General features: G+C 49.3%; 2 protein-coding genes and 1 pseudogene across 2 annotated transcripts; 2 read left to right on the forward strand and 1 right to left on the reverse strand.

Moving 5' to 3' along the window:
* Positions 1-11,962: 11,962 nt before the first annotated feature.
* On the forward strand, positions 11,963-18,382 carry Ppif (peptidylprolyl isomerase F). The gene is made up of 6 exons (XM_032919081.1): positions 11,963-12,255; positions 13,361-13,391; positions 13,869-13,957; positions 15,823-15,919; positions 16,539-16,614; positions 17,780-18,382. Exons 1-6 carry the CDS (start codon positions 12,064-12,066, stop codon positions 17,913-17,915), a joined length of 621 nt encoding a protein of 206 aa, XP_032774972.1. The 5' UTR covers positions 11,963-12,063; the 3' UTR covers positions 17,916-18,382.
* Positions 18,383-28,935: 10,553 nt separating this feature from the next.
* Zcchc24 (zinc finger CCHC-type containing 24) lies at positions 28,936-82,189 on the reverse strand. The gene is made up of 4 exons (XM_032918960.1): positions 81,785-82,189; positions 69,639-69,839; positions 36,866-37,030; positions 28,936-32,716 (listed from the first exon to the last, which is right to left on the reverse strand). The coding sequence occupies exons 1-4, from the start codon at positions 82,028-82,030 to the stop codon at positions 32,603-32,605; spliced, it is 726 nt and encodes a 241-aa protein (XP_032774851.1). The 5' UTR covers positions 82,031-82,189; the 3' UTR covers positions 28,936-32,602.
* Positions 82,190-94,175: 11,986 nt separating this feature from the next.
* On the forward strand, positions 94,176-94,567 carry LOC116914922 (annotated as a pseudogene).
* The last annotated feature ends 48,719 nt before the right edge of the window (positions 94,568-143,286 follow it).

Here is a 143,286-nt window from a genome sequence, read left to right on the forward strand (position 1 = left end):
ACCCAGAGGGTACCTCTAAAGCAATTTATGCTGGGATTGCTGTGGGTAACAGGGGCGGCCCCACTTCCTGTCTTAGCTGTCCCCTTCCACCTTACTGTCAGCTGCCTCTGATTCTCTTGGGTTCCCAGCTCAGTCCCAGCCCTGCTCCCAGGCACAGAACTCAAGTACAGCAGTGGAGTGGGGGGAAGGACTAAAACATAACAGCTAACCTCGATGATTCAGTTTTCTCATCTATACAATGGAGCTGGTGATCTTTAGAACTAACGATCTTCCCATCTCCCACTAAACAGAGACTCCAGTATTCAGTGAATGGGAAACGCCTGGCCTGGTGTTTAACACATTCTGTTATTAGGATTTAGTGTCCCTTTAATAGTAGACACGTTCCTCTGCTTTCACCGTAAGCTTCCTGGGACAGGAAGTCTGTCTTGCTCAGCTGCACGTGTGGAACCTAGAACAAAGCCCTGACACCAAAGAAACCACGTCGAAGGGGGTCAATGGATTGGAGTGGATTGGATGCAGCAGGTCAGAGAGAGGGAGGAGCCAGAGGCCACACCCAGTTGGAGGCGGGATCTGGGCTACCGCAGTGCCTTATCTGACTTTGTCTTGGTTAACCCTTTGATAGAAGGGGGTGCATTTGTCTCATTTACATCTCACACACTTAAAGAGCATCCTCCCAGGGAGCTAATGAGCTTCTGGGATGAAGACTGGAGGCTGGATGGCCGTGGGGATGATCAGAGGAAGGGTAAGTCTAAAAGGAGACAAATCCCAGGGACCTGCCTGCCTCATGGAAAAGTCCTGTAAGAGCTGCAAGCACAGACAGAAGGAGCTGCTTCCCTAACAACTCTGTCAGGCATTGTGGCCCCGCTGGGGGCCCTGCCATGCCCCCCCCCCATTCACATGTTAGAGGTCTGACCCTATGTTCAAGCTCAGAGTTGGTGAAAATAGGGTCACTGTCGTACTTATCTAAGATGCTGTCATATGGGGGGGGGATCTTTAATCCTATTGAATCAGTGTCCTAAAAAGAGAGAGATTTAGTCATCTGCGCACACTTGTGATTTGAGATCTTGAGTTTGAGGCCAGCCCCCGACCTCAGTAAGGCTCTGTTTCAAAAAAAAAATATTAAAATTAGAAAATAAATTAAGATGAGGGAATTTTGACCTTGGGACAGGTTGACATGGGGACAGGGATGTGAAGATATACTAGAGGAGATGAGAAGAGGGGACAGGGTCCTCACTCCCAGCCTCCAGCACTGGGACAATATTGTTCTGTGGTCTAAGCTTTCCACCTGTCATTCAGTTATGGCATTACAGAATTTCCAGCAAGAAACCCATGACCCCCAAAGATTGACAAGGAGCTCTTCCCAAGCCTGTGGGGCATTCAGTAAGCAGAACCAGCCTGGGGGAGGGGGAGGAGGAAGAAGAAGGCAGTTTGGAGTGAGCTTGAGGCAGAAAGGCTGATGCTTCTCAGGTCAGCAAACAAGGCAGAAGTTGCAATGTCTTTCTTTTTCTTTTCTTTTTCTTTTTTTTTTTTTTTTTTTCGGAGCTGGGGACAGAATCCAGGGCCTTGCGCTTCCTAGGCAAGCGCTCTACCGCTGAGCTAAATCCCCAACCCTGCAATGTCTTTCTTATCAACGCTACTACTACCATGAGCCCCCTCAGCAAAGTCCAGGGAGGTATGGCACTTCAGCGGGCAGAGCCTGTTAGGCAGGAAGCAGTGTGAGGAGTAGCCAGGGTTGAGTGGTAGCCAGCCTTCTCCAGGATTAGCCTGAGAGAAATTTACATAAGGGGAAGAGATGGGTGAGAGAAGGCGACTGGGAGAGAGGCCAGGCTGTGAGTCAAGGATGATACTGAGTGACAGGGAGGGATGGGAAGGGGAGAGGGTAGGAGGAGGGAGGAAGGGAGAAGGCTTGGCTGGGTGTGGAGCTGATGATCCTAATCTTCAAAGACAATCCGGAATGTCATAATCTCAGAAATTAAAGGCTTTCAAAATAAAAATTCCTAAATCCCGAAAATCACAAATTCCGAAAGGTTAAACTCTAGAATGTTGAAATCCCAAAAGCTCAAATCCTGAAAAGCACAATTCTTGCAAAGAAGAAAAAAAAAAAAGAACAACAAGCTGAATTCTGGGAACAGGATTGGTTATGCCTCAAGGCAACCATGAAAACGTCAGTCTACAAATGTACCCTTTGGGGGCTGGAGAGATGGTTCCAAAATTAATGGAGCCCCATGCTCTTGCAGAGGACCCCAGTTCTGCTCCCAGTACCCATGTCATGCTGCTCACACCCACCAGTAATTCTAGCTCTAGGGAATCTATGCCTCCTTCGGGCCTCCATGGGCACCCAACACTCACATATACAAACCTACACACACACACACACACACACACACACACACACACACACACACACACACACACATACATGTAGTTTTCCAATGTCCTTTGAAAGCACTTTTTAGAGCCAGCATGGTGACTCACACTTGTAATCACCGGTGTTCAGGAGAATTGAGGTCCGGGCCACACAAGGCTACTTCCGTAGACTCTGTCTCAAACACCCCACCCCACCCCTGCCCCAAAGTCTCTTTTGTTCAAACTGGTGTTCCTTGCAGCAGGTATAATTCTAGAAGCTGCTGACCGGTTGGAACATAACCATGTATGTCCACAGGAGATGATGACACACGTTGGTATCAGGAACTGGCTTTACGGTTACAGGTCGCCTCTGAATCCAGCGATGTCAGTGACGTCACCCATAGGTGACAGGGGCCTGAGCATCTGTTGCCATGGCAATCACCATACATCCCCAGCATCCCCTTGGTTTACCTCCCGCCTTTAGCTCCTGACCTTCACACTCCCTTCTCTCTCTTTTCCCCCTTCATCTCTGTCTCCCCCTTTGCCCCTTTCTCTCTCGTGGAACTGTAGTGGTCTGGTGTGGCCTGTCCGGACACGAGCCGTGTTTCTAACACAACGCATGTGCTGTGTCCCGTCTCTATGATCGGCAGCAGCATCTCTGACACTTGTGTGCTTTTGCACGCATACACACCGGGAACTCCTCTTCCCATTCCTCCCTGTCACTCAGTATCATCCCTGACTCACAGCCTGGCCGCTCTCCCAGTCGCCTTCTCTCATCCATCTCTTCTTATGTAAATTTCTCTCAGGCTAATCCTGGAGAAGGCTGTGTGTGTAAGGGCCAGGGGATAGATTTCCACATGACCTAAACAGCCCGGCATAGGAGATAGGAAAGTGTCACAGAGAGCACTCATGTCGAGTATGTCAAGCCACAGAGGAGTTTCAAAAGCAGAGAGCCACACAGACAGAGTGTGAGCATGACCCCTGTGGGGAGCTGAACCCTAAATCAAATAAAACTACTACCAAGCAGGGCTGCAGGATCTAAGCCCAGGGTCAGCCAGCTGTCAGTAACTGACCACATCTGCCTAAAACCTGTCCCTGTAAGTAGTACCCCATGTTGGGTGGCTAATTTTCTTTTTTTTTTTTTTTTTTACTACTTTACTACTTTGTTTCCCTACTGTTTTTTCACCCATCTGCATTCATTTTACAATCCACTCTGCTGCATATTACATCTCGAAAGCATTTCCAGTACTCCAGTTACAAATGACAGTCTGATTTTAGAGAAGTTGATTCACTTTGTGTATTTTCTGTGTGCAAATTTAGCTGGGCGGACATGCATTAGCATGTTGACTTTGTGTGCAAACACTGAGCATGTGTGTAAAAATGTTGAGACATCATCCAAGAGCAGTTTCTGATGTATGTTGTGTTTATCAAAGATCTTGGCTCCTTAGGGATCTGTTTACACAGCGGAGTTTGATTGAACTCATCAATACAGGCTGTCCATCACAGAGATTCAGATAACCCAGTTATGAATCTAATGTGCACAACCACCAACCCTGGAGATGTGCATCCGCAGACATCTGACCTTTTGAACTATTTCTCTATTTTATCTGCTCATCATGATTAAAACTGTGTGCCTGCCACTGGTTTTTAACCTGAGTGTTTATGCATGCAAAAATAGGCTTGCTGGGGTTGGGGATTTAGCACAGTGGTAGAGCGCTTGCCTAGGAAGCGCAAGGCCCTGGGTTCCATCCCCAGCTCCGAAAAAAAGAACCAAAAAAAAAAAAAAAAATAGGCTTTCTGGAGCTGGTCATGGAAGCATAAAAACTGGAATTTAATCCCCAGGAAACATATTTTAAAAGTCCAGATGTGGTGGCTGTGTGCTTGCAGTCAGCGAGATGGAAGACAGAGACAACAGGATACTTGGGGCTCACTGGAGTGAGTATAGTCTCAAGGAGCTTTAGCCAATGTGAGACTCTACCTCAGAGACAGAAGGCGCCTTAGGAACAACAGGAGAGGGTGCTCTATGTTCTTGGCCTACGTAGTAGGATCTACTCAGAAACAAGGCGGTGGGTGTTCCTGTTTGTCTGGTGCTCTCCTGACACTCCTTTCCACCAACCTAACTCACTCTCTTCCTGTCTGTTCCTCTTCCTTCTGCCCGAGAGTCTTGGACAAGTCTAGGGAAGGTGAAGATGCTGGCTCAGAGCTGAACAATCACGAATAACTTGCAAACCAATTATCTGCATCCTGAAAGTGTATTCAAATCTCAAAACTAAATATCGACACCTTGATCTACTTACTCTCATTTATATGCACTGGTGTTTTTGCCTGCATGTATGGATCTGTGAGGGTGTCAGAGCTCAGAATTACAGAATGTGGGTGATGGGAACTGAACCTGGGTCCTCTCGGAAGAAGCAGTCAGTGCTCTTAATGGCTGAGCCATCTCTCCAGCCCCACAATACAGAAGTTTTTAAAAGGCATGCCACCGTTAGGGTTAGGTCTGAAATGTCTCCTACTGCCTGGTGTGCTTGAACACTTGGTTACCAGATAGTGGCCCCATTTTGGGGAGGCTGTCGATCCTGCCTTGTGGAGGTAGGTCGCCGAAGGTGACCCTGTTCCCAGTCTTATTCTTGATCAACCAAGACGTAAGACTTGCCACCACACATGCTCTCTGCCCCCGCTGCTGTGGTTTCTCTGCCATGCTGGACTTTACCCAAAGCAAGCCCCTTTCCCTGAAGCTGTTTCTGTTAGGTGTTTCGCCGCCACTAGCAGCGTCTCCAACCGCTCCCTTGCTTTCCTTACACTTCATGTTGGAAAGCGAGGGCTCTTTTGAAACCAGTAACAATATCAGCATTTCCTCCTTGCTTTTATGGCTTCATATTGCACTTCTCTTGCCCCTCTGCCAATAGACGGCTCTGAGCTTGCACTTAGAGGCTGTACTCTGGACTCCATCCCCCTCCAGCAGCCTTCATTGACGGGGCGTCAGTCAGAGTTTCAGAAGTGGTTACCTCCTGGGTCACCTTGGACCACACACACCCAGGATGAGCATCCTCTCTGTAGTGTTTCTTGCACACATCCAGTCACAGGGCAAGCATTATTTCAAAGCGCTGTTGCCAATTGGTAAAAAGCTCCCTCAGCTCAATTAATGCAAACTTGGCTCCGGTCAGGCCTAGGGTAGACATCAGTGATTCTGTCACCATGTAGCTCTTATCTCTCTGGGGGGGAGGGGTGCAGCATGCCCCACCCACACTCTTCAGCAAACCAATAAGTACAACCTGCTCTCCACACCCTGATTCACAGGCTCCTGTTTCCTTCCCCTGGGGCCTTCCGCTGAATTATGGGACAGTCCCCAGAAGCTGAGACCTCTGTGTGGTGCCCTGTGGTACCCTGGGTGAGCCCAGTACTTGTGATGTACACACTGCCTTAGGAAAATAGCCTGCCATGATTAAATATCAGACATGTCTGTCATGGAGATTGAGATTCAACTAAAATTCAACAGTGGCAGCATTAGCAGGAGGCATCAAGTCCAGGCCCTAGACAGAGCTGGCCCAGACTGAGACAGTTAGGAAAAGCCAGTCAACCTTGACTGACTCAGGTCGCTCCCCTAAGTTTTAGAGGCTACATTTAGAAAGAGCGATATCACACTAACACGTGTTCCCCTGGGGCCAGGCAGGCGTTGAGGAATAGCGCAAGTGCTTGTGATGTGCCTTTTGTTAAGGTGTAGAGAAGCCACCTGTTACTAATTTCACCCAGACCTCAGCCTGCAGGGCTTATTCTACTCGGAAGAATAGACAGACACTGGTGACCAATTGTGGGTAATAGTGATCAGAAGGTAGACGATATGGATTAGCATGTAAACATTGTGGAGAGATGACGGGAATGTTCTAACAAAAAAAGGAAAGGCCTCCGGTGTCAGTAAAGGGGACTGAGAGGAACGGTCAGTGGACTGAGGAAAACCGTCAGAAGGGAGGAAGGCTGCAGAATTCCACCGCTGTGGACTTCTGTGGAGGGCAGAGCTCGGGCACGTTTACTAAGCCGCACTTGCAAAGACCCAAGCCTCACACCGAGGCAACCTGGCAGTGGGACCCTTGCTTTGGGGTATCAGAGCACTGAAAAATGTTACTGTAGAGCACAAAAAGTAAATAAAGGTGGGGATGTTGCCTGCAAAGAATAAACCTGGGCCAGCTCTTTTCTGTTGACTCTGGGTGGGACCTGTATGTCTGAGTGTATCCAGGGCGACAGGCTTATGGGCTGCCCACATGACTGAGGACTGGTAGTCTAGTCTTCTAGGACAAGAAGGCCTGGCCATGGGAGGAGAGTGCAGGCTGTGAATTGGCCTGGGTTCAAGTCCAGCCCAACCTCCTGGGGCTCTTCTTCCTTACAGAGTCATTAAAGACAAGTTAGACCAGGTATGGCACACAGCCTTAATCCCAACACTCAGGAGGCAAAGACCAGTGTGTCTATGTGTGTTTAAAGTCAACCTGGTCTACGCGGCAAGTTCCAAGACAGCCAGAGCTACTTAGAGGGACCCTGTCCCCTTCACCTCCCTGCTTAAAAAAAGAATCTATGTAATTAAGCAATGCTAGGCTAGCTGAACGAAGGCTAGCTGGCGCAATGGCAGCTGACACACTCTACCTCAGAGGTGACTACTCTACATGGACTCATTAGTTCCTCCAGAAAGCCATGTGGTCACAACAAGGTGAGAAAATGTGTACTTTCTACGGCAATCTAGCGAGACCTTGGATGAATAGCTAACCCTCTCTGGGCCTGCCTTCTTTCCCTTGTAGGACAGGGACAGTACACTCCAGGGCTGTTCTGACATTAGTGGTGACATCTTGGTGCGAGGCCCATCGTGGTTAGGAGCTACCCCAAACAGCTCAGCTCAGCCTCCTTAAGGCTTCCTCCAGCACTCCCCTCCCCCCATTCCCTACTCATTTCCTGGAGAAAAACAAGACAAATTGGCGTCATGCTTTCCTAGAGATAAGCAAGTCTTGTCTTGTTGAGCCCGTTCTGTGCCCATGTGGCTTCATCCTAAAGGTTGTGTAAGTCCACAAAGGTGTTTTGTTTGTTTTGGCTTCTTTGAGCCTCGGTTTCTGCACCTGTGCAGAGGAGTTGGTTATACCTAGTTCAGAGGATTGCTCCTGTTACATAGAATGGAAGTTGAATAGAACAGGGGCTCAGTGAAGTATGAAGTGAATGAATGAATGAGTGAGTAAGTGAATGAATGAGTGAATGAATGGATGCCTTCCTGTCCAGGCCAGTGGAAGAATCTGGGGGTCAGGGTGGGGGTAGGAGTTTTGTTGTTGCTGTGGTTTTTGTTTTTTGAGAAAGTCTTATCACATTACGTCACCCACTCCAGCCTCAAACGTGTGATCCTCCTGTCCCTTGAGCACCGGAACCACAGGGTGTTCCACCATGTCTGGAGAGAAGGCTGGATCTGAAAGCATACATCGTACCTTAGTTGGGGTTCTTCATGGTTTTATGATAAGATTGTTGCTCCTTTCAGCCATGGCTCCCTTAGGGGATCCCAATTCCAGCCCAGCCCACCCTGCACATCGAAGATTAAAGCTCTACATATGCACATGTAGAGCTCAGCCTTCCTCACCCACACAGTCTAAGGTCTGCTGGCCTGGGCTGCTCAATTCATGGAGGATACAGTGTGGGAGCTCTAAGTTGTGGTGGGAGGAGCTACGCAAGAGCCAGCATTGGTTCAGCTACATACAACCCTTTCCATTGTATAGAAGAAAGCTGTACTAAAAAAAGTTCTTCCCACCTCCAACCCCATGGAGGCAGACAGTCTGTAAACTACTCCAGAGAATCTCTGGGAGCTATACACATGTCTCTGTGAGGATGGGCCAATCTAATTACCTGATTGTAATGAACAGAACTCAGCCAATGGAAAAGGAGTACCCAAGACCATATGTGAATCTGTGATTTCTTCTCTGAACTTGTGTTTCCTCCTCCAGTCCGCGTATTTCATTGTCTCCTCTCTGAGAGCACTCTTCTCTTCTGTCTTTCTCTTATGCACATGCAAACATGCAAGCATACACACATACACACACACACACACACACACACACACACACACACACACACATCCCTTACCCTCTGTCATATCATGGGGGCTGGGGGTGGGGATGACACAAGCCTAGCAGGAGGCCCTGTGGAGAGAGACGAAAGCCTGACTGTGACTACATGAGAGATCTTGGAGATGTGTCTTCTGCTACTTTCCAACCACTATTTGTATTTGAAAGTTGAGTCTCACCTCCAGAAGAGCCTTGGGTATCTATTCCTAGCCCAGTCTGGCCTGCAGCCTCCTAAGCAGGAGCCTCCAGCTAACCCATGGCTGGTCTGATGAACTGCATAAACTGGAAAAACACATTTGTCATTTGAAGCCATCAAGTTTTGGGTCACTTGCCCTGCAGCAATCGGTAGCTAACTCCCAAGGCATTCCGCCCCAGGCACAGCCCTCAGAGGGTCCCTTTGCTCCCCACCTAACAGTTACTGACCTGCCATCTCAGCGGGTTTGTGCCACCAGCTGCTCTTGACAGAGGCCACACCCTGTGCCCATTTATGGCACCCACTGTCAGTCCAGTGCTTCCTGCACAGCCTCTCTAGACAATCCCAGCTTATATGATAGCCACAGTACTCACCTCTGCCTCACACGCCCTCATGCATCACACTGCCCAGCACTTGCCTTGTGGATATGTGGTGGATATGTGGATATGTGGTGGATATGTGATGGATATATAGATATGTGGTGGATATGTGTGGATATGTGGTGGATATGTGGTGGATATGTGATGGATATGTGGATATGTGGTGGATATGTGATGGATATGTGGTGGATATGTGATGGATATGTGTGGATATGTGGTGGATATGTGGTGGTATGTGATGGATATATGGTGGATATGTGGGTATGTGATGGATATGTGGCAGATATGTGGTGGCTATGTGATGGATATGTGAATATGTGGTGAATATGTGGTGGATATGTGATGAATATATGGATATGTGGTGGATATGTGTGGATATGTGGTGGATATATGGTGGTATGTGATAGATATGTGGTGGATATGTGGATATGTGGCAGATATGTGGTATATATATGGATATGTGGCAGATATGTGTGGATATGTGGTAGATATATGTTGGATATGTGATGGATATGTGGTGGATATGTGGATATGTGATAGATATATGGATATGTGGCAGATATGTGTGGATATGTGGTGGATATGTTTTCCATGGCTCATTTCTTATTAAATCTTATAGTAAAATTAATTCCTAAGCAAATGCCTGAATCCTTGTACTTGGGAGGCACAAACAGGAAAATTGATGTATGTTCAAGGCCAACTAGATATACTTAGTGAATTACAGGCATTTAGAGCTATACAGCAAGATCCTGTCTCAAACAACCAAAGAAAAAGAAAAGAAAAGAAAAAGAGAGAGGAAATAGTTTCCAACATTCTTAAAAATTAGATTTTGACCATGGCAATGTGTCTCAGTTGGTAAAGTGTTGGCGTACCGTTCATGAAGCCATTGGTTTGACCCCCAACACCATTTAAACCAGGTATGGTGGTGCACATTTATAATCCCAACATTCATCAGGGAGACAGGAGAGTCAGAAATTCAAGGTCATCACTGGTTAAACAGCAAGCTTGACCCGTTAGCCTGGACTACATGAAACTCTGATCTCTAAGAGGGGTTCTGGAGAGATGGCTCAATCATTAAGAGCATTTGCTGTTCTTCTAGAGTATCCAAGTTCAGTTTCCAGCACTCAAATTAGGTAGCTTAGAGTTGTTCAGGGGATCTGATGTCCTTTTCTGGCCACTGTGGGCACCTGCACTCATGTGTGCGTACCCTCACAGAGACACACAATTTTTAAGTTGTTGGAAACTTCAAGTGTTCTGCTCCTACATCATGATGTGACGGCCTAGCTAGCTGCTCCCAGGTTCCCACCTATGGAGCCTTGAGAGTGGGAGCATGCCCCAGCCACTCAGATAGCATTTATCTTCTACCCACTTCTGACCTTTGCCAGCCCGGATTATTCCTGGCTCCTATGGGCACCTGAGTTTGCAACTCCAGAACCCAAGTGTGATCCCAATCTCTCCTGACTGCTTCTTGGCTCTATGAATTCCAAGCATGTTGTCACAGGGTCCCAGGGAACATCAACTGTCAGTAGTCACGAATAAGAAGCCCCTGGGCAGTCTGGGGAGAAACCCCTGAAGATGACCCAATCTATCAGCAGCTTGGGAGCTAGCAGAGTATGCATCTCAGCTGGGCCCAGTGTCTTCAGGGCTGGGCATATGCTTAGCTGCATACAGAGACCACTGAGGGCAGGACAGGAAGGACAGACAGACACCAGAATCCAGCCTGTGGTAAAGACAGAATTTGTCTCTGGTTCACACAAAGGGGAGTGAAATGTGTTCGCTAACGAGCTGGAAGACAGAACATGAAGGAAGTCAGGTAGAGGAGGGAACACTGTACCGTCTGTGGCTCCCCTGCTCCTCAGTCTCTCAGCTCCTCCCCTGCTCCAGTCTCTCAGGACTTTGAGACCTTGCAGTGGAGAGTCCCCCCTATGCTCTGAATCCGTACCCTGAGTGTGCAGTCTAGGCTATGCCCGTCACTGTTGTCCACAGAGCAGTGTTTAACAGTTAACAAAATCTCTCTCTCTCTCTCTCTCTCTCTCTCTCTCTCTCTCTCTCTCTCTCTCTCTCTCTCTCAAGTTTATTTATCCCCTGAATAGGTATGAGTCAAAAACAAGATAAGTTTCTCATGACTTCCTTGGTTGTAGAAGGACTGGCCCAATCAGGGTTTTCTAGCCCTGGTCAGAGCTTTCTTCTCTTTCTGAGCCTCAGTTTCCTAACTGAGTATCGGGTTTGGCTCACATGCCCCCACTTGCTGGCATTCATTCGCTTCCCAGGCTGCTGCTGTGCCCCGAACACAAGGGCTTAAATCCCTGTCTGTGGCTCTGCTGCAGGCTCCTTTCCTTTTGTATCACACACTGTCAACTTCCCGGCATCCGTTCAGAATGGTTGCTTAAGAAATTACTTGCAGGTGCATGCAGTCAGTAAGGAGGTGTATGCCAGGTGAGTTCTAGTGGGTGTAAATCTAGCCCAGTATCTTCCTGGCCTGGCTGGAGGTGGTAGGGACAAACAAGGGCTGTCAGTGTGGGCTGGAGAGGAGAGGTCACCCTGGGACTGAGGCCTGGCAGATGCACTATTGATTGGGCAAACTGTATTTTCAGTCCTCTAGCCAAGGCACTGATCTCTAGAGGCAAAACGAGACATTCAGCCCTGGAGCAGGAGGCCTGAGGTTGGTCACCTTGCGGGTGTCGTATCTTTTTTACTTCTCTGTTCTTTCTGTTATCTTTCCCTTTCTGATCCACCTCAGAGCCTCCCACGTCTTTCTGACTCTCAGGATCAGTGTCTCTCTTGGTCTAGAGGCTCTTTCAAATGACTTCCCGTTCCGTGCGTGGGGCTACAGGATGGGGCACAACGCACGAACTGATTGCGCTGCCAGATGCAACCAGCAGGGGACACTAGAGAACCAGTTCTGAGGGGGCGTGACGGAGGCGTGTAGGGGCGTGGTCTCGAAGCCAGCGGACCAATAAAGGCGATGGCACGCGGCCTGGGTATCGCTTCCTGGGTCGTACGACCTTGGTTGTGTCTGCTCTGAGTTCTTCCGCGCGCCCTCGCCCGACCCGTGACAGCGATGCTAGCTCTGCGCTGCGGTCCCCGCCTGCTCGGTCTGCTCTCCAGCCCGCGCTCCGCGCCGCTTCTCCTCTCCACGACCCGTACCTGCAGCGACGGCGGAGCCCGAGGCGCGAACTCTTCCTCCCAAAACCCGCTCGTGTACTTGGACGTGGGCGCCGACGGACAGCCGCTCGGCCGCGTGGTGCTGGAGGTGAGACTTGGCCGTAAGGAAAACCTGGACTTCCCGGGCCCCGTACTGTGCCTGGCACACCGGATGACCTTGGTCCTCAGTTTCCCTCTCTCAGAAGAAGCGGCATCAACTTGGTCCGTTTCCGGTCACTTCAAAACCCTGGAGGATGGGGTGGGGGAGGGTGATATGGAAGAGAGAGGGAGGGCTGGTGTGGAGGAAAAGGTCAAGGTCAGATCGTACTGAGTGACAGCCCACTGACCGACCAGGACTGACGTTGGGTTTCCTAGAACCGTCTGCGTCCAAGGTTGGACCCAGAGCTCAGGTGGGTGTCTGAGGTCCAGGTGTTGCCTGGTGCTCATTTGTTGGCCTGAGCACACTCGGGATCCGCCCCCAAGGCCTGATTACCTAAGAGGAGGCACACGGAATGAATGAGAAGGTTCTGGACTGGGAGCCCAAGCCTCTCCACTCTTTGAGGTCCACGTTCAACAATGGCTCCTGTTCGACCCTTAAAGAGAAAATTAGGAAACAGTCAAAATATCAGGAGGAGGCTCTAGGAGCCTTTTGGCTTGAACAAAGGTACCAGTTAGTGTTGGCTGCTCGATTTGCGGAGGGGGTGTGTGTGGCCAGTATTTATTATTATGCCTCAGTTTCATCTTTTGGAGAATGAGGAGGATCTCCCCAACCCCATTTGGTGAAGAGGGATTCTTAAAAGAAGCCAAGAGTCAGGCTTGGATGAGGCCTGTCTGTCATTCCTCAACTGTCTGCTCCTTCCTTCTGGGGACCTCAGTTTCCCCCTGCACTGAGGAACATCAGCTGGTCCTGATGATACTCTTGGTCTGGGGACTCCTGCTGAGGACCTCCAGCTGACAATTCTGTCCCCGGAAGTGGGCCAGGATGACAGTAGTTTCTCCTGATAAGAAACTGAGGCCGTCTGAGGCAGGCCTTGGTTGGGTTCAGGAAGCAGCTGCCAGGGATGATAGCTGTCTTGGCTGTTCCTAGGACAGTCAGTGGGCATGGAGAGGAATGGTCCTGATGCCCTGGCCTCTGGGTGTGAACCTCGAGGGGGCTCTGCCCTGCACCTGCTTCTCGACTGACCGTCCTTTTCTGTTCTTTTTCTTCCCCGTAGTTAAAGGCAGATGTCGTGCCAAAGACAGCAGGTAAGGCCCAGATGTGAGCCAGCCAAGGCTGGCGGGCTTCGGGTTGAATTAGAACAGACTATGACGTGTGGGTGTCTCAACTTAGGCATAGCTGATAGGTACCCCCAAGGCAGCCTTTTGTCCCTCTCTGGACCTCGTTGTCAGCTCTGCTAACCAGACCAAGAGTAGCTGGACAGCCCAGAACCAGAGGAAGCCCCATGTAAGCTCCCTCCCATTTCTGCATGGCAGCACAGGGCAGGGTATAGTCTTTGGGCTCTTCACCCTGTTACCCTGACTGGCACAGCTTAGAGCTTGGATTCGAGCCACTGCACTTGCTACTGGCTCAAGGCAGGAAATTATGTGATCAGGAGTGGAGTCCAGAGGAGGGGCAGGGTCTTTCCACACACAGCGAACCTGGGGGATTGGCAGGGAGGGCTGACCTGCTCTTAACCCGCCTGCCTCCCTCCCTCCTCCCTCCTCCTCTCTCTCTCTCTTCAGAGAACTTCAGAGCCCTGTGCACTGGTGAGAAGGGCTTTGGCTACAAAGGCTCCACCTTCCACAGGGTCATCCCAGCCTTCATGTGCCAGGTAACAGGAGCACAGCCTCTGCTGTGTCTGATCGGGATCACTGAAAAGCAAGCTGGGCCCCGGGGCATGGAGGGGACACAGTGGAGGGCTGCTGGTGGGGGTTGACCCTGAGGCTTTGAAGGGCTATCAGAGTTAGACCGCCTCTAATCTTGGTATTCCCTGTGCCCTTGAGCACTGGGCCTGGGAGAAGAGGGGGTGGGGATAAGATGGCTAAGTCTGTCGTTACATATGCTAGAACCTGGAGGGGCCTTGCCAGCGAAGGGCCTTTTCTTGGCTAAATGAACACATTCTTTAGTTTCTTCCAGTTTTACAAACATGCTGCATCAGGTTTTAGGCTAGGTGTTGACAACAAAATCCTCATGGGCAGACTTAAGGTTGGAGGCTGATATGTGGAGACCAGGAGGCAAGCATAGATGTCATGGCCTCTCTGGAGTCCTTTCTGCCTATGCTCTTCTCTCTACTGTAGCCAAGCAGCAGTGGGTTGGGACTGTGCCTACTGTCACTCTGTAATGCTTGGTTACCCTTTGGGTGTGACAAAGTGAAGGAGAGGCAGGGCGGCAGGCAGGGCTGTGGCTATGGCTGAACCAGTCAAGCCCTGTAACCTTCCTGCTACAGAGGCTCCCAGCTCCACCTGGAGTTGGTGGATGAGGTAGGGAACTGAGAGTAACTGGATTCAGGAAGGGACTTGCAAATTGGGAGAGCTCTTTATGGCTTGCCATGGTGGCCTCTGGAGGCACAGGCGAGGTGACTGGGGACACCTTATTGGTATCAGTGGATGCTTTAGCTGGACAAGGTTCACTCTTCACTTAAGGGTTCTGTCTCAGAGAAACCACAGTATGGCCATGGCCAACAACTGGGCATAGATAGAAGTGTTCCTGTACTCTTCCGGGAAAGAACTGCATATAGGTCCTTCCTAGGCTGCCTGGGCTGTAAAAGTTGGGGCTTATTTATCCTTTGCTCCTATTAATGACATGGAAATCTATATATTTATTAAAGCTTCAGGCAGTATAACTAGTCAGATTCTGAGCTATTCTAACACAACAGTGCTGGCCTTAGGCTACTTCCCAGGTGTGTGGCTTGTTACGTGCTACCTCGGTCTCACCCTGGCCCCTCTCTCTTCATTCGTGTCCCAGTGGCGACTCCCCTTGTCCTGGCTGAGGCCCTCTCCCTCTCTCTGGGCAGCAAGTCTGCCTTTTCTTCTTCTGCCGAGCTGTAGGCTGCTCAGATCTTTGTTTTAGTCCATCAGAAGGAGGCGGGGCACGGTGTTTACGAAACCTGAATCAGACATTTCATAATAATGGCAATACCAAAATCCAGACTGCAACCAGAATCTGGGTACAGACATTGGCAGCTCAGTACAGTGCACAAACATCCTCCAACACTGAGCAGGCTCCGAGAGAAGTACCCAGCACCCATGGCTCATCCAGCGCCCATGGCTCATCCAGCGCCCATGAGTCTACAAAACTTGGGCTTCGGGAGGGGCATGCTGGTGCAAAGAATGGAGTTCAGCCCGGGAACTGGTCTCCTCCAGCCCGGCTCTGAGAACAGGACCCCTGTCACCTGCTTGTGGCCCTCTTAGGAATTGTGGGTTGAGAATCTGAACCCCACCGGCACGTTTTCTTGAGGTTCACTGAAAAAACTAGCTCAGAGTAGAAACCTATTGCTCGGAAACCAGGCTTATTACAGTGTGGTTCCAGACGCAGGGGCTTGGTTCTAGTTTTTCCCAGTTTATCTCAGTCACTGAATAGTTGTTGACCCTGTCGCCCGAGGGTGGGCCTTGAGAGTGTTGAGGGCAGCCTTCCCAGGGTGCCCACTGCCCCTCTGCCAGCTGTGTGGTAACTAGTTACAAGGTGTTCTGTGTGTAGGCTGGCGACTTCACCAATCACAACGGCACGGGAGGGAAGTCCATCTACGGAAGCCGCTTTCCTGATGAGAACTTCACACTGAAGCACGTGGGACCAGGTATGTGGGACTGAGCCCTCTCCAGGGCTCTTGGCTTTTCCATCCCATCTGGGTGCTGCTGCTGCCCAGAGAAGCTGTGGTCCACAGTTGCCCAGCATCCATCCTGTCGTCCTCCTCCCGTTAGCATCTAGGCAGCTCTCACTTCTAGCTAATTGGATTTCTCTAGAACTTTCTCATTCATAACTCTGTCAAAACCAGACTTTTTCTACTGTAATTCTAGCACTTAGGAGGTCGAGACAGCAGAATCCAAAGGTCAGGACCATCTTGGGCTACACAGTGAGACTTGTTTCAACAAAGAAAAACAGATTTCCCTGTGGGAACTTGGTTGGGGAGCCTTTGAGTAGAACCCAAGGCAGAGTGTGGGAGAGTCTAGAAGTCATAGCTGGGGTTCCAATCAGCCCCCTCCGAGACCCCTGAAGTCTTTCCACCCCAGCGTCCCCCTTTGAGAGCTAGCTGGCACTAAAGTGCACAAGCTCCAGGAAGTGTGTCAGGAGTGGTTCTCTGGTCCCAGGACCTGTTGCTTCACGTCCTTGATGGAGTGTGAACCACCTGCTCTCCGAGCAGCGTCTCAGGTGAGGCGCCTCCTGGGTGACACAGCTCACCTCTGCTTGTCTTACAGGTGTCCTGTCCATGGCAAACGCAGGCCCCAACACCAATGGCTCTCAGTTCTTTATCTGCACAATAAAGACAGACTGGTGAGTACTTCACACCGCAGGACTCTGAGAAGGACGCCAGAGGAGGTCCGCAGTCAGGAGGTGATGGCAGCTGGGCCATCTGCTTTGGGCCCGTGGCTTGCTTCTCACTGTGTGTGTGAGAGAGACAGGGAAGGATTCGAGGCTCAGTTTGTGTTTTTTCTGTGACTGTGTCCCACCTATGCAGCCCAGTGGTGCTGTTGGCTGGAATTTGATTTGTGTCAGGCCTGCGCACACACAGAAAGGTTTCTCTACCCCACATTTGGGAAATCCTTCAGTAAGTGACCTCATGATGGTCTGAGTGGAAGCCGCTTTGCCTGGCTTACCCTGATGTTTCCTTGGCTTGCCTCCACTACAGAATGTGCTTATGGTATCATGGGCATTGAGGCATATTGAGGCCACACTGTTGGCGTGGCCACACCTGACTCCCAGACCTCCCAACCTCCTCTCCCACAGGCCTATGCCGTCTAGGAATGCCTTTTCCCTGGTAAAACTTCCACTAAGCAGCACCTTTCTCTGCATTGAGTCCTGAGTGTTCCAGACCTCAGGACCCTGGAGGTCAGAGGCAACAGCAGACTGAAGTTTAGAAAGCCTGTGTCCACAACTTTAAGTGATAGGATCTAAGTGATAGGATGACAAACCACACAGGGCTGTCAGGGCCAGGCAGGCATGTTGTTGTTGACCCCATCTTTGCTCCTTGCACAGAAGCCTTAGTGGGTCCTGGGGTTCTGGCCAAGGTGTCATCATTCTTGCTTTGCTGGAACTGAGCTAAGTCTCAGTTCTATGCTTGGAGCTCACACATCATGATCTGCTCAGCACCTCCAGACTTCTCACACTTGTTTGGTGCTCAATGTACAGTGGTCTGTTGCACAAACGTCTTGCTTTTTTGAGTGCTCCAGTGACCATCATTTTCCTGGGTAGAATGAGAACAACCCACTTCTCATAGGTAAGGGCACCAAGAATCAGATCAAGCTGCCAGGACAAATCCCAGGGTAACAGAACTTGTCCTGGGAGCCTAGAATCCACTGGAGTGCAGCTAGGGAGCTCACAGATGGTGACGGAGCTTTGGGGGTGGGGCATTCCCTTGAGAATTAGTACCTTTAGCAAATAACTCTGCGAGTGGCCAGGATGCTGGCTGTTTCCTCACTTGGCCCAACCCTCCCCACAGGCTGGATGGCAAGCATGTCGTGTTTGGCCATGTCAAAGAGGGCATGGATGTTGTGAAGAAAATAGAATCTTTCGGCTCAAAAAGTGGGAAGACATCTAAGAAGATTGTCATCACAGACTGTGGCCAGTTGAGCTAAGTCACAGCCAAGGTGCTAGGACAGCAGCAGGCAGCCATGTCTTGGTTCACCCAGGTACTCCAAAGAACTGTTTGTGCCCACTTCTCCTACTGAGTATGAGGAAGGCCACTTGGGCACATGGTCCCCCACAGGACCAGGCTGCTCTCAACTGTCCATCCTTCCTCAGATCCATTTCTGGGCATCAGCATGGCCACTGGGCCATGTATCCTTAGCAAGTGTCTCGGTGATTGCCATTCGTGTGTGCCTTGGACATCGGCAATGCTGACCAGTTAGTCAGAGAAGGCTCCTGCCTTTTTCCTTGACCAGTGGGGACAGCAGTTGCTATTTAATGTTGTCTTCCTCATTGCAATAATTTAACAAGATCTCATAGGAACAAAGCTACTACACTAACTGCACTGTCCTGTGTGTGACCTGAGTTGGCACAAGCCACAGACACCCCACCACCACCACCACCACCACCACCACCACCACCACCACCACCACCACCACCACCACCACCACCACCACCACCACCACCGCCTCCCCGCCTGGCTTCTGAAACATAACTCAGGGCTCTTGTGAAAGTCGTCCCACCATCAATGCCTCTCCTTGTGGTCACTGTGAATCCTGCTGGTTAGCTGCTGTGATTTTCTGAAAGGAGCCTGTGAAATAGAAGCAGCTGGACCTGGGGACAGACCTGTGAGCCAGGCCTGTCTGCTCAATGTGAATTCCTGTGTTGAAAACTTACAGAAACTGCCCGAATTCATGCTCTCCTCAAGAGGGAAGTGTTTTCTGGTAGGCTTTGCTTTTTCTGTATGTTAAATCAATCAATCAATGATATATATGTAGAAGATTTCTGAACAGTCCTCTGTGTTCATCTCAAATGTGATAAATAAATCCTATTTTCTATAAAATGGCTGTCTTTGGTTTTAGAATGAAACTTACATGTTTGGGGCTTGTTTGGTTTTTGTTTTGAGTCAAGGTCCTGCGGTGTGGTCTAGACTGGCCTAGAACTTGCTGTGTAGCCTTGTCTAGCCTCAAACTCGCTTGATCTTCCTGAATGCTGTTGGGATATCAGGCAAGCAACATTGGATGAAGCTGGGGCCAGTCTTTGAGTTACTATGTCTCAGGTTCTATGCTTTAAGCTGTCTGTCGTTTTGTGATGCTAGGGCCTTTGTGTACACAAGCCACACTCTCAGCCTTATACTAAGGGAATCCCTGTAGGACATCTGATTAATAATCCCAGGTCCTAGCTCGGAGACCAGTGAGAGCATCCTGTTGCCATCTTTGCTGTAGGGATGATCCAGACAGGATCATAGTCTCCACAGCCCCCACCATGAGCACTGCCTCTAGGCAAAGTCCGGGTTTTGCTTAATGATCTAGCTTCAGTTTCTCTCAGCCATAATGTGACCTATGACACCTAGGTCTGGAATTGGGTGTGATCCATGTGAGATGCATGGTCTTGGGCCTGATGTGTCATCATAGCAAGCTCTATGTCACCCTCTATGACTGACAAGAGGGTGTCATTTTTCCATGTGTCAGAGATCCTTAGGAAAGGGGGCTTGCCTAAGCAAGGAACTGAGATCACCACAGGTCAGAGGTGGGTTTCTCCCTCCACACTTGGCCACTGAAACATGGAATTACGTCATTGCTGATTCTCAGGGAAGGCGGGATTGGGGCAAGCACATGAGTGAGAGTTTCCTTAGGTGGGTAGGGACATAGCAAGTAGCAAGTCAGTAGCTCCTGGAGAAGAGGTTTGGGCTCTAGCCGGGGTGAGTAATGCATTCATTCCGTATGAATTCCTGAGTCAGGTGATGTGGGGTTACGTTACAGGACGGCCTAGTCATTTTGATGTCATCATGGTTAGGCTGTCTTCACAGTCTTGGAGTTTCCATGAAGCCAGAGCTCAGCCACTTGAGCTGAGAGTTTGGTTGGAGTAGTAGTTTCAAAGCCATTTTGGGAGCAGCAGGCATCCTCAGAAGAGCTGGATGTGATGGTGTGGACTCTGCACAGGCACTCTGCAGTTCTTTATACAGCAGGGCTGCCGAGGGGTTCCATCTGAGAAGCAAATCTCAGCTGACTAATATCTGATAGTCACTCATGCAGTACAACAGCATACAGGTGAGTAGGTGTAAACGAGACTATAGGCTGGGTCATGATTAATCTAGAGAATGTCAGGCAGCTGGCAAGGGCAGAAAGTACATGGGCTTCTGAGAGGGATCCTTACCTAAAATCTTCAGGTCATACCTACTTTACCACTGACCTGTGACCCAGCTGCCTCAGCCTTTTGTTCAGTTGTGGGCTAGGTCTACATTGTCCACAATGGCCTTGAAGTTACTCTGTAGCCCAGGTCAACTTCGAACTTGTCACTCTTTTTACTACCCTTGAATAGCTGTGATTATAGGCCTGACCCCAGACCCCAGTGCCTTTAAGCAATGCACTTTAAACGTATTTTAAGAACATCTGTTTATTTATAAAATGTATATATTTACTCATTTTAAAATTTGTGTATTTATTTTTTTCTGGTACAGGTCAAAGATGTGTTGTTGTCTCTAGTTGCCTGCTGACCTGGGGTACTCCAGACACCCATGACAAGTTGAAGGGAAGGCCATCCCTCCTAGAGCTGTGACCTGCCTCTTGTCAGTTTCTGAGGGGTCTAGAATTAGAAGGTGGGAGGGCTTGTGTTTCCTGGGGATGTCTGTGCTCTGCCTCCACCCAGTGGAATCTAGTGGTACAGCAAGCATGCAAGAATTTTCTAGAAACAACTCCCTAAAGGCAAAGGCAAGGTCGTCCTTTGCAGCTCTCTCAACTATTTTCAGAGGCCTAAGCCAGGTTTTGTTTTGTTTTGTTTTGTTTTTTATGTGCAACACCTTTTAAAATAACCCAGGAAATCCTGGCTTGTTGCTTGCCAGTAAGCCCCCAGCACCTAATGTATACATACATCAGTAGCCCTCAGTGCCTATGTATACATACATCAGTAGCCCCCAGCACCTAATGTATACATACATCAGTAGCCTCAGCGTCTAGTGTATACATACATTGGTAGCCCTCAGTGCCTAGCATGTGTGCTTCCTAGATGCTATAAGATTTTCAAAAGTGAAAACATCAGATTTCTGAGATGCTCAGTAGCTTTCCAGAGTGACTTCACTGGGGTAAAGATTCGCATTTAGTAGAATTCACACATTTTAATTGCACCATAAATTTTGAAAACCATATCTACCGATTAATGAGCGTCAGTGAAGACACAAAACCTCGCCAGCTTTTCAGAACCTTCCTGTACATCTTTCTAGGCAGCCACTAAGTTCTTTTTTTTTTTTTTTTTCGGAGCTGGAGACTGAACCCAGGGCCTTGCGCTTGCTAGGCAATCGCTCTACCACTGAGCCAAATCCCCAGCTCCAGCCACTAAGTTCTATTACCACACCATGACCTTTGCCTGTTCTAGGACTTCATGTGGAAATGAGGTAGGAGACACTCTTTTTGGACCTGGCATCTCCAGCATAGTGCCTGTGAGACTCTTGACAGCATTTCTCAACCTGTGGGGTCCCGTTACCCTTTCACATGGGGGTCACATAGCATCGATCCTGCATATCAGGTGTTTACACCAGGATTCACTACAGTAGCAAAACTACAATTATGGATAATTTTATTGTTGGGAAGGAGCTGTATTAAAGGGTCGTGGCATTAGGGAGACTGAGAACCACTGCTCTAAAACAGCTGGGTTCTGCAGGATTTTGCTTCATGGAAAGTAATTTCTGCAGATGTTTTGGAGGTGTAATAAGGCCTCAAGCCTGGGACTCACAGGACCCTGGAGGGCATAGAGACCCTGAGCTGCTTTCTTGATCCTGGATCTCACTCTGCCGCCTGAGTGCGTTTCAAACTCCTGAACTGGAGAGATCGACTTGCTTCAGCTTCTCAAATAGCTGGGATTGTGGGTACATGCTGAAGGACACCATAAAAGGCACTTTGCTCATTTAGAGCGTGTGTGTGTGTGTGTGTGTGTGTGTGTGTGTGTGTGTGTGTACGTGCGCATGTGTGTGTTGTATGGGTGACCAAACTCAAGGCTTTATACAAGCATTCTACCACTGAACTATAACTTAGCCCAGCTGGAGCCTGCCAAATGCAAAACCAACTGTCTTTTAATTCAGGAACGCTAGGCTGGTTTGAAGTCAGAAAGATCAATTAATATAACATTGTAACTTCATATACACACTATTAGAATAAGACCCCAAAGTTACAGGATTTTGACATGGAAAAAAACATTTACAAAGCAAACATAGTATCAAGTTGACATCTAACTATGTCTAAATATGTATCCTTATACCCATAGGCAAGTGCAAGTCTCATCCCTCATCAGTGAAGCCTCTTTATGCAGTCATAAAGGATATCAGTTAATTCAGACATACAACTGGCCAGGGTACAGAGAATAGGTGACGCTGATGTTGAAATGCTCCACTTTAAATGGTGCATCTGTATTTCACTCTTGCCTTACTAGGTTCAGGAGATACATGGAAGATGAGACAGAAGATTATAAGAGGCAGAGATGTGTGTATTGGAATATGGCATCATTTTAAGATAAAAAGAAACCTGAGCTGGTGAGGGGTCTCTAGAGGTAAAGCCTTGCCACCAAGCCTGATGACTTAACTTTGGTCCTTAGGACCTATACGATGGAAGGACTGATTCCAGCCACTTGTCTTTTGACTTCCAGACATGTGTTGTATGACATATGTGTGCTTATGACACACATACACAATAGATAAATGATTTTAAAGATATAAATGGCCAGTAAGCACATGAGAAGACACTGCAAATCATTAGTCATCAGAGAAATGCAGATCAAAACTGCAGTGGGATACTTCACACCCACTGGGAAGTATAAGAAAGAGAGTGCCAAATGTTTGTAAGGATGTGGACACAGTTCCTCAGATGGTTAGACAGAGTCACCATGTGCCCAAGAGAAAGGAAAACGTGTATCCACACAGAGAGCTGTGTGGATGTTTAAGCACAGTTACTATTATGATTAAAGTTAAGGACAACCTAAGTGTCCGTGAGTTCAGCTGTGAACTGAACCCGCTTAGGAGAGATCATCATAGCTGCGTTTGTTGACATGCCATTATAGAAGGAGGGGACAGAGTGAGTCATGGGATCCTTTTTCCTGACTCTCCAGCCACATTCCCTAACTGGTTGTACCCTAATTGTACATGGCTTTGAGTCTAAGGAAAGGGCTGGAGTATAGGCTGCAGAGGACTAGAAGAAGGGGGCCTCCATCTCTGAAGCCACAGACCCTCTAGCATGGCTGCTTTGGTCACCCAGACTCCTGCCCTTAATTTCTCTCCTGTAGAAAGGTGTTGGTTCTTGCAGGAGGTCTTTGGTAGAATCAAACTCTGGCTTATCATGGGGATTACAGAAGGAGAGGAGAGGCATTATTTAGCTATTCCCTATGCAAAGATCCTTACAACAGCATATGGGTGTGTGAGTATCTTTGGAAGCCAAAAGAGGGCTGTGAGATCCCCAGGAGTTAGAGTTGCGTTCAGTTTTGAGCCAGCAGATGTGGGTGTTGGGAACTGAATTCAGGCATCTTCATCTGTTGAGGCATTTCTCCCGTCTCTGTTAGGAGCTTTCTTCATGCAATGTTGAAAACATTTGGCTCTGGGCATAGTTACATATGACCATGACCATATTAACAACCATTTGATGTGTGAATTGTTTGGAATGTGAACTGTTTCCTACTAGAAATATGTCTTAGCAGGCTCTTCTAATTCTTTTAGTATGCAAGATACTTCCTCTGGGATCCTTCTGTTCTTTTGGAAGACACTAACATTTGACCTACTTATGGGCTCTGTGGAGGGTCTTTCAGGACTCACATAAGCTTATCATGGTATTTTAAAAAGGAGACATATGCTTGTGGGGCTGAGTGTATGTACGTACACTACATGTATGAAAGTGCCTGCAGTGGCCAGAGGAGGGCACTAGAGTCCCAGGAACTAGAGTTAAAAACAATTGTAAGTTTCCTGATACGAGTGTTGTGAAATGAACCTGGGTTCTCCCTCTGTAAGAGCAGCAAGGGCCCCTAACGGCTAAACCATCTCTCCAACCCTAGTAATGGTATTTCTACACAAAGCAACCAATTCTCCTCAGACATGGGGGAGGGGGGACTGGAAATTAAGAGTTGGTTTTGTTCGGATCCGTGCAAATGTCCCCATTCCAAATTTTAGGGTTCCACTCTTTATGCTCTTTCACGGGAGCCTGTAAATTCAAAAGGCAGCGAGGGCTCAGCCGCCTACACAGTTAAGGGTTTGTCTCATGTTTAGTTAAGTCAGCCCAGCGTGTGCAGGAGTCTTTTTCCAGTCACAGAAGACTTTGTGTCCGTGCCTGTGACGTGCGGAGAACTGAGAGGAGTACGTGTTTCCTTTTCGTTTGGTAATCAGTCAAGTATCCACAGAAGAACTCACCCATCACAGACCTTTTGGTCATCCTTACTGTCATACGGTCAAATACCATAGACACTGGCTTCTCGAGGTACATTCTTATCACCTAGGGGTCATCCTAGGATGCCATGAGTAATTGTGATGTCACTGCCTGACATGGTTTGCTCGAGTGCCATTTCCCACTGGCAGGTACTTCAGCTACTTCCTCAGGTCCAAAGGCACCACCACACTCGGGACCCAGTTTCCATGGGGCTTTCCTGAGACCACTCCTGGTACAATTTGGGGCCCGGCAGGAGATGGAGACAGCACAATTGTTTGGACAAGGAAAGCAATATTTGAGGGGACAAGAGACCGCTGAAGGTCCTCTCCCCAGGGCCTTTGGCTGAGAGTACCCATCCAAGGAACACTCCTAGTGGCTAGACAAGTGAGAGAGCTGTGTGCTGAGGGCAGGTGACAGTGAAGATAATGAGGTGACAAAAGGGCAGGCCAGGTACAACCAGTTAGCACTTAGTGAGCGTGCACACATTTCCACAAGCAAGAGACGGAAATCCCCTTCTGTCTTTTACAGGGTAAACTCACCTTACAGCAGGAGATGGCGGCTCTCAGATTCAGCCACCAGAGGACAGCAAAAGACCAGCTAGTTAGTACAAAGGGAAACACACACACACACACACACACACACACACACACACACTCAACCCCAACCCCCAAAGCACAGGAAATTCCGGGCTGGTATATGTGTGGTGGGAGGGCAAGGAACACAGTTTGAAATCTCTACGACGACGTGCTGGGCAAGAGCTCTGCTAAAACCCAACAGGGAAACAGGCAGAGAATGGAATTAACAGGGTGTATGCCTGGCAAAGGGAGAGGAACAGCCGGTGGGCCAAGGAAAGCAGACGGGCCCAAGGCTCTTTCTTCCCTGAGCAAGGCAGGAAGATGATTTGCCATTGGACAGGGCAAGTGAAGGATCATGGGGTCAGAACAGGGTGCAGGGGGCCTGGGAAAGGCCAATGGAATTCAGGCCTGCCTGGGAAGGAGACCTGGGCTCTGTGGTTTCCTGGAACAACGCTGAACCTCTTTGTACTGTAGCTTCCTCTAGGTTACTACTTACTCTTACTCCCGCCCCCAACCAAGTTCCTTCAAGGACCAAAAGAGATGATGTGTATGAATTGGATCCAGGTATCTGACACACCCCACTACCTGTCCCTATGCTGCTTTGGACCCATCTGGCCTGTCTTGCTTTGGAGTTCACCTCTGTGGAGAGGACCACACAACCCACCTATTACCAGACTGGCTCCAAGCCACCACCATCTGTTTACCAGTCCCTCTTCAGAGCTTCCTACCCCCAAATACCAGGGCCAGCAGTTGTCTCATTTGGGCCAGGACACTCCAGTATCCAGTAGATGTGACCCCAGTGACATCATAGCAAACAGGATTCCTTCAACTGTGGGGGAGACTTCTGGATGTGCTGGGCTCAGGGCCCGGGCCTGGCTTTTGTCCCTATCTCTGATCTCCTGCTGCTGCCGAGGGACTCAGGGCCTGGGTCCACAGGAAATTCATTTCCCTTATGCTCGGAAGTTTCCTCACTCCTGTGAGAAAGCATTGGTTAAGAGAGAAAGGGCAAAACTTTCCTGAGCATATTGGGGGTTTAGTCCCCACCCTCGGTTGAGCCCTGCCACCAGGGAAGCACACCATCCCAACCCCCACCTCCCAAGGGCTCTCAGACTGCTGAAGGCAGCTGGCAGGCCTGCTGTGTGAATGTTGTGTCCTTGTGCATACGAGTGGGGGAGGGGTGGGGTTGAGGGTAGGGTGGGGGATGCGGGAGCCAAGACCTCTAACACCTCCCCTGGGACTCCAGCATCAGGATAGATGAGGGAGGAAGTGTTATGAGCCCTGAGTCCAGGACAGGCTGTTCCTAGCTGTGGCCAGAGCTGTGAGGGAACAGCCAGCAGGCTTAACTCCCTGAGAGGCAAGCCCACCCTCAGCCATCATACCTCTCCACCTCGGCTTCTCCTCTACCAGGGGCACAGGCTCCTTTCGGGTCATAGAGGACTGGGGTCAGGACATCTGGACACCAGTGGGACCTGTCTGCTCATCTTATAGCAGATCTAACTCAATACCAGGGTGCCAAGCCTGGCTCAAAAGAAGCTATAATAATTCGAGACTTCAGCACAGTTGTAGGCATCAGGACCCTCCAGCCTCAGTTGCTCCGCCTGCCCCATTGGCATATTTCCCTCTACTTCAGCTCCCCCTAGGACTGTTAGAAGGACATGTGAGACTAGAAAACCCAGAGAGATGCTAGCATCTAGGAGGGAGCGAAGGGACAACTTGAGGATCAAATCCTGCTTTTGCTACAAGCCCAGTTGGTGACATCAAGAAAGACCGTCCTTTCTGGGCACCCTAGCTTGTTCCTAGAACTGGGCTGGCTTCTCACATCCCTCCAAAATCCCTTCCTTAGTGGTTGCTGCTCTCTCCTAGGCCCCTTAGTGGCTATTGCCTCTGGCCATGAGCATTAAGTCCAAACGGAAATCCTTCCTGTCCAGGGAAATTATTGGTTTCCACAGATTCAGGAAGTGTCGAAATCCAGCCTGTTTGCTTTGAGTTTATTTTCTTTTTATGAATCACAAAGCACCAAAATACGCATGTACACACACACACACACACACACACATATGCATACACACACTCATACATAACACACACATACACACAAATACATGCACATATACCCATGCTCATACATACCATACACATACACACACGTACTCACACACTCACACCTACACACATGTACACATATATACACACACAAATACATGCACACATACACACAGGCACTCACACACATACACATGCACACACATTCACACATGCACACACACACACTCACACATACACATACATACATGTACACACTCATACATAACACATATACACACATGTGCACTCTCACACACACACATGCACATATACAAACACACATGTTGGGGCTTGGTGGGGGACATGTAGAGAGGAGGCTGAGTCAGACAACTGAAAGCCAACCTGGAAGCTTCAGGCTGGGCAGATAGCACGGGGGTCCTGGATTCAAGGCTCATTCCCTCACGTAGTCTTGAGCTAAGTGTTGCTGGCTAAGCTGCAGACAGTGGGACCAAGAGGTCATCTCCCCTGGGCTTGCCTTACTGCCAAGCAGCTGCTGCGACTCATGCTTGTGGGGCTCCTTTATCTGGATGGTATGCTGAGGGAGTGAAGCTTCGGAGAGATGGCGATGAGGGGAGGCTGGCCTAGGGATGATGGCAGCCCCGCAGAGGACTGGGTGCTCTTAGGCAGACATGGTGTATGCACTGCTCAGCACCCCTCCAGCTATTAGTTGAGGTCCCAGCTGTGGAGTCACCTAAACCTTCGCTTACTCTGCTCCGTGATGTCCCCTCTTCTCACCTGCCTGGCTAAACTGACACTCACTGTATCCAAGCAGACCCCAGCCTGCCTGACATGCACACACCCGAGGGTGAGTGGGAATTCTCTTACGTTACTCTGAAGAAAAGGGCTTGGTGTCTGACTTCCAGGGTTCACCCTACAACCTAAATCAGATAATGGTCTTGCTTCTGGAGTTAGTGGTCTCCGTTCTTGCTGGCCCTGTCCTCTCATCCCCTCTGGCTTTCTCAGTCCCATCTAGAGGCCACAGTCTGGAAGCAGGAGCTTGCCCACACACATGCACTTTGACCTGTTTAAATTTAGCAATCTGGTTATTAAGACTCAGAACTGGGATTTTCTGTTTTCCTCTCCACCCACTAGGCAGCAGTGGTCTTAGATGGTGAGTTGACTCTGGCCAGGGACTAGATACCCCTACAATGGGGCTGGAGGCCCTCTCACCAGCCCCTCACTGACAGTACCAATAGTCAGTCCATCATCGCCCCCACACACACCTTTGCCACCAGGACCATAAGGGGACTCCTCAAACCAAGTGATGCTCAAGGGGCACAGTGCACCCAGGCCGTCTTTAAGAGTCCAAGGACACATTCAGACCGATGTATTAGCATTGCTGCCTCTAGAGGTGACTGGTGAGCTGCAAGACTGAAGGGAAGTCCTGGTCCTTGGCCGAGAGGCTTCAGGGACAAGTTGCTTTACCCCTACAGATGCCAACCGGTGACAGCCCCATCCAGGCCTTCCGTTGCTCAAAAGAACCCTCCTATTCCCTCTCCTCTGGAGCCTTCCATTTGTTTGCATGTGATGGCAGGGTCTCGGACCCTAATCCTGGCTCAAATTCAAGCATGTGCAGCCACACTGGAGCCCAGAGCTGCAGTTGGAGGCTGTTACTCCTATATATGGTTACCCAGGAGTGAGTTCCATCTGCGCTAACGTGTGACTTAATCTGCTGACAATCTCACCCAGTTGGGGCCCCACTTGGCGAGAACCCTCACTCTGGAAGAAGTGTCCACATGAGGGCAGTGTCCCATAGTGAGGCTGGGAGGAGGCGGTCATTGGTGGAACAGGACAGAGACAATATGTCCAGCTTTGGAACCAAATGCCACCCAAGTTCTTCCCACCCCTGCTTTGTCCCACTTCTGTGAAAAGGTCCAGCGTTTCCCGTGTTCCCTGTAAACAAACTCGCGAGCCTCCATCTTTCCAAAGTCCTTTTAATACAGCACTGAAAGGCTATATTTTCATAGGCAAGCTTTATATAGTCTCCAGGAATAAGGCACACAACGGAATGCCACCCCGAGGCCGGCCCTTTCAGGGAAGTCAGGAACTTTCTCCATGCACCCTCTAGGCGGGGCTCACGGGTTCTGTTTGTCTTTTTAGCTGAATGCACACACACAAACAGACACAGACATGGACAGGATCACCACACAGGGTTGAAGGGAAGTTGGCCATAAGAGCAAAGGACAAGCCTTATTGCCACTTCGCAGCAGATGGCTGCAAAGACCCCTTATTTCAGTATTAGCTGTTGCACTGGCTACAATGTAGTGAGGTTGGATTAGACTTTAAGGTAAATTCAAGTCCATTAGCGCTAGAAGGCAGGTGTGAGGGCTTAGTGGACAGATCCGAGTTCAAAGAGCTTGGGGCTTCCAGGCAGGACTAGGACAAGGAGGAAGCCTGCCTCCGGGGTTCTTGTACCTCCTTGGGTCTTGCTGACAAGGTCACTGGGCTTACAGACCAAAGGATCTGTTCGTCCGATGTGTCCTCTTCCCTTGTCCATTTCCTGCCCTTCCCCTAAAAATTAACAAGGCAATAGCACAAGGATGCAGGGGAAGAGTCAACGCCACCTGTCATCCTTGGCGGAAGAGACACAGGATGGCTATTCCCTTTTTGCCATGTTGTCCATTGATAACGTCCCTTAGAAAGGCAATACTTCCAAAATACACAAATGTATAAATACAAGACAAGAGCATATTAATAAGTCTAAACACTTGAATAATACACTGGCTGCTTAATACTGATATTTTCATCCAAGGAAAACGAAATTAAAAAAAAAACAGCTTAAAAGATTACGAAGATTTTTTTTCCTCGTTAGAATTATGTACCAGCTTCATATAATAATTCTATGTAGATAATATTTCCTTCTTAATGTAGTTCAGTTGCATACTTTTTACAGACCAAAGCATAGAAAAAAATGACAAGAAAAAAAGGAAAAGTTCTCACCATAAATATCTTCTTATAGCTCAACCAGACTTGCAAAATATATCTAAAAATCAGTTTGATGTGGACTGCGCTTTCCAAAGCACTGGAGGCTAAAAACATGCCTTTTTGTTGTTTTCAATTTCAATAGTATCAAGCCATCACATTTTTCTTTTTTAAAAAAAGACCCTCAAATATATACAAACAAAAATCACTATGAAGAAATTTGGGGGTTGGAAGGGGAGGCCACCAAGTTCCACGTCCAAAGAAAACCTGGTAACCATGCAGAAATTTTAACATCTATGAATTTTTTCCCCAAAATACACACATAGCATTTTTTTTTAAAAAAAAAAAGAATTCCGTGTCAAGTATAACTCAAAATAAATACAAATTCACAAGTAGAGCTATTGAATACTTCATATGGGGTAAACGCCGTTCTCTCTCAACTAGATCACTAGATCTACTGACTGCAAGCGATTGTCCCTTTTGAATGTACTACAACCACACACTTTCTTGTCCCCTGGGCTCCTAGGCCCTCTGAGCATTAAGTCTTCCAACACCCAGTCTTAATAGTGGTATCTTTTGCTAGCCTCAGGAAGGTCACAAGTTCAGCCAAAGCATTGCAAAGCAGGGCCAGGAAGAGGCTGCCTGGGGTGAGCGGGGCCTGGCTGTGCACAGACATCAGTCTAGTGACCAAAATGTCTCTTTAGGCTGATAGCGAACCTTCTACTGGCCCTGGCTGTCTGAAGACTGTCACTAGCTCTTTGCATTTTTGACTCAGTTTACCTATTCCCGACTTGTCCCTGTTTGGGACACAGGTACACTGTCCATTGTTGTGACATTCTCTTTAGGGCCCCCGGTGGGATGCCTGACAGAAAAGGTCCTTTCCAAGCGACAGGAAGCTTGGCACGAGGCAGCCCTAGTGCAGCAGCAAGACTGGGAAACCCTTGGTGCTGGGTGCTCACATCTGCAGCCCAGCATGCCACCGTTTGAGGGCAGCAGGTGGGAGCAGTCTAGGCCACCACACTGCTGTAAGTCTGGGTATACCTTTGCTAAGTGCTGAGAGGGTACATTCCCCCACAATCTACCCTGCAGCTAGCTGCTGCAGACACACGGCCATCTCTTCCACTTAACCCCTGGACCCTCGCTTAACACTTCACATGACTCCTCAGTCGTACAAGACATTTTCATTTGAAAACAAAGGGCAGCTGGGCACCATATGTAAACACTGAATTTCAGGCCTATTTCGTGGTCTGATTTTTTTTTCTCTCTCTCTCTCCATAGAAGCATAGTGTAGGGCAAGGTCAAGCAACTCAGTCCTGACAGCTGGTGAAGAAGAGAAAGACAAGAGAAATGCAGCTTGACACAGGGTAGGGGGTGCACTGCTGACCCTGGCCAGGATGACAGCCCCCCTGGGACCATGTGACATGCCAGGAAATCTCTCTCTGCCTCCTTAGGAAGTAGGAAATCACTATCTCCAGTTTCCAAAGGAGAGGTTCTGTGGCTCATTTTAGGCTTGCCCAGTGTGAGGGGCTGAGGAGGAAGAGGAGGAATCATCTTTTTGGGGGATGGGAACACCAGGCAAGGAGGACTATGGGAGAGGACCTGGCATCACTCAGCCTGACATCCTAAGTGACTTTCAGAACAGAGGCTGGAGGGCAGTGCACCTGGATCTCTAGAGGCAGATCACCCCCCGGTGACACTCTGTGTTCCAGAGGCAGCCAGCTCTCTTCTAGAACGTCAGAGATCACTGGGACCTCCTGCTTTCTGGTGGCACTTTGTCACTTAACTAATTGGGGAAACTAAGGCTGGAGATGTCCTTGCCCCAAATGGCAGAAAGTGGCTCCAGAATGCCAAGGCCTGCATCCTTCGTGCCTTTTACAGGCTTTTGCGGGGTGGCATCTCGGACATGGGTGAAGGCTAGGGGTAAAGAGAGAGCAGCTGACAGAACCCAAACCTACAGGACAGTCTGGGGGCATCATGGGAAGTGGTGATGCCTGATGTCCCTAGGATGTCTTGGCACACTGGTTACTGTTCAGTCTCCCCCTGGGCTCACCCTCTGCCTGCCTGTCCCATTGGCGGAGGGAGGCTGGGTTTAGCTACCAGGTGCAATGCAGTGATGTCAGGGCTGCTCAGATTTGGGACTCAGTGTGGGCGGGGACAGAAGGCCACTCAGAAGGCCACTCCTCAGTAGCTGCTAGAACAAGTGACTGCCCTGTGGCTACAGATCAGGAATGGCATGGGGCTTCCTAGAGTGGTTTTTCATAGGAGGCAAGCTGCAAGGTGCTGGGTGGGAGAGGGCCTGGCTGGTCTTGGAGGGAGAACTTCCCACAGGCCTTGGGATTCACAGTTCACTTAGTGTACTCGTGTCACATGCAAGGTCGCTTGCCCCAGAGACACTCAGGAAGAGAGCTTGCAGGAACATCAAGACCTCTGCTGGCCTCTGTCCTCCTACGGAGCCCAGGCCTATGGTGAAGAGTCCCTGATCCTCCTGTCTCTGCACCCTGTTGGGAGCATGTCGGCTGCTCTGTCAGCACGTGAGACAAGGACACAAGTCTCCTCTGCGTAAGCCACAGGCTTGTGACATCTCCTTGAGGATGGGGACATTCAGCCCTTTGGGCAGCACAGGGAGGTGGCAGCTGAGGGGTGCTACAGTGGTGGCCAAGGTCACTGCACACGACGACAGTAGTAGCCCAGGACCTTGCACTTTTCGCAGAGGTGTTGAGGGTGCTCCTTGCTCTGGTCAGACACGTCCAGGCCATCAGGTTTCTCCAGGGGTCTCTGCAAAGAAGGGGAGGAAGGGGCCGAGGGGAGGGGGAGAGAACCTGCAGTTATAGAGATAGCTTAGCCAGTGCTTAAGCATCCCACCTTTTGCTTGTTTGCAAACATTTGTGTCCTGGAGGCTTCTTAGACCCAGAACCAATGGCAGATATGTTACTTGATCCACAGAGAGATCTGAGCAATGCGCCCCCCCCATCCCCCAATGAAGATCAGAGATCTCCTAAATCTAGCCCAGAATAAATCCAGGACAGGGGCTCAAAAACCTCTGCCAGATGAAGAAACTGGGGTTTCAAGGGAAACCCCAACGCACATCTGTCCCCTTCAATCCAGTGGCTTTGGGGATCAGTTATCCTGAACATAGCTACATTTCAGCCCATGGGACGGCAGGGCTCTTACTTATATAAAGCCAATCTGGGCTCTATAGTCAACCCCAGGCAAAGAAACTGAGGCCCAGGGGAAGGAGGTGACTCACTAGGCCCGTCGTGCCACTTATACAGGATGCTCGTCTTTAAAGCGTGTCATCCATCACACTGCTCATTTGCAAAGTGTGGAGCAATCCCAAGGGACGCTGTAACGTGAGCAACCGGAGACACACAAAAGTACCCTTCAAAAAAAATCACACCTGCTAAGCGTGTGTTCCTGTGTATGCACGTGTTGCCTCAGCATGAGTGTGGAGGCCAGACGACAGTTTGGAGGAGTCAGTTCTCTTCGGCCACCTGGGTCCTCGGGTTTGAACTCAGGTCATCAAGGTTGGTGGCAAGGCCCTTGCCCCTCGAGGCACCTCACCGGCCCTCAACCTTTTTTGTACTTTGGATGGTTCTGGGGATCTCTGCCTCCTCTCCCTCCATGACCTACCCATAATAGTCAGCCAAGGACCTATAAATATTGCAAAGATCATGAGGAGTGGCTCTGTAGTGGGCAGTATTTCAGTCGGGGACACAAAGACTCTTTCTCCCTCTAAGCCCCAAATGACACCATGGCAGCAGAAGGGTCCTCTACACAGACTTGGAGGCACAGAGGAAGCTGGTCTGGGTCATCTTGGAGCCATCTGCCAAGAAGAGGGGAACAGAAACTATAGGCTGACATGGGGTTGGGGCAAAGATGCTTGGACCCAGGAGGCTCAGGAAGGGGCAGTGAGACTGACGCTGTAGCCGGCTGCGTAGACTGTTAATTACTTAAGAGCAGCAGGCTGCTGTTCTGCTGGACCAGGCTTGACCCAGGCTGACAGTCAGAGCAGATAGGCAAATGGATGGAGGGTTCTAGAAGGTGACTGTTTAGGCTGCCAGTGCCCAGAGCTCTACCTTTTAGCTGCCCTAGAAGGGCGTATCATACAACTCAGTCCTTTCAAGCTTTAGCAACAGAGGAAAGGTCTGGAAGAAGGAGAGCCTGGGTTTGCAACTGAGGACCTTCCAGGGGACTGGCCTCACCACCCCCACCATTCTACCCCAGCAGGGGAGAGGAGAAAGAGCTCAATTGAGGTCCCAGAAGGCTGTTTAGCCTCTGTGTGGCCTTGACCTAATGACCTGACCCCTATGAGACACCATCTCCTTCCCTGCTGTAAAGTGGCGGGCTGACTCTTTTTCAGGGAGTCACTCCCAGCAAACCTCGTAAAGACAAAGACTAGACAGAGGCATGCTCCTTCTAGGTCCCGGTGTTGTTTAGTCTTAATGTTAACGGGGATGGAACAGTTATACAGGGTCACTCAGTGTAGAAGGTGGCTAACCCACCCCCTGCTGCTCCAGGTGTCCCAAAGCATCCTCCCGCCAAGTCTCTGTCTTTACTAGGTTTGCTGAGAGTGACTCCCTGGACTCCATGAAGAAGAGCCAGCCACTAATCTCCTCTCTGTGTAGACGGGCATGCTCCCATGGTTGGCTCATGGTACGTTCTATATGAAGAACTCTATCTGGAGCTGGAATCTGGGTCCCTGTGCCTTCGTCCTAGATGTATCTGGCACCCAGGGCCTTCTGTGCTCTCTGCTCAGCTCCCAGAGGGCGACTAGCTGAGCCCTGATATGTCACCTCCCCCAGGCCAAACCCAAGCTATCTAGTCAATTTCCTCTCTCCCCACAGCTCTTCCCAGGCCCTCCGTGAACCAGCTTTCTAGTAGGGGAGAGAGGGACAGGAGTGGGCTAGCCTACACTGCCTTGGCTCCTCCTTTTGTGTGGCCAGGCACTGCCATGGAACTCTGGCTGCCTCAAGGGGACAGCTTCCACGGGAGTGGTATTTACCACAGATGAGGAAACCATAAGCCATTTAAAACTCCTGCCCAGAGGCCTCCAGAGAGGAAATGGTGATCCTCAAGCCTCGCACTCTTGGGGAGGCTGCCTGTCCTCATCCCGGGGCCTGGGGCAAGCTCTAGATCTCATGTCCCACCCTTGTCCTGAGAACTCACTTGCATGGCTCTGCCCACCCTTCCAGGCACTGCTGTCCTGGTTTTCATTCCAGGGCTGACAGAGCCAGAGCTCCCACGGGTAAGGGCAGAGCCAATGAGGAGGGCTGAGAGGCTTGAAGAGTATTCTGGGAAATGGCTCTGCTCACGTCTCTGCAGTGTGTCCATAGGTCATAGTATCACACATCAGACAGCTTTGAACACTACTTCTGCCATTCATTGGCTGATGGCTGCTACCTCAGTTTGCCTTTCTGCAGCCTAAGCTAGCAGGTTAGTGACAAGTGTTGTCTAGGCTTAGTTCTGTGTGCCTGTGTGTACATATGTGTCTTCATATGTTGTGCATGCATGCAGGTGTGTGTGTATGCTGTGTGTGTGTGTGTGTGTGTGTGTGTGTGTGTGTGTGTGTGTGTGTGTGTGTATCAAAGAGAAAATGAATGTCTTAAAGGACTCTATAACCACAGAGCTTCACAAAGACTTCGTAATGTTTGTGTGGACAATCAGCAAGTCATTTAGCCTTTCTTTGCATAATTTTCTCCTCCATAAAGTGTACCTAATAGAAATCCTGTTTCATGGGTTTGTTGTGCAGAGTGGTTAGAAGGGTACCATGCATCAGTTAGTATTAATATTGAATATTATCAGTAATGCTTTGAAAGGGCGGGACGGTCAGCTGAATCCTTGGGAGGCACTTTTGGCCTACACTCACCAGCCCTAGCCTTAGGCTCCCTTAAACTGCTTTTCTCCTAGGCCTTGGCCAATATGGACTCTGGCCAGCTGCTAAGACTTGCTTAGCCTGAGCCTCAAGTTGCCAGTGGGGAGCTTGGGGGAGCTGTCAGGATGACTCCCCTCTGTGGAATGAAACACCCAGCAGCTGGGACTGATCTGTGAGCTTCCCCCCCAACACCCCCCAGCAGGGATGCAAAGCCCATTAGTGTTTTCTTCTCTTCTGGGGTGGGGGTGGGGGCTGGGTTGTCTGGGGGAGACACAGTTGGAGCCTGACAGGAAACAGATGTAGTGGGGGCAGGGCTTCTCAGAGGAGTGAGGTGGCCCAAGTCAGCCCTGGGGGAGGGGCAAGAGCCTTTTTCCATGCGGCCTGAGGACGGGCTTTACTGCCTCACAAGGAGAACAAGGAGTAGTACTCCCAAATCTCAAGCCAAATACTGGCTGGATGAGGGTGAGTGGGAAGCATAGAGCCTCGAACTCTTAGAAGCTTCTTCTTGATTGGGCTCTTCTGTGTGGAAGCAGGCTAGCAGGTCAGCAGGCTACACTTAAGCTATGGGGAGGAGGAAGGCAGGGAAAGCCATCAAGGACTGAGGGATATCTTGGCAAGATGGAAGGGACCCCATAAGTAGCCTGTCCTACCAGACACTGGCCCACACAGGAAAACTGCCGAGTGTCCAGTGCCTCTGGCTCTGAATGTGTCAACTGGTTCTGCCTTTCTGCCTAGGTCATAAGACAGTCTGAGTTCCCCAGACTTGCAGCCCAGATCCTCGGAACCCACACACTGGAAGACTTGTAGAAACCGGGCTGTCCTAATTCCCTATCCCAGTCATCCACCATGGCCTACCCTTTATGCCTACCCCACCCACACACCTCCACTTCAAGCTCCATAGTATGGAGTCAGTTAAGCCTGAGTACAGGGAAAGGATCACCTTCCAGGGGGCCTGAAAGAACGCCCTGCGCCTCCTCCCACTCCCACCCACTCACTGTAGGCTGCTCAATCCCGCATCTAGTTCCGCCCTCACCCTGGCCCCGCCTACCCACCTGCTTGTGTGGGTACACGTTGATGTGGCACTTGATGCACTCCTGCCCCATGTTGGCCCAGGAGTTTCCGCTCATCCATTTTCTCTTGCATTTTGGGCACTTGTACTCGCCAAAGCAGCGCTTCTTGCCTTGGTACGGTGTCAGACCCTCACCTTTGGGGCGTGCCTGGAGAGACCGGAAGTAAATACAGGAGAATGAGGGCTCAGCCTTCAGTTTTCCCCCAGCCTGCATCCGGACCCTGTGTGCTAGCCCTTTTGTCAGAAATCTAGAAGGCAAGAAGGTCGCCTTCTCCAGAGCACGCACGGGAATCCTGCAGCAGAAGTTACTAGTTACCCCAGCATAGAGACAGCAGGGTGCAAGGCTTCTGATGAATCCTTCACTATCGCTATGGGGCACAGGTGCTTTGTCCCACCAGGGATGTGACAGAAACCAGTGCCTGGCTCTCGTTTTGTGAAGGGATTGACCTGGGCACAGGAGTAGGGTAGCAGACAACCTATATGCCAAGGAGACATTGTAAAAGTGCTTCCGTTACCTGGAAAGGGAAATCTGCCAATATAGTAAAAGAAGGGGGGGATCTGAGGTTGCTAAAAACTTGTGTTGAGAACAAAGCCTCTGCTGGGAAATTGAAGAAAGGGAGATCCACACTAGTTTTGAAATTGCATCCCCTAGTTCCAGCTCCAGAGCAGGCGTCTTGAAATGCACCTTTCTCCATGAGGGGAGACCATAGCAACACTAATCTAAAAGGTATGAAATCTTCTCAGAGGAGGTTTGACAGACATCTTTTATAACCAGCAAGAGGCGTCTTTGCATGCATTGAGGAATGGTTTGCTTGGGCTGGAGAGATGGCTCACTGATTAAGAGGACTGACTGCTCTTCCAGAGGTCCTGAGTTCAATTCCCAGCTGGTGGCTCACAACCATCTGCAATGGGATCTGATGCTCTCGTCTGGTGTGTCTAAAGAGAGTGACAGTGTACTCACATGCTTTAAAAAAAATCTTAGAAAAAAAAAGAATAAGAATGGTTTGCTCATATTCCTCCGAGTGTTTCTGTGAAGGTTTAAAAATATTTTCTGTGCACGTGTGTCTGTGCCTATACATGCAGGTGCCTGTCACAGTCAGAAGAGGGCAGCAGATCCCCTGGAGCTGAAGAGCCAGTCAGTATGGGTAGTAGGAACTGTACTCTGGTCCTCTGAAACAGCTACAAAAGTGCTTACCACTGAGCCATCTTTTCAACCCTAACCTTTTTCTTGTTGACTTGCAACTGCATTTTATATATGAAAGGAGCTAGTGCTCTCCTATTTTTTTTCTTGTTGACTTGCAACTGCATTTTATATATGAAAGGAGCTAGTGTTCTCCTACCTTTATTTCTTGTTGATTTGCAACTGCATTTTATATAGGAAAGGAGCTACACAGCTTGATGCTTCTACTGAAACATGATCCAATGATCCAATGCACATACGTCCGTACTTCACCCTCTCCTACTGCCAAGAAATACCCATTGCATGCCAATGACATGACGCAGGGCATGCTGGGCTGCTTCTCAGTCAGGGTTGTCATAAATAAAGCGCTGTGAGCCTACACACGCGCACGGAGGATGGTTTGTAAAAGCTGGATTTCTTACCACAGGATTTAAAACCGGGAGACAACCCATAACTGTGGACTGTCACCAGCCGTGGATTTTCACTAGCTGAGGCTGAGGCGTGGCTGACCATTAGTGTTCATTCTCTCCAAGTCACCTCTTTGTGCCACAGCTCCCTCCGCACACCTCCCCTGCTTGGCTCTCGTGGGCTTTGAGTTTGAGAGGCCTGGACAAGGCTCTCTGCGTGTCATCAAGTGTGGTAGCCAGCCTGGCAGTGACAGGATTGTCCAGCAACGTTAGAGGGGAAGAACTTTGAGCCTCATACTAGGTTTAGCAAATCAGAACGTGTGTGTGTGTGTGTGTGTGTGTGTGTGTGTGTGTGTGTGTGTGTGTGTGTGTGTGTGTGTGTGTTGTATATGCATACCTGTACCCATGCATGTATAGGCTAGAGATCAAACACAAGTGTCTTTCTCAATTGCTTTCCATGTAAAGACAGTTTCTCATTGAGCCTGGAGCTCACCAATTTTAGCTTGGTTGGCTATTCAGCTCCAAGACCCCTCCTGTCTCATCTCCCCTGTGCTGGGATTATACACAGTGCCACCCCAGCCAGCTTTTTCTGTGGGTGCCAGAGATTAAACTCAGGTCCTTATGCTTGTGCAGCAAGCACTTTACCCATCGAGCCATCCCCCAGCCCAGAACCTGAATTTTGACAACCTCTACCAGGTTCAGGAAGCTTGGGCTGTGGGATGATCATTGCCATGGTAACTCCCTGAGTGACATAGCAACAGAGCATAGAGGTCAAAAACAGACCTTTAATTCTAGCACTCCAGACAGAGGTAGAGGCAGCCAGATCTCTGTGTTAGAGGCCAGCCTGGTCTACAAAGCAAATTTCAGAAGAGCCAGGGCTATTCAGAGAACCCTGTCTTAAAAACAAAACAAAACAAAACAAAACAAAACAAAACGGGGCTGGAGAGATAACTCAGCAGTTAAGAGCATTGACCATTGACTGCTCTTCCAAAGATCCTGAGTTCAATTCCCAGCAACCACAACCATCTGCAATGGGATCTGATGCCCTCTTCTGGTGTGTCTGAAGACAGCTACAATGTACTCACATACATAAAATAAATAAATCTTAAAAAAAAAAAAAACAAACCAACAACAAAACCCAAAATAAAACCCAAAAACCCTCTGGGGTTGGGGAAAAACCAACCAAAAAAAAAAAAAAAAAACCCCAGACTCTGATCCAAATCCTGCTTCTGTGACCTTGGACAAAGTGAGAAGAGGTGACTGCGTCTGAAAGTGTTTTGGGCCAGTGAGAGAACTCAGTGGGCAAAGCCCTTTGCTGCCAACTCTGATGATCTGAGTTCAATTCTTGGAACCCACGTGGTGGAGAGAACCAACTTCCACAAGTTGTCCTTTGACCACCATAGGCATGCTGTGGCACGCGCACAGGTGCACACACACACACACACACACACACACACACACACACACACATATCCACAGTATCAACAATACTTGAAAAGAGTATTCTGAGCATTAAGGGAGATGCTAGAGATAAGCCCTGAGAGCAGCAGGTGGCACATACGGTAAAATAGGGTGACAGGCACTACTATTATTTACTAACCTGAAGCAGTGCCAGTGTGTAATATAATAATTTCTATTACTTATGAGTGGTCAGTGCCTTGTTTTGTTTTTTTCCCAGAAGTCATTCACACCATTAAAGACTAGTGTTCAGGCAAAATAATAAAAGGAGGATTGGTGTGAAAATCAAAACTTGGAAAGAAGGCAGAACGCAGTGGTGATTTTTGAGTCACCTGCTTGATGTCCCTGGACTCGATAGTCAGTGTGACTTCAGGTTCACTATGAGCCCTGGGAACCCGAGAGAGAGCCACGTAGTGAGAGACACAGCCCACACAGTCGTGACATGGTCAAAGGGGCTCCTCTGAGGATGAGCTCTTTAGGCATCCGGTTTGCAGGTTTTCTGAGTCCTTCTGAGGCCAATTTCCCCACTGCCATCCAGCACCCAGTGCCCTGGCTCTGAGCCGCCTGTGTTCATAGCCCGCTTGCTTCTGTCATCCCCAAAACAAGGCACCGTGGCATGTGCTCCCCTGAGTTTCCGGCGGTGTCTGCCTACGCTGTTGAGGGGCTGATGTGGCTGGGGAAGTGGCTTCATTGATAAAATGTTTGCCCTGTAAACATGAAGACCTGAGACTGACCAGGAACCCACTTAAGCTAGTCTGGAGCGGTAGTACATGCTTGCCATCCCAGGGATGGTGAAATGGCTGGTGGAGTTAGGCAGAGCCCTGGAAGCTCTGGTACTTTGGTGTACTTGCTGAAGTTCCAGCCGAATTAAAACCCTGTCTCAAAAGGAAGACAGATAGCACTTGGGTTGTCCTTTGACTTCCATATTCACATGGACACCACACACACATGCATGCAGCTCTGAATACATGTGCACACACACACACACACACACACACACACACACACACACACACACACACACACACACACACACACACACACACACACACACACACTACAAATAGGGTAGGTATCTTGCCACAGGGGTTTTTCCTTAGCTGGTGGAGGGATAGGGCCTGTTCCCAGCAGGCTGCCTCTGGAATCTGGTTCTGTAGAGCTATTCTTGCTCAGAGAGCCCTCAAGACCTGGGGCTTGCCTACCACATCTAGGCCAAGGGACCAAATTGGGGATCAGTTCATCCTAGCACATTTGAGCAAAACATTGCATCCTAGTTAGGATTCAAAATAAACTGAATTTCAGTCTCAGGGTGTCTGATTCAGAATTAGAGGTGATGGGAGCCCACAAAAGTAGTGAGGTGTAGGTTGTAACTAAAGAGAGAAATAGGCAGTTGGATAAGATTGAAAGAGGATCAGAGCCACACCTCAAGGTTTTAATATGCCAGATATCCAGGGTTGGGATGCCTGGCCTCCGATAGGCCCAGATGTACCATCACACCAATGCCACACTGACAGGCCAGATGCTGGCAGCTCCCTAATGCCTCTGTCCCATAGGACAAGCTCAGATCCTGGACTCCAGCATCAGATACCTAATCACAAGCTGGTTCGACCTGCTGCTGCCCAGTGACCCACAACAAGTCCCTCGGTACCTCTGTCTGTTTCCACATCTGGACACCAGATGCTGATCAAGGGCCCGAGCTGCAGACCCGTATCCTTGCAGGTGCTTAGCTCAGTCCAGGCACATGCAGCACACTCCTGCTCAGTGACTATTGGTGTTGGGGCATGCAGAGGGAGGGGCTGAGGCCTGGGCAAAATCCAAAGGATATTTTGGAATTGAGATGACAGCCTGGGAGCTGGTGTAGTCCTCTCTCCCAAGGTGTGAGCCAACGAAGAAAGGGGAGTGAGGTGTCTTCATCTTCTGGAATATTATTCCAGAAGGACCCTCGGGAAGTCAAAAGAAAGGCTGCGGAAGCTCAGATGTGTACCAGCAGAGGGAAGAGACCAAGCATCTGTGGGACGCTACCTGTGTCCTGGGCTTTGTTCTTAGGGTTCACAGCCTGTCCGGCCTCTCACTGCAGTAGGACAGCTGGTGAAACTGAAGATTCGGGGTGAGGGAGTGGGGAAGGGCAGGATGCCCAAGAACATCCACACATGAGAGGCCGAAAGCCAGGCTCAGGAGGCTCTGCTGCCTGCTGTGGCTCAGCAGAGAGATCGTGAGAAAATTCCTTGGGCGTCCTCGACAACCCAGCTGGTAGGTAGGTGGGCGGCAGGTACTCCTGCGCCCTCCTGCAGGGGCAGAGGTGGCGGACAGGGCAAGTTTCAACAGCAGCAAAGAGAAGGGCCACAGGCCAGCAGGCGGGCAAGCTTCAAGGAGTCACTTCCTGGAAGGCTCTGTCCTGACATTGTTTATGCTGACCAGTGAGGGCAGGGCCCACAGCCCAGAGAGAAGGTGGTTCAACAGACTGCCTCCCCTTGCCTCCTCACTGCAGAGGCCTGGACTCTTCTCACAACGGTCAACAGACAGCTCTGCAGGGGTTACCACTTAGCCAACAGGCTGCCAGGCCCCAGCAGGCTTTCCTGACCCAGGCTACCAACCCCCTTTACCCTACCCAACAGGGAATGACATCTGCCAAGAGCTCAGGCATGGCTCAGTGAGTCCCAGAAGCTACCCCCGGTATCACAAACGGGTCCTCGGTACCACAGTAGCCAGGAGAGTTGACAGATGGCACATGAGGGATCCAGGAAGGAGCTGGGGAAGGAAGGGCTTCAGACCTCAAGACTGTGGCTGGAATAGTAGCCTGAGAAGCGGGAGGCCACATTGGTGTGGGATGGGGAGGGGACGGGGGAGAAAGGAGGGGAAGGAGCTTCTACCTAGGAATATCCATCCTCCAGAACGAGGTTCTATTGGCCTTCCGTCCCTTCATAAGAAGGCCTGGGAGGTAGTGAGTCCCCTGTCCCTAAGGCAACGTAAGCAGAGCCTGGGTAAACAACCACCAGGAAGCTTGCCAAGGGGACCTTTGCCCTGGAGGAAGTTGAGCCTGGTAACTCTGGGAGTACGAGCTTCACAACCCTCTGGACACTGGGAGCTACTGAAGGCCTGCCCCTGAGGCAGACGTGAAGAGAAAGCCACTATCAGGTGCTGCTGGGAGCAGAGGCTGGACAGGTATCTCCTCCTGCATTCTAACAGTCACCTTAAAAAATGGCCTTACAGTGGCCTTAAGGAAACGATCAGAGATATGGACCCAAAGCATTTGCAATGATCTTACTGCAGTGTGATTTAGGGCAAATGGGACAATCCCCAGCAGGTCCCAGATGTTCCCAGGGGATGTGTGACGGCGAGGTGTTGAGACAGTTACTGTGACCATCTCAGGAGATAGCTCAGTGGGTAGAGGCACTTGCCCCCCAAGACTGAGGACTAGAATTTGATCCCTGGAGACCACATGGTAGAAGAAGAGAACAGATTGCGGCAAGCTGACCTCTGACCTCCACGCACATGCTACGGCACATACGTAAACCAAAGGTTTTAAAAGGTATCGATGTTTGGGAATGTGCTTGACAGAAGAGAGGATAAGAGAGAGCATGCTGTGAAAAGGAAAAACACACGAGAAAACACTCCAAGGCTAGAAGGTTTCAGAATTTGCCTGTAGGGGATGGGTTTGTGGATGGATTTCTTTCTGCTCAGGCTCTGGCCTAATGAATGCATGCTCCGCCCCCACCTCCTACCCGCACTCACTCACCGAGCAAGCTCTACTTAGAGAAAAGCAATGGCGACTACCCACCCTGACCACCAGGGGGCTTCGGGAGCTTTCCCCAGGCTGTGGGAACCCTTTGGAATCAAAGGTGACTTCTTCCTTTAGTTCCTACTGTTATCCCTGCAGGTGTTGACAGTGGAGAGGGCGGTGGGCCACTCTGGTTGCTGGTTCTGTCGGACCATGATCCACAGAGCTACTTTATCCTTGTCCGAGACCCCTATCTGGAGTCCCTAGAGACCGAGTGAGTCGTTCTCGAGTAAGCTTGGTCCCCTCGTGGCCTCTTCTTCGCAGAGATGTCGGTCATTGGTGCTTCAGGTGCGGCATGACAAGGATGCTGTTTGCAGGAGAGTAGGGTGCCTATTCTGAGTTCAGGCTGGATACAGGGTTCTCTAGCTGTGGGCTTCACCTCCTCCAGCTACCTAGGAGGACAGACCCTGGCCAGAACAGCACAAAGAACCCATTGCGTGCGTCAGGGAGGTGAGAAGTGGGAAGTGGCTACCACTGTCACAGGTCTCTCTGGGCCTCAGTTTCCCTGTTTCCAGGAGGGCGTAGGTAACCTCTGGGCGGGGTCACTCACCGCCCTGGATGTCTATCATTTCACTCTGTGTATGCCTGGCAGCCCCTTGGGCATCCTCCTCATGGCCCTATGCACACAGATGAGAAGCTCTGGCCCAAGCCAGAGGGGCAGGGAGAGGAAATTAAGAAGAGATGGGCTTCCAGCCAGCCCCATCCTACCCTGTCTGTGTGCTCTCTTGCAGCCTGGCTACTACAGTGGCCTTGGCCTTAGGGGTACCAGCCCCTGGGTCTTGGGATCTGACATGGGCTTCCTATGGTTAAGCTCAAGAGTCTTGGGGGCTGACCACAACCTCACCCAGCTGGGGCTCTGTAAGGCTCCATGGCTCTCCCTGGAGGTCAGAACTTCTAACTGCGAGTCCTTCCTCTTGTTTTCCCTGTGCCTCTCCTGAGTCCTTTAGTTCCAAGTAAACAAGCTTTGGGAAACAGATGTTAGGCCCTGGCTCTTCTAGGCCCTTCTTGAAGCCCATTTCTTTGTCTGCCCAGTGAGAGAGACGGGGCTCTGGAAGAGACCCTAACCTTCAACGAACATCCCTATGAACCACAGACAGCCTAGGCACCTGCACAAGGCCCCACTCCTGCAAAACCAAGACTTGAACGCCACTCGCTGACTCCAGTGTGACACTTCCCACCCAGTACCTGGCCTTTCCCCGAAATGGCTAAGAAAACAAGAGAACAATCACACTCTGAGTAACACAACCCTCTGACCTGTGACCCTAGGCTGACATATCAACATTCATTCACTCAACCAACATGTATCATACACTCACTCTGACTAGACTGTGGAAAATTCCAGGAACGTGGAAATAAACAAGATGGGGACTGGGCTGCTTCCACAGAGCACAGTCTGGGGCCTTCTAAAGAAGACCCTTTCTGGGCTCATGGCCCACAGCTGGCCACAGCCTCTAAGGTCAAGCCCAAGGATCAATTCATGTCTGTGGGATAGTAGAACTGGCTGTAGGCAGAGGTCACCCTGGCTTCCCAGGTGACGATTTCTAACTGGTGCAACCGCTTCCTCAAAATCAGCCTTTGATCTTGGTGTCAGAGAAAGAAACTGAGGCTTGGGACAGAGTAATGAGGCATTCATCTTCACAGGGTCATGTTTGAGGTCAGGTCTCCATCCAGAGCTCAAACCTGCACTTTCCCTTCTCTGTGCCTCAGGAACCCTCCAACTGTCATCCCTAACGCATATGTCTGCACAGCACAGCCGGGCAGTCAGGAGGCCCCAAGCTGTGGCAGCCCACTCCTGGCAACTGCAGGCTTCCAGGAACCCTAGAGGAAGCAGGCTGTGGAGGGACAGGTGGGCTGGGGACATGCAGCCTGCAGGATGCTGGGACAGAGGCCACTCAGAGAAGCCAGCCTGGCTTCCTCTGAGCCTCAAGGGCCTCCTTGTCTGAGTTCAACGTCTGTCCATGTCCCCTTGCCAGACCCCTCCCTTTTCTGGGTTCCTGCCACAGCCCCACATGGGCCCAGAAGGCCCAGCCCCTGGGCACCCCCTCCTACTCCACAAAAATGCCATCCCTAACCCACAACACTAGGGTCTGTAAGAGTCTGGGGAACAATGGAAGCTTTCACAGTGACAGGAAAAGGCCTCAGGAAAACCCTGGGGAGGGGGTTGTGGGGTGAGAGAGAGGAGAAAACAGAGAGGAGGGGGAGACCCAGGAGAAGCCAGGGAGAAAAGGCCAGGTCTCTCTCTGCAGGGTGACAAGGAAGGGTGCAACAACGGGCGACATCAACCAAGAGGGAGGAGGACACACATAGGAACCCCACAAGGGAGACCACAAGGCTCCCCAGGACCCAGAGGTTCAGAGAAGCCCACCCCCACCCCGGCACACCACATGCCTTTAGGCTGTGTCATGAACCATAGAAGCAGACCTCACTCTCCAAATCCCACACCAGGCTGTTAGAAGTAATCTCGGGCAAAACTCTTTGGAAAGTCAGGACTTCTAACCATGTGCACAGCCACTCTCTGGCTATCTGTTTCCTGCCTCTGGCTTCCCTCCACTGGCCGCAGGGATGGGATTGGGGCCGAGGACAGGGAGGGGAAGAGGGGCCTTTGTGGAGAGGTGGAATGACGGACAGGCATTGCAAAAGATTCAACCTTCCTCCCTGCTGTGACTTCAGACTTGGGCTGAGTAGTGCCTGCGGAGGGAGGGGAGGAGGGAAGATCTGCAGCCACCCTGTTCCTTGCTGGTGACAGTTGGTCACTTCAGTGAGAGCCCAGGACCCTGTGTACACCATGTGCCCTTGTGTACCCATCCAGCAGGTCCTTTCTTCTAATGATTCCCTTCTCTCCTGCAGCAGACATCCAGTTCAACTAAACAGTCCCCCAACAAGAACTTCAGTGGCCACTCCAGACTTGAGGTGCCCGGGACTGCAAGGACAGAGAAGACACATGCACACGTGACAAGGAGGCCTCTTTCTATCTGGATGTCCTAACCTTAGCCTATATTAACTCTTTCTGTAAAACTCAGACTCAAAATTTAAAAACAAAACTCAACTTCTTGCCAATAACAGCACACACAGCCCTACTCCGTTCCTTTGGCATCCTGGAGCGCTGATGCTTTTCCAGGATCCTTCAAAGGTAAAGCTCAAAGGCCGTTCCTCCCAGTCTCCCTGGGTTTAATTGGTCTCCAAGTATTCTGACTCTGTTGTTCCATGTTAGTGGCTAGCTGAGAGCCTTCTTCTAGAGAGGGCGGGACTTCAAGGGACTGTGTGGTCTGGGTCATGTCCTTCCCTAAACTCGTATCCAGATGCCAAACTCAAGAGTTCATCTCGGTGTTTAAAGACATTTTGCAAACTTTCCTGGCTCACCATAGTGTGTGAGTGTGTGTGTGTGTGTGTGTGTGTGTGTGTGTGTCCATGCAGGGCCCTCCTGCTTCTCCTAGGAGTGGCTAGAGAGGCCCTGGACATGAAATTTCGAATAGAGGCATAAAGAGTACAGGTTTCTTAGGCAGGAGACCTGGAGAGAGGCTAGGTCTGCCCTGGGCAGGGTACCTCCCACCCCTAAGATGACTCTCCTTGATGTGCAGTCTACGGTGCACCCTATGAGGTCTTCCCTGGAAGAGCCTGCCCACCTGGCTGGAAGGAGGCCCTGCCCAGCTCTAGGGACAGGCAGGTGACTGTGCAGGAGGTGGGAAGGCTACAGGATACAGAGACTCTGGATGTGAGTGCCACAGCTATAGGAGGAGGGGACAGTGAGCTCAGCTCAAAATAGCAATGGGGGAAGGGTGTGGGGTGGCCAAGTGCCAAAAAAGAGATCCGCTGCACCCTGGATGGGGGACGCTGAAGTCAGCTGTTTGGGGCAGCTCTGGCAGGAGCCTGAGGCCGGGGCTTCCTCAGCTGTCGGCTGCCTGGCTTGCCCTTCCACCCTTAGTCCTAGACTCATGTCAGCCCCCTCACTGGCATAGCTGACAAGAGCAAGCTTTCAGCCTCATACCTATGAACACCCGAGTTCTGAGCCCACAGCAGACCTGAGAACCACAGGCACTGATTGTACCCAGTCCGGCTGAGGCCGGCTACATGCTCCAGTTGTGACTTCACAGTAACCACTTCCAGGTGTGGAAAGGAAGGCCCAGAGAGGTTAATTCATCTGTCTAAGGTCACTAAGGAAAGGACAGGCTGGCCTTGAACCCTGGACCTCTGACTATTGTCTGATTCTGTCACTGGGGTATGAGGTCCAGTTGTGGTGATCCAAAAGGGCAGGACAAGGACATGAGTTAAGAGGCCCCTGTTTCGAGTTCCAGCGTCTGCAACTCTTCTGATGATTCCTGGGCATCAGCTGGTGTGAGGTGCCGCCACCATGTGGGTAGAACACCTCAGAGTGTCCCACCTCTTCAGAGAGAGTGCCCTGCAGGTGAAGAGCCTCTTGCCAGGCTCTTGCCCAGAAGGCCCCAGCGGTAAGCAAGGTCAACCGACATTCTGCATCCTGCTTCTGTATGTGAGGGCAGGACCATGGCTGCAGAACTCACCCTTCCCACTGTCCTCCAGAGCAAAATGCGTGCTCTGCAGGCTAAAGTGCAGAGCACTCCACAGCTTCCTGCTCTGGGTGCAGTTTCTCCCAGCAGCTGGACCATAAACTCCTATAGATGAGGATTCCAAGGCACAGAGAGGGTGGCAGTTCCCTCAAGGTCACACAGCCAGGAGGTAGCAGAGGTGGCGTTCAAAGTCAGGGTGGACTTCACACATTGAGTGCTTCCCGCTCAGTCTTTTTCCCAGCTGGTCTCCTTGCTCTTATCTATGGGCAACCTCACTCACCCACGAAAATCCAGAGGAGGAAGGAGAGGAACCCATTACAGAAGTCAATCAGGTCAGGGCTAGTTAGTGACTGGTCATTCTTGCACTCAGTGCCCACCTCAGTCCTACAACCTGGCATATTGTGTCAAATTAGTCAAATCTAAAGGAAGCAGTGCTTTCTTCTAGAAGCTTCCCTGACAACCTTCTGTGCCCGGAGGCTTCTGGTCTCTCACCTCTTACAGAGCTCTTCATTCGGCTCCAGAATTCACTGCAGGCTGCTGAGTGACGGGGGGTACACATGATCTTGGGCACAGCTCCTTTGCAGAGCTGATGGGCGGTGACCCCAGGCACAGACCTGCCCTCACACAGTGTCCATCCTGAAGACCTGTAACCTTGGAGCTGGCAACTCCCTGGGGCATGGCCACCCTGCCACACACTGAGGTGAGTGTTTTAACCCCTTTCCCTCACCTCAAGCAAAGCCTCTTGTGTCCCCAAAGCCACACATCTTTGAAGTCAGCTCTTATCTTTCTGACCCCAGGGGCTCAGAATCTGGGGGTTTATTGCCCATGCCTGAGCCCTGCTGAGAAGGCAGCAGAGTAACGGTGCAGGCCCACCCCGGAGTCCCTCAATCTTCACCTTCAGTTCATCCCCCGGGTGGGGGGTGGGGCTGGGGGGTGGGGTTGGTGGGGGTGGGGTTGCTGCTGGCCTGAGGCCTCATTTTGGGAAGAGTCCTGAGCACCACGATGCTGCCTTTGGTGTCCATTTTATAGCCCAGGAAATAAGGCTCAGAGAAAGCAAGCAACCTCCTTAGGTCACACAGGAAGTTAAGAGTAAAAGCCAGGAATGTAGCCTGGGTTCCTTGGCCCAGGAGCTGGGCAGGTTGCAGGCTCGAAGGTGTCAGCCTGAGGCTGGCTGGATGGCCCAGCAGTGTAGTACAGGACTGGCAGGGGTGGCTTGTTGGGGAAGGAGGGCTGGCTTCTTGGCCAAGCCCCAAACCTGTGAGTCCACAGCATCTGGAAATCATCACAGGAACAATGACTGCAGTGCAGACCTGGCTGTTTGACTCTGCTCTGCCACGGTTTGTTCGTTCGGAAAGCAGAGGAATGGGACAGCCACACCTCCTGCCCCCACCTCCCCACCAGTGTTTGCCTTGGCACCAGCATATGCGGCTCCCGATGGGCCCAGCTGTCGGGAGCCATCAGCCCTGAGCTTTAGACATGGAGGCCGATGGCCAGAGCGGGTGACCCCAGTTCAACCCTTTGCCCTGTCTGAAAGATCAATGGCTTGAGACTTAGCTTCCCTGGCCTCAGTTTCTCTGCAGGGTCTGTTGAGGCTGGCCTGGCTGCTTCCTATGTAGTGACATATGTCTGACAAATTGTCCCCAGCTCCCCTGCTTGTCTTTGGTAGGTCAGTGGTGAGCAAAGGGGCACCTAGAAGGAGCTAGGCTAAGTCAGCCAATGGCTGGGTATGTTTTTCCACCCGCCCCACAGCTCTCCATTCATTCTCAACCAGAACGTGCTAGGCAACAATGTAGCTGAGGCTCTGGAATAGGGCACACCCCAACCTGGCGAACTCTCAGCCAGTAGACAAGGACACACAGCAAGGATCTTATTAGAAACAATTTCTGACTGCTGGGAAGGAATTCGGTGCTGGAATGGAGCCCAACAGGGATCTATCTGACTCTGCGTAGAAGCCACACTGTAGGGTATCTAGGGCAATAGGGAGGACCCTTCCTGGAATCTGAAATTGCAGGACTTGATCCTGACACCCCGCACACCTACCACCGTGCTCTGGGGTCCAGGGCTCAGTTTTCCCATTTGTCAGCAGGTGGGAGTGGGGGGGTTATGTGGAGGTCAATCTGCATCTGGGGGTTTACCCCAGGTACTTCCCAAAATACAACAGGATGCCAATGAAGATCTCTCTGGGGAAAATGTCCCACCTATAGACAACACTCAGGATTAAGAAGCAGATGGTTTGAGTGATGGGTGGCCCCTGACCATTGCCGCTTCTTTCCTCCCCCCACCTCCTCCTCCTCCTCCTCCTCCTCCTCCTCCTCCACCTCCTCCTCTCCCCTCCTCCTCTTCCTCTTCTTCCTCCTCTTCCTCCTCCTCTTCCTCTTCTTCCTTTTCTCCCTCTTCTCCTCTTCCTCTTCCTTTCCTTCTTTCTCTTCTTCCTCCTCCTTTCTCTTCCTCCTCTTCCTCTTCTTCCTCCTCTTCCTCTTTTTCCTCCTTTCTCTTCTTCCTCCTCCTTTCTTTTCCTCCTCTTTTCTTTTCTTCCTCCTCCTCTTCTTCCTCCTCTTCCTCCTCCTCTTCCTCCTTTCTCTTCTTCTTTCTTCCTCACCCTTCTCATCTTCCTCCTTCTCATCTTCCTCCTCTTCTTCCTCTTCCCCCTCTTTTTCCTCCTTTCTCTTCTTCTTCCTTTCTCTTCCTCCTCTTTTCTTTTCTTCCTCCTCCTCTTCTTCCTCCTCTTCCTCCTCCTCTTCCTCCTTTCTCTTCTTCTTTCTTCCTCACCCTTCTCATCTTCCTCCTTCTTCCTCTTCCTCCTCTTCTTCTTCCTCTTCCTCCTCTTCTTGTCCTTCCTCCTCCTGGCCTATCACTCATGGCAGCTCTTCCGATGCCTCATGGGTGCTGTGCCTTCAAAGCATGACCCTGGCTACATACATGCCTTAGAACCATGGTTCTTCCTCCTGGAAGCCCTCCTAGCCAGCTCCCAGAGGGCACCCCCTTCCCAATGGGCTCCTCCAGCCCTTGCACCTGTGCCTATCTGTAGGCAGCATGCCCAGGATCTTGTACTTCTCCCTCTTCAGGGACAGCATGGGTCCAGCGCAAAGCAGCCAGTGCCAGAGCAAACTGGCCACTGGCATCTGCCATCCCCTAAGCTGAGAAGCCAGGGGAGAGAGGGCTGGGGGCAGGGTGGCACAGAAGGGGGCAGTAGTGGCCTGGCAACTTCCTGTACAAGCACGCTGGCCGATGTTCCTAGTTCTCAGTGTGGCTATTGTCCCTGCTGGCCAGAGAGCTGGCTCAATGGGGCCTCTGTCCCTTCCCAAGTAGGCTGTCCTGGCTGGCTTGGTGGCATCCCACCAGGCAGCTGGGAGGCGAGATCCGACACTTCCTGTCCCTACTGCACATGTTGGGATGGTGGGGGGAGGGGGACTCTCAGACAAGCGCCCATCTGTGTTCCCTAGAGAAGAGCTGCCCAGCTTGAGGCAGGGGGACGGAGAGAAGGGACAGTGGCGCTGGGGACATTCTTAAAATTGGGGGCTTCAGCCCGTCCCATGCAGCCTGAGGCCATCCTTGCCTGGATATCCTGGGACCTTGGGGCATTTGCTCTTCCCTCTGCCAGGAATGATCTTGCCCCAGGTCATCAAACACTTTCTCCCTGATTCATTTGTCTCTAAACAAGTTGTTCCATCCTCAGAGAGGTGGTCCCTGGCAGCTCTGTTTGAACTATGACTCGTGTCATAGTGTCTCTATTTCTTTGCTGTCACCGCCGCAGGAGTGTGAACTGCTCTTTCCATGTCTTCCTTGTTCACTGTGGTCCATGCCACACGCACAGTAGGAGCTTAATAAATGAAGGAACAGAGAAGAGAAGCCAGCTGAGCATTGACTTGCCTGGCAAAGGGCACGCCGGGGAAGGACAGGAACGTGAAATTCGGGGTGGTGAGGAGGTGTCGAGGAGTATGGGGGATGCCAACGAAAGTTCCAGTGAAGACATTTTGCTGCCGTCAGGGCAGAGCTGGGTAGCAGGAAGCCTGAAGGTGAAGGCCTTGGAGGGGCAAAGGCTGGACCTCAGGGGCCCCAGAACTCCATCACGAGGTTGGATTTTAGCCCAGGAGCCATGGGAAACCACAGTGTAGCATCAGTATGGACAGGTTCCTGTGACTTCCTGGAAATCTCTCTGGCCACATGTGTCAGGTGGATGGTGGCAGGGAGAGACTGTGAGGCCCAGGAAGTCTGAAGCAGCAAGCTTCTCTGTGCCGTGGCGTGGGGGAGCCTGCCCACGGCTGTGGCCATCCAACAGAGATGGATGGAGGAGATCTAGCCAAGTCCGGAGCAGGACACAGCACGTGGGACAGTCACATGATGCCACGAGGCCAACAGATATGAGCCCTGGAAAAAGGCCCACCCCAAAGCTGGTCAGGAGGCAGGCTGCTATTCTGTAATTACACAAATGCAGGCTGATTGTTTCCCCAGTAGGTGAGCTGGAAAGGCACGCAGAGCACCCTAAGGCAGGCCTCAAAGCTCCAAGCTGCCTGCTAGGCCCCAGAGTGGTTCCTTGGGGCCGAGAAAGAGGCTGAGCCCACAGCAGAAGCAGCTGAGGCAGAGCAAGTGAAATCCAAGTCAGAAAGCCCAAGGTTCCAGCCGTCAGGCACTTTGTAGACACGAGGCCATCAGGCACTTCATAGACATGGGGCACAGACGCCCCCAGTCTCATTGCCTTCCACTGGCCTTCACACAGCACAGGATGCTCTGGGCTGAGGCTTCCAGCAGCACCAAACCCTGACTAGCAGGATGGGGCTCAGGCATTCAGTGCTGTAGAGAGTGTGAGAAACAGGGACTGTCGGCTTCCCCTCCACGGCCTAGAGCCATGCTGTCCTGGAACTCTGCCACAGTATCTGAGGCCTCACTTCCAGAGGCCTGCTGCCACACCCCCAGAAAGGCCTCCTGGGGTTTTGTGCTTTCCTACTCCTCAGCTGAGGTAAAGGCTTTAGGTAAATCCCAGCAGCTCTGATGTGCCCTCCCCAGTGCCTGCAACTTGCTCACATGTGCCACGCAGGGTCCCTCACTGTCTGACCCATCTTATCTGTGTTCCCAGTAGCCTAGAAAGCAAGAAGGAATCCTGGGAGCAGGGATACCATCTAGGGAAGAGGAGCAGATCGGGGCTGGTGCTTCAGCTCTGTACGTGTAGACCCTGAACCCATGTGCAGGACAGGCCGGGCAGCGCAAAGCGTAGGGAGAAAGGCATGAGAGAGCTTGTCCCTTCACATCTCAGGATGACCCTGACCCTCCTGCTAAGCCAAATGACAGTGACCGAGAGTGGCCAAGAAAAGAGCAGCAGGGCTGGAGAGATGGCTCAGTGGTTAAGAGCACTGGCTGCTCTTGCAGAGGACCTGAGTTCAATTCCCAGCAACCACATGGTGGCTCACAACCATCTGTAACTGGTCTGATGCCCTCTTCTGGCCTGGAGGTGTACATGCAGACAGGGCACTCACGCTGTCATGCAGACAAAGCAGCGCTTCAAACCAACTGCACATCTATCTGCGAGGGGGCAGGTTGGTGAGGCTTACCCCTAACCTCCAGCTCCTGGATAGGGAGAGGCGCACAGCGCAGAGCTGGCCCTGTGGCATACACACAGGCCTGGCATGAAGGGCATTCACCCCTCTGCAACGCAGTAGTCTGCCTCAGGAGCTCTGCACACAGCACATCTCCACAGCCAAGGCGGGCTGGGAGTGGGTGCACTGTCATGGCATTCTGGATTTCTATAAAAATGACCAAAAAGTAAAAAGGAAAGAAAGAAAGACAAGAAAAAACCCTGTGGGAAAGAGGGGGAAACCCCACTGGGGGAAAAAAAAGTCACCCGTCCCTGCCATGGGCCACTTGTGGGCCCACAAAGAGGTGGCCGCTACCCCGCTAGCAGCTTGCAGCCTCTCATCCAATGAGGACAAATGAAAACAGGTCTCTTCGTGCACAGGGTCCTGGGTGTGAACGCTGGTGCCGCTGAGCAGCAGCAAAAGCACAGAGGAATTTCTGCCTCTCTCTGCGTCTTACTCTGGCATCATCCCATCATCCAGGTAGGGAGGACAGCGATTGGCTCGCTGAGAGCAAATGTTTGGCACAGGGTTGGAGTTTAGGGTAGTCATCATCACAATCATGACCCCCGCCACCACCACCACCGCCACCACCGTCATCACCACCATCAACATCATCACAAACATCATTATCATTCTTAATATCACCGCCGTCACCACCGCTGTTACCACCACCACCACTGCCACCACCATTGTCATCCTCACCATTACCAACGTGCCTAGTACTTCATGTACTTTTAGACTCCTCACCCTTGTACCTTGATAGCCCCTTAAAAAAACCCAGGTTTTCTAAAAAGCATAACTTCACACCTAAAGCGGCTATAACGGTGGCCACCCAGTCTCCCTCAGCAAACACAAGCTCTCCCCAAAGCAGGCTTTGTGCCAAGATTGATAAGCTGGCAGGCTCGTGGGCAGCCTCTGCCCCCTCTCGGTGTGCCAGGTTTGTCCTTACAGGATCTCGTTCGGTCCTTGTGGACATTCTGTCATCCATACTCTGCTGTCCCTCAGCATGGAAGAAACCAGAGAGGTGCAGGGGCATTTTCAAGGTCACACAGACTGAGGGACTCAAGGTGTGACATTTTTGCAGCCCACCTTCTGTTTCATGGCTCCAGGTTTGACATCCTAGCATAGCTGAGGTGGGAGGTGGGCTGGAGGGGACTGGTTGGGACACCAGTCCTTAGACATGACTGTGTGGTCTAGTTGGCTTGAAAATGGCCTAGGGTTAGAGTCATATGGCGCTGAGGGAGCCCTCCCAGGCTTGGTAAAGTCACTAGGTTATAGACAGTAAGTATATACTCCTGGGGGGTTGGGATGCTCTCTGTTACCTTAGAGGGACCGAGGTCATTTGGGTCCTATAGAAACAGGATGGTTCTATATAAAAAGCCAGGCCTAGGCTGGGCTAACTGGAAAGGCCCATGCAGTATCAGCAACATCCTTACTGAGCAACTCATCCCCTCCGAGGTCTCTTCCCTGCCTGGAATTCAGGTGTGTTTGTCAGAGCAGAGTTTAAGGGGTCTTTGTATGTGACAACCCCTCATGTTGAAGCCTAATCCACCACTCTGGGCACAAGAGCTCTGCTGCGATGCACCGACCCAAAACATAATCCAGAGGTGCTTCCTCGTGCCTGTACCATGGTCCCTGCTGCACGGTGGAAGGTGTCTTTTATCTACTCTAGCTTTGACTCTTCTGCCTCAGAGCTGGGGGCAAAGCCAGGAGTTCTACACGGTCCTGCTGTCCTGTTTCACTGTCCCCCAAAGCAGAGCGGCCTGGGCCCAGGTTCATACAGCTTACCGCATCATCTCAAGAAGACAAAGGCCAGAACCCTGGCTCTAGTAGCCATTGGCCTAGATGGTCTGGCGGACCATCACAGAGTTGCTGAGTGTAGACTCTGCCAGGGTTACGCCTACAACAACACCACGTCTTAGATTCTAGAATCGGGGGGTGGTAAGAGACACTACGCTTAGGCAAGAGACTTCCTCCCCAGAATGAGAGCCGTGAGAACGCAGACACCTGTGTGAGGCTTAGAATGCTGGAGCTCAGCTACGGACAGATCAGAGAGCCTCAGATCTGAAGCCACACGACCCACAGCCTCAGAGCCAGAGCCACCTGGAAGGAAGCCTGTTCCCAAGTCACGAGCTCTATGGACACTTGGACCAAGATTCTAGGATGAAGCCCAGGCATGAATGGGCAGAAGCCCTGGGACTTCCTGTGTCCTGGAACCTAGAAGAACATGTAGCTTGCTCACCTGCAGATCTGCCACTCTGGGCACCATGCCACTTCACACTGGGTACTGAATTTGCCCAGCTCTCCGTCACAATCATTGAACATCCAGACAAGTCTCTGAGACCCAGCCTGCTCTAGTCAACACTCACAGCACCCCAAGTAAACAAGACAAAACATCCCAGGAACTCCTAAGGGGAAGACCCAGAGGAGCAGCATTGATTGGAGTCAACCCCTCTTTCCTGTTTCAGGGAAACAGAGACTCCAAGCAACTATCCCATGAATGCACAGAAGTGTCTCTCAACCTCCACACCAGGTTGAAGTCCCTAAGCCTCTCCTTGTCCCTCTTTGGACCCCTCTGGCTCCAGGGACTCAGTTGCCTCCTTAGAGGAGCCTCCACTTTGGTGTGATGTTAGAACCGGGTGCCAACAGGCCAAGACTTATGTACAGGGCCTACCAGACAGCCTCCAGGAGGGTCACCAGGGTCCTTAATGCCAATCCTCACTCCCAGGAGGCCCATAATAAAGAAAGGCTTTGGGGACAGCAGTTAAAATCCAGGACTTCTGCTGTGACAGTCCAGGCCTCTCTGTGGACTTAGATAAATGATGTGGCACACAACCCAGGATAGCTTTGAATGCAGATCAACACAAAATCACTAATTTACTCTGTGTGTGGGTGTGTCCTGTGTGTGTATGTGTGTGTCTCTGTGTATGTGTGTCTATGTGTATGTGTGTCTATGTGTGTGTCTCTGTCTCTGTCTCTGTGTGTGTGTGTGTGTCTGTGTGTGTCTCTCTGTGTTTGTGTGTGTGTGTGTGTCTGTGTGTCTGTGTGTCTCTGTGTGTGTGTCTGTGTGTCTCTGTATGTGTGTGTGTCTCTATGTATGTGTGTCTGTGTGTGTCTCTGTCTCTGTCTCTCTCTGTCTCTGTCTCTCTCTGTCTCTGTGTGTGTATGTGTCTCTGTGTATCTCTGTGTGTGCGTCTGTGTGTGTGTGTCTGTGTGTGTGTCTCTGTGTGTGTGTGTGTCTGTGTCTGTGTGTATGTGTCTCTCTATCTGTGTGTGTGTCTCTATGTATGTGTGTGTGTCTCTCTCTCTGTCTCTGTCTCTCTGTCTCTCTGTCTGTCTCTCTGTCTCTGTCTCTGTCTCTCTGTCTCTCTGTCTCTCTCTCTCTCTCTCTCTCTCTCTGAGTGTGTGTGTGTGTTTATATTTACACCTCAGTTCCATGCTCAGTCTTCGGCATGGCCTTTGTATATGACAGTGTTGTGTCATGATGATAAAAGACAAGCACACCTGGAACTGTCTCAGAGTGGGAAGCTGGACTGAAACTGCTTTCACCTCTCCCTGGTCTGCTGTGGACCTCACACAGCAAGCCCATCCATCTCAGGGGATGGAGGTCCTCAATATCCTTCCTGGTGTGCTTCTGGCTGGTAGAAAGTCCTGTCATCGGTCTAACCCAAACACTCCAGCTGTGATTTGGCCCTTTCGCCCATCCGGTGTAGATGGTGATTGCCTGGGGATAATGCCTTTAGTTTGCTTAGAGGAAGCTCCAGCTTCCTGCCCCCAGCTGAGGGTGCTCCCCCCAACCCTGCCTGCCCTGTTCCAGCTCCGGTGGCCTTGCTGACTCCCAAGTCAATTGGAGTAGCCTCACTAGGGCTGTCAGCCCTTTACTCCATTTCACCCAATGTCTCTGCATCCTAAGCCGACTAGCAAGGTAGTTTCCTGTAACTGGGTGGGAACTCCCAGGCAAGATCCCATCAGACGCTAGAGGGCGGACCATGCTGCTGAGTCCAGGACAAGAAAGTGAGGGTCACTGTGCCGTGGGACAGTAGTTCCAGAACTCTGGTGTGGGCAGGAGTGACCCAGAAGGCTGATGCTGCTTGAAACTGATCATGTGCTAGGCAGGAGTTCTGCCACTGAGCCATACCCTCAATCCTAGCTTGTATTTCTAAACCTCTCAAAGCAGCAGCTGGTTCAAGGACCACTCCAGGCTAGCCTCCTGATGTCCAGAAACAGTCACTCCTTTTCAGGCCCTTTAATTTTGCTTATCTGGGTTTCCTTTCATGTATAGCTGTCAGCTCAGAAGATTCTCACAGAAGCCCCAAGGGACAGGCTGGATGTGTGTCCACGGACCCACTATACAGAAGGGAAAACTGAGGCATAAGGGCATGAGACTTATTCAAGGTCACCCAGTTGACTATCCTACCTCTAAACTCCCTTGAAGCTGATCAGAACCAGACACACGGCAATGAGCAGCCCTACCTAGCAACCAACGTCCTATCCCGCCTTCAACTCAACAGGGCCTGAGGCCTCCTCACTCTCCAGCTGATCCTAGAGGACCTGCTGGTGTTCTGGAGCTAGAGCCAGGGAGTATCTGAAGGAACCAGGAATCAGCTCAGACATAAAGCCAGGTTCCCACAGGCAGGAAATGGCTGGGGAGGAGTCCCAAGGGTGGCTGGCTCAAGTTAGGCTCTGAAGGGAACCAGAGAGAAGTAGCTAAGTTAAGGCAGTGCAAGATGGGGTGCAGCATGAGGCAGGGCTTAGCAGCTTGGAAAAATACCAAGTATATGCATGTATGTATGCACCTGTGCAAGTTGTGTGTGTGTGCATGTGTGTGCACATGTGTGTGAATGTGCATGTTTATGTGCATGTGTGTGCATGTGCATGCATGTGTGTACATGTGTGTGAATGTGCATGTTTATGTGCATGTGTGTATGTGCACACATGTGTGCATATGTGTATGTACATGTTTATGTGCATGTGTGTGTGCACACATGTGTGCATATGTGTATGTACATGTTTATGTACACTGTGTGTATGTGTGTATGCATAGCATGTGTGTGTCCCCAAGAATACAGGTTCAAGAGCCATTGTAGGCAATGGGAAGAAAAGGGGAGGGTCCAGTGTCTGTTGTATTTCAGGAGTCTTGCTCTAGTCCCAGCCTCAGTTTACCAGTGAGGGTGAATGAGGCTCTGGGACCAATGGCCTCAAGAGCAACAACAGAACTTATGGGAGCAGCTGCATACCCAGTGCTAGCTAGAGGAGGCCAAGTAAGGGAAAGGCAGTGTGGCCCACATGTCCCACTGCACCCTGCAAGACAAGAGAACCCATTCCCAGCCAAACGTATACAGTAAGTAGGTAAGCACAAAACTAAAGTCTGAGTCCAGTTCCGGAAGGCTCTGCGAGAACCCCAGCCTTCAAAGCTAGCTCATCCCTAAACAGTCCCAAGATAAACAGAAACCACGTGAAAAGCTCAAGCCCTTGCCTCTCTCCCTGTTCTGTACCGAATCTCTCACATCCCCTGGAGTGTTTCTGCCACCGTCATTAACCACACAGCCACGCAGCCGAGGGTTGGCCCCAGCCTGAGCTAAACCTTTTGGTGGAACCTCCAGGCTCTATTACTAAACCTCCTTAGAACACCAGCTTGTGACTTAATGATGGTGACGCTGTGCTGACCAACACAGAGCGGTTTGCTTTTGCTTTGTTCCAGCACTGTCCTCCAGGCCTTGCAAGTTGTTCACCACCCGGGCATGAGCTGGCTCTTTCCAGGTTCTGCCCTCATCTCCGAACCTCAGAATCTAGGAGGTGAAGCCCTCACTGATCGTGGAGATCCTGGGGGCTCCTTCTTGCCCTGTATGATGCTTAAAAAGAGAACCACCAGCTGAGGATGTGAAACTGGGTCCACAGCTCCATCCGGTCACGTGCCTTGCACCACACCCCTCTTTCTCCACTTCCATGCCTCTCTGCAGCTGTCCCCTCTTGTCTGTGCTAGGTAGGGCGAGGACCTGACAAGTCCATCCCTCCATGGGAGCCAGCAGGAGCTGACATCTGTGCTTCCCCCAGTCATTTCCTGGAGCACCACCCTGAGCAGAACAGATTTCCCGAGCCTCTTACAGAGAGTACCCCATGTGGTCCCAAGTTCTTTGGAATGCCCTCTGCTCCTCCAAAGTCCCTGAGGAAACAGCCTTGTTACCTACCTCCTTACAGCCCGTCCCTGAAATAGCCCCTTCTGTGGACAGAGGGGAGGACGGGAGGCCCAGAGCCCTCTGGGGGACCCCACAGCTCTGAGCCACACTCCAGACTTTTGGGACCACCCCAAACCAGTTTGAAAGAGCTGACCTGCGGCCTAAAAATAACAACATCTACAAACAGACTTAGTGCAAGTGCTCAGAGAGTGCGGGGAGAGCTTCAGATAAACGGCCACTCCCAGCGGCCACTCCCAGCATGCTTCGAGGTAGACGTTTCAGTATCCTTACTAGAAATAGGAGGAAACAAGACCTGGAAAGACCGGCTCACTTTCCCAGAGGCTCACAGCTGGAAAGAGGCCATACTGGCATGGTATGAGGCAGCAGAGGGGTCTCAGAGAGGAGGGGGTAGGGAGGGAAGGCAGGCCAAGATACATGAGAACATGCCCTGGGCACCCATGGCATTCATTCCAGGTGCTAGAGCAACACAGCCCAGGTCCCCACAAGCAGCCACCCTTGGTTGCAGGGGAGTCATTCACCCCTGCCACCTGAACCCAGCCCAGAATTCTTCCGGGGAATCACAGAATGACACTGTTAGCCTCCATTATCCCCCTCTTCCCTCCCCCTCCCCCCTCCTCCTTCCTTCCCTCCCTCTCCTGTTTCTGGCTCTCTTCCTACCCCATCACCCCCCAGCAAACCTTTTCATAAAGTGATCTTAGTGCAAGTTCTGTGGGAAAACCCTCAGTTTCCCCACCAGCTCACTAGTGTTCCTTTCTGTTTTCTGTTGCTATACTAAGATACCTGAAGCTCATACTTCCCAAAGAAAATGAGCTTATGTAACTCACAGCTTTGGCTAAAAGTCCTAACATCAAGTCCTTTGAAGCTCCCACAGAGAAGGGCACCCAATTCCAGAAAGACTAAGAGGCCACCTAGCAAAGGAAGACTTGCTTTTTCATAATAACCCTTGAGACATAACCGGGGTCCTGGAAATTATTCCAGTGCCTTCCAATGACTTAACCACCTCCCACCAGGCCCCGCCTCTTAAAGGCCCACCGCCTCTCACTTCATCCATCAACACAGTGGGAAGCAAGTTTCCCACATGAGCCAAGCCCTTGAGAAGCACACTCAAACCAAGTCCAAGGTACAGCAGCTCTGGCCCCAGTGGAGGCTTTAAACACATCAACCTGAGAATTTCCCCTTGTCTGTTCCTTTCTGTGGGAGGCGCTGACAAGCAGAGTGAAGCGCTTGGCTGGGTTCGATGGACAGGATAACCCCTTTCAGCTATCCATACCACTCAGCTTGGAGGCTCTAAGGAACTTCTTAGACCCTAGCCTCAGTGCTTTAGGGAAAACCCCACAGATCCATGGTTCCTCCCCAACTGTGCCCTGGGCAGTTCCACCCACTCAGACCCCAGAGAATAACAAAACTGCTGTCAGGACTGGAATGAGGGGGTTGACAACCCAGGCCGGGGTCAGATATGGCCGTCAGCTCTGCTTATCCCCTTTGAACACCCAAGCCCTCAGGGACTGGCGCCTCTAGCTGTGGCAGGAGGCAGGGCTGGGGTCCAAGGGCAGCCCAGGCAGGGTAGGCAGAAGGCCAATGGCCTCCCCCAGCAAGACTCCGAAACTATTTACATCCTAAGATTTCAGCTGTTCTGGGATCTGAGCCTTTCTCTCTGCTCTGTTTTCCTTTTTCTTTTGCAATCTCCAAGAAACCCGAGCTGCCAGCTGGGTGGGGGTGAGGACTTTGCTCCGTCTGACATCTGGATCACATTAGCAGACAGGCACGCTGACTCAGGCCCGTGCTCCCCTGGGTGCCAGCCCTCAGCTGGACACAGAGGCACAGGTGACAACCCCTGGACCTCCCTCAAGACAAGGACCACCACTCATCCAGAAAGTCTTGGGACTGAGGGAGGTTCAAGGCTTGAAGGGTAGCCGCCCCAGACTAGGCACGCTGGGAAGAGGGAGTCCTTGAGAAAGGACACTGCACAGAGGTGCAAGGTCAAATGGCAGATGTGGAAAAGTGGCCCAGATAGGTTAGGCAACTTATCCAGTGTTGCACAGCAGAGCAACACACAGAACAATGACTTGAACTTGGCCTTTTAGCTTATAAATTCAAGGCTCTTTCCCTTTCTCTAATGGACAACATCAGGAGCCTTCCTGGTGGCACGCAGACCCTGTGTGAATTTTCCTGAAATCAGCAAGACCATCCAATTGCAAGCAGCCGCCAGTTCCTCTTATGGTTACCTGACAACTTTTATGCCCACAGACTTTTTGTTTTGTGTGACCCTTCCTTTATAAGTTACTAAAAATTATATCTTCTAACTGCGTTAGTGTGGATATCCAGATTAGATTCTAGTTACTTGTTGTTGTTGTTGTTGTTGTTGTTGTTGTTGTTGTAGTTGTTGTTGTTGTGGAGGAGGAGGAAGAGGAGGAGGAGGAGGAGGAGGAAGAGGAGAAGGTGGAAGAGTAGGAGGAGGAGGGGGAGGAGGAGGAGAAGGAGGAGGAAGAAGAGGAGAAGGAAGGGAGAAGGAGTAGGAAAAGGAGAAGCAGAAAGAAGAATATTAAGAAGAAGAAGGAGGAGGAGGAGGAGAAGGTGGAAGAGGAGGAGGAGGAAGAGGAGGAGGAGGAGGAGGAGGGGAAGGAGGAGGAGGAGGAGGGTGGTGGTGTCTACTTCCTTTCATGGTCTTAAAACACATTAAAGTAGAACCTTTTCTGTGGACCCCTAAAAGGACCGTGAACAGCCTGTGCTGCGAAGTGGTTGCCAGGAGGGGACCCTTGGTTCTTCTTCAAGAGTAATGTTTCCTGATGTGGGCTTCCCTTTTCCTTCTGTGTTGCAATGTTCTGAGCCTCTGAGCTCCACCCGGCCTCCAACCTGCCCTCAGAGTGATCTTTTAAACTGTTAGCGGGAGCCTGTTACCTAAAACCGGATGGCTTCCCTGCCCTCAACACTAAGCTCAGGGTTACAGCCTGGCATGCAAGCCTTCACCACCTGCTCTGACCACACCTCCCGCCTCTCCTCTGGGAGTGCCAGCTGTGAACAAGGGCATGCAGAACCCAGAGAGGCTCAGGATGCCTTTCCCTCCCTGGTCTAGCTCCTCTCCTCTGAAACCTTCCACGGTGACTCAGGCAGAGTGGGACAAACTCTTAAGCCACTACCCAGCCTGTGCCTATGCTAGAAACATGAGACCTTAGTGAGGTCTTCACAGCCCCAAACTCCAAACTCACACGCCAAGTTGGAAAGATTGCGGGATTGGTGATTCAGAGCCACTGTGGCTCAGATCCTCAGGGCCCTGCCCCATTAGGCTGCGGACATCAGCACCTTGGGCCCAGGAAGCAGGTGACAACAGGTGTCTATGGCCACCAGAGCTGGCCGTCCAATGCTACCCTGACCTCTCTGCTTTGCCAGGCAGCAGATCCCCGAGGATGGACCCACACCAACTTGGTCAGAATGGGCAGGTGTGACTTCTTGACTTCTCTTTCCAGCCATCATCACTTTTTAAAAAACGAAACAAAACCTCTGATCTTAAAGATGTAGGACATAGGGGTTGGGGATTTAGCTCAGTGGTAGAGTGCTTGCCTAGGAAGCGCAAGGCCCTGGGTTCGATCCCCAGCTCGAAAAAAAAAGAAAAAAAAAAAAAAAAAAAAAAAGATGTAGGACAAAAAAAAAAAAGGCTGGGCCCTAGACTCAAAGGACCTGAGTTCCAAGCATTGAGAGTTACCAGCTGTGTTGACCATGGACAAGCCACTTAACATCCCTGGGCCTCAGTATTGTGAGAAGGAAACGGAGGAACTTTATTGTACCTACTGAGAAGGTGACAGGCTTACGGGCTATTGGATGGTGACTTTACTGTTTACCTTCAGGCCTCAAAACCATCTCTTCTCTGCTGCGCATACCCAAGGGCAGGGACTGTGAGGCTGGTTTGCTGTTGTTACACTTCATTTTGCCTTTCCAGGAATGAAGTGACAACACTCTTGGCTCCTGAGCTTTCTACACAAGACATCTACTGGAGACGGGCCTGGCCCAACCTCACCCACAAGGACTGAAGTCCTTTAAGCAGCAGATCCCCGTCACTTCTGCCTCTGCTTTGGAGGCTGCAGACTTCTTGTCGTACTCAGTTTCCCTTCCAGTGCCCCAGAGACATGTGAACAGAACCTGGGAGACTGCTCGCCTGATCTTTCTACTATGCCGTCTTCTTTTACATGGAGTCTCATGTATCCCAAGCTGTTCTTGAACTTGATATGTTGCAGAGGATGCGTGGGGATCCTTGCTGCCTCTGTGAAGTGCCAGGGCTCATGGGCAACCTGGGGGCGGGGGGAGTCTACCCCAGTTAAACTGTGGATAATTCTAGACACATTTCTACAGAACAAAAGATAAAAGAGTAGAAAAAATATTTGACGAAACCATGGCCTAAAACTCTCCAAATCTAATGACAGCTTTTTGTTCTTGGTTTTTGAAGACAGGGTTTCTCTGTGCAGCATTGGCTGTCCTGGAACTCACTCTGTTGACCAGGCTGTCCTCACATTCACAGAGATCCTCCTGCCTCTGCCTCCTGAGTGCCACCACAATGCATCCAGGCAGCTCGACAGTCTCCGTGTAGGATAGACACAGAAACAGAGCCAGCACAGTGAACACTGGAAGGCCCAAACCAGCAGCTCACCGAGCTGTGCAAGAGTGGTATTTCTGTGTGTCATGCTGGTGAATTAGGATGTATACTATTAACCACATTCAACAAGCAGATCACTACAAAGTAGCATTAAAATCATTTTTAAAATTAAAATGTTACATTAGCAAACTAACGAAAAGGAAGAAAATAGAGGAATTAAGAAAACAATGTATAAAACAGAAATTCATGGTAGAAGTAAACCAAACCAGGTCAATAATACTAAAGGTGGTATTATTGTATTGATTGGTATTAGAGAATCCAATCAAAAGGCAGGGGTTTTTCAACTTGGGCATAAAACTCAAGATCCAACCAGTTAGATGCTATCTCCAGGACACTCACTTCAGATTCAAATATCTGAATAGATTAAAAGTAATCACTAGAAAGCCAGGTGCGCCACTGTGAGAAAAACCAGACTTTGTGGGCTTTTCCAAGTTCTATTTTCTTTCAACCCTACGGATTCAACCCAAGATGTGCTTTTAAGTGCTAGGTAAGTGCTCTATCACTGAGCTACATCTTCAACCCTAATACAGGCTTTAAAACAAACAAACAAACAAACAAACAAACAAAAAACCAAAACCAACAAATGTTAGTAGAGTAAAAATAAAAAGGGGTATTTTATAATGGTAAAATGATCAATTCATCAGAAAGGTTTAGCCATTAGAAAGATAGGGCATACCTAATAAGAGAACACCAAAGCACATGAAGAAAAACAATTGAAGACAAAGGAATCATTCAGTAACAGTGGCTGGAGACACTGGTATCTGCATTTAATGGATAGAGAACTGGGCAAAGCATCAACAAGGAAAGCAAAAGGAGACATAAACAGACAGCCCAGCGCGCCCCACCCAACCTTCTCACAGGACAGTCTCCAGGCCAGCCACACGCCAAGCTCCACAACAGCCACAATGCAGTTAGAAGGGAAGAACAATACAAAGCATGTTCTCTGACCACAGTGGAATAAATTCAGAAATCATCAAGAGATATTTGGAAAGCTCGCAAATATGCAGCTATTAAACAACACATTTCTGAATAACCAGCGGGTCCAAAAGGAAAACTCAAGAAAATACTAGGTGGCGTATGAAAGTCACGACACCCTGAAGCACGCCGTGTGGCTCGCAGTTATAAACATTGACAATGATAAAGGAAGGGTGGGGGCCTAGGGAGGGAGCTCAGTGCACAATACAGACCTGAGTTTGGATCTGCAGAAAAAATGAGGATCCCTGGGGCTTGTTGGCCGGCCAGTCTAGCTGAATCGGTTAATTCCAGTGAGAGACCAGGCTTAAAAGAGCATGTTGGATGGGGCTGGAGAGATGGCTCAGTGGTTAAGAGCACTTCCAGAGGTCCTGAGTTCAATTCCCAGCAACCACATGGTGGCTCACAACGTCTGATACCCTCTTCTGGTGTGTCTGAAGACAGCTACAGCATACTCATGTAAATAAAATAAATAAATCTTTTTTTTTAATTAAAGTAAGATGGAGAAGTGACTTGAGAAGACACCAGATGCCAGCTTCTGGTCTCATATAGGAGCACACACATCCACACATCTCATACACACATACATACACGCATGTATCACACCCACATACACGTTACATATATGCACATATATCACACACATATACATGCACGTATCATGCACACCTGTTATATACACAGAAAGATGTGAAGGCAGAGGAGGTGGCACAATTTTGCATTTGGACAGCGGGAGAGAGAAGATCAAGAAGAGTTCAAGGCCAGCTAGGGCTGCCTAGCTAGATAAGATGCCAAAAGAAAGAAAGAAAGAAAGAAAGAAAGAAAGAAAGAAAAGAAAGAAAGAAAGAAAGGAAGGAAGGAAGAAAGAAAGAAAAGAAAGAAGGGGAGGGTGAGGGGAAGGAGAGAGGGGAGGAGAGGGAGGGGGAGGGAGGGGAAAGGAGAGGAGGAGGGAGGAAGGAAGGAAGGAGGGGAAGGAAGGAGGAAGAAAGAAAGAAAGAAAGAAAGAAAGGAAGGAAGGAAGGAAGGAAGGAAGAAAGAAAGAAAGAAAGAAGGGAGGGGGGGAGGGGAGGAGGGGGAGGGAGGAAGGAAGAAAAGAAAGAAAGAAAGAAAGAAAGAGGAAGGAAGGAAGGAAGGAAGGAAGAAAGAAAGAAAGAAAGAAAGAAAGAAGGGAGGAAGAAGAAAGGAAGGAAGGAAGAAAGGAAGGAAGGAAGGAAGAAAGGAAGGAAGGAAGGAAGGAAGGAAGGAAGAAAGAAAGAAAGAAAGAAAGAAAGAAAGAAAGAAAGAAAGAAAGAAAGAAGGGAGGGGGAGAGGGAGAGGAGGGAGGGAGGAAGGAAGGAAGGAAGGAAGGAAGGAAGGAAGGAAGGAAGGAAGGAAGGAGGAAAGAAAGAGTGAAGGTGTGGCCGGGTATGGTGGCATATGTCTGAGGCATGATGATCACAAGTTTGAGGCCAACCTGGACTGGAGAGAACATCTCATAACAAAAACCAATCATAACAGTGAGGGAGCATAAGGTCTGTGACCTAATCTCAGCCTCCACACTGAGAAACAAAAATCAAGATGAGGTAAGCGACTCCACAGAAGGGAACAATAAAGGTCAGGATGGAAAACCAAAGTCAAGGATTTTCAGGGATATTGGGAGGCCACACCCACAGCAGTGCTACCCACAGTATCGGGTAGACGCGGCCTCGCTGCGCACTGACAAGCAATGGCGACCCATGATACCACAAGGAGGAGTCATGTGACCTTCCTGTCTCAGACCCCACAGTACAGGGGTGGGTCACCACGTCTCACATATTAATTATTTTGACCTGCTGTATAACATTTCATTTGAAACATGGGTTTATAAAAATTCAGTTGCCCCTTTCCTCTCTTCGGGAAGACTTGTGCTCAACACCTGATAGGATAAGAACCCCAGCCGGTTCAGGAGACAGGTGACGAGGGTCCAGAAAAGAACGTGGCCCAGCAGCTGCTTGTGGTCAGTGGAGGGTGGACAGCATCCAACTAAATTCCAGGCCACCCAAATCCCCACCATCCAGCACTCTGCAGGGGCGAGGGTGTGCTCTGTTCACGGTGGTGTCCAACGGAAGGAAATACTGTCAGACACCGTAACAAGCATTTCTGCTGTGCCAGGCCCCGCCAGGTACTTTTCCTGTCTTGGGTCACTGTATCCAGATGTTAGAGTCCTCCTTTGCCTTATCCCAACCCTGCCTCTACCACTGAGGCAGGCAGGGAGATCCCTGGGCTCCCGGGAGTCCTGGATACCATCAGGTTTGGGAAGAAATCAGGACAGACAGCCTCAGAAGCTCGTCCAGGTTGCTCAAAGCACAGGTCTCAGATGGGTGTGGCCCAGGTATTCATGGAGGCACCAAGTACCCATTCTGGGTCCTCAGCTCTATAGCTCTCAGAGACCCATTTATCCTGTTGTCACTGGGCCCGCCTCCCTCATCTGCCAAAGAGCTGGGAGCCAATGGTCATTGTGAAGGAAGGCCAGTGTCAGCACTGTGCTGGAAACCGAGGGTCCCTCTATCTAGTAGTCTGAAGACGCTCACCTACCTGCCTGTGTTAAAATCCTGGTCCTCCCCTAACCAGCTCAACTTCTGCATGTTTCTCCCTTGCTCAAAGTACTCATCCCAGTCACCCGCTCTACGTGAGAGGCTGCCAGGGGACATGTGGCACAGGGTTTGTCACCTCCTCAATGTGAGTGGGCCCTGTTTGCCCACCTCCCAAGCTGCCCCTGGGTGGAACAGCTCTTGAGGTATCCTTAACTGCTGCATGTGGGAGTGCTTAGCTGGGAAGGGGTGGGCAGCCTCGGAGTCCTTATCTGTTGCCCAATCAGAGAGCCCTGGGGGAGGAGGGGAGCTCAACCTCCAGCAAATTCCCAGGATTCCAAGGGCCTCTGGCCCACTGCCCCCCTCCCCGTGGAAGGATGGGGTGTGAAGTGGGGGGGGCGCCATCATTGGTGAGCTCCCACCTCTTGGGGTTCCAGTAAGGGATGCACACATGTCACCATGGAGACTGACCTGGCACAGGGGTGTAGGGCTGACCTGGGGTTCTGCTTCTCTACCAAGTTCCCTGGAACCCTTAACAGAGATGTTTCGGGGCTAGACTGTAAGCAGCAAAGACCCAAAGCCTGGCACAGCCCGTCTTGAGAAATGCCTAGGACGCAGTGGTGGCCCATTCTGCCTCCCCGCCCCACTCTACTCTGCCTCCCAGCATCTGGAGGGCGGCACTGCACAGCTTTTCGGAATCGACGGGATTCCATTTCCATTAGGTACAGAAAATAAACCCAGCACTACATTATCAAAGGAAAAATGGAAAATGGGAAGATGAAAAAGGAGGGGGGAAGGATCGCTGATAAGCTCACACTGCACTAAAAAAGATGGGTGCTGTCTTCTGTCCCCAGAGGCTGTCAGTCACCCAGAGAGTGGCATTGGCTGCAGATGTCTTGCTTCATTACCGTAAAGGATAGGGACAGAATGGGGCTGCCCCCAACCCCTCCACCCCTGAGCCCTACACCCTGCGAGGGATGCCGGGCCTCTTGGCACCCGACGCCTTTACCCTGACCTATTCTGGGGCACAAACAGGCGAGGACCCTCATCCTTCCTTGCTCTAGGCAGAGGAGGCAGTGGTGGGTCTGAGGGAGGGGGTGCACATCTGGATTCCTGGCCAGGAGCCCACATTCCTTCCAAGTGAGTGTGAGCAGATGGGGCCTCCGGAGAGTTATGAAGAGGCTGCCAGCTGCCTCCTGCCCCACTATAATGGGACCCACTCTGCAGGAACACTTGTGGGACCCGAGGGGCCAGAACCTCATGTGGGGGCCTGGTTTGGATCCAGAATCCCCCATGAAGATTGCTTAGCAAGCGCCATGGGCCCACGTGGGGTCTGTAAGTGGGGTCTGTGCCGCTCTACCTCAGACGGCCTTGTCTTCTTTAACAGCACCATGGAAACACAAGGCCCCAGGGAGACCGTGGCGCCCATCTACCCACAGACTCAGCGGGAGAGCCCAGTTGGGCTGCGTGGCCTTACCTGAGGGCAATCCTTAATGTAGTGTCCTTTGTTGAAACACAGGTGGCACAGGTAGTTCGGAGGAGGCCGTTTGCTGGGTTTGCGGGCTTCGGAGGTGAGCGTCAGGTCCGAGAAATGCTCGGTGAGGGAGCTGAGGCCATCAGCAATGTTGTTGAGGGAGCCGTAGGGTGAAGCGTTCCTATACACACTGCTGCTCAGGGCCTGTGGGAACAGAGGCTCTTCAGAGCTGTGGCAAAAGAACCTTTCAGTCACCACCCAGCATGGATCCACACCGTTCTAAAGCCCGAGTTCAAATCTTAACTCTAGTTGTGGGCTTGGCCTCAGGGGCCTCGCCTGTTCTGTGAGAAGATGACAGCGACCCCCTAAGGCTTCCATAAGGGTGAAGTGAGGTCATGAGTCTAAAGTTCTTTGTCACGTGTCTGGGCCTGAGGACCCCTGGGTACACAGTGATGATGTTAGCAGCTGCAAGCATTCTTTCTATCAGTCCTTGACACCACACCAGATGTGGAGGAGGTTAACACTCTCAACTTGACAGGATCTAGAATCACTTAGGAGATAAATCTCTCAGTGTGTCTGTGAAGGAGCTTCCAGACTGGGTTAGGCAACTTGGGGAGAGCCACTCTAAATGTGAGAGGTGCCATTCCAGGGACAGGGGGTCCTGGGCTCAACAAAAAGGCAAATGGGGTTCACAATGGTCTTTACCCCCCTCTCTTTCCCGATTGTGCACACATTGTGGTCATCCGTCCCAGGCTCCTGATGGTACCACCTCTCTGTCTTGGTGGACTGTATCCTCTGACAGCGAGCTAAAGGACAGTTTCCTTCCTTGAAGTTGCTTTTACCTGATATTTTGCCACAGAAACAAGAAGAGTGACTAACGCAGACGGCCTTGTGGGAAGCCACTTGTCGGGCATGGAGAGACTTCAGACATATCTCTGTTGACTCTATCTCCCACCCAGGAAGGAGGAGACTTGGGAGCTTGCAATGTGGCTACCAGTTCTGGAGAAGCCCGGCCTGAGTGAGCCACCTCTCTGAGAGCCTGGAGTGGGAAGTGGCTACCTCTCCCATCTCCACGTGACAGGAACCAGACACCCTTCTGAGCTCCCAGCAGACGGGGTTCAGGCCCTCCTGGTGTATACAGCCTCTATTTATAGACATCACAGGCTCTGGGTGGCATGGCACACTGGAATTTAGCGAAGGTGGAGCCTGTGGTGGGGCTGGCAAGGAATGGCCAAGAGCTCCCCTTTCCTAGTGAAGGGCCAAGGCTAGAAAGCAGCAGCCTCCCCGGGAAAGTCAGCAGTGAACCTGGACACAGTGGTCGGAGTCCTCTGAGCCCAATCCAGATGTCCCAAATGGCTGGGATAAGCTCTGGCCCTGGGCTGATGGGGAGATGAGGTCCTGCTGCTAGGAGTCCTTAGGCTAATAGAGACAAGGTGCCAGGAACCAAGAGCTGCTTTGTAAAGAGGGTCAGGCCGGAGCGGAGAGCAGGGGTGACCCTCTGTTTCTCCAGTGTGGGAAGGAGAGAAGAAAATCGACAGCAGTCTACAGCATGGAGGACAGCCTGCCCAACTCCAACCAGAGTAGCTTCTAATCTCTCACTTCCATCTTCGGAAACTGATCACTCAGCTGAGAGAACTCAACCTTCATCTTGCAGGTAGGACAGTACCTTGAATGCCTGCTGGGTGACCCTGAACTGACCCTTTCCTTCTCTGGGCCTCTATCCATCTTACATTATTTTAACCAGAGCCTGGGCACAGGAGAACACAAACACCATACCTGGGGTGGCCCAGGGATAGCATCTTTCCTGCAAGTCAGGATCACATGAATCTATCTGGTGTAGCACAAAACCCAAGACAGAGCACCCCGGCACCAGCCTGCATGTGGTCTGAACCAACTCTTTAGCACTTGGGCAAGCCCAGGATAGAGTGATCCCCTGAGGGGCAATGGCCCCCGTCCTGGAGGCAATGAGACGACAGGGTCACTTTCTGAAGCACGGGAGGACAGCTTTGGTGGAAATCAGACAAGGTGGCTATGGTGACAGGCCAAACCTAGGAATGGTGCACTTACTAAGACAGCTGCTACTCGTCATCCCCTGTGAGTCACTGCCCACTACTTCACACACGAAATGAGCATTTAAAACTTGTACTGAGTGACTTGGAAACGAGCAACAAAAACAGTTTTCTGGGCTCCACCTCAGGGTCACCACAGCAGTGGCTCGGGACCAAAAGCCTATTTTTTTGTGTGTGACCAAATATCCATAATGGCAGTTACCAGTTTCATGACTTTAAAGTGTTCAGTTCCGTGGCACTGAGCATAGATAGCCTCACTAAGACACAGTGGCCACCACCACCCACCTCTAGGGTCCTCCACCTCCCCAAGCCCAAACTCAGAATCCACTGGACAGCGATTTGCCAGTCCTGACCCCCTACCCTGGAAAATTGGGGCAGCAGCAGCCACTTTCTTCACTGGCCTCAGAGCACCAACTCCTGGGTCACTCTACATTTTGACTGGGAGACCTGTCCTGTGCCGGGAAGCCACCGGCCGACTCCATCATCCCAAACTGGCCTGACTGAGGACAACACAGCCCTGGCCTCTTAGAGAGAAGTTTATCCAAACAAGAAATCCAAAGCTCCAAACCCCGTGACTCATGCTCACGGCTGGGAAATGCAATTTCACAAAATAACAGCCCTCCTCTCTTCCCCCTCCCTCTTCCTTTCTTTCATTTTTGCTGGATAGGATTTAAACAAGACCACAGCCTTCAAGACTGTTTTAAGAGGAAGGGGAAGTTTGGTGGATGCCAAAACTACACTAATTACACCCCTAAATAGTTCTCTTCCCAGGACTATGGCCGTACTCCTAGACTCATGGCAGACCCTCAGGTCTCCCCAAACAGCCAAAGGCCTCTGAGCAAGCCACCCCCACTCTGTGGCAGCTCAATACTCCCAGATGCCACCAAGGGTCACAGATAAGCCTTCCCTAATAGATCCATGGCCAGAGCAAGGCTGAAGGCCCAGGCCTCCACTGTCCCCCAGCCTGTCTTTATAACTGCCACAGCTTTCTATCTGGAGCACCATCCCAAGACAAACACCAGGCAGAGCTAAGAATCCAAGAGGAGTCAGATGGTTCAACCACATTCCCATGCTATTAGTAGAGAAACCGAGGTTCTGAGCACTGCAGAGGCTCAGGCCCAGTTGGAACCGGGAGCCAAGAGTCCAGCTTGCCTGGTCAGGGCGGGCTGGGCAGGTCAGAAAGGCATTTCCTCTGCAAAGCCCTATTTGAGCTCTGGCCGCAGAGGTGAAAGGTGAGTCCCAGTTGTTTTCTGGCCTGCAGGGACTGGGCAGAGTGTTGATCCTTCTCTCTTAGAACAGTAAGGATTGTCCCTGAAGGTACACCATTGCTGGGTCCAGACACCCAGATTCTGGGGTACCCCAGTCTTGAAACATAAAGGGCAATCAGCAATGTACTACGATGCAGGGCCAGCAAGCAGAGCCTAGATGCATGCATTCTGAAGGCCCTGCTCTCTAAGGGAGGGCAGCCCCACTATGCGATGGATATAAACCTCCGGCCTACACCATCATCCTGCATCAAAGATCCCAGAAGCTGGTAGAAACCTGGGATCTTTCTATCACATGTGGGGAGACACAGCATCAGACTCACGGTCATTGCTGGAATCTTCTCCACAGTTCTGGATGGGCTGACAGAGAAAAGTAGATTAGAACACTCTATTTTCACTCTGACCGCTAGTTGTTCTTGTACACTCTACAGAGTTGTTTCTTGTTCTTAGTTCCCCTTGACTGTTAAGACACCATTCATCTGAGCACTGATCTCATTTTTGTAGAGCTGGAAACTGAGACTCAAAAAAGACTTAGTAATTTGCCCAAGGCAACAGAGTCAAAATGTGTTGGCTGATTATATTTCACCCTCACAGCCTCTACGGCCTAGCTACACACACACACACACACACACACACACACACACACACACACACACACACACACACACACACATATATATATATATTTTTTTTTTTTAAAGGATCCAGAGGATGGCATCAGGTGTGACATCGTATGTAAAGCCCCTAGGTACTGAGGAAGATGTGGTTCCATCCTCTCTGGTCTCTGAGAGGGGATGGGAATCTGGAGAGGGCAGTTCTGCTATAGACTTGGAAGGGCAGAGGCACAGGCTCGCAAATCTGTGACTCACTCTCCCCAGAGAAGCCTGACCAGCTGGACTTGCCTGCAGGGCTATCGCAAGGTACCACAGGTAAGGGAGGAACGCAGGCACTGTGCTGGTGGGCACACTTCCGAGAGTGGTCCAAACAGAGTGGAAGTCTGAACCATAAAGATCAGTCAGGCAGGACTAGCAGGGTAGCAGGTGGGAATGAGACAGCCTGTGCCAGAATAAACACAGTCATGGACAAGGCCAATGGCGAAGGTGGTGTTCAGGGCCAGGCCAGGTACCCCAGGGAGATCGGGCAGATATAGATGCTCTATGTCCTGCTCTCTAACCCAAGACAGTATTAGAGGAAAGAGCTTGATTTTAGTCCCTAGTTCTCTGGGGTTCCTTTCATCAGCCACATAACTATCTTTTTATCCCCTAAAATCACCCACCCCCTCACCTCTTCACCCAACACACACACTCACACACACACTCATGCACACACAGACACACTCATACACACACACAGACACACTCACACACAGAGAGACACACAAAGACACACTCACACACACACAGACACACTCACACACACAATCACATACACAGACACATATACACACTCACACACACATGTACACGTGCACACACACATACACAGAGACACACACACACACACACACACACACACACACACACACACACACACACACGCACACACACAGACACACACACACAGACACACACACACACACACTCAGACACACACAGACACACTCACACACACACTCATGCACACACAGACATACTCAGACACACACACACTCACACACAGAGAGACACACAGACACACTCAGACACACACTCACACACACATTCACACACATAGACATACTCACACACAATCACATACACAGACACACAGACACACACACACTCATGTATACACACTCACACACATATACACACGCTCACACACACACATACACACACAGAGACACACACAGACGCACTCACACACACAGACATACTCAGACACACACACTAACACAGACACACACACATAGACACACACACACAGACACACTCACACACACATAGAACACAGAACACATACACACACTCACACACACTCACACACACTCACACACACAGACACACACACAATCTCACACAAACACACACACACACATATCACCAGTGACCACACTCCTTCTTCCACGAGATCTGTACCTCTGTCCCTAGGATCCCCCTGGAATGGTGCATATTCATCCTCTGCACACCAGAGGGTGCACGCCGGGTTGGGGGTGTAGGAGACAGTACACACAGGTGAGAAGTGGGCCACAGGAAAACGAAGCACACCATAACTGAGAGCTTGCCTGCCACACACAGTTCTGCCCATATTCTTCTTTCCTGGGCCATGAACACATGAACTGATCGAGACAGATCATGACCCTTTGCCAGTACAGACATTGCTTACCCTTCCCATGTGAAATAGTTCTCCCTACAAAGCTGGCGCTCAATAAAAGATCGGAGAATAATGGTCATGTCCAGTTCTTTTAGATGAAGAAGTGGGCAGAGAGAAATGGGGACCAGGGCTTAGGGGAGTAGAGAGTAGATGCCAGACGGAGCCTAACAGACCTAGAGCCAAGGAAAGACGTTTTATCCCCACTTCAGTTTCTTGGCCCCCAACCCAGGTCACCACTCACTTGGCGGTACTCATGGATCAGGGCTCCTTGCCGGCTTCCCAGCTAGCACAAGAGCACTGGGGACCCTGTGCCTTACACTCGTGAAACACACTTGTCAAGCAAAAGTAGAAAGCATGAATCTGAAAAACCAGGGACCGGGGAGGACTGTAGCATTAGCCAGTGCAGGGTACTGCTGAGGCCATGTCCTCTACAGCAAGGCCTGAGCTGGGATCCACTGTGAAGTGAGGGTGTCCACAAACTGTGAAGTTATGGGCATGTGTGTGTACTTGTGCCATGTGTACTGGGCTCACACCACGGACTCCAAACGCCTTAAGATTCTCAAAGATGCCCGTGAACAAACAGGTAAGGACCATCTGCTTACTTATTTAAGCCACTACCAGGGCATGGCAAGGGAGAGAGCTTCACCATCTCCAAAGTCAGCCCCTTGCAATTAATCTAGCCACTAATAAACACTCATTCCTTGAGATAACACAGGAGGCTGAGACGAGGGAGACCATCTACTACATCACAGGGACGAAGACAGAAGAGAAAGCAGGTTTCAAGCCATCTGCCCTACCCCTACCCACCTAGTAGAATGAGCTGAGCAGCCAGTGTAGCTCAATTACTGACTGGGCATCAGAGGTAGGATTGCTACTCCCAAGTCTGACAACAGAGCTACCGAGAGACACCACCATTGCACAGTGCATGGCAGCCCAGCTGCCTAACCTACTGACTGCCCTAAAACATCACACCTTGGCTACCACAGCCCATATTGTTAGAGCAGCTAGAGAACTGCTCCCTAAAGCAGCGGTCCTTCGACTTCCACAAGAGAATCCATTTGTCCTATGAGGAAGTGCCTTGGAATCTGTCCATCGGGACTGGGCTGGAAATACCACAGGTAGAATCAACAGCAACTATAAAAGCTTGGGTGCTTCTGAGCTACAGAAGATAAACTAACATACAGAGAGAGGGGGGGAGGGAAGGAGGGAGGGAGGGGAGGGAGGGAGGGAGAGAGAGAGAGAGAGAGAGAGAGAGAGAGAGAGAGAGAGAAACAGATCCAATGGCACATGCTTGATTCTGTCCCTAGGTCTCTGAATGCAACCTTTTCTTCTGGACAACAGAGCAACTGCCCCAGGCAGAGACATAGGCATAAAATAGGAAAATATGTTTTTCTCCTCTGTGTCTCCTAAACCAAGCCAATCAGAGCAGGAACATATTAGGAAACCCAGTACCTACACAAGAGCCCATGACGAGCTCTTTAAAGGAGTTGGGGTCCAGGGTTAAAGGTGTGGTTCTTGGTAGGGTACTTCTGTAGCATACAGGAAGTCATGGATTTTATAGCCAGCACCACCTAAACAGGACATGATGTAGTCCCAGTACTTGTGGAGGCAGGGAGATCAGGAAGAAGTTCAAGACCATCCTTAGCCATGGAGTACATTTGAGATCAACCTGGTCTATATGAGACTCTGTCTTAAAAAACAAACAAACAAAAGATTTGGATTCAGACAAAACATCAGAGGCTCTGTGGTAGGATAGGAAGTCCCAGTACTTTGTACACACAGCAGCCCGAGGAACATGCAGGTAGGAGCTAACCTGGAGACCTGCTGTAACACAGGCTACAGAGATAGCTCCAGGCTGGGATGCAGAATTGGCTTAGATCTAGCTCTGCTGATGATTTGAGTCATCCAGGCTCTCTCTGCTTTGCTCTCTGCGTAAATTGGCAACTTGACAAGGAACTGCATTCTAGAGCCTTGCTGTCCACGGTCCCATTGGAGGTGGTGGCACATGCCATTATTCCAAGCACTTGGGAGGCTATGGGTTCAAGGGCAGTCTGGGCTTGGGTGAGGTCCTGTCTCAGAAAACAAAACAGGGCAGCTTGCTGCTTCCTAGTCCCCGTATAGGCCACATTGGATCTCTGTGGCCACTAATCATTTATTACTGAAGCCCTTGCCCTCCCTCCACCTGATTTACATGACCCAAGGCATGGTCTCCCTTTGAGCCCAGGCAACTTAACTGAGGAGAGTGCTACCTGTGACACTCCCTCCCAAGTGTCAGACTCCTTGCCTGAGTTACTGTTCAGCATCCCAAGGGGAGGGATCAGGTATTTCAGGATTCTTCCCTTGTCATACCTCTGGGACACTCCTCCCAGGTTTGGGCTGCCTGCCTCCCACCTCAACCAGAGCACAGAGACTGTGGGAGTCACGTTTAGCCCCCTGCTAGGGAGTAGAGCGACTTTGATCCACACGTCCACCCTGGGGAGCCTCTGGATACTTGCTGTAGGCCCAGGTGGTGTTTCATCCAAACTCCCTGCAATTGTGTAGACTGGGGACTTTAGCTTGTGTTTAATGTTTACACGTATTTATTTAGCTGTGTGTGTTTATGGGCACACACCCAACATGCATATAGAGGTCAGAGGAGGAGGAGTTGGTTCCCTCCTTCTGCCATGTGCAACCCAGGGGTTAAACTCAGGTGGTTAGGCCTGGCGGCAGGAGCCTTTACCCACCAATCCCTCTCCCTATTTTGTTTTTGAGACAGGGATTTACTCGAGTCCAGGCTGGCCTTGTTGAACTCATGGCTACCCTCCTAAGCTAGGACTACAGACTCGAGCCACGTCTCCCGTCTGGAACCTTGCACACGACCCTTTCTTTTTCTCCTATGTGCTCTCCTTGCCATCTCTGTACTAAAGGGCTGGAGTCCCTTCACACCATTAACAAGTCAGTCTGCAACGGGCAGGCCACAGCTAGAAAGCGTGGGGTCTGCAGTACGGTGGAAAGTGATGTATGAACCCAGGGATCTCTCTACTTCATGTCACCAAGAAGGGCTTCCTGAAGTTTAGAGCTATGCGGCCCAGGAGACAGTTGACTCAGTGGAACATCCCTGGAAGAACACTGGCCTGTATCCTGAGCCAGAACCATCTTCTGGCTGAATTAAGTCTAGGAGATGTTGGGGTGAAGAATTGTTAACACTTTTTGAATGACAGGACTTCTCTGAGCCTTTACCAGGCTGGCACGCACTGTGTGAACCGGTGAGCATACTGCGGTGCTTTCCAAGCCTATCAGAGCCTTCTTTTCTCCCAGCATGCACAAAGGAGGGGTGGTCATTCCACAGTGGAGCCGCACTTCCCGGCTACTTCTATTCTCAGAGAAAAGGAGAAACTTGTCTTAGGACTCTGAATTGAATGACATGGGCAGCCTCATTTCCCTGCTGTAGCAGGAGTAGGGTAAAAAGACCGCCAGGGCTCTGAGAATGCCTCCAAGGGTCCAAGAGGTAATGAATGCTTAACTCTACTTTTCCAGAAGTGGAATTTGTAGTGTCTACACTGCTGGGAATTTAAATTCCAAACAGAATTTGGCAAGGAAGATTCAGGCAATCCACCCTCCATCCCTTTCCTAAGTCCCACCTCCTGTGTAGCACCTGGAGAGAGGGGCTTGATCAGGGAGCCTCTCTCTCTCTCTCTCTCTCTCTCTCTCTCTCTCTCTCTCTGAAGACATCCAGCTGTGACCACAGATGCCATTTCCGAAAGCTAAGTTTACCAGACGTCATTTCAGAACCCAGAAGGGTTTGAACACACTTCCACCTGAAGGCCATCTCCTGGAGCTTGTCCTGCACTTGTATGTGAACTCAGCCACCTTCCTCTCTGCTCCCAGGGCCAGAGGGTTACTTGGGACCCTTGGCTTGTCTTCAGCTCCCAGGGCTGAGGTTCCAGGGGCACAATAGGCTTCTGTGGCCCCGTGTCCTCACCTCCCCCAATGCCAGCTGCATTCATGGTGTTTTGCTATTGTGGAGGGAGCAGCCTGGGGGTGGTGCAGAAGGGGGTGGGCTCTTGGCACAGGGGCCGGTGCAGACGGGCTATGGTCAGCGGTCAGCATGCAAGTCACATCCACAGGCACTGCCACCGGGCCTGCCAGGCTTTGAACAGAATGGCAATGCTTGTGGACCCTGGGTCCCTTCCTAAAGTTCCTTCTTGCCACAAAGAACTTGTTGCCTTTGCACCCAGCCCCCTTAGTGGTGGCATTAGCTAGGGGGGAAGGGGGTTCTCACCTTCTCAGCCAATTGGACTAGGAAAGGCCCAAGAACACAGCCGGGGGAGGGGGGAGTTTGAGAGAGAGAGAGTTTAAGAGGTCAAGGGCTAGGATGTGAGGAGAGAGAACCAGAACCCAAGAGAGCTTTCTGGAAGTCAGGAGGCACAGCTCTACAATCCTCCATGGAAGCCATAAGCCTTTAAAGTGTGAAAAGTCCCTCTGATCTCCCCGGCCCAGGCTGTCTGCTGGCCGCCCTGATGCTCTCTTGTTTATGTAAACCTCCAACCTCTAACATACCCCCCCACCCCCGATGACAACCAAGATTCAATCTACGCACTGGGAAAGCCAGGGCCCAGAGAGATGGGAGCTCCTTTCCCCTACCATTGCTCCAGCCCCACCCACACTGAGCCCCTTCCTGGGGCGAAACTGAGGAACACAGAGAGGAAGTGGTAGGGGGTAGGTCTCACTGAACCACAGCTGGGGTCCTGGAGGTTTGAAATTTCCAAAGACAGGATCTGTGACTGATGGGCAAGCCAGTAGAGAACACATGTAAGGAATAAAGTAAGGCTGGCATGGGAGCTGAGGTAGTCCAGTTAAGGCTCATTAGGGACCCTGCCAGGTCACCGGACCTCTGGGTAATGCTAGTCTGCTCCCTTGGGTGCGCCTCTGTCCAATTATAAGCCACAATAGTGCCCCATCACTCACCCTCCTTTAACATACGCATTGTCTGTGCTTACTCCCAGCCCCCAGCCCCAGGCTTCTCATTCCCATCCTTGTGTAGAACTCAGCAAATGTTTGGTAAGATAATTAATAATGGAAAACACCCAGCCAATAGAGAAATACTCCACAAATGGTTCTCCAAAGTCATTGGTCACCTAAAGCTAGCTCCCCAAGAGACAACAGATTGTCACATAAAGGAAGATCCCAGCTAGGAACCATTCCTTGGGGCAGAGAGCATGTGTTATGGTTTATAAAGAACCTTGGCATGCAAATGTTCTCCCTCCGGGCTCTGCAGGCACCTTTCCAGTCCTGCCCCATACCCAGCCCTCCTGCACCGCTTCTATTCCACAGGGCAGCCGGGCAGCCTTAGAGGTGCGGCCTTCCGCCAGTGTTTCACATGTCAGTGAGTTCTCCTGTAAACCATGGCAGTGTTGAACCTGAGACCAAAAAGGGTGAAGTCCTGGCGCCACATCTCAACCCCAGCACACCTCAGCATATACAGGTCTTACCACACACACACCCCCGCCCCGTTACCTCTGGGTCAGAGGTGAAAGTGACCCCTGTGTGTCTCTCCCTCTACCTCCTGTCCCTCCTGCGGAGGGAAACCACAAGGGAGCAAGGGAAAGGCACAGAGGGTACCAGCAATTTCCAAAATGGAGTTTACGGGGTGTGGGGTGCTGTTGGTAGAGGGATTCTGGGAAGGCTCTGGATAAGTCCCGCAAAGGGGGCTGGGAGGTCACAGCCACCTGTGTATTTATCTAGCTGGGATCATACACTGCCCAGTAGACTTTGTAACCGAATCCACTGAACAGGCAGCCTTTGCAACACATCCCAGGTTTTGGGAGAAGGCACTAGGCAGCTGGAGCCCTCCCATCGCCACAGCCTAACCCCCCCCCCCAAGGATTTCCCTTTCATTTCCTTCCAGCCTGGGAAGGCAGGGGACAGAACAGTCTGCTAGGTCAAGCCCTCAAAAACCACTTCCTATGTGCCTGGGGGAGGGCAAGCAGCTGCAGGGTGGATCTAGGGGTTCCCAAGTGGTGGGAACAGGAGAAAAAGCCCCTGGAAGAACAACCGCTTTCCAGAGAGCCCTCCAGGTTAAGAACTATGGAGGACGGGGGGTTGGGGGGGGTCTTTTAAGCCCTTCAGAGGAGTTCAGAGCAGGCTCTGCAACCCTCCGTTCCAGCGGATAAGAGCCAGAAAAGTTGATAGAGTTGGGCGAAAGAAAGACTAGGAAGGGGCTCCCCGCCCTAGCCGCACCCAGCAGTCTGAAGAGAATCCGGAGACACCCCGAGCCTGCTTACTAGGAGCAAGACTCCAAATTCAGAGAGGGGGCGGGAGGGCCCTGCCCAGGCCTGAGCTGCTCCGGGCGGTTCTGCTGGGAGGTGACGCGCTCCGGGTGCCCCAGAGACTTCGGGCGGCAAGTTTGGCAGAGCTGATCGAAGCCAAGCCAAGCCGAGCTGGGCAATGCGGGGCCGGCCTGGGCCATGCCAGGAGGAGCAGAACAGATAGAAGAAGGCCCTGAGGCAGTGGGCGCAGGGTTGGCGCGCGCTGGGGCACCCACCTCTCCGCGCTGCAGCTGGAAGACGCTGTTAAGATAGCTGGAGTGCAGGGGAGAACCCAGCTGCTCCGGGCGGCCCTTGCCGAAGGCCAGCTCCGGGGGCGCGGCGCCGGCGGGCGGCTCGGGCCGGAAGGCATCGAAGGCACTAGCCTGGTGTGTGTCCTGGAGAGACAGGTAGACCCAGTTGAGTAGCTGGGCTGGCTGGTACACCGAGGCGGCGCTCGTGTCGATGGCAGACAGCAGGCTCATTTTGCCGTGGCGGTGCCGGCCCCTCCCCGGCCGCCCGCTCGCGCCCCCCTCCCGGCGGAGGGGCGGGCACCGGGGAGCCTGTGCCCACTGCCAGCCGCCCGGGCCCGGACGGCTATCCGCCCCGCGTCCCGCGCCTCGCGCCCTGCGCGTTGTCCGCAGCCGCCGCCGCCGCCGCCTCCCCGAACTGCAGCAGTGGGCGCGCACGGGCGGAGGAAGGAGGCAGAGAAAGTTGGGCAGGAAACTTTTGGCCCCGCCCTGCCCGCTGCCAGCCCCGCCCCTCCCGGGGATCCGCTATCTGCCTCTGTGCTGACCCCTCCGGGGACGGCTCCTAGGGTGGGGTCCACAGAGACCCCGCCCCACCCCGACCGGTTCGGCCCGGTCCTCGCTCCCCCATTGGTTGGCTCATTGAATATGGATGTAGGGGAAGGGCAAGACAAGAAAGAAGGCGGGTCCACACATATAGCGCCCCCGCCGACCCCCCAACACACACCAGGAGCAGCCCCTCCCAAGCCCCTCCCCCCTACCCTGGCTCAGCTCAGCTCCCCGGCCCGGAGCTCAGAATCAATTGGGCCCAAAGGCTCAGCCGGCTTTACTGTGGGCTGCTTCCCATCACTTCCCAGGCGCTCTCTAGTTATTTCGGTTTTTGCACCTTTCCCCCTCTCCCAGTCCCTCCTCTTGCTGTTAGTCCGATTGTATTTCTGTGACTGTCTCGATGTTCTCTAAGGACTCTTTAAATGTGTCTCGTTTAAAGCTTCCTTCTGTCTCCCTCGACACACACACACACACACACACACACACACACACACTCACATTCACACACACTCACACACTCCTCGCTATCACCATAGGACCCTCCCCCTCCCACTTAATTCCTTCCATCTGCAGAATCGCTTTGCGGACAGCCTGCGCTGAGGGGGGCCCGGGTTCCTGCCCAAGGAAGGACTCCCCTTCTCCTCCCCCCATCTCCTCGCACTTCTCCTGTTTCTGCTCCAAGCCGGCCTCCGCTTTTCTCCCCTCTTCTGCTCCCTGGTTCTCACATCAGCTCGCCCTAGTCTCTTGAAGGACTATCAGGACCCTGACCTAGAAGATCTCGGAAACCCACATCTTCCTGGTGGAGCCCTCATTGCCAGTGGCTTCCCAGATCTTGAGGCCTTCATTCACCTCACAGTCCCAGAATGGTGTGTGCTGCCCCATATCCTGGGACTAAAGAACTAGGCCAACCCTGTGGGTACTCAAGTCACCTCCATCTCGTTTGGCTCTGGAGCTATTATGCCTGGTGTTCAAATGCCAGAAAACGGACTTCCGAGTAGCCACCTCACCTCTGCCAACCAGCCTGTGTTCTCTGTAACGTGGGAAAGGTTATATTCACGCTGAGTATCTGTTGAGTGGAAGCATGAGTGCAGTAAATCGAAGCTGTTTCAGGAATGTCCTTTGTCCCCTCCAACCAGCCACAAAGCCAGGGCACCTCAGCTCATCTTGGACCCAACAGCTTTTCAGTGTGACCGAGAGCTAGCCTGAGTCACCAACCAACCAAGAGACCCTTTGATCTCCGCGTTTTGAACCAGTTCGCCTATCAAACAATTGGCAGTTACTAACTCAAATGACGACATTTATGCCAATAAAATCTTAATATATTTCTTCATCCAAGACATATCTATAAGCCGGATGTAGTGGTGCATATCTGAAATCCCAGCATCAGGGAGGTGAGACTTGAGACAGGAGGATCAGAAGTTCAAGGTCTTCCTTGTCTGTGTAGTAAGCTTGCCAGCCTGGGCTGGGTGGGTTGGTCTGGTGCTTCTGTGTATTCAAATGCTAAATTCTGTACCCCAAGTTCTGGTTACTCCAAGATGAGCAGATCCTCCTGCATATCATCTTCTGTTGCAAAAACCTTGCCCCCCAAGTGTTGTGGATTTGGTCTGATGCCGGCATTATGTTAATTGGGTTCCCAAAATTGCATGAGAATCCTAATGGAAGATATTGAAGGTCCCTGCCCCCAGTTGGTTCTGATTGGTAAGTAAGGTTGCTGGAGGCCAGTGGCTGGGCAGGGAGACAGAGGTGGGACTTTAGGATTCTAGGGCAATGGGACAGAGAGAGGAAGAAGACTCAGAACCACCATGGCGGCCAGAAAAGGAGTAAGGAGCAGGCCTGAGAAGTGCAGAAGAAAGAGCGAACCAATCATGTAAGAGCCGAGGAAAGAGTGGCCCCAGCGCCCCTGCCCTCCTGCACCCCCAGACCTTTGGGTCTAGGGGAGCAAAGACGGAATATAGATTTTAGTAAGCAATAACTCAGGAGTATCGGAGGGAAGGTATTAGCCACACGGAAGTTTGGGAGTGGCCCAACCATTGAGCTGTTTAAGGCATATTAAAATATAAGGCTGTGGTGTGTGGTGTGTGTGTGTGTGTGTGTGTGTGTGTGTTTCATCCAGGAGCCTAAGAACATTGGGGCAGATGGCGAGGAACGTGTGCTGCCAGGTTGATATGAATGAATGGTCTACCGCTGTCCATGATTGGTTAATAAAGAGGCCTGTATCCTGTAGCTAGGCAGAAGAAAGGTAGGCGGGGCTTCAGTTCCCAGGCTTGGGGTCTGAGGTAGGGACTGTTGAGGGAGAAGAAGATGGGAGAAGGGAGAAGGATGTCACCAAGGGTAGGTGGATTGTGAGCTCATGGCCTTGAGGGTCAGCCTGTTGGAGTAGAAGCAGCCCAGGCAGAACATGGTAGGCGATATCTTGGGGATCTCCACAGGGAAATAGACGAAATAGCATAGCGGATTGGTATCTACTCAGCTCTAATGCTTTAAAGTTTATAAATATCACAGTTTTATGTCTTTTGTTTGGGAACTAAATGATCTAAGGTAGGGTAGAAACCCCTAAATATTATTATTTTATTATTTTATTATTATTATATTATTACCATGACATCGGGCTACATGAGACCTTGTTTCAAGCAAGGCAGAACACCTGAGCATCTCTACATTTCTGCAAGAGATTTTGAGCTCCCAAATATGGCCAGGATATGAAACCACCCTCACCAGCGTTTATAAAGACAAGTGAGAAGGGCTGGAGAGATAGATGGCTCAGCCACTAAGAGCAAGTGTTGCTTTTGCAGAAGACCTGAGTTTGGTTTCCACTGCCCTTTCTGCTGGTTCACAGTCACAAAAGTTCCAACTCCAAAGACTCTGATCCCCTCTTCTGGTCTCTCTGGGCACCCAAACTCAACATGACCATACACTGTACCTCATCACATGCTCACACATACATGCACATATTCCAAGTAAAGTACGTTTTTACAAAGATTGGTGTGTTGGGGATTGGTTCTAGTGCTTTGAATTAATCCAGTCCCAAATATTGGAAATCTGTGTGTCCAAATACTGAAGGTCCTTGTCCCCAAGTGGTTTTTGATCAGTCAATAAAGAGCCAGCAGCCAAAGGCTGGGGGGAGAGGAGAGGGGGGAGAGGGAGAGGGAGAGGGAGGGAGAGGGAGAGGGGGGAGAGGGAGAGGGAGAGGGAGAGGGAGAGAGGTGTGGAACTTTTAGATTGGTGAGGGCTAGTAACTGGAAAGGAGGAAGAAGAGAGATTGCCATGTGTCAGAGGTAGACAGATCAGAGTTAGAGCTGCAGAAAAAACTCATCAAAGACGCAGGTGGGAAGGGAAATCAGCCCTATGGGAGGGGCTGCCCAGAAGGTCACAGGGCAGCCAACACAGATTTAAAAAGTCTTGAGGCAGGAGAACTGGAGGGAAATGCATGCTAGCCGAGGGGAGGATTAGAACTGCTCTGCCTTTGAGCTAGTGAAGGCATATTTAAAATTAACTGGTGTGTGTGTGTGTGTGTGTGTGTGTGTGTGTGTGTGTGTGTGTGTGTGTGTGTGTTCCATTTGCAAATCCAGATAGCTCTTGGGCGGGTGTGCGCATGTAACCCATCGGGAGCGCAAATTGGTTTTACTAATTACCGCTACATCAGTAATATCTTCCGACTGCAGAGTGGGTGGTTGGGAAGCCCAGAGGAGAGCCTGAGATGCCCAGCAACTCTTGGCTTTCTTTATCTCCCCAATTTTCTGGATGAAGTCACCTCTTGGTATCACGAATAATGATATTTCCCCCTAATATAAATTGCAGGGCCAGATTGCTTTTAGAGTTCATACACGTAACTACCACTCTTGCCTTGAGACTAAGAGTCTGACACCTACTTAAAGAGAGACACTGGTCTCTTCCTGGCCTCCAGAATGATTTTGATGCCAGAGGGTACTTGTTTTAAGTGATGACCTCTGCTTCTTTCTCCCCTCCCTCTCCTTGCAGTTTCTATCCAGAGCCCGGTTCATGACTAGGGGTTGGTAGGGAAATATTTGGTGGGTTGCGAGGTAGGCAGATGGAAGGATAGTAAGATTAGGCTCCTTCGAAACCTGGGTGGCCTCTGTGGGTGTGTACGTCTCTGGTTCCCTCCGTCCTCAGCACATGTTGCTCAACATGTGGGCTCCGTCCTGAGTAAATGATCAGTAAATGTGAGCAACCTATGGGCAGTTTGTTTGGATAGCAGCTAGCTGGCCTGAGGTCAGTCTCCAGATGGCAAAAACTACCAATTTCCTGAGATAGCATGAGCTTTGGGATGGGTAGAAGTAAAAGGAGGGAACCAGAGGGCTGGTACTCAGCCAATAGGCTGGGCCGGACCCCCTGTGCCTCCCTGCCTAGACACACACACCTTAACGAGAGGCAGTGTTGTGGCCCAGGCAAGGCAAGGGACTTGCAGGAGTCACACAGTAACTGCTCCTAACCATACCGGTTCCCTACAGGTCCTACACTGGCAGCTTTGTCCCAGCTTGGAACTGGAGTAGGAGAGAGTGTTGGTGTGAGGCTCCAGTCTCTGCCTCCTTCTCACACTCCTTCCTGAGGAGTCTACTCTACGGTCTACAAGAGGGGACCAGAGAGAGAAGAAATCGGGATTCGGAGAAGCTTGGGCAGGTTCCTATCCTCAGTTTAAACTAAGGAGTTCTAGTCTACCCATCCCCACCCACTTCTCCAGGGACTGGTGGGGCTAAAAAAGTGTCTGCACCGTGTGATAGAGAAGAGTGGCACCGGGCACTTCAATAACAATAATATTCATGCTGTCTAGGAAAAATGAGGAAGGAGGTAGAGGGGACATCTCTATCCTGAAGTCACCCAGGAAGTGGGTCTGAGAAGCATTAGAAGGACTTTGGACCAAGAACTCAGAGGCATAAAGAGTAGGAAGACCTGGAGGAAGAAGAGGGAGTTGAGCCTGGGGAGGGGCCTGTAAGGCAAAGGAATGTGTGGGGAAGCCGGAGCTTACAAGCTAGGCTGCTTATCTCTGCAAAACAATGCCTGGTGATTTATCACTCTAAGAAATCCAGGAATCTGAGGATCTCTCCGTTCCCCTATAGCATCAGGAATACAAGGAAGTGCCCATATCGGACAAGGCTTAGGTTCTTCTCCCCCTGGGCCAGGGCCAGGCACTTGGGTGTTTTCAGACCGTGTGTTGACACAGAAGGTGTCAGTTTACAGCAGAGAGGGCAAAATGACAAATGCTCTCCCTGCTCTGGTTCCTGCCCCATCCCCCACCAGGATAGCTCTCTCTAGGGCAGAGGGATCTTCCCCGGATCTGACTTCTGCTCTTCTTGCAATGCTCCAGGTTCCCATTCACAAGAAGCTGGCATTAATCCACAAAGTGAAAATTCCTTTGCACCCCAGCTTCCTGTTCCCCTTCCGTGCATGTTTACACTGAAGGCAACTTCTTATCCGGGGACACACACCCTTGTCATCGGGGCACATAGCTTACTAGACATTAGCTAGAGTTTACCTCCACTGACCCCAGATACCCCTCTGCAGGGAACAGATGGTAAAGCCATAGAGCAGCCTGACCACTCTAGAGCCTTCACACAGACTCCTGACCAGCCTTTAAGAGAGCAGCAAGAGACCAGAGATGTAGCTCAACTGAAAATTGTTTGCCTAGCATGTGTGAGGCTTTGTATTACACACCCATCCCTGGTGGGGGGGGGGGGGGAGGGGAGGGAGAGGGGGGGAGGGGGAGGGGGAGGGGGAGGGAGGGAGGGGGAGGGAGAGGAGAGGGAGAGGAGAGGGAGAGGGGAGGGGGAGGAGAGAACAACCACCAACTGCTTCTCACAACCTGCAGCCTGGGATACTGAGCCCCAAGGTTGGTGATTGTGCTCACTTTTGGCCTCCCTCTCCCTCTCCCTCTCCCTCTACCCCTCCCTCTCCCTTTCCCTCTCCCTCTCCCCCTTTCCCTCCCTCTCCCTCTTCTTCTCCCCCCCCCCCACTTAGAGACCAAACTCTCCCTAGCTATGAGACATCAATAAGCTGAGTGTCCCACCTGAACAGTGTCCTGTTGGGGGTAGGGGTGGGGACTCCTACTGTTGCTCGAATCCCAGGATCACTCAGAAGGGCACAAGTGGCCCAAGGGCCTGCTACTACTGGCAGGCTTCAGCAGGTATCTGCTCGGTCTCAGGGCTGCAGTACACTGAGGGTGAGCAAGAGAAGGACAACCTGTATGCTGATGGCCTGGACACCTGCACATGGAGCCCAGTCAACACAACAGACTCTCTAAGTTTCAGGAACCTGGAAGTTTTAGAGCCAGGCCTAGGAGCAAGATACCAAACAGTAGTGGGGGGCAGCAGCCACTCTGCTCCCACCCTCGGATTTCACACCCATTTCTGAGAAGTGAAAAGAGGGAAAGGAAAGGCAAGTGGTATGAATTCCTTCAACCATCCGTCAGCAAGAGGGACCCCAGGTCTCCAGTGGATGCTGGCTACTCCAGAGAGAGCGAGAGCGAGCAAGAGAGAGAGAGAGAGCGAGAGAGAGAGAGAGAAAGAGAGAGAGAGAGAGAGAGAGAGAGAGAGAGAGAGAGAGAGAGAGAGAGAGAGAGAGGGAGAGAGAGGGAGAGGGTGAGAGAAGAGAGAGAAGGGAGAGAGAGAGGAGAGAGAGAGAGAGAGAGAGAGAGAGAGAGAGAGAGAGAGAGAGAGATGCCTCCCAGGTCTAACACATGTGGAGCCCATCCTCCAGATGGGTGTGACTACTGGCTTGCCCCATGCCTCTATAACAGGCTCCTAAGGGAGTCTTCCTGCAGTATCTCTCTTCAAGATCAGCTCACCAGACCTTTTGTGATCACTCAGGGTCAGTGGTCCAAACAAGAACATGGCCTCCCGTGCGTCACAGCAGTGGGGAGCAGTCTGTAGTTCTCCTGTGCTATGGCTTCTGTGACATCTGTCTGAGAGATGGGATGAAGATGCCAGCCCTGAAACCGAGTGAGCAGAACTCTCTCTTTTACTTTGAGAAAATCCTTGTCAGCATCAAAGAGCCAAGGGGAAGTTGATGGGCAATTGATGGCTGCCTCCCTGGTCTTCCTATATCTTCTATACATACCCATTCAGAGTCTTTCTGTGCTAGCTATCGTCGTGGAGTCCTAATACTGGCATGGCATTCAGGGGCTTGCCAGTACTTCATTCCTGACCCTCCGTCTACATTCTACCTGAAGCGTCTCCCAGCTCTAACACACGTGGACCCCATCCTCCAGGTGAGTGAGGAAACTGGATTCCCCCCAGGCCTCTAGAACAGCGGGATCTTTCTGCAGTATCTCCCCACTGCAAGAGCAGCTGGAAACTGACATCTTGTGATCGTAACCCCCACCCTACCTACTAGACAGCTCCCCTCTGTTCTTGACTCTTCGATGGATGTTTGCATGGCGTGACAGGTGTAAAGCCCATCCTCCTCTCGCTTCCCACCCAGCCCACCACTGGACTGTGAGCTGCTTGGCGGCTATAATCTCCTCTGCTCGCTCCTCTCTGCACCACAGCAAGCCTTCTGTTTACTTAAGGGATGAAGTAATAAACTCAGTATGTCCTTGTGGTTTACAGGCTCAGATACGCAGACTATCGGTCATGTCATGGGACAGCTCAGAGACACGGGGATTGAGGAATTGCAAGAAGCCCCGGCAGGGAATGCGAACTGCCAGCATGTGCTGACCATCTGTGTCCTCGAAACGTTTGAATGTGCCCCAAGGTTCATGTCCTGGACATGTAATCCCTGCAGGATCGGTATCGAGAGGTGGAGCTCTCACAAGGCAGTTAGATGCTGGGGTTGTAGCTCTAAAGCAGAATGTTTGCCAAGCGTGTGTGAGACTCTGGGTTCCATTGCCCACATCTCAAAAGAAGAACAATGATTAGGTCACAGGGGCTCTGCCTCCTGAGTGGACTGATATCACTTTGAAGGGATGGGGCTTATCATAAATGCCTGTTGGCCTAGTCAGGTCACTATGCTGTGATGAAACACCACCATCTAAAGCAAGCTGGGGAGGAGAGGGTTTATTTGACTTACATTTTCACAGAGAAGTCTGTCACTGAAAGAAGTCAGGGCCGGAACTCAAGCAGGCCTGAAACCTGGAGGCAGAAGCTGATCAGAGGCCATGGAGGGGTGCTGCCTGCTGGCTTGCTCCTCGAGGCTTGTTCAACCTGATTTCCTATAGAACCCAAGACCACCAGCCCAGGGGTGGCACCACCCACGATGGGCTGGGCCCTCCTACACCAATCACTAATCAAGAAATGCTTTTCAGTCAGATCTTTTTTTTTTTTTTTTTTTTTTTTTTCCGGGGGCTGGGGACCGAACCCAGGACCTTGCGCTTCCTAGGCAAGCGCTCTACCACTGAGCCAAATCCCCAACCCCTCAGTCAGATCTTATAGAGACGTTTTCTCGGTCGAGGTTTCTTCCTTTCAGATGACTTCTGTCAAGCTGACATAAAACTAGCCAGCCCAACGTTTTCTGCCTCCCTCTGGCATGTGTGAGTGTGTATGCGCAATTCTATGACGGTGTGCGTGCATGTGAGTACGCCTGCATTGCACCCGTGTCTCAGTCACTCAGTACCTTCTGTTTAAGGCAGGGTTTCTTACTGAAATCACAGAGGCTGAGGCAAAGGGACCTCAGTGATCGGCAGTTAATGCAGAGACCCAGAAATGGGCAAAGCAGTAAGAACAATGACTACTGGTTGCTCAGCACTGAGTGGGTCTCTCCATTTATCCTTCTCCTAAGGCTCAGGAAACACCAGGGGAGAGAGGGTGGAAAGAATGAGGACAGTCTTTCTACATAGTGAGTTTCAGGCTTGGGCCAAGAGTGAGACCCTGCTTCAATGTTCCCCCTACAACAACAACAACAACAACAGCAACAACAAAGTACTTAGACGTAGTGTCTGCTGCTAGGCACGCAGTGCCGTAGGGCCAAGCTCAGCCAGTGAGCCCACCTCCTCTCAAGTTGTCCGCTGTCCCATTATGTATGACCATAGACTCTTCCCAACCCCTCCTCCCAACCTCCCCCTCCCACACACACGTATTTAACTTCCTGCAACTCTAGTTCTCCAGTCAGCGTTGAGGGAGATCATCCATTTTGAGATGCCCCTTCCTGGGAAAACACATTGAAAGCCAAATGAAAGACTGAGGGGGAAGGGCCCTGCTCTTCCTCCCATTCCAACAGAAGCATCCGCATCTGAGTCTTGGGGTGAAGATGGTGGAGGAGCAGCCTCTATAAGGGTCACAGCTCAGCTCAACTGTGGTAATGAAGGATCCCCTGAGCTTCGGAGGGTGGCTTGTGCTGACCAGAATCTTGAGAAGAGAGTTTGACTGTGTTGGTCTTTATTGCATGTGTTCAGACGTATGTGTGTGGGTTTCTTTGTGTGTGTGCACACATGCACATATACATGTACTTTTGTCCTCATAGAGTTTCATGGTGGAGAGGACAGACATGACCTGAAGAGATGGCCGGACCTGGGTGGTGGATGGTCTTGAAGAGCGGGGCAGAGGTGGAGGCTGAAAGGCGTTCAGGGAGGAAGAGGTGTGATCAGCGTGGTCTGTCAGGACACTGGCTGCTGTGTGAGCTTGGTCTGGTCTGGAAGGGAGAGGAGTTATTCATTTACCCAAATTCACAGATTCTCCACTTTGTGTGTCAGAGCCCATGTGTTCCATTGAGAAGGTCAGACTGACTCCATGACAGGCTTCAAATTGGCAGTTAAGAAGACTAGGCCTAAATCTCTGTTTCCAAGAACTGGGCAAGTCCAGGCAAGTACACACCTCAGAAACTACCCTGCCACCTGGCCTGAGGCAAGGACAATGGGTGGGCAGCAGTTTCCAGACTTCCTCAGCTTCTTCCTCAGCAACAGTTTCCAGACCTTTCCAGCAAGTTCCCAGTCACCACACCCCAGTAATGGAATGTCTATAGAGATGGGTCCAACAGATTAACATAGAGGTCACCTACCCCGGAATTCCCTAATGCACTTTAAATCAGACCTGCAAGCTCACTTGGTTGTCTCTCTATCTTGGTAATGGGAGACCCCAGCATGCTGGACTTCTGCAGAATAAAACACTCTGCATTTACATACTATTTAAGTCTGAGGTACCATTCTTCGGCGAGTCATGGACCCTTACATCATGTGCTGGAAATAAGATCATCAATGTAAAATAGGAAAGTTTGTAACTTCGGTAAGCTTCCACTTTATAGGACAGACTTAGACCATAAGTAAGGAAGTGTGATAAACAGCACAGTAGAAAGTGTGGACCCTGGTAAGGCCCCATTGCTGAGCACACAATACACTCTGGTTGCAAGACAGAGCCATCAAGCTGGAACTGACAGAGAACTTCCTTCCAGCTGGCTAAACTGCATAGTCTTAAAATGTGCTGTGCACGTCACTGGGGGAGAAAAGCCATCAGTGATATTACCCTACATGTTCCATTACAAACCTGTCAGGAAAGCCGCACTCTCTGATGCAATAATGGCAATTGGTTTTAATTGGAGTTGAGACCTGAGGCACAGGAAGGACTTCAGGCTGGTACCATAAACGTGGTCACATGCTTATGACTAAGACAGTCATTGGCCCAAGGCAATACCTACAACTGTTATCTTGTTATGTGTTAAACATTCATGGATAGATAGATGGATGAATAGATAGGTAGACAGATAGATATAGATAGTTAAATAGATAGATAGATAGATAGATAGATAGATAGATAGATAGATAGATAGATAGAAAGATAAGGATGGATAGGTAGGTAGATAAATAGATATAAATGGGTAGACTAATAAATGATTGATAGATACAGATAGATACATAGATAGATAGATAGATAGATATGTAGATAAATAGATATGAATGGATAGATAAAAGATAGATGATAGATAGATAGATAGACAGACAGACAGACAGAAGATAGAGTGCCAGCCTCTACTGAAGTGGAAATTTAACAGTTCTTTGGAAAGTCAGTTGTGTTGGATGGTGTTTTGCTGGGGCAAACACATGAAGGAGTGTTTTCCTGAAGTGGACATAGGTGAAAGGATGTTCCACTAAAGCAAGCATGTGAAAGGACACATGATGGATTCTTTGCTATGACATGCATATATTAGTCCACCTTACAGTGCATGGCTGAGCTCCATTTGCCGGGACCTCATAGAGAGAAACGCACCAAAAAACTTCTGGTGGCGTGCTGCGGTTTCTCGCTGCTTCCAAGGACTCGGGCTGAATGGCAGAGTGATGTCAGCTGAGACAGAATCACGTGCTGAGGCAAGGCCTGTGGAAGACACGTGATGTTTGGCGGGTATAGAAAGGACCGACAGACAATGACAGGGGCTGAGCTTGGCTTTCTTTTAGAGCTGGCTGAGCAATGCTTGTGAATCTCGAGTCTTCGATGATCTTTGCTTCACTGAGAGAGGCAGAGCTGAGAACTTTTCCTGGAGTTCCTGTTGGCCTTGGTCCTTCCTGCTACTTGTGCTGAGGCTGAGGCCTAGCTGTTCCTGCTAGGACATGCCACTGCTGCTGCTAACTCTACCAAAAGGACTGCTGATAGATCGATAAAGTGTTTGCGACTGGATTGAGCTGCTGGTACTGACTCCTGTGAACTGGACTGCCAATTTCCTGACAACACAGATTGCTCCAAAGAATCCTTTCTAAACAGGTTCACTTCCCCTGTATCCTTTCCTTCCCAAACCTCTGGTGAGTGTTGGGCTAAAAGGGCGGTTAAAAGTAGGATTTGAAATTGTGTTCGCAGCCTTCACCGCGCTGCCTCTGGCTTTGCTGAACTCCAGCCAAAGAAGAACAGGGGGGGTGGGGGGTGGGGGGCGGGGGGGGTGTAAGTAAGGAGGTGCCCATACCATGGCTCGTAAATCCATTGGTGGTAAAGCACCCAGGAAACAACTGACTACAGAAGCCACTCGCAAGGATGCGCCTTCTACCGGAGGAGTGAAGAAACCTCATCGTTACAGGCCTGGTACTGTAGCACTCCGTGAATCAAACGCATTCAGAAGTCCACTGAACTTCTGATTCGCAAGCTCCCCTTTCAGCGTCTGGCGGGAGAAATGGCTCAGGACTTCAAAACAGACCTGCGCTTACGGAGCGAAGCTATTGGTGCTTTGCAGGAGGAAAGTGAGGCCTGTCTGGTTGGCCTTTTTGAAGATACCAACCTGTGTGCTATCCATGCCAAACGTGTAACAATTACGCCAAAGGATATCCAGCTAGCACGCTGCATACGTGGAGAACATGCTTAAGAGTCCACTATGAGGGGAAGCATCTCATTCTCAAAAATATTTTTTCCTCTTCTTTCTGTTATTAGTTCTGAATGTTAGATATTTTTTCCATGGGGTCAAAGGTACCTAAGTCTATGGTTGGGAGTGGAAACACAGGGGACAGAATCAGGTATTGGCAGTTTCTCCACGTTCATTTGTGTGTGAATTTTTAATATAAATACAAGATGTAAAGCATTAATGTAAGCAAAATGTTTCAGTGAACACATTTCAACAGCTCAACTTTATAACAATTATAAATAAACCTGCTAGAATTTTCTGGACAAGTTGCCAACATTTGGAATTTTTTTTTTTTTAAAGAACAAGAAAATTTCTTATTGTCGGCAACTAAATGGTGTTTGTAGCATTTTATCATACAGTAGATTCCATCCACTCACTACACTTTTCTAACAGAGTTGTCCTACATGCAAGTACATGTTTTTAACGTTGTCTGTCTCTGTGTTGTTCCTGTAAGTTTGCTATTAAAATATATTAAACTAAAAAAAAAGTAGGATTTTGAAAAAAATTAAAGTTATACTCAACCTCAAACCAAAAAAAGCCTCTCTTGTCCATGCTCAGCAGCGAATGCAGAGACTCACAAGTGGCCAAAGTACTATGAGCGGTGACTATCAGTGCTCTCAGCGCTAAGTGGGACCTCTCTATCAATCCCACCCCCAAGGCCCAGGAAGCAGCAGGAAAGAGGCGGGGCTGTAAGAGCCGTAAAGTGCTGTCTTCCAGACACGATCCGGCCATTGCACACATGAACTGACTGTGGCTATGGCTACCAGCCGAGATGGAGCCAACAAGATTAGTCAGCGTTCCAATAGGCAGCCCTGACTGACCTCTGTATGCTATTAAAAAAGAAAGCAGAAAGGAGAAATGAACTTGGTGTGTCATTTAAAAACAGAAAGAAGAGCCATGAAGCAGGGAGGGGTACGGGCTGGGATGGATATGATTGTTATCCATGGTTGACATGTTTGAAAGTGTCAATGGCTGAAGAAGAGAGATTGGATTAAGAAACACTAAAAGAAAATCCAGAATAGCAAAGCAAGAAGGTGGGATAGGAAAGTCCAGGTGTGAGGGCTGAGCCTACAGCTTAGCTGGTGGAACACTGGGGTAGCATCCATAAGGCCCTAGACTCAATCTCCAGAAACCAGGCATCGTGTTGCAGGCCTGCTGCGATCTGAACGCTTGGTGAAGACAGAGGGTAAGGAGTTCAAGGTCCTCCCCAGCAACATAGTAAGCTTGAGGTAAGCCTCAAACTGTGCCTTCAAAAGAAGAAAAGGAGGGGGGAGGAGGAAGAGAAGGAAGAGGAGGAGGAGGAGAAACAGAAGGAGGACAAGGAGACAGAGAGGGAAACGGAAAGATAAAGAAGAATCCACTCGGACATGATGGCCCTGACTTGATCCTTGATCTTGGAAGTCTGAGGCAAGAGGATCACAGATTTAAGGCCAAACCAGGAGTGACTGCACACGTGGTTAATCCCAGGACTCAGGATGCAGTAGCAAAGGCAGGCAGCTCTCTTCCTTCAAGGCCAGACTGGTACAGAGTGAGTTCCAGGAAGCCAGAAGCCAGGGCTACACAGAGACTCCGTCTCAAAAAAAAAAAAAAAAAATTCAAGGCCCATCTGGGTTACATAAGGAATCACTGTCTGGAACTAAAAGAGAAAAAATCAAGTCAAGAATTGCTCTAATGAAGCCACTGGAAATGGCCTCTCTGAGAATTGACAAATCAAGGCCTGTACAAAGGGAGGAGGCCCAGTTTGGAGACATGAGGAGGAAGATGGTCCAGAAATCAGGAAGCCAAAAGTTGCAAGGTCGAACGTTGCTTCAAGTGTCCAGGGGACATGGGAGAACCAAGGAACCCAGTGGACCCGGAGTCCAATGGAGGGTAGAGGACGCAGGGAGAATGAGACCAGCGCAGAGCTTCACGTGGCCCTGCCAAGACAGTAGCTCTTATTGTGAGTGGGTTGGAGGGATCCCTGAGCGTCCTGAGTGAAGTGACACCATCTGAATGATGACTAAAAGCCAGCAAGGGAAGGATACACTTGGGGCAGTGGCCACTGCACACAACCAGGCAAGAGATGCCAGGACTTGCTGAGAAGAGTTGCCTGGTGGCCGGGTGGTCAACTGGGTCTCTTTTGGATGTGTTCCTGAAGTAGAGATGATGAGGACAAGCAGAGCTTTGGAGTCTGAGGCAGAGGGCGGCATCTTGGGCTTGCTGCAGGCCATGTGGAATCTCAGCCTCCAGAACGGTGAGCTCTAACTACCCCTCCTCTGTCTGCTTTTGCTTTCTGCCCCATCGGCTGTTTCTCTGGAGCGTCTGCCTGCCTGGCTGCTGCATGCGTCTCGCCTTGGGTGCTCACACTATAGTACTGCAGTCACCTCAGTTGTGTAACACTTTTTTCCCTTTGCATCACTTTGGTTAAGTAGCAATCCAGCATGACAAGCTCTGACTCAGACTCAAGCAGGTCTGCTGGCCCAGGCAGAGACAAGGGCTGAGTTTGCCGTGAGATACTATCCAGACGCACAGTGAGCCTCTCAGGGTGGAAGGCCTGGAATCTGAGGTTGGTATGCCATGGGCCCTGTGCCCTGGCAAAGGCTCTTCACAGACCTGGAAATATCCCCCAGCAACAAGCTCCCTATAGGGACCAGGAGCTCCTGGACCAGGAGTTAAGCAGTGCCCTTCTGCATTCTCCACTTCCTGAGCCTGGGTTCAGAGCATTAGACACCTAGTGCAGGCACCACATTTTATTAATTTTTTTCTCTTGGAGCAGGATTCCACACCATTACTCTAGCAAAAGCATTGCCCTGAGCTTGACAGGAAGCCAAAATAGATGGTGGTCTTGTTTCAAGTAGGACAGTATCTTCGAATCCCCTCTACTGTAGGCCAAAAGGTTCCCTTTCTCAGGGCCATCGTCTGTGAAAGTAAAATGGATTTATTCTCCAGTGTGAAACAGACCCAGGGGGGCACTTAGTGGTCCTTGGTCACCATCAACAGTCATCATTAAAAGCTTTAATTAATTGCGCAATGTCCGCTTTTTTTTTTTCAGGGCTGGTCACTGCCCTGGGGGAATTTATTATCTCAGATAGATAAAGTTGTTCAAGATGCCTGGAAGCAAGGCTTGCAAACACGAGGAAGAGTGTGGAACTCGACAGACGGAAAGGATCTGAGCAGAGGGAAAAGGATTCATGCCCTGGATGTGACACCAAAAGCTCATGTGACCACCCAGCGGGAAAGCAGGACTTTAGGAGAATGAGAGTCCTTTGTGTTCTGAAGCACATTACCAAGGCTTCCAGAGGGCAGACCTCAGGACAAGGGACACATTCCTCAGCTCACGCACCTCAAGAGGAACTTGCATCTGCCACAGATGACCAACAATCTCAGCTCTTTAATAATAATAATAATAATAATAATAATAATAATAATAATAATAATAATAAAACAACCAGCATAGGCACTGAAGTGATGGCTCCACAGAGAGAGTCCAATGTGGGAGCATGAAGAGAAAGGAAAACCCTGGAGGCCCTTCTGGCCAGCTAGTCTAGCTGAGAAGGTTCACGGAGAGACCTTGTCTCAGAAAATCAAGTGAAGGGCTGGAGAGATTGCTCAGCAGGTCAAGGTACCTGCTGCCAAGCCTGATGACCTGAGTTCATCCCAAAGGATGACGGGAGGAAATAACCACCACCATCTGCAGCCTATTGATCTCTGACCTCTACACACACACACATACACACACACACACATGTATGCACGCACGCACACATATAGCTTAGTCTACAAGATGCTTACCTGGGGTCTAACCTCAGGACCTCATAAACCACGTATGGTAGTGTACACTTGAAATACCAGCCCTTAGGAGGATCAGGAGTTCCAGGTTATCCTTAGTTACTGCACTGGGAGTTTGAGGCAAACCTGGGCTAAACTATATATACTATATATACCCTGTCTCCCTGTGTGTGTGTGTGTGTGTGTGTGTGTGTGTGTTTAATTTACAAATAAATTATACATTATATTTTATAATAAATTGTAATAATTCTGTTTTTAAAGAGCAAATAATCTGCTTAGTCATTTCTCCAAAGAAGGTGAATAAATCACCCTAAGGCACTGAACCTCCTTAGTTAGCAGAGTAATGAAAATTAAAACCACAGTGAAATACCTCCTTAGACCTACGAGGACTGAGCAGGGTGTGGAGAAGCTAAGAGTCTGAATACTGGCATTGGACACAGTGCAGTCATACATACGTACAGTTTGAAAGGTTGCTTAAAGCATGAGACAGAATTCTGACATGACCCAGCAAAAAGGATCTACCCAGAAGAACCGAAAACAGAGGCTCAGATGTCCGCGAATGATTGTGGTAGCAGTACTCATGTTACAAGGGGCAGGGACCGTGAACTCCATGATCTGGTGGAGGGGGGGCAAATGCTGATATTCATCCAAGAGGAGAAACAAATTGCTAGTCCAGGTAGTGCATAGCAAACCAAGAAAACCTTAGGGTGAGTGCAAAAGCCATACTAACAAGGTCCATTTTTTAAGGATTTTACTTAAATAAATGTCAGAAATAGGCAAGTTCACTGACCCTGAGAGCAATCTGCAGGTACTGAAGGCTGGGGGACAATGGTGACCGACTGCTCAATGGACATGGATTTTCATTTGGGGCTGAAAATGACCTGGAATTTAATAATACTAATAGTTCTCCAACTAGGAACTACAGTAAGGAACAGCCACACCCTTGAAAGGGTTCACTCTCCTCCGTGTGAATCCTGATATCAAAGAAAAAGAAGGCTGAGGAACTGCCAGGGTCACAACAGGAAGTGTCTCTCTAGCACCCCGAGTGAGTATGGGCTTTCTCATCTTGGGCTTTGTGACACTGGGGCCCTGCCACAGCCACTTGAGCAAAAGGGAAGAGCTGCTGCAGGCTGGGTGCCACTGTACCCATGGGTTAGGACATTTGAGGGAGAGGAAGTTGAGGGGCAGGCCACTTGGAGCCATAGCACCCTTCTCCCAGTTGGCTCCAGTCAAATTTCCCCAGGACGGCTGCTGCCGTCCCTCAACTTGTCACACTCTGGTCCCTGCCTGAGAGCTTTCTCTGCTCACCTACAATCTGAGCATCACCAGACACCTGTCCCTGACTTACTTCCAGTGCTGTGAGAGCCTGGCTAAGGCTAAGCTAAGTGGCTAAGCTTCAGAAACCATTCCCCTTGGTCAAGCATCGACTCCAACCAGCTGGACCTCTGAAAGGGGTGGAGAAGGCCGTTCCCTGTCTCTTGGTTGTACCATTAGGCCAGACAAAGCTTAAAAAACACCAGCCATATCTCCATTTTCTGCTTCTCTAGAGGTCTTGCTGCAAACTGAAGAATCTGAAAGGATTCTTTCTATGAGAACCCATGGTACAGAGGAGGAGAACCACTATTGGTATTTCCGTATGTAGCCTCGGTGGTGGTTTGAATATCTATGACCCCCATAGACTCGTGTGTTTGAATGCTTGTCCCATGAGGACTGGCGCTATTGAAGAAGGTGTGATTTTGTTGGAGGAAGTGGATCACTGTGGAGGCGGGCTTTGAGGTCTATTTTGCACAAGCTATGCCCTGTGGGACACATAGGTTCCTTCTGCTGCCTTCAGATCAAGATGAGCAACTCTCAGCTCCTTCCCCCGCACCGCGTCTGCCTGCACACCGCCATGCTTCCCACCATGATGATAACGGACTAAACCTCTGAAACTGTAAGCCAGACTCCATAAATGTTTTCCTTTGTAAGAGTTGCCTTGGTCATGATGCCTTTTCACAGTAATAAAATCCTATGACATCCTCCAACTGCGTTCTACATATTTACCTTTACGCTCTCAGACGGTGCACATCTCATCCTTCATCATGAAGAAGATAGGATGAAAAGGAAGGCTGTAAATGCAGTATACTTGTGTGTAAAGTTATAAAGAGAAAGAAAAGAAAAGAAATTCTTTTAAAGGTGAAAGGGCCTGGAGGGGGTCCTGAGTCCAGATTGGGGCAGTTTAGATTCAGCAGCAGATGTCACGGGACACGTGGTCACAGAAGGCACTTGAGGTCCTGTGGGAGCTGGGGTAGGAGGTAGCATAGAGGTCACACCCTTCAAATAAGCACAGCCTCAGGGGAGCTGGGTCTCCTCCCTGTGATGGAGGCCGTTTGGTTCAGAGCAGTAAACTGCAGCTGACCTGGAGACTGGCCAGTGCTTCGGACGATGAAACTCACCCGTTAGCCCTCTAGATCCTTGTAGACTGGCCAAGAGCAGCTCCAGAGCTTGGGAGGGGAGCTGCTGGACCCCAGAGAAAGTCCGTTCCAGGAAGTGAGGCAGGAAGGACAGGGCTAGCCTCGGTGGAGCACAAACTGCTCTGAGCCCTTGTCATTGATCTTCCTGGAACTCTGTGAAGCCCCTCCCACTTCACGGGGTTGGAAACTGAGGCACAGAGAAAAGCTGCTTGTGTGACATCTCCCTGGCAACTTTGTGTGGTGAACTCTGACTGTAACGGAGGCTGCCACCACACTCCTAAACTCTGCCCCGTGGACTCTTTTGCAGCCTGGGAAAATATTAATGCGAACATGGTGTGATCACAGGAGTTCTGTACGCTATAAACTGGGAATTTTCTGGCATAGGCGTGAGGAGAGTGGAAACATTGCCTAAACCCACAGTAATTGGTTAAATAGCCATGGAGTCATCCTAGCAACCAGATCTTCGCCCCATCCTTCACATGTGAACAAAACCCCTGGTGTGTTTTCCAGGGAAGAAAGGGGATATCTGGGAGACTCTTGACGCCGGCAGAAAATGGCTTTGTAATGCAGGGGAAGAACCCATGGTTCTAATTCTGGGATTACTGTTATGAAGCCACTATGCCTTGTTCCTGGCATTCAGACTTGAAGGGTCCTCAGATGGACCCTTCATGGTTCAAATAACCCCCAAAAAAATCTACGGGCTGAGAGAACCAAACCTGGGCTCTGAAAAGTAGTTGGTAAATATCTCCTCCGAAATCCTACCAAAGAGAATCTTGGGCTAGTGTAAAAGCTGTTTCAATTGGGAATCTCAGCATTCAAGAGACTGAGAGAGGAGGATTATTGCAAGTTTGAGGCCAGCCTGGGCTACATAGCCAGTTCTTCTTCTTCTTTTTTTTTTTTTAAAGATTTATTTATTTATTAGATATAAGTACACTATAGCTGTCTTCAGACACACCAGAAGAAGGAATCAGATCTCATTACAGACAGTTGTGAGCCACCATGTGATTGCTGGGATTTGAACTCAGGACCTTTGGAAAAGCAGTCAGTGCTCGCAAACCACTGAGCCACTCTCCAGCCCCACATAGCCAGTTCTAAACCAGCTAGGAATTAATAGTGAGCCTCGGTTTTAAAACTAACACCAAGTCGAGCATGGTGGCACATGGCTTTAGACCCAGCACTTAGTGTTGTGCTTCATAAAAAATAAAGAGAAGAAGGGGTATGTTTGGTGAGGACAGATATGGTGTGGCAGAAGGAGATGTTTCTGCCGGCCTGTGCTAAGGCATCCTTTTCCCCTGAAGGACCAGCCACACAAAGGTATAGTATAGAATAGAGTTTATTCAGGGCATGGGGAGGGGAGTTGAGGGAGTAAAGACAGAGAAAGGCAGAGTGATAATGTAGAGGAGTAGAGGTTGGCCATGAGCATGTGGAGAGAGAGGGGAGGAGATGGGAAGAGAGAGGGTAAGGAGTGGGAGCAAGAGCAAGAGAGCAAAAGGGAGAGGAGGGGGCTTTATAGTGAGTCATGCACACCTGGCTGTTGCCAGGGAACTGTGGGGCGGAGCCTGGACTAAATGCCAACACTCAGGAGTTGGAGGCAGATGGATCTCTGAGTTCAAGGCCAGTCTGGTCTACGTAATGAAACCCCGTCTTAAAAAGCAACAACGAAGAAAGAAACAAGAACACCAAAGGGGGTTCGGCCTGAAGGGAGATCTCAAGGCCCTTGGAGTCTGAATGCCAAACACAACAGTAATCCCAGAATCAGTGACAGGGCCACAGGTAAGTAACACCTTACCTCAAAAAGGAGGAAATAGGGGGAGGAGGGAAAAGAGTAAGAGAAGGGGGAACAGGAAGAAGAGAAGAGGGAGAACAAAGGAAGAAGAGGGAGGAAGAGGAGGACAAAGAGGAGGGCAATCCCCTGATAGAGTTTTTGTTTCTCTGTTATTGCTGTTGTATTTAAGACAGGGTTTCATGAAGTAGACCAGACTGACCTTGAAAGCCATAGGAAGAGGAGGAGGAAGGGGAGGAAGAAGAAAAGGAGGAGGAAGGGGGGAAGAGGAAGAGGAAAAGGAACGGGAGGAAGAAGGACAGGAAAAGGAGAAAGTAGAAAAAGAAAAGGAGAAGAAGGAAGAGGAGGAGGAAGAGAGGGAGAAGGAGAGAGGGGAGGAGGAAAGGGAGGTGGAGGAGCAGCAGCAGCAGCCTAGGAAAGGAAATACACCTTGTTCTTCTGCCCGGAGTCATACACCTGCCTTGACTTTACACAAATTTTGCTAAAATATTCTAACATTTTTTTTTGAGACAGGGTTTCTCTGTGTATCCCTGGCTGACCTGGAACTTACTCTCTAGACCAAACTGGTCTCAAACTCACAGTGATCCTCCTGCCTCTACCTCCCAAGTGCTGGGATTAAAGGTGTAAGCCACCACCACCTGGCTAATGAAGAGAGTTTAATGAATATGTAAGAGTTCCCAGAAGGAAGAGAAGTGTAAGAGAATTAAGCATGCAGAGGGAGCCTCAGGGAACCCCAAACAGATAGACAGGGATTGAAGAGGGCCTCCACGGGAAGCATAGACGGCTTGACGGGTGTCTCCACCGCACGCTCTCAGGAAGGGAACTATGTATGGCTGGAGATGTCACCTGGACAGTCCTAAGGATGAGGCTGTAGGTGAGGACATTATGTGGCTGGCAGCCCCCAGGGGTAGGTATTATGGTAGAGGGAAAGATGCAAAATAAGAGAGCAGAGACTATGGTTGGAACTGGAAAATATCATCCTGAGTGAGCTAACCCAATCACAGAAAGACATACATGGTATGTACTCATTGATAAGTGGCTATTAGCCCAAATGCTTGAATTACCCTAGATGCCTAGAACAAATGAAACTCAAGACGGATGATCAAAATGTGAATGCAGATCGCTCCTGAGAGACACAGCCAGAATACAGCAAATACAGGCGTATGCCAGCAGGAAACCACTGAACTGAGAACAGGACCCCTGTTGAAGGAATCAGAGAAAGAACTGGAAGAGCTTGAAGGAGCTCGAGACCCCATATGTACAGCAATGCCAACCAACCAGAGCTTCCAGGGACTAAGCCACTACCTAAAGACTATACATGGACTGACCCTGGACTCTGACCTCATAGGTAGCAATGAATATCCTAGTAAGAGCACCAGTGGAAGGGGAAGCCCCTGGGTCCTGACTAAGACTGAACCCCCAGTGAACTAGACTGTTGGGGAGAGGGCAGCAATGGGGAGGGTTGGGAGGAACACCCATAAGGAAGGGGGGGGGGGATGTTTGCCGGGAAACCAGGAAAGGGAATAACACTCGAAATGTATATAAAAAATACTCAAGTTAATAATAAAAAAAAATAAAAAAAAAAAAAAAAGAGCAGAGACTAGGCAGGGGTTGGCAGGAGGTGGTTCCGCTCAATGGCTGAGTCATCACTTCCTACTTGACTCTACCCCACACATCAAAATCTCTGTCACTTCCCCAGAAGATTGACCACAGGCACTATTAGGAAATGTGCATGTTTACACACATAGAAACCAGCAAGAGGTTGAGAGTCATTGATCTATTCATGGATTCTGTGTGTGCGTGTGTCTGTGTCTGTGTCTGTCTGTGTGCCTGTATCTGTGTGCCTGTGTCTATGTGTGTAGGGGTGCTTGTGTGCATGTCCGTGTGTGTGTGTGTGTGTGTGTGTGTGTGTGTGTGTGTGTGTGTGTAAACAGAGATATACCTGAAAATTGATTCCTGATGCTCCTTCTGCATTTACACCCCCTTCTACCTCCCCATTTGCATCCATTCCCCAGGCAGAGCCATATCCAGACAGCACCATGCTCTGAGACCTCAAGCTCAGAATGCTGGGCCATGTTCCCTCCAAAGGTCTGGACCAACAAAGCACTAAGCCTAGGCATAGGTTTGAGCCGTGACCCTGGTGGGGCCAAGGGGTGGGACTCGTAGGCACAGGATATTCTTATATGCCTGAGGTCAATGCTGAAGGCAATACTTCACTAATATCCTGTCTGCCAGCTAGGGTTAGGATGCAGTGACAGCCCCTAACACACACACACACACACACACACACACACACACACACACCTGCACACAGGTACACAGGTATGTGTGCACGACCCACATGTAGTCAATGGACTACATTGAGGGAGTGTGGAACCTTTAAGAGATGGGTTATGGTTACATCATGGAGTGCTTTCCTGGGAAGGGATTAGTGCTGGCTGCTTGGCAGTGGTTCATTGTAAAGACACCTTATACAGGTGGCCTCTTCTGCATGTAATTGACCCCTTCTCTGTTTTCAGTCATGTTGCAACCCAGCCAAAGAGTCTGTCACTATAGGCTGAACAGTCTTGAACTTTCAACCTTGAAAGCAGCAAGCTGGGTTAGAGAGATAGCTCAGTGGTTAAGAGCACTGACTGCTCTTCCAGAGGTCCTGAGTTCAAATCCCAGCAACCACATGGTGGCTCACAACCATCTGTAATGGGATCCAGTGCCCTTTTCTGGTGTGTCTGGAGACAGTTACAGTGTACTCATATATAATAAATAAATAAATCTTTCAAAAAAAAGCAATAAGCTATAAATTTTCTAAAGGATGATGATGATGATTTTAATTGAGAGTAATGGAGTTCACTGTAACAAGAATCTTTTCTTTGTAATATATTCAGCCTTAGGCATTTTGTCATAGCCACAGAAAAGAGCTCAAGATTCTTTCTTATCTCTGGGGAGCCCAAGTTTGAGTGTTAGGGAGTCAGCGCTGGTTAGTAAGTTGGATGTTGATACTTACACCCCAACACTCCATCCCACTTAAAATGACAGCAAGGGACAAAAGACAGATAAAACTCATTTGACTAATGAGACTGGGGCAGTGGAAAGGGGACGGGGAGGATGAAAACTGAGGGAAGAATATAACAAAATTAGCAAGCTACAGGAAGCTGGCGGGTCAGTGTCGCAGTAAAATTAAATAAAAGGTTTCTTTTACCCCTGCACTAGATCCAGCACCATGGTGCCACAAGGCATCTGTGGGATATCTTCGTCTCAGTCAACAAAGCATCTCACCCGCTCTGCTCCATCCCATATCACACTGTCGATGGCTACCCTCTGAGCCCGGCAAAAATCTCTCCACTCATCTGGTTCCCAAGGCAGGTTGCCACCATGCCTGACATACACATCCCAATTCCGTGGCCGCCCAGTGTCCCCAGCCACCACACACTCTCTTGAACTTAATTAAATCGCTACAAGAAAGAACATACAACACAGTAACTTCTGGTCCAGTTGATAAGATATAATTGCCCACCTAGATAAGATACAGTTGGCTAGATACACATTCATCCCTTAAGAATATTCATAACAACCTGTAAATGTGCAGAGAGAAATCTTAACATCCGACTCCATGTTCTCTCGGCTGGCTGCTCTTCTCTTCTCGCTCCAGTCTCCTCCTCCTCTCTAAAACTTTTCTCCTGCCCATCCTTCCTTCTTGTCCAATGACAGGTCTTGTTCTATCCTGTACCTGCCTTCACCTGCATAATGACATCAGGTCAGAAGCAGTCAGAAGTCAGGAAACAAGCTGACTTGCATTGTGGGCTCAGCAGAAGACTTCCTTTCTGATAGAGACAATCATGAAGGTGGAAAGGAAGAGAAGTGATTGGCCAACAGTCTGCTTAATTTCCCAAGTATTGACAATTTGTACTCGCACAAAATCTGGTTTGCAAATTGTTCATAATTGTGCACAACTGGAATCACCCAGAGTGTCCTGCAGTATGTGAAGGGACAAGAGAGCTGTGCTGTCTCCATGGAGTGGAACAGACCTACCGGGCCTGAACCTATCGATGGTCGTGATTCGTCAATGCATGCTGCTAAAAGGACCAAGTCTGGAAAAGCTGTGAACTGCCTGACTCCTGACCTGGCTGGCACTCTGGAAAAGGCAAACTCCAGAGAAAAAAATAGGCCAATGGTTGCAAGTAGAGGGGGGAAAACAGGCAAATTTGGGGATACCTTAGGGCCATGGAACTACCTCTGCACAATAATTGCATCATACATTTCTCAAAACCTATAGGACATTACGCCACAAAGAATGAACCTAGCTATATGAAATTTATTTTGATCATTTAAGATATTAGTAGGTCTCAAGATGTAATGAAGATGTGACAAAATAAATAATCTATTTCAAGTACTGGAAAGCTCCAGGCCAGCCAGATCTCCATATTAGTCTTGGTCTCAAATTAAAACAAAACAGGGTCTGGTGACAATAGGTAAAGGTGCTTGCCACCAAGCATGATGACCTGAGTTCAGTCCCTGGGATGCCGGTGGTGGAAGAAAAGAACTAACCACTGTGGCATACATATCTGCAGCAGCACCACCACACAAACACACAGATGAAAATAAAGTGCTGGTGAGACAGCTTAGCGGTTTGCCATCAAGCCCGACAACCTGAGTTTAATCCCAGGTTCCCCTGTAAGCCAAACAAATCTTTTCTTCCCCCACATTGGCCTTGCTCAGTGTCTTATCACAGTAAAAGAAAGCAAACTGGAGTCCCACTCTTGCCAAGGACCTGGGTTTCACTCCCAGCACACATGTGGCAGTTTATAGCCACCTGTAACTCCAGTTCTAGGATCCCATGCCCTCGTCTGGTTTCCATGGGCACTAAGCACAACACTCACATACATAAAAATCAACAAATGGGAGCAATAAACGCTCAGGAAGGCGATCTTCAATCTGGACTTTCCTGGAGGGGTTCATCAAAAGCTACTAGATGGATGTGCTGGTTTGCAACCTTTAATCCTAGCCCTTGGGAGGCAGAAGCGGGAGAATCTCTGTGAGTTTAAAGCCAGCCTGGTTTACAGAGCAAGCCTGGACAACCAGGGCTACACAGAGAAACCCAGTCTCAGAAAACAAAACAGAAGCTACTGAAATAGCTTCTGATGTAATATTTCTTCAAACTCATCCATTGTTTGAACAGACTTCAAGTTAAAAGTCTGGATCTTTAAAGTGCAGGGTATGTGCATGCATGCATGTGTTTGCTTCTCCTTTAGGACAGAGTCTTGCCCAGGTTAGCCTAGAATTCACAATCCTCCTGCCTCTGCTTTCCGAGTGCTGGGATTGAAGCTGTGAGCTACCATAGCAGACTTTGAAGGTCCTTTCAGTGGAATCTTGTTTTAAGGTAACAAAAATAACACCATCATACTTTTACTATGAGAGTGTTATTGAGAGATGAGGGTATGGTTCGGTTGGTAGAATGCTTGCCTATCATGCATAAAGCCCTACGTGAGCTCCACGTAAAGCCAACACTTAACCAGAGTGGTATCACATACATGTCTGTAATCTCAGCCCTCGTAAAGCCTCTCCTTTTGGAACTTCACAAGCCAGGCCTCCGTCCTCTGCACTGCTCTCAACCTCACCCTCCAAGTCTCCTCAACAGCCTACCAAGCTTCTAACCCTCAGTGACTTTTCTAGGCCAAAGTTCCCAAGTCCTTCTACAATCGATCTTCCCCAAGATGCACAGTGAAGTCTGCCATGGCATATCGCTTGCTTAGGGTTTCCACTGCTGGGATGGAACATCATAACCCAAAGGAAGACAGACAGCAGTTCCCCCTGATCCTTGGTCTTGTTCTCCAGCATCTGTTATTTTTGGTCAGCCATGCTCCAAATGCTTTAAATGGGAAATTCTAGAATGAGTAGTTCATAAATTTGGCGTTACTTGCATTATAGTATACTGTTAAATTTGTGGTTTGGCTGGCAGTCTTTGTTCATCTTATGCTGGCCTGATAGAAATCTGGCTGCTCCCCAGTCAGTGAGTGTGACAGGAGACCCCCATGTAGGGTTTGACAGCATCTGAGGTCTCTGGAAATCCTGGAACCAGCTGAGACATATTTTCACAAACCAGGGAGGACAAACTATGAGATACCAAATAGGGGAAACGGTGAAGTGCTCAGCACCAAAACTTAAACCCCACGGCCATGAATCTCCTACAGTGGCAAGAATCCCAAATGCCACGCACACACGCCACTGAGCATGTGTGGTGACAGAGCCCTCATTTGGCCAGCAGAAGGCAGCACTTTGGAAGACGTGCCCACCTCTTCTCGCTTCATCCATGATCGCTCTGTGATGGAGACAGCCAACATGGCTTTGGACAGATAGTTAGATAAACTGTCATGCATCCGAACAGTGAGACGTTTTACAATGAGTTAAAAAGAACCATACTATGGGGGTGGAGAGATGGCTCAGTGGTTAAGAGCAATGACTGCTCTTCCCAAGGTCCTGAGTTCAATTCTCACAACCACATGGTGGCTCACAACCATCTGTAATGGGGATCCGATGCCCTCTTCTGGTGTGTCTGAAGACAGCTATAGTGTACTCATATAAACTCTAAAACACCCTGCTTCAGTCTTCTGAGTACTGGGATTACAGACTGGCAGGCAGGCAGGCAGGCAGGCAGGCAGGCAGGCAGGCAGGCAAGAAGGAAGGAAGGAAGGAAGGAAGGAAGGAAGGAAGGAAGGAAGGAAGGAAGGAAGGAAGGAAGGAAAAACTGATAATTATCTAGGAGAAATACAAACAAAAATATAGATATGCAAGTCAGGATGAAAAAACTGAGGCAGAGGGATGCCCATTCAGGGTCCAACATCCGAGTAATCATAGCTCCAGAAACTAGAGATCAGAGAGGACAACAGAAAGACAAAAACAAAATAACTCAAGAGCGTCTCCTAGAACCAAACAGTTTGTATTCCCAGGTCAGAGTCTGGCAGAAGCTCGGCACAATAGGTGAAAATAGATCCACGCCTAGAAGATGACCGGACAAAATGCTGGAGGGCACAGGGAACAAAAAGGAAGTCCTGCCGATTTCGGAGACACAGCCCTGGCTATAAACAGAAGCAGCCATCAAGTACACCAGCACTCCGTAAACTAGAAGGAAGTGCTGTGGAGCACAGGGCTTTAAAGGAAATCATCCCCCAACACTCTAGTTGAATAGAATTGTGTTCCAGGCTTAGCTAAGCGGTCAATCAAGTTCGAGGGTGGAAAAATAATCTTTGACTATTTAACTCATTGATCGTTCTCTCTCTCTCTTTTTTTTTTTTTTAAAACAGTACTAGGGAATATGTCCCACCGAAAATGAGGCTGTAAACTGAGAAAGAGTTGGGATATAGAAAGCAAGAGACCAAACACAAGAAAGAAAGGAGACAAGAAAGGAAAGAGGATCCCTGTGGCTGGGCTGACTGCAGAGAGCAGGCCAGCCGCCAGCTGGTGGGAGGGGAGGGGCTACAGAGGAGAGGGTTGGATTCCCAGATGCCGCTGGGAGAGGGCAGATTACACAATGTGTGTATGGGGAGGGCGGGAGGGACGTCAAACCTCACCAAGCAATTCAAAACCCAACTAAACAAGATCATAACTACTAATTCCACAAGAAAAAAAAAATGCAGCTTAGGGGAGAAAAAGCAACTGTGGTGAAACTTATGTCTAAGCAGGGAATACTGTTTACGTAATCACGATAGATGTAAATCCTGTGACTCCCGTCAGCATTAAGACACAGCTGTAATGTGGGTCAAGCCCAGGAATGTGTGTGTGTGTGTGTGTGTGTGTGTGTGTGTGTGTGTGTGTATGCGTGCGTGCGTGTATATGTGTGTGCGTGTGTGTGTGTATGTATGTGTGTGTGTGCATGTGTGTATGTATATGTGTGTATGCGTGCGTGCATGTATGTGTGTGTACACATGTGTGTATGTACGTGCGTGTGTGTATGTATATGTGTGTGTGCGTGCGTGCGTGTGCGTGTGCACTTGTAAGTGCATGTGTAAGAGACAGAGAGACAGATGGAAGATGAAGATGAAGGATCTCTGTAAGAATCAGCCTTTCATCGGGTTTGGGATTTAGCTCAGTGGTAGAGCGCTTGCCTAGGAAGCGCAAGGCCCTGGGTTCAGTCCCCAGCTCCGAAAAAAAGAACCAAAAAAAAAAAAAAAGAATCAGCCTTTCATCTACCATGGTTAAAAAAAAAGTCAATTGGGAAGGCTCAAAATGGAAACTTTGATAGCATTAATGCAAACAAGTTATTTCAATAGAGATATGGAGACAATAACCAAAAGAATTGTTTTTAAAGGGTTTGAGAATGGTTGCCTCCTGACTGATGTGGGGTAGGGTAGGAAGCTGGGCACGTTGGAATAAAATAATGGTCTGTCTGTTCAGTCGTACATACACCTCCTCCCGTTTGCCTCACTCGGTTCCCACCACAAAGCATGAACCACTTCATCCATACTGCCCAGGGGAGGAAAGAGGCCCCAGGACTCAGAAGCTCGACGGCTAGCAAAGACCTGTTCTATCACTCATTCCCCATGTTCTCTACTCCCGTGGACGGCTCTCGCCAGCTCACTGTTTTTCTTTTCAGTGAGTTCTCGGAGGAGGAAGGTCAGGTTTCTCTCCGAAAGTCTTCCTCCAGCCCTGCTGACTCCAAGACGTAACTCTTCCAGAAATTTAATTCAATCCAGATGGAAGGCTCCACTTGGCTCTTGAACATGCCTTTGGGAGTGTGGAGATTTGCAGATAAGCCTTGGGATGAGGGAGGAAAGCAAGAGTGGCAGAGTCCCCAGGCCAGGGATGGGAGAGTCCCACCCTCTTCCACCGCCGTCAGGACGGTGGCCAGGATTTGGTCCTCAGGCCACCAGCCTGGAAGTGTAGCATCCTCAGAAGTGTGCACACTCCGCCCACTTGGTGACCACATGCACACTTCTCTTTAAGTAGTTCAGTCTGGCAAATGAGAGGGTAAGTTGGATAGACAGACGGACAACTGGATATTGATGATACGGAGAGACCATAGGGACAAAGATGGGAGGGAGAATGAAGAGAGACATAGTCTTGGAGTAGTGGACTTCAGGTTATATCGTTTAAAAAATGGGTGGCCAGGCTAAGGAAAGGAGTTACGAGGGAGCCACAGGGCAGAGGGGGTAGCAGTTGCCAAGGTAACGTGCCCTGAGTGGCAGTGAGTCTCGGGAGCTGAGAAGGGCTCTGAGGGCTGTGTGTGGCACCATCTCATGCTTCCTACTCCTAATTTTGTGCCCTCCGTCCTCCCACCTCAGCTTCTTTTCAGTCTGTGTGGTAGGGAAAGATGGTCATTATTTTTTTTTTTTTTTTTTTTTTTTTTTTTTTTTTTTTTTTTTTGGAGCTGGGGACCCGAACCCAGGGCCCTTCCCCTAAACAGCGCTCTACCACTGAGCCAAATCCCCAACCCTAAAGATGGTCATTATTAAATATAAAAACAACACTGGGGTTGGGGATTTAGCTCAATGGTAGAGCACTTGCCTAGTAAGTGCAAGTCCCTGGGTTCGGTCCCCAGCTCCAAAAAAAAAAAAGAAAAAAAAAAAACAACACACACCAAAAAGATGCAGACATTGCATTTTTGTCTTCAGGGTGTATAGAGGGCAAAGGGTGTCACCGCAGGATCTCCCCAATCAATTTCCACATGTACATGTTGAGCCAGGATGTCTCGCTTGTCCTATCAGAGCTGGATAATTCAGTGAGTCCAGCTAATTGGCTTGCTTGGGAGATCCCCCCCCCCCCCCCCCCCACCCCCCACCCCCCCCCCCCCATCCCCCCACCCCGTCTCTGCTTCCTGAGCACGGGGAATAAGCCAGGCTGCCACAGCTGCCAGCACTAGATCGGATGCTGGAGATCTGAATCCCAGTTCTCGTGCAGTCATATCCTGCAGTTCCTACATTGCATATTCTTTTAAATTTTTATTGCCTTGATTGATTGATTGATTGATTGATTGATTGGTGTGTGTGTGTGTGTGTGTGTGTGTGTGTGTGTGTGTGAACACGAGTGAAAGTGGCCTAGGAGACCAAAGAGGTCATCAGATCCCCTGGAGATGAACCTACAGGATATGGTAAGCCTCCTGATACGGGTGAAGGGAACTAAATTCAGGTCCTCTGGAAGAGCAGTTCGAAGCACTCTGAATTGCTGAGCCATCTTTCCAGGCCCCCTCCCCCATTGTACTACCTTAAACCAAGAAGTGTTATATTTTCATAATGGCGAACATGTTTCTTGAGTCAAACCTCCCTACTCTTGATTCGCTTCTGCTGGGTGACTTATTTTGACCACTTGTATTTTTTGTTTGTTTGTTTGTTTGTTTGTTTGTTTGATTGATTGATTGATTTGGGCAGTTAGCCTCTGTGAATCTAAATAGAGTGCTTACAGATTCAGTCCATCAGGGGCTGGGGTGCAGGTCCACTTGCCTGCGTGTGAGCATGTAGAGGCCGAAGCTCGACATACAGACATCTTCCTGATAGTTTCAACACCTCATATCCTGAGGCAGGATCTCTTACTGAACTTGAAGTTGGCCATTTTGGACATTCTCGCCGGCTAAAGAGCTGAGATCCCCCCAGTGCTGGGGGGGCACAGACACACCTCACTGTGTTTCTATGTCGATGGAGAGCCAACTCAAGTCCTGGTGCCTGAGCAGGAGCGCTTCACCCACCAAGCTGTCTCCTCAACTGGATCCAGTCCTTGATTCACCAACTTCAGGAAATGATAGTGAGAATTTAATTCGTATAAATGCCTTCCTTTTCTTCTCTTTGTACCATCTCCTGTTCTGTCACCTCTGTTCTGCCTCTTCTCTGTTAGCTACATTTGGTCATCTCAACAAATATACTTGCATTTCTGTTTTCTTTTTAGAAGTCATCATCTCCTGTCAGTATCTCAATAACCTTTAATGAGAATTAGACTATTCATTCCTTTCATGTTTTGTTTTGTTTTGCTTTGTTTTTAAAATTTATTTATTCAGCCAGGCAGTGGTATCGAATGCCTTTAATTCCAGCACTCGGGAAGCAGAGGCAGTTTTCTGAGTTCCAGGCCAGCCTGGTCTACAGAGCAAGTTCCAGGATAGCCAGGGCTACACAAGAAACATTGTCTCAAAAAAGTAAAACAAAACAAAACGAAACAAAACCCAAGAAACAAAGACAGCAAAACAAAACAAAGATTTATTTATTTATTATTTATTTATTGACTTTCATGTGTGTGTGTGTGTTATGTGTGTAACTGTATACATATGTGTATAAATGTGTGTGTGCTCATGTATGTGTGTGAAGAAGCCAAAAGGTGGTATGGGCTAGCCTCCTTTAACACTCATTGCCTGTTAATTCGAGACAGAGTCTCTTCCTGAACCCTGGGCTTGTGTGTCTCTCCCTGAACTTGGGGGCTTGTGTTTCAGCTAGGCGGGAGGCCAGCAAGTCCAAGCGATGCTCTGATCTTCTCCCCACTTGAAGCTCAGAGTACAGGCATAAACAGGATGCCCCACTTGTGACATAAGTGCTGGGACTCAAACTCTAGTCTTCGTAGATACACAGCAAGTGCTTATCCATAAAGCTACCTAGTGTTACATTTTTTCTTATCTCTATTGATTATTTTAGTCATTGTAACTATATTTTTATGTTTGAATATCCCATTGGCTACACACTTAGCTGTGACATTAACATTTACGCTTCATTCTTTAATCATTCTTATTATTAGGCAAATGCTATTTATCATGTTATTGGTGCCAATGCTATAGCTAAATTTTATCACTTTTCTTGTAGTTTATAAGATAAAGTTCCACTTTATCCCTCAGCTTGTCCATCTTGCTTGTTCGCTTGCTTGCTTGCTTGCTTGCTTGCTTGCTTTTCAAGATACAGTTTCTCGGGGTTGGGGATTTAGCTCAGTGGTAGAGCGCTTGCCTAGGAAGCGCAAGGCCCTGGGTTCGGTCCCCAGCTCTGAAAAAAAAGAACCAAAAAAAAAAAAAAAAAAGATACAGTTTCTCTGTGTAGCCCTGACTATCCTGGAACTCACTCTGTGAACCAGACTGGACTCGAACTCACACAGATCCACCTGCTTCTGCCTTCCCAGTGCTGGGATTAAAGACCAGAGCCACCACTGCCTGGCTCATCTATTTTCTTAAGGATAAGATAACACATATGAAAGTTCTGCATTGCAGAACCCCATTGATGTGGAAACATTTCTGTTTTCCTCACAGCTGAATGTGCTCAGTCTACCATATTAAATTTGTAGTCCAAATAATTTTTTATCCCCCAGGACTATTTTGAACTCAGTTATACCAAAAAGATCCGACTAAAGCACATTACACTTAAAATTATTATTTTTCTTTTCATTTAAATATGGTAACTCTCCATACTGATGACTAGCCATGCTCATCCAGTACTTAAACACTCGCTTGTTTCCTATAGTTTAGCATCTCTGAGCCCCGAAACTCTGTTCCTTTCTGTGCTCTCTTCCTACCAACTCTTTTTAAAGTCTTAGAAGAGCAAGCTGCTCACTGCATCATGCTCTATCCCCTCAAAGACACAAAGATGGCGTCCTGACCTTCAGACTCATCTGAGTTCTGCAGGCACCTGTGTGCACATGCACACACACACACTGGCACACACACACACACACACACACACACACACACACACAAGCATGCACACACACACACAGTGACACACATACAGGCACACAGACACACACACACACACACAAGCATGCACACACACACACAGTGACACACACACACACAAACATGCACACACACATAGACACACAGAGATACTCACATTCACACACAGAGACACACACAGACACACACGCAGACACGCACACATGGGTGCACACACACAGACACTCACACTCACACACAGGCACACAGACACACATACAGGCACACAGACACACATACACATACAAGCATGTACACACACACAGACACACAGACATACACAGACACAGACATGCATGCACACACACAGACACACACACATACAGACACACACACATGCATGCACACACACAGACACTCACACTCACACACACCATAGACACACACATACACACACACAGACACACACACTCACACACACAGAGATACTCACATTCATACACACAGACACACAGACACACACATGCATGCACACACACAGACACTCACACTCACACACTCACACTCACACACTCATAACTCACACACACACTCGCATTCACACACTCACACTCACATATACTCTCACACATACACTTACACACAGACACACACACTTACAGACACACACAGACACACACACTCACACACACAGAGATACTCACATTCACACACACACACACACAGAGGCGGGGCATGAGTCCAGAGCTACCAATCAGCCTTGCACTGTGGTTCTATCACTGTCCTGGCAGACCTGTACCACAGCAGGTGTACACGTATCTTCATCCCAGGCCCTGGCCCAAGTTTGCAATCTGGTGTGATTTATGCAGATTTTTTTTAACTATGACAATATAACAAACTTTGCACAGCTAAACTTATTAGAAGGCTTTTCCTTTTTTTTTTTTTTTTGTAACTTCTGTTGCCTTTACATGTTTTAATAATTAAATAAAAACATTTATCATTACTTTTTGTCTTAAAATCATGTGACTACATGAAAGACAGCTCCATTCAAAGGCTCCAAGAACCACATGTTGGGAGAATTGGGGCGCAGGTGATGTATTACAGAGCACGTTAGCAAGTAAACGTTTTAAAATGTAGGCCAGTGGTGAGCTTCGTTGGGTAAAGCACCGACCGTATGACATGAATCTGATTCTTGGATTTCATGGTGGAAGGAGAGCACCAACTCAAGAAAGCTGTCCTCTGACCTCCACGAGCTTGCTCACACACCCAGCACATTCACACACACAAATCACACACTCAGTGACAGCAATAATAATAACAAAAGTGACATTTTTAAAAAATTAAAATAAAAAGTTAGGATTCCGTCGTGCACTTTGTCTGGGCCGATGTACAGTGTGTTCACAGGCTAACTTGGTCTACTTCCTATTTCTGTAGAGGAACACCAAACAAGTTAACTTATAAAGTATAACAATTTGTTTGGCTAGCATTTTGGAGGCTAGGGAGTCCAAAGCACAATCTTGGGATCTGGTGGGCGACTTGTGATGAGCCCTAGCATGGCAAGGTCCATCTTGGTGAGACGGTTCCCACAATGCTCTCTTCCTTTTGACATAGAAACCTGAAATGCCATCCTGAGGCCTCCCCCTCATGAGCTCAGCTAACCCCCATTACTTGCTAAATGTTCCATCTCCAAAAACCATGGACATGTGACCGAGGCTTGAGTTTCTGACACATGAACTTTCAAAGGGCACATCCTAACCCTTGAAACCACTGTGCTGGCTCAGGGTAACTGGAAATCCAGGTAGTCCCTGACGAGCTCCAACAGGCTTCAGTTCCCCCTGAACCCTGCAGTTCACTCTGGACCCAGGGCAGCGGCAAGCAAACTTGTATTCTACTTCGGAGGCCTTAGACAGTACCAACGGATGAGATGGGGGGAGGGAGGGGAGAGCACCCGCTGGGGACTGAGCTACAGAGTGGGCTGGATTCTTGGAAGGTAGGGTGAGCCATGCCCTTCTGTTCCGCAGAGGTCTTTGGAGACCTGGGGCTTTTGCCGAACACAGAACAAAGAGAGCCCAGACAGCAGGCCCCTTAACTGAGATGCCTGGAACTAGAACATCGAAAACCACCCAAAAGTGGCATATAAAGGAGGGCCGTCTGATGCCAGAGTCCCAGGAAGACCCATGTTAGATGGGCCACTGAGGGATGTCTTCCTGAGGGAGCTGAGGGGTGCCGGAGCCTGAAGACGGGGGACCGTGAGGAGATCCCTGAGGACGGACCTGAAGGTCTCTCTCCATTGCATGAGATGTAAGGTGTTGACATGAGAAAATAGCCTTGTTTGTCAAATAATTTGGGGAAATGCTAGGCTTAAGTGTGTGGTGCGGGCTTCTGGACTGCAGCACTTTTAGCGGGATGATGAGAGCTAGAGACGCTAAAAGTCACCTGTTTTCCCAAATGGCAGACTCTTTTCTTGCGGTCCATGTGAGCGAGAGAAAAGGTGGAAAGGTACCAAGGACTGAGATCCTGGACAACCTTGAATCTGGGATTGTCAGACTGTTCTTTCAAGAGGCACACAAGCTCTGAGTATTAAATACACAGATTTCTTTGCAAGAGCCCACATCCTGGGAGGTAAGGCATTCAGATGAGACAGTTCTAGGGAACAGAAGCGGAAGCCCGCAGTTGCAACAGCACTTTTGGACAGGAGCCTCCTGGAAGGCGAAGAGAGCTGAGCTGAGAGCCCAAGAACCCTGACACCCACTGCGACTCAAACGGACCTAAGGGAGAAGCCTGAAACCGGTATCTGCCCAGCGAGGTAGCCCCAGCACAGTCGCTGGTCCTCCTACTGTCCAAAGCCGGTACTGCAGACCAGCCTCGTGGACCTGTAGCGACTGTAGAGCCCTCTTCCTGTTAGGATTAAGTAGGCTAGGCTCAGCTCAGCCTGCCTCTTCCAAAGTCTTCCTTAAGTCCCGCCCTTCCTCTGTGCTTCTGTGGCCCCCCATTTTTTTGGCCCGCACTATCTCTTGATGTCTCCCAAATGGACCCGTTCAAATTTATGGGAAGGGTCTGGGTATGGACAGTTTTATATCAGAAATAAAAGAGCCCACATTTGCAAGCAGAAAAGTCTGCTGAGTGACAAGAAGCAAATAGTAGTGATGTGTTAGATAGGAGTGGGGAGCTAAACAAGGTAGCTGTTTTGCAGGTGTCTAGAACACAGGAAGAGAAGAACATCTGGGGACGGTGGTGGGTAAGAGATTAGAAGCTGCGCAGAGAAGGCTCCAACCTCCCCAGTCCATGAGGCAGTAGTGCAGAAAAATTAGTGTTCTTGGCCAGAATGCAGATTTCTCCTTGCCTTGCCCTGTCTGCTGACTAAGTCTTAGGGACATGAGATGCTGAGGAAGGGTTGCTGCCAAGGATTCTGGGAGGGGCAGGGTCACAGGATCTGGGGTAGAAACAACAAGAAGCACAATGGATTTGGGGAGTGTTTACCAGGTATATGGTATAGTGCAGGCATTTTTTAAATACTATCTCATTTAGTCTCCACAGCAATCTCCCGGATCTCTCGCTCCCACACTATGGAGAAGAGGTGAGAGCCAAGAGCTGGTAAGTAAGTAAACTGCACATAACAAAGGCTATTAAGAAAGATCAGGGGGGTTGGGGATTTGGCTCAGTGGTAGAGCGCTTGCCTAGGAAGCTCAAGGCCCTGGGTTCGGTCCCCGGCTCCAAAAAAAGAACCAAAAAAAAAAAAAAAAGAAAGAAAGAAAGATCAAGGACTGGGTATAACTACTTCTGGATGTAAAGCCCTCATCCTAACTGCCCTCAGTGTCTGTGAAGAACCTTCTAGTACCTTCCTGTGATGCATCGACCAGCCGTGTCCTACCTATGAGCTGCGGTTGACAGACGCTGCTTTCTGGGTAGATCAAGCTGAAATGTGCCTCCCCACACACCCTTTCCCGTTGCCCCATTGGCTCCATGGTAGCCATTGTTACTGTCCATGAGACATTCCCATCTGCTTCTGAGCAGTGGCAGGGCGGGAGGTGTGTGCGTGCTTATGTTCAGGATCAGGTTAGATGTTTCCCTGGCTAATGTGGTCTTGGTAAGTGATAATGTGGTTTTGGCATGACCGAGAGGTGGCGAGATCTTTAATAGGTGAGGCCAAGTTGAAAGTCTCATTGGGATATGTGGTGGCCTGAATGAAAGTGGCCCCCATGCACACACAGGGAGGGGCACTGTTGGGGTCCGTGTGCCTTCTTGGAGGAAGTGTGCCACTAGGGCTGGGCTTTAAGAGTTCAGAGGCTCAAATTAGGCCAAGTGTCACTCTCTCTTCTTGCTGCCTGCAGATGACAATGGACTAAACCTCTGAAACTGTAAGTCAGCCCAATTAAACGTCTTCCTTTATAAGAGTGGCCATGGTCATGGTGTCTCTTCACAGCAATGGAAACCTTAACTAAGATAGGGTATGGCCTTAAAGAGTACTGGGACCCTGGTCCTTTCTTTCAGATAACATGGATGGGTATATGCTCCTCTCCAACATACTTCTGCCATGGTACAACCTCAGCCTAGGTCCCAAAGCAATGATGCTGACCAGCCATAAGCCAAAATAAAACTATTCTCTAAGGTGGTTATATCAGATGTTTTCTCCAGTGAATGAAAGCTGGCTAATACACTATGTGACTTCCTTTGGCCAGTAAAAACTAGGCACAAGTTTTAAAAGCCAGTGTGCAGTTTTAGCTCTGCCAAAATTTGGGAGAGAGTGGTCTGGATGAAACTTGACTTGGCCTGAATCCATGAGCTGGCAGAATGCACAGCACTCTCCCCCCACCCCCGCCCAACATCCCCACCCCCACTTCCTGTGCTGAGCTGTTTTGAACGAGTAGCAGAAACAGGAAACAAAGAGTTGTGGGAGCCAATGAGATGTGGAGATTGCTTGTTACTGCAGCAAAACCTAACCTATTCTTGCTGAACTAGGTCCCCATGCTGGTCAATCTGTACCAGGCCAGCAACAAAATCCGTCCTCCTCACAGACTTCTCTAAACCAAATTGCCTCTGTTCTTTTTTTTTTTTTTTTTCAGCTGAGCTGTCTACTTGTTAACTTCTCAACTGATCTATTCTCCCAGATCCACTGGACAGGGTCATCCAGCCACCTTTGCAAAGCCTCTTGCCTCAGCATGCCACCCCAGTGATGTAGCCAGGGTCACCGAAAGCTCTCAGTCAGCAAACAGGGCAACCTGCTACCAACTTCTCATTCTTTGGATTCCAAAAAGACCGCAAGATTCAGCTTTTAACCTGGATTTTTATGCCGACCCTTCCACTGAGTTACTCTTGGCAAGTTCCTTACCCCTCTGATCCTGTCTTCTAAGTTAAGGCAAGGAATGATGGCGGCCTTCAGACATCTTTAAGAAGGAAGTAAAGTGCCCACAGTGCCCCTTTGTCTGGTGGGCTACACAAGTGGAGTTCTTCTTCCTTTCCTCTCCATCCAAGCTCCTTCAGGCTCATAAGCAAGGGGGAAAGGAAGGCCCTTCTGGAATGAGGCCAGACAGCTCCAATGCCATTGCTGGGTTCTCTTAGTCCTAGGCTTTAAGATACAGCTGTCTCTGCCTCCTTCACCCCCATGGACTTGAGAGATAGGGAAGCAGGCTACAGATGTCCAGGGCTCAGGAAAGGCTGCTGAGCTAATCCTGGGCCTGCTGGGGAGGCTGGGCTCAGCAGGCTTTCTCCTGCCTGTGGCTCCCTGTGGCTGGGCTCAAATTTCCCAGGCCCCTAGCTCAGGAACAGTGTTGGCTTCCCCTCCCAACTCCCCCCACCCAACTTTCCTCTGTGCCCCCAACAGGAGTATCAGATGCAGTGGGCAGGTTCAGGCAGGGGCCTGGAAAGAATCCAGAGGCTGAAGCCACTCAACCCAAGTCATTGTGAAGCCTGGGGTCTCAGAAACCTGGAGTTCCTAGATGCTAGTCACTTGGTCAAAAACCTTGGGCCCAGCTTTGCTTTGTGGTGTTCTGCCAAACTCCATGCTCCCTGGACTGGCTGTGTCTCCCAGGAAAACTTCTACCCCAGCATGGTGGAGCAAGTCCTGGCTCTGGGATGGGAGCCTCTGGGCGGCGTTAGCAAAGAAAGCCCCGCCTGTAGCTTTCTTGGATTCCTCTGCCTACAGACTCCAAGTGTCCTTTTGGTCACTTGGGACTAGCATCTGACTGGTCCTTTGCTTGTTCCTAGCATACTTTTACCTCAGAGGTGTGTGTGTGTGTGTGTGTGTGTGTGTGTGTGTGTGTGTGTGTATGTGTGTGTGTATGTGTGTGTGTGTGTGTGTAAAAACTTATTTTATTCTCTAACACTTTGCTTCCCCATTTGACAAATGAGAACCCAATAAGACAAAAGACAAATCAAGAAACTTGACTTATACAGGGAGTTGGGACAAATTTTAGTCAAAGCCAAGGTGGGAAGATTATCTAGGTGACCTTTGAGCCTGTACTCTTTCTCCACTCACCAACTACTCAGAAGTAGGTAAGCAGCTGTGCAATCCCACCAGAACACTGAGCCTAGTGAGCACCAGAGCCATGAGCCACTTTAGAAGACAGACAGACACACACACACACACACACACACACACACACACACACACACAAATACGAATATGATACCTAGTATCAGAACATCTACCCATTGTCCTAGCTTTCTTCTGCTTCATATGAACAAGTTTCTACATACAACATAAGACTGTGGTTATCTGGTTTCTCCCACCAAAGAGGAAGTTGCCAAGGTCCACTTAGTTATGTCATGTGTTCCTTTTTAGGGGCATAAAACCATTACGCATACAGATCACATCATTCCAAAACAAGTGGATTTTTTTTTTTTTGCATTTATTTATTTACTGGGGGTGAGGCATGCACGCCACAACCTCTGTATAGAGATCAGACGGTAACTTGTGGGAGTTGGTTCTCTTCTTCCACCATGTGGGTCTCAGGGATCAAACTCAGGTTGCCAGCATGGGTGGCAAGCAACTTTACCCTCTGAGCCTTTTCACTAGCCCTAGGCCACATCTTGTTCCTGTGCTCATGCTGATAAACATCAGGGTTGTCCCTATTTTGAAGTGAAAGTCTAAGAATCTAGAATATACTATTGTTCAGCCCTTGAACAGAATCTCCTAACCACAAAGTGTTGGCCTCTGATGGGACCCTTGCAGGCAGTGGTCATGGCTGACCTCTGCCTGCTGTGGGTCTTTTTTTTTTTTTTTTTTTTTCATTCTGCCCCCAAGGCCCAGGACAGAAGCAAAGGAAGGGGTAGGGGCAGTAAGCTTCCCCAGAAGCTTCTAGAAGCTCCTGACTTCTAGGCTCTGATGGTGAACAAAACCTAGTCATGCTCTAGGCTCTGAAGCCATTAGCTGGACAGGCTTGCCTATATGGGGAAACTGAGTCCCAAGGAACAGCAGTGACTCGCACAATAGGCAGCAGAGTCAGGGAATTGAACCCTGGTACTCTGGTTTGAGAGGAAAAGCAGAGTCTTTTTCCTGAAATCAACATGGGCCTGGGGTCCGCTCCAAGGGGCTGTATGGCTCCTTGGTGGCCTCACCAACCTTTCTACAGGAAGTGGACTTCCATCAGATATGTGGGGAATGTGGGGGAAGGGCTGGTGCTGGCCCCGGGTCCCGGGTTCCATCTGGGTGCCAATGGCTGCTCCTGCAGGTCTTTCTGCCCCCCTCTCTTCACCTATAAAGTGCTCACCCATGTCTCCCCTACAGACATGAGATCATCCTATGGACGGAGCTTCCGGGCTGTGAAACTAACTCTAAGCTGAAGGGAAATGAGCATGCCGATCCTTTTGGCTCCTTGAGCCCAATCAGATGACTCCAGTTCTTTCCCTCTCCTGAAAAGAAAGTTGTTCTGTCCCAAGGGCATGTTTACCTCCACCCGCTCTGGGCCTGGCCTCAGCCCCTTTGGCCAGCAATACACTTGAGCCAAATCCTGGCTCCCGGCCTCGCCTAAGGAAAGGGCTGCACCTGATCTGCATTAATCTGCTCTGGCCTTGCCAGACTTGGACTAAATGAAGTGCATCCCTGGCCAGCAGCTCTGTCCCCACAAACTGCGCATTCTTCCATTCCGTGTCCCTCCTACCCACAGCTGTGGCTTCCCATCACACAGAGGAAAGTTGACAGGGCCTCCCATGCTCAGTCACCGGTGCTTTCCCTGGCTGTCTGGTCTTTAGGCAGTAGGGAAAGACAGGATCCCTGAGCCTTTGGGGACTCTGCTGCTAGGTCCCCCCTGTCCTTGCATGCAGATTTTAGCCCCCTCTAAATGCCAAGCACTCTTCTAGGCACATGGAGAAGCAGAGGGAAGCATCTGCCCTCCTGGAATTTGCACTCTTGTGAGAATAGAGAAAGGCAGCTTTTATAACGGAGGTGGGTTCTGTGGAATACAGAAGGAGAGTGGGTAAAGGCACTTGCAGCCAAGCCTGACTACATGTTCTATCCCCAGATCCATTATGGTGGCGGGAGAGAGCTGACTCCCAGGGGTTCTCTGACCTCCACATAAGAGGCACTTTCCTACAAATATATATATATATATTTCTAAAAACAAGCAGAGGCTATAGCTGAGTGGTAAGTGCTTATTGAGCATGTGTGAGGCTCTGATTTCAACCTCAGTAAAAAAAAACAAATCTCAGTAGAACAGTGTGGGGCCCCAGGAGTGGGCAGAGAGGAAGCAGTGGCGTTGAAACAGGAAGAGGCGGGTCCAGACCTGCATCTGTGAAATAATGGCAGCTGGGGAAATCTCCAGCGTTCCCTCACCCAAGGATTCTTAGAGCATTGGTACTCAGTATTCCTTTCTGCTTCTCCAGAAGCTAGAGAAGACACCAGGCTGTTGGCGGGACTCCCCAGAGGCAGACCAGGAGATGGTGCCCTTCCTTTCTGCGTAGGAAGAGACTTTTCTATGGGTGCAAGTCCTTTCGGGGCTCAGGGATACTGGTGTGGCTTTGATGGGGTCAGCAACTAGAAACTGGGCAATGTGAAGTCCACATCCAAGGCAAGCATTCAGGCCTCTTCTATAGCCAGATGCCCCAGTTGGTAAATTGAAATAGGCCTCAGCCAGAAATAGAAGCAACCCAAGGGAGGGTTTATGTTTGCCTTACCTGGGGAATATGATGTTTGTTTCGTGGAGGAGCTGGGCTGCAAGAGTATCTAGAGGCATGGATGTCCTATCCTTTCTCCCTCAATCCCAGACGTGAGTACACACACACACACACACACACACACACACACACACACACACACTCTCTCAAAATATATACTACATATCATTGCACATCCACATATTCATGTCCAATGAACATGCTCAAACATGCACAAGCATGTAAAATGTACACAACACACACATCACAATCTATCCACCTACCATGCCCAGACAGCACAGGAGCTTACCCATGATAAAGCAACAGCCTACCAAATCTGATCGAGCTCTCTAGAACCACCGTGGGGTTGGGTGAGTCTTCCTATGAGATACCTTCCTGGCAGCAACCTTGAAGATTTATTTATTATATAAGTATTTATATAAAAAATGTATTTATTATATAAGTACACCATAGCTGTCTTCAGACACACCAGAAGAGGGCATCATTACAGATGGTTGTGAGCCACCATATGGCTTCTGGGATTTGAACTCAGGACCTCTGGAAGAGCAGTCGGTGCTCTTAATCACTGAGCCATCTCTCCAGCCCCGCTGGTAGCAACTTTGCTCTTTGTTCCTGGAGAGGGAGAAGGAAGAACATTAGGACTTTTTAAGAATTAAAGAATCTTTCTTCCCATCTATCCTGCGCAACAATCAAAATACTTTGATGTTACACTTAACAAAGAAACTGTGATTTTAGAGTGTTGATTACTTCTAGAAGTCAACGATTTAAAAGTATATTATAGGTTAAGCAAAGAGGCAGAGGCAGGCAGATCTCTGTGACTTTGAGGTCAGCCTGGTCTACAGAGTGAGTTCCAGGACAGCCAGGACTATACAAAGAAACCTTGTCTCAAATAACAACAATAACAACAAAAGTGTATTATTGGTGCGAGCCAAGATCATGTGACAAGCACACACACACACACACACACACACACACACACACACACACACACACACACACACACACACACACACTTAGTAACAACAAGAACAAATGAAGCAGATAGGACATAGTTCCAATAGAGGCCTTCACATAACAATGTGAACAAACAAAAGAAGGGCTTTGCGATGAGGATGAGTATTGTGCTGTCCGGCCGACAGATATTTTTAATGTAGGTGGTGTTTTGCCTGCAAGTCTGTGTGTGCACCCCGTGCATGCAGTGTCCGTGGAGGCTGAAGAGGGAGCCAGATTTCCTGGAACTGGGTTGCAGATAGTAAAATCCCATCCTCTGGAAGAGTAGCCCGTGCTCTTAAAGGCCTAGCCACTTCTCTAGCCCCTTTCCCCCTAAAATTTTTTAAATCCTCCTACATAATCCACTTTCTAGAGTAGTTCAGGCTGAGGTAGTCATGCAGAGCTCAGGGAAAAACAGAACCGGAAGGCCACTCAGCTTTGTGTCCAATACCACACCAATGTGTACTCTATTCATCCATCCAGTGAGGAAACGTTCTAAGCACTGTGCAAATCAAGACACAGGTCAGACCGCTATAACAAAGTTACACTATATTATAAATGGATTGATACTTTTCTTCTTCTTGTAACTAAACACCTGAAAAAAGCAACTTAACCTCAGGAAAGTTTATTCCTATATTACTTCTGTGAGTTTTAAGTTTTAGCTTTGCATTTAAGAATGACATCAAGTCTGCAGGGTTAGGTGCATATTCTCCCACTGAGGCCAGACAAGGCAGCCCAGTGGGGAACAGATTCTGGCAGCAATCAAGATGTAAAATGAATGAATGAATGAATGAGTAAATAAATAAATAAACAAAACAAATTGCATGTTAATGAAACAACAACAACAATTAAAAGAATGACATCAATTTAGGTCAGTGTTTCTAGAAGGAAGGGTCAGCATCATCCACAGCGTTTGTGGCTAACTAGTTATGTGTAAGGAAGCATCAATGTTGTTCACTGTGTATGTGGCTAGTTATACCAACATCATTTGTTGAAAAGTCAGATCTTTTTTATTAAACTTTTCTTACCCCTTATCAAAAACAGGTTGTATCCATGGAGAAGGTCCTGATGTCCTGGGTTTTTTTTTATGTCTGTCCTTACCATAGATCCATATCATATATTACTGATGCCTGTGACTTTGTACTAATCTTTGAAGTTGGATGGTATGATTCCCCTAGATTGTTCTTTTGCAAGCCTGTTTTGGCTCTGTCAAGCACCTAGGGTTGCTGGAAGGATTTTAGGATGTGTTTGTTGATCACTGGAAAGAATAAAGTCCATGAGATTTTGGTAGTAACCTCATTCGATCCACAGATTGTGTCAGGAGGATTGACCTGACAAACACTACATCTTCCCAGCTGGGCACACAGGACTTTTCTTTCAGTTACTAACTCTAACTCTACATATTAGCTTTTCTTTGGCACCATTGTAAGTAAAGTGTGTGTGTGTGTGTGTGTGTGTGTGTGTGTGTTTGTGTGTGTGTGTTCATCTGTGTGTGTGTTCATCTGTGTGTGTGTGTGTGTGAGTGTGTGTGTGAGTGTGTGTGTGTTCTCTCTGTGTGTGTGTATGTGTGTGTGAGTGTGTGTGTGTGTCTGTGTGTTCATCTGTGTGTATGAGTGTGTGAGTGTGTGTGTTCATCTGTGTTCATCTGTGTTTGTGTGTATGTTCATCTCTCTGTGTGTGAATGTGTGTGTGTGTGTGCGTCTGTGTTCATCTGTGTTTGTGTGTGTGTTCATCTGTGTGTGTGAGTAGGTGTGTGTGTGTTTATCTGTGTTTGTGTGTGTTCATCTGTGTTTGTGTGTGTGTTCATCTGTGTGTGTGAGTGTGTGTGAGTGTGTGTGTTCATCTGTGTTCATCTGTGTTTGTGTGTATGTTCATCTCTCTGTGTGTGAATGTGTGTGTGTGAGTGTGTGTGTTCATCTGTGTTCATCTGTGTTTGTGTGTGTGTTCATCTGTGTGTGTGTTCATCTGTGTGTGTGTGTGTGTGAGTGTGTGTGTTCATCTGTATGTGTGAGTGTGTATGTGTGTGTGTGTTCATCTGTGTTTGTGTGTGTGTTCATCTGTGTGTGTGAGTGTGTATGTGTGTGTGTGTTTGTGTGTGTTCATCTGTGTTTGTGTGTGTGTTCATCTGTGTGTGTGAGTGTGTGTGTTCATCTGTGTGTGTGTGTGTGTATGTTCATCTGTGTGTGTATTGTGTGTGAGTGTGTGTGCTCATCTGTTTGTGTGAGTGTGTATGTGTGTGTGTGTTCATCTGTGTTTGTGTGTGTTCATCTGTGTTGTGTGTGTGTTCATCTGTGTGTGTGAGTGTGTGTGTTCATCTGTGTTTGTGTGTATGTTCATCTCTCTGTGTGTGAATGTATGTGTGTGTGTGTGTGTATGCGTGCATAGGTGTATTTGTGTGTACAGGAGTGCGCAGCCATGCCTGTGACTATGCAGACCAGAAGATTTCTTCTATCACTTTACACCTTATATTCTTTTTAAAAATATTTATTTTAGTCAGTTGCGGTGCACATGCCTATATGATTTGCTGAAAGAGGTAGAGACAGGAGGAACCCAAGTTTGAGGCTAGCCTGGGCTAGATGTTTTAAAAAATATTGATTAAAAATATTTATTTTATGTGTATGAGTGCTTTGCCTACATTGGTGTCTGTGAGCATGCATTCATATAGTGCCCACCAAGGCTAGACTAGAGTCCTAGATGGTTGTGAGCTGCTGTGTGGGTGCTGAGAATACGATCTGCAACCCCCAAGACATCAGCCAGTGATCCCAGCCCCTGAGCCATCTCTCCAGTCCTTTCCTCTTCTCTCCTCTCCCTCTCGGTCTCTTCCACTCTCTTTCTCTGAGACAGGGTATCTATGTATCCTGGTATCTTGCAACTTCCTATGTAGGATGGCCTTGAGCTGACAGAGACCTACCTGTTTCTTCTGCCTCTTAAGTACTTGTATTTTTTTTTCTTATTTGTTCTGTATAGTGTTCTACCTGCATGTATACTTGTACACCAGAGGAGGGTACCGGGTCTCATTACAGATGCTTATGAGCATATGGCTGCTGGCGATTGAACTCAAGGCCACTGGGAGGGTAGCCAGTGCTCTTAACCTCTGAGCCATCTCTCCAGCTTCTAAGTGGTTTATCAAAGGCAAATTTTACTTATTTTTAATTATGTCTATGTCTGTGTGCATTTGAGTGCAGGTGCCCATGGAGGCCAGAAGAAGGCATCAGGTCCCCTGGAACTGGCATTATAGAAAGTTGTGGGTGCTGGGGACTAAACCCTGTTCCTCTAGAAGAGCAGGCAGTGCTCTTAACCTCTGGGCCCTTGTTCCAGTCCCTCCACCTTATTTTCTTGAAACAGGCTCTTTTCTCTGAGCCTGCTGCAGCCAGTTTAACTAGTCTGCCTAGCCACTGATCCCTCTGGAAGCCCCCCCATTTACACATGCCCATCACACGGCAATGCCTGATTTTAATGAGGGACATGGGACCATGAATCCTGGTCTTCATGCTTATGTAACAGGTATATTTGTCTCCCCTGAACCATCTCCCAGCTCTGGGATTGTTTTTAAGTTCATTTTTAGATAGTTGACTGGTAGGGTATGGAACCCCTTTGTTTTAAGTACTAATACAGGATCAGAAGGGACATTTAAGAACCAAGTTTTATGCTAAGGAGTAGTATAGTTGATGGAAATGCATAAAATGCACACACACCTGAATACACACACACACACACACACACACACACACACACACACACACACACGAACACACGCATGCGTATGCACTGTATGTCTCAATGCCATTCTTGCATGGTGTGTGCTGTCAGTGAAGCAGACTTGGGAAGAAGGGTTGTGAAATGCAAAGAGCCCTGTGGTTGCTAAGTCATGTGGGCCTGGAAACACTCAAGGCTAAATAACTCAGCTGCACAGCCCTGTCTCACAGGGAGGGCTCCAGCTGTCCTGGAACACAGTTCTGCCCTCCCCCTCAGAGAGCTCAGTCTAAATATCTAAAGGAAACACTTGCTTTGTTCACTGATGGTACACATTCAAGAGAAGCACAACACCTGTCAAGAGATACTGCAGGGGCTGGAGAGACAACTCGGCAGCCAGGGGTACTGAGAACAGGCATAGTAGCACGGCCCATTCACCTCAGCCCTTCCAGAGGCAGAGGCAGAGGCAGGGGGACCTCAAGGGCATCTGGTCTACACATCTAGTTCCAAGGCAGTCCAGAAGGGGTACCTGGGAGGGAAATCAATATGGTCTCTATTTGGAGGTATAAAACCCTAGCAGATAAAAATCACTAAATATGGAACTGGCTTGCTCTCACAGAGTACCCAAACTTGGTTCCCAGAACGTATACAGCAGCTCACAATTATCTGTAACTCTAAATAACAAAAGAATCCCACCCTCTTCTGGACTCTGTGGGCACTGCATACAAGTGTTACACAAACATACATGCAGGCAAAACACCCATACACGTGAAATAAAAATAAATATTTTTCAAATCGCTAGGTGCAATGTAAAATACTGTAAATGAATAAAAAGTATCCTTGGGAAGTTTCTCAGTTGTTCACAATTAGGACTTAGCTGTGAGTAATGTTTGGAGAGTAGATCTGGAAAAGCATTAGGTATCAATATGCTGGGAGAATATACTGATGTTCTTGAACTTGTGGATGGGCGGTGTAGACGGAATGTCAGGGAGAGCATGTCATTTAAAATGCTGAGTACGGGCTGGAGAGATGGTTCAGCGGTTAAGAGCACCCGATTGCTCTTCCAGAGGTCATGAGTTCAATTCCCAGCAACCACATGGTGGCTCACAACTATCTGCAATGGGATCTGATGCCCTCTTCTGGTGTGTCTAAGATAGCTACAGTGTACTTATATATAATAAGTAAATCTTTAAAAAAATTAAAAACAAAAACAGAAAACAGAGGCAGGCAGATCTCTGAGTTCCAGTCCAGCCTGGTCTACAAAGGGAGTTCCAGGATGGCCAGGGCTCTGTTACACAGAAAAACCCTGTCTCAAAAAACAAAACAAGGGCTGGAGAGATGGCTCAGCGGTTAAGAGCACCCGACTGCTCTTCCAGAGGTCATGAGTTCAATTCCCAGCAACCACATGGTGGCTCACAACCATCTGTAAAGAGATCTGATGCCCTCTTCTGGTGTATCTGAAGACAGCTACAGTGTACTTATATATAATAAATAAATAAAAAAAAAAAAAAAAAAAAAAAAAAAAAAAAAAAACAAAATGAAATTGAACAAGAGAACCATTTCCTCTATGTAGGTTAGTTGTCTTTGGCATTTTGTTACAGTAACAGAGAGCTAACACAATGTATCTCTGGACTCTTCATTTTGTGCAATGTTTCAATTTATTCATCATTATCTAACTGTCCTAAATCATACTGCCTTGGTTACTATACCGTAGCATTTTAGTTGGCTGCTAAAGTAACTTACCTACCTTGTTCTTTTCATGAGAAAGCACTCAGATTTGTTTTTTTTTAAATAGATTTCAAACATTCTAGACAAGTACTCTGCCCCAGCCTGGAAAGAGTTTGTTTTGATTGTTTCAGCCCACGATCTTTTTTTGTTATTTTAGTTTGGTGTGTGTGTGTGTGTGTGTGTGTGTGTGTGTGTGTGTGTGTGTGTGGTGTTATTCCTCAGAGGCCACTAGGACTAGATTTGTACATATTAGGCGAGATGTAACTGAGCTACATCTTCAGCCCGATTTCTCCTTAATTATAGGCCCCATGTCACACTTTTGAAAACGTGTCGGTATGCATGCACACTCATGTGTGTGGTACAGACATGAGTGCTGGTGTGTGCATGCACATCACATGTGTGGAGGGTGGAAGGTAGAGGGCAGCCTTGGCGTTAGTCCTTGGCTACTTTCCACATTTTGCTTGAGACAGGGTTTTTCACTGTCCTGGGAATTAACCATGGGGGCCAGACTTGCTGGTCCAAGCTTCCAGATTGCACGAGATGTCCCACACATTATCACAAATTAGGTTTGGTGTTTGATGGTCCTTCCTAGTTGTAGGCTGATGTGCGTGCTCTGAGAATGTTCAAGGTCAGTACAAGGTGTTAAGTAAGTCCCATGTCTTAAATGTTTTTTAAATATAGATTTGTTAGCCAGGCAGTGGTGATGCATGCCTTTAATCCCAGTGCTTGGGAGACAAAGGCAGGTGGACCTCTGAATTTAAGGCCAACCTGGTATACAGAGTGAGTTCAAGGATTACATAGGTTACATACAGGGTTATATAGAGAAACTGTCTCAAAAATAGATAGATAGATAGATAATAGATAGACAGACAGATAGATAGATAGATAGATAGATAGATAGATAGATAGATAGGTATTTGTTTTATTTTGAAGTTTATTTTATTTTAATTGTGTGTGCGTGCGCACCTGTACAGGAATAGGATATTCTGGAACTGGAGCAGTGGCCTGTTGTGGGCTGACTGACGTGGTTGTGGGATTCAAACTCAAACTCAGATCCTTTGCAAAACCATTACATACTCTTAACTGAGGAGCCAACTCTCCAGCCCTGGATTGGTCTGACTCTTATTTTATGCGCATGAGGGTTTTGCATGCATGTGTGCAAATGCATCACGTGCCTGCAGTTCCTGGGATGGCCAAAGGAACTCTAAGACTGGAGTTGCAGAAGACTATGGACTGCCATGTGGGGGCTGCCATGTAAGTGCACGAGACTAACCTGGGTCCTTTGCAAGAGCTGCAGATGCTCTTGGGCAATGAGCTAGGTCTCCAGTCCTCACAGATGCATTAGATCCCAGTTAACTCTTCTGATGTGATGCAGTCCTGTCATACATGGAGGAGCAGCTGCTTGAGAAATTGAAAAGGCAAGCTACAGAAAGAAAAAAAAAAATAACACACACACAGAAATGATAAAGGGTGTGTGTGGAATATATATATTTTAATGTCTTCTGCACTAATGGGAAAGACAAAACAATCGAAAACAGAACAAAATATAAACAAAAATTTCCAGAAGGAATTAAAAATACTAACAAATGAATTCAAACATGTTGGTGAGTTTGTTAAAAAATAAATGAGTCCCAAACCTGGTGGTGGTGGTGGTAGTGATGGTGGTGCAGGCTGTTAATCCTGGCACTCTGGAGGCAGAGAAAGATGGATCTCTGAGTTTGAGGTCAGCCTGGCCTATAGAAAGAGTCCCAGAACAGTCCCAAATTGAAAGAGAGGGACAGAGAGACAGAGACAGAGACAGAGAAAGAGAGAAAGAGAGAGACAGAGGCAGACAGACACAGATAGAAAGAGATAGAGAGGGGAGGGGAGAGGGAGAGAGTGGGGGCTGAGGGGGGGAGAACTGGGACAAGCAATGCTGGTTAGCTGGAGCAGAGAAATTACCTAAATTTAAACACGACCTGGAACTTAAATACGACCTGGAATGGCGTGGATGCCGCTACATCCATTACTGACCAGCAGAGGACAGTATTTAGCTTTCCAGGCTCCCAACTCTCCTCATTGCTTTAGTCGCCAGTTGTGATGACTTCTGGAGCCTCACGCGTCCTCTGTTCCTCTGCTGCCGGCAGAGCCATCTCTCTAGCCTGTAGTGCACTTTCTGCCTTACCATCAAATCTCAAAGGTTAAATCTACCGAGAAGGGATTTTCAGTTCATATGCTGTCTTAGTTACTGATCCATCGCTGTGAAGAGACATCACAATCAAGGCAACACTTCTAAAAGAAAGCATCTAAAGGGGGGGGGCTTGCTTAACGCCCATGATCATCATGTCCGGAAGCAGACAGGCCAGGCATCTGGATCCCGATCTGCAGGCACCAAATGGCAAACAGAGAAAGAGTGTTTGGGCCTGGAATGGGCTTTTGAAACCTCAAAGTCCTGCCCTTTCTTCATGAAATACACAAACTGCTACAGTTAGAATAATCAGAAACAGCCTAGAAAAGAGTATCGGGGCTCCATAGGAACAGGCTGCACCATTTGCTGGGTCAGGGTGTGAAAGAACTGTGGGATCAGAGAAGGGTTCCTAGAAGAGAACTCCCCTTTCCCTTCAAAATAGCTTTGATGTGGAAAATAAAAAGGCACCATGTAAGTGATGGATTAACATCAGTGTAGACTGGGTGGAATTTTTTCTGACCTCTCCCTCTAACCCACAAGCCCATGACAGACATCATTAATCGACCGTAGAACTCCTACCCTTTGGCTCAGCCTGCCTGGAATCCACCTCATCATTGTGCGCCATGCACCATCGATGTGCTCCTTGATCACAGGAGGACCCTGTACGCTCTGCTCACCGTGCATTATCTCCCAGGTAGTCACAGTTGCGTGCTCTGTACCCAGAGCTGTTGAGTGCTTTCCACTCAACCACTTGTTCCCCGATGTTCAAGCCAATAAGTTCCCCGATGTCGGGAGTTGGTCTGGCTTCACAATTAAGATGTATTGAGGCTGAGAGGCTGTTAGGATCCTCACAGTGGCAGACACAAAATCTAACAGCAAACTTGCCACAACCCAGGCTCCAGAGAAGCTGTTTTGGGAAAGCAGGGGAGTCTGCATTAAGTTTGGAGACGTAGTGGCACCAGTCTGCAGGGTCTGAGAGGTCACTGGAGAGCTTTTGTTTGTTTCTTTGCATCATGTCACCTCGTTAATAGCGGAACAACAAAAGATAAACTACTCTGTTACAGGGTACCTACTGAAGAAATAAAACCACTCAAGAGGCCTGAATACATCAAATTACACAGAGCTTTTATTCACCCCAGGTAGGGCAGTCCCAGGCAGAGTAGCAGGAAGCAGCCCCAACCTCCAATTTGTTCAAGTTTTAAAGGCAAAAGGGACAGATCTATGGTGATGTATCTAAAAAGACAGCTGTGGACATTTGCACCAAGCAATCCTTGTTTGCGGAAGCAGAGAGACAGCAGGTAGGAGGTCAGGCAGTTCTCATGACCTTGAGGTCAAGGACACATTGTATAGGAATCTATGGCTGGTCTATGTGACTAGAGACCAGTTTACCCAAGATAATTTTAGCATTTCAAGTGTTCTTGATAAAAGCTGTAGTTCAGTAACCTACTAAACTTCTGTAAAGACTGATAGCGTGACCACTCCATGGTAGGGTTGAATGGGTGAAGGGTATTAATTGTATATATGAGAGAAAAAACAGCCAGGGACATCTAGAAGAGTCCAGAGCAGAGAAAGAGTAGATTGAATATGGTCAGCAGATTGAACCTGGCCAGGAGAAAAGCCGGAGCAAAATTGGGGGAGGGGCATTGAGAGAGGGAGAGCATGGGAGAGCAAGAGGGCGAGAGATGTGGGAGTGGGGAGACAGAGAGAGTGGGGGAGACAAGGCAAGGAAGACAAAGAGGGAGAATGGGCAAAGGGGGGAGAGTAGCTGAAAGAGCAGTGCTATAAGGAGAAGGGGGGCAACCTGAACTGGAGGGAGTTGAGGGTCGGGGAGGAGGTGAGAAGAGCTGGGACATTAGTGTGGACTCTGAAACACGTAGCAGGTACTGTGATACTGAAGGAGCCTGGAGGCCTGCCTGAGCCCTGATGTGCTTAGTAGACACCACAGTTAGCCATCTGTCCCTTCTGCCTTTTGGGATTTAGGGAAAGGGATTTTTCTTTGGACCTGACATCCCAGCCTTTTGTTGAAGAAAAGGGGCAGCATTATCTCTTTTGTAACTGCTTCTCAGCTGAAATCGGGATGTGCTTGTCAGGGCTCAGGGAGGCTGGAATGCGGGCTCTGAGGAGAGGTCACTGGAGAGCTTTTGTTTGTTTCTTCCCATCTTGTCACCTCGTTGATAGCAGAACAACAAAAGATAAACTATTCTGCTGCAGAGTACCTACCTAATAAGAAATAAAATAAGAATGACCTCCACAGACTCATGTGTTTGAATGTTTGGCCCATAGGAAATAGCACTATTAGAAGAAGGTGTGGCCATGTTGGAGGAAGTGTGTCACTGTGGAGGCGGGCTCTGAGGTCTCTTAGGCCCAGTGTGGCACACAGTTGCATCTGCTGCCTGCAGTTCAACTCTGTAGAACTCTCAGCTCCTTCTCCAGCACCACGTCTGCCTGCATGCTGCCATCCTTCCCACCATGATGATAACGGACTGAACCTCGGAAACGGTAAGCCAGCCCCAATTAAATGTTGTCCTTTACAAGACTTGCTGTGGTCATGGTGTCTCTTCCCAGGAATAGAAACCCAAACTAAGACATTGGCCAAAGGCTGAGTGGGGGCAAGGGAGTCAGGCAATAGGGGACAACTTCTTCAACTCCCAGGTTCCAAAGAACCAGCTAAGTCCAGGAAGCATGTGCTGCTTTGTGGCAGATGAGAGTTCTGATCCAAAGCAGGGTTCAGGACAGTAAAGGTAGGAGCAGGAGTAAGTAGAGAGCAGGCAGGAGAGCTGAAGAAATTCCACCAGAAGCATCTGGTTTGCCAACCATTGGGATCAATTCCTCCCCCGAAAGGACCAAAAGAGACAGAGGACAATCATTATCACAGGGAATATGGAAACCAGTGGGATAGGGAGATGTGAGAGCTAGGGGCTCAGATACCAAAACCAGAATTCTGTAGAGGAGTTGGCTCCTGGAGGTTACAGAGTCCTTTCAGCTCAGTAAGTCTTTAACATTTCTTCCGTCTGGCCAGACTGCTTTACATAGCAACAGGGTTCTTTAGGAAGAAGCAAGTGTCTCCCCTTTGAGCAGTAAGCAAGTTGAGGACCCTTTGATTTTATAGGCCAGAGCTGGTTTTGGAGTAATTCTAGAGTCAAAATTCATTACTGGGAGCAGTCAGTCACTGAAAAGCAAGTTATTTTAAGTAAAGAAATGCTTTTTTAAAAATGTAAAGTTTTAGTTAACAAATAGCAGCCTGATAGCTTGACGTTGTTTCCACACTGAAATCTGTCCTGTGAGGTTAAACCTGTCTGAGTCTGCCTTCCTCAACGGGAGACCTGATCTAGAAACAGACTCTATGGATAGGCTCTAGAAAAGCCAAGGCCTGACTTTCATATATGAAATGGACTGACCAGGTGGCTGCAGCCTTGTGGGGAGGAACTGGCTAAAGTTGGCATATTGCTGCTAAACTTATCAGCTACCGTTAGCCACGGACAGCATCAGAGATCTGGGGGACAAACTGAAGAGGGAAGAACAAGCCAAAGCTGTTGTGTCAATTAAAATGACAGAAACCTGATACCTGGTCAGTTGCCCCAGCTGACTCTATGGTAATCTCCATAGCTTTGCTGGGCACAGTGGTCCCAGGTGTCTTCAGTTTTTGGCTGTAAGGCCCAGAAGACCCAAGAGACTTTTCTGTTGATAGACTAAGTTACCTTGGAGAGGCAAAGAGGGCACTTGAGTCTCCAGTGTCCGCTTGTCCACAGTTCATGCAGGGTCCTGCTGGTGGTGAAGGACAGCTCTTCACCCAGTGACCAGCTTTGCCACATTTGAAGCAAGTCCCCAGAGGATTTTGTTTGTGCCTGGTCGTCAGCTTTGGAGCAGACCTTAGGGGTGCTGCTAGGACGTTTTAATCGGCACAAAGATAACTTGGTTTATACTTTCTGCTCTAATTTATCCTTCCCAGATCTCTGCGGTGTTAATAGCATTTTGTCTATACGAGAAGCCCTCTTTCTTTCTTTTTATTTTTTTTTGGTTCTTTTTTTTTTTTTTTTTCCGAGCTGGGGACCCGAACCCAGGGCCTTGCGCTTCCTAGGCAAGCGCTCTACCACTGAGCTAAATCCCCAACCCCTCTTTCTTTTTTAAAAGAGTTATTTATTTTATTTTTATGAGCACACTGTCGCTGTCTTCACACACACCAGAAGAGGGCATCAGATCCTGTTAAGATGGTTATGAGCCACCATGTGGTTGCTGGGAATTAAACTCAGGACCTCAGGAAGAGCAGTCAGTGCTCCTAATCTCTGAGCCATCTCTCTAGCCCAGGAGAAGTCTTTTTCATTAAACACTTTCAGTGCCATATTCTACAGTCCTCTTGGGGGTTGAGGGCCACCATCTAAACAAACTTCACTTGCTTTCAGTTACTTGCTTCAGACTTAACTTTGACAGGATATACAGGAGGCTAAAGGTTTTCCCCGTAAATGAATTACATTTGTACTTAGCATGATTACAGTCATAGTTCTGAGCACATTGAGTGATTTTATCATTTATAAGGTGACTGATCACTAATTTACATGTCTTAATATCTTTAACAATTTACAACAAGTTAGTAGCTTTTTAAAAAGATTTATTTCGTAAGTATATAATATTCTGCCTGCATGTATGCCTGCACACCACAAGGGGGCACCAGACCTCATTATAGATGGTTGTGAACCACCAAGTGCTTGCTGGGAATTGAACTCAGGATATCTGGAAAAGCAGCCAGTGCTCTTAACCTCTGAGCCATCTCTCCAGCCCAAGTTAGGATTTTAGTTTTATCCCTGTTAAGTTTGAGCCTTAAGCTTTTAAACTGAGGATCTAATCAAATTCTTTAACATCAAGATAAAGTATTAAACCATAAATACAATCTACAGAGAGACTGAGAACTTTCCTGATTCTTTCATAGTGTGCCATTACAGAGTATCATTTCTTGTATGACTTCATTTATCCAAGTAGCTAAAGCTTAACCAAGTGTAGCAAAGACAGAGGCTAGACCAATATCTTTCAGTCAGTTTCTTCCAAACTGAATAGGCCTTAGGAATTTATAAACCTTACTTGCCAAACACACCTTATTCATCAAACATATGTTGATATTAAGTGTTGTGTTTTATAAAAAAGGAGAGCCTGGATATGTTTTGTAGAGCCAGGTATGGTGAGGTGGGAGGGGTGCTTCTGCAGGCCCATGTCGAGGCATCCCTTCCCCCTGAGGTACCAGCCATATGGATATAGTATGGAATAGAGTTTATTTAGGGCATGGGCAGGGGAGTTGAGAAGCAAGTAGAGACAGAATGAAAGAGAGAGACAGGGTGGAGGGCAGGAACACATGGATAGAGAGGAAGGAGTGGGAGAGAAGACAAAAAAGAGTCAGGGAGAGAGGAGGGTCAGAGAGAGAAGGGTCAGAGAGTAAGAGAGAGAGGAGGGGACCAACAGGCCCTTTCATAGGAAGTCATGCCTACCTAACTGTTGCCAGGCAACTGTTGGGCGGAGCCTAGAAGGAATACTAACAATAAGTCCTATTTTTGTAACAAGAGTTGACTTCAAGTTACATACAAACCATGCTTTAGCAAATTAAGATTATTTTTATTTTCTTATTTTCTGCTCATTTGTCTTTTGGCCAGTGTGTATGCCTAAGTGAGGGAGCAGAACCTCTGAAACCAGAGTTACAAACAGTTGTGAGCTGCCATGTGGGTGCTGGGAATTGAACCCAGGTCCTCTGAAAGAGCAGCCAGTGCTCTTAACCACTGAGCCGTCTTGTTACAAGCTTTAAACTGACTTTCTCTTTGAGATTTTGCAGATTTTTTTTTTAAACCATACCTAGTGATTTTACACAACCGTTCTTACAAATCTTGAGATAAACTTTATACTTTGGCACAAGTTTTAGATTTAAGGGAGGGGAGTCTTTAGACAGTAGAATAAACCTCAGAAGAGAAATATGAGATATTGAGTATGAGAGATTTTGTAGCTGTTTAAAAGCATATAGTGCCTTTCTTGGGATGTTCTGTTTTTTTCTCTTTCTCCCTGTCACAAAGTCAGGTGGCCTGTGTGTCCCAGGACAGTGATTTTGGAGGAAACTTTTAAACACACAGGCATGGGTCTGGAGAGGAAGGGTCAAGACCCAACTGCAGAGCCAGCTATTTCTTGTGGAGTAGAGCAGTATAAGACAATTTTTTAAAACATTGCCCATATCCAAAAGACATATGAATCTCTGTAAGACTAAATCCAGTGATTAGAGGGAAGAACTAGAATAAGCAGAGAAAATCTAAAGAAAGCGATTTGGGGATCACTTATTTGTACAGTGGCGGAAGTTGTTACATCTGTGAGAATTTGGAGATTAAGCATGCCATCTTTGGCCATTGGAGCTGCACTTTGGCCAAGCTGTTCGCTGTAAGACAATAGAGTCTTGGGAGGAAGAGATTAGAGAAGGCAGGTGAGAAGTGCTCTGACTGGGACGGGTTCATGGTTGTAGAGACAGGAACCAACTGAGAGATAGAGCAAGAAGAAGAGACGATGGGGTAAGAGAGGCAGGAAAGTTGTCACAAACAGGAGCTCCACTGGAGAGAGGGTTCCGGTAAGCTCCAGAAGGGAGCTGAGAGCACGTGGGGAGGGAGAGCAAAGATGGGAGACAAGAATTTCAATCCAGGGCATCCTCAAGCAGACAAGATAAATTTCCCAAATCACAAAGGAGAGACATCTCTTTCCGGTAAGGTGAAAGACGCTACCTGAGGTACCTGTGTGACTTTGGTAGCAGTAGTAGGATCAGATGGCTCTGAGGTGACACCCAAGTAGGAGAGAGGCAAGAGTATTTTCACACGATGGGCACCCAGGATGTATAGCAGGCTCCGAGAGCCAGAGAGACCTAGCGTTGACCTGGTCCCAGTGGAAATGCAGGGAGGGAAGAAGCAGCTGGGGAGGCAGACTCTAAAATCTAGAGTGGAAAATGGTGGGTGGCAGAAACCAGCAGATGCAAATGGCCCTTACCTTCCGAGAGTCAAATTAGCATCTGGTTTGGTTAGGAAAGGAGGAGCCCATTTATGTCGTTTATGCCTCGCCGGAGTGGTTGGCACCTGATGAATAAACTGATCTGTACGGTAGTTAAGGTGACAGCTTTGTAGGGAGTGAGGGCGAGACATCCAGGAGCATCTGGAACAGTCCAGAGCAGACAGAGAAAGACTGAAGATGGGCATCAGACTGGTCAGGGTGGAGTCAGGGGAGAACAAGAGAGTGAGGGGGGCAGGGAGACAGCAAGAGAGAGGGAGACAGAGCAAGGAATTCAAAGGGAAGAGGAGGAGAGGAAGAGTAGGTAAATGGAGGGCAGCCTGGCTGAAACAGTAGGGTTACAAGGAGCAGGGTTACAAGGAGTGACTTGTCTTGGGGGGGCAGGACCTCTTGTACTGAATGGAGTTTAGTACTGTGGAACTTTGTGGATCCTGCTCGAAGTTTAATTAACACACACACACACACACACACACACACACACACACACACGTTTAGAGCTGCTGGCCTGTTGCTGGGGCAGTCCCTCAGCTAGCCCATCTAACTTATCCTGACCCCTCCACCGTGTCTCTCCTCATGGCTCTCCCTGCATGTTTCCAGCTCCATCTGTCTCCCCTCTGCTCCCTTCTAGCCTGTCTTCTTCTCGGCCCCTGTTCATCTCTGCGTATGTCTCTCCTGCTCAGGAATCCTGCCTTGGTACTGCCTCTCCTGGTCTGGTTGCCAGCTCTTCATTACACAGAAAGCTGCATTCCAGTCGGAACTGATCAGTAGGAAGACAGCACTTTGGCTGCCCTTGGGCATTGATGGCTGTTAGGCCTTCCCCTCTGCAGCTTGATTTTTAATATGGTAATCCCAGGGAATCTTCTTTTGGACCAGTGAGGAAAGACAAGCATTTACATACATTTACATTACAGCAGAAAACTGGTCGAAGGCCACAGAAAGGATAATGCCGAAATCCTGCCACTACTTGCTCTCTGCCATTGAAAATACAAGGACAGGCTGGAGAGATGGCTCAGCGGTTAAGAGCACTGACTGCTCTTCCAGAGGTCATGAGTTCAATTCCCAGCAACCACATGGTGGCTCACAACCATCTGTAAAGAGATCTGATGTCTTCTTCTGGTGTATCTGAAGACAGCTACAATGTACTTATATATATAAAAAAAAAAAAGAAAAAGAAAATACTTAAAAAAAGAAAATACAAGGACACTTTGTACAACGGGCAGGAAGGTCATCTCAATGGTTTGGGATGGGGGAGGAGGTGAGAAGAGCTGGAGTGGACTCTGAAATGTGTAACAGGCACTTGTGATACTGAGGGACCCTTGAGGTCAGCATGAACTTTGTCATGCTAATAGGTACCACAGATAACCATCTGTCTGTTCTCCCTTTTGGAATATGGGAAGAGGGAGTTTCCTTTGGACCTGGCAACTTCTATCCCTTGCCATGGGAGATGAACACGTTGATGACTGTAGAGGAATTTTAATCCAGAAACATGGCTGTTCTGACAAAGAATCACAGCCAAAGATCTTCTAGGTCTGTGTGATGTGGCTTGAATGACACACGCCTTTAACCCCAAACGTAGAGCCATTCAGTGAGTTTAAGTCACCTGAGTCAGTTTGGTGTAGTTCAGAGTGGAGTGTTGGGTGGTGGAGTCTGGGGTTGTGCTAATAATAGGATAGGACCACCAGAGTCAGGAACAAACCAGAAGCCACTTTATTTACCACGAGAAGCACGTCTAGCCGGCTAGGGAGGTGGTGAGGATCGGGAGTGGAAGCATGTTCTTCTTAAAGCATGAAACCACAGACAGATGTTTAAGGGATGGCAAAGAAGGAATTCATAAATTGAGGGTTAGTCCTTGAGTAATGGCCTGTCCTGGAAGTGACTTTTTATGATAGCAGGATGTTTGTATGGGCTCAAGGCTATTTTAGTAAGGCTGCAGTCTAATCTCAACTTTTATGGGGCTAACACAGGCCAGGGGGTTTTACTGAAATTGAAAAGAATGTAGGGCTAGAGATTATGCAGTGAAATGGGGGCAGCAGACCAATGCTTGGAATTATTTGGGTTCTTTGGGAGTACAGTTGAGTTCCGTTCAGTCAGTGCAGTGGAGTTGAGTTCATTTGTGAGTTCATACAGTTCCGTGCAGACCATCTGAGACAGTTTTTTACAAAGATAGGTTGCAGGTGAAGAGAGACTGAGTCAGAGAATGAGGAGGAGCCAGAAGATTAGAACAGGTGGCCAGAATTACTTTGAGGCCAAGCAGAGCAATTCAGTCAGAAGCCTAGCGAAGCCATTTTGAATCAGTCAGCTTGGAGAGGAGTTTGGGCCAGAACAGCTGAGTTAAACCAGCCAGTCAGAGTTCAGAATGAGCTAGAAAGGGTGAGTTTATTCAGCAGCAAGCCTCCGAGATGACAATTACATCTGGCAAAAATCCAGTTACCTTTACAGTATTGTATCTTGGTTAAGTTATGGGCTATGAAGAAAGACAGAAGCTATGGAGGGAACCACACAAGGATGTATAGAATGCAAGACTGGGAGATAAGGGATGACTTGTGGCCCTGAGCTTCCTGAAGTGATAGATACAAACAGGGATAAAGGTACTAATGGCGTGAGTTCTAAAATCAGTGGTGATGAGGTAGGAGTCCTGGAGATATGGCTGGGCAGTTTAGTGCCCTTGCTTCTCTTGTAGAGGACCCCAAGTTTGGATCCCAGCGACACTGAGTGTCTTGTGACCTCTTCAGCTACAAGGGATAGGGTACCCTCTTTTAGAGATTCCATGAACACCCACATTCACATGTATACATTTCCATAATCTCTCTCTCTCTCTCTCTCTCTCTCTCTCTCTCTCACACACACACACACACACACACACACACACACACACACACACAATACATAAATGAAATAGTTAAAATAAAAAAAAATTTTTTTTTTTGAGCTGGGGACGAACCCAGGGCCTTGCGCTTCAAGGTAAGCGCTCTACCACTGAGCTAAATCCCCAGCCCCAAAATTTTTTTTTAAAGAACAATGATGATGTGATTGAGTGGTGATGGAAGGGGGAGCCTTGCCAAGAACGCATGACACCCCAGAGGCCTCTTCTCTGTCAAAAACACCCCACTCCTGGGCCCCTCTCCTTAGGTGGCACATGTGAGACGGAGACTGAGAACCTCTGTTCTTGAGTTGTCTGTTCGATGAACACTTGAGGGACTCCCCAACATTCGTCAGGAGTCTCTGACGACTGCCAGTATCCAGCCACTGTGTGCATCAGGCCTCTGGTCCTTACCAGAGATGTGATTCCTTCCACATGACCATGCACTTTTCCTGCAGCCATGGCCGCAGTGGGCCCTGAAGGCTTGTTTCCAGTTTGGCCAGCGATGCAGAGCG

Source organism: Rattus rattus, chromosome 13, assembly GCF_011064425.1.
Source record: "Rattus rattus isolate New Zealand chromosome 13, Rrattus_CSIRO_v1, whole genome shotgun sequence".
NCBI classification, from domain to species: domain Eukaryota; kingdom Metazoa; phylum Chordata; class Mammalia; order Rodentia; family Muridae; genus Rattus; species Rattus rattus.

What these genes read in the sequence shown, in the direction of transcription:
- Ppif (XM_032919081.1), top strand. Translation starts at nt 12,064, where the DNA reads ATGCTAGCTCTGCGCTGCGGTCCCCGCCTGCTCGGTCTGCTCTCCAGC. An exon ending in ACTGAAGCACGTGGGACCAG is followed by an intron (nt 15,920 to 16,538) that starts GTATGTGGGACT and finishes CTTGTCTTACAG; the next exon opens with GTGTCCTGTCCATGGCAAAC. An exon ending in TGCACAATAAAGACAGACTG is followed by an intron (nt 16,615 to 17,779) that starts GTGAGTACTTCA and finishes CCCTCCCCACAG; the next exon opens with GCTGGATGGCAAGCATGTCG.
- Zcchc24 (XM_032918960.1), bottom strand. Translation starts at nt 82,030, where the DNA reads ATGAGCCTGCTGTCTGCCATCGACACGAGCGCCGCCTCGGTGTACCAG. An exon ending in TCCAGCTGCAGCGCGGAGAG is followed by an intron (nt 69,840 to 81,784) that starts GTGGGTGCCCCA and finishes CTGTTCCCACAG; the next exon opens with GCCCTGAGCAGCAGTGTGTA. An exon ending in ACATTAAGGATTGCCCTCAG is followed by an intron (nt 37,031 to 69,638) that starts GTAAGGCCACGC and finishes CGGTCTCTCCAG; the next exon opens with GCACGCCCCAAAGGTGAGGG.